The following is a 144,179-nucleotide window of genomic DNA, read 5'->3' as shown; positions in this document are numbered from 1 at the left end:
AGGAGGAGGAAGGGAAGAAATGAAAGGCAGGGAGGTCAACCCGACGCACGTCCGGTTTGCTACCCTGCACTAGGAGAATGGGTGAGGGGATTAAAGGAGAAGAGAGAGAGACGTGAAGGGCAACGTGTGTGTAGATGTGACCTTGTCCATTGCACGCTTATAAGCGGTCGCGTAGTCCGGTCGTCTTTAGAAAACTTAACAATGCCCGCGTCGCTTTGCTGGCCAGCGACGCGCAGAGCCATGAGCCAAGTATCTTCTCTTCGGAAAAAGGTCTACTGTCTAGTGTCTCTAACGTTTCGCGTATCAAGTTGCGTTCGCTCGCAAAACGTTCACATGAACACAGTAGATGTTCTATTGTCTCGTCAGTGTCGCACGATTCACATCGGGAGCTATCCGCCATTCCTATGCGAAAAGAGTACGCCTTTGTAAAAGCTACTCCTAACCACAGGCGGCACAGTAAAGTTGCATCCTGGCGGGAGAGGTTCGATAGAACTTTAAGCTTTCTCGATGGGTACAATTTGTGTAGGCGGCGGTTCCTGACACTGGGGTCACTCAGCCAAGTTTCCGACATGGTGTTAGCGAACGAGTGAAGGCCCCTTGCAGCGTCGGTTCTCGACAATGGAATTTGGGTTGTCTGGGCGTCCGCGTAGGTGGATCGGGCAGCATTATCAGCAAGGTCATTACCGACAATACCACAATGTCCCGGTAACCACTGGAACACCAAGTCATGTCCTTTTGATAAACTTCGTGAATCACTTCTCTTATTTCATTCACTAGTTGTTGATGCTCCCTCTGTCGTAAAGCTGATTGCAAGCTCTGAAGGGATGCCTTGGAGTCGCAGAACACAGCCCACTTTAGAGGTCGGGCTTCCGCGATATAAAGTATAGCAGCACGTAAGGCGGCAAGCTCCGCTGCTGTGGATGTTGTCCTATGCGACAGTTTGAGCTTTATAGTGACCTGGTACACCGGGATGACAACAGCACCTGTGGAGCTGTCAGCCGAGACCGATCCATCGGTGTAAATGTGGGTCCTCTGGCCGTATTTTTCGTTGAGTAGCGACAATGTCACCTGTCGTAGGGCCACTGTTGAATGATGGCTCTTGTTCGTTATTCCCGGAATAGTGAGGCACACTTGTGGTTGTTGTAGGCACCACGGGGGTGACGCTGGTCTTGTTGCTGGAGTGAAGCCAAAAGGAAGGCATTCTTTATGGGCAGAAATATTCTGTGAAAACATCGCGTGTGGTCTTTGAAGTGGCAACGCTGCAACATGGTGACCAGGAACTCGGCAGAGGTGTCTTATGTGGGCTCTCAAATTGTCAGTGCTGATGTATGTTCGAATCGGATGCTCTCTTGCGATCATAATTGCCCCGTAGGTTGAGGTGCATCGCGGCAATCCTAAGCACACGCGTAGTGCTTGTCCTTGCAGACTTTCGAGAGTGCGGATGTTCGTCTTGCATGTACTTACCAGTAACGGCAAGCTGTAGCGCAAAAATCCCAGAAACAGTGCCCTGTATAGCTGCATCATTGACCTTATCGATGCGCCCCAAGATTTTTCCGCAGAGGAACCGCATTATATGGACGATGGAAGTTAGCCTTCTCTTCAGGTAATTGCAGTGGGCACTCCACGAAAGGTCCCTGTCAATAATCACACCCAGGAAGCGATGGTTCTTCTGGTATGGAATATTTTGTCCATTGATGGTAACGGGGTATTGTGTCATGGCTCTGCGTGTAAACGCAACCAATGCACATTTCTCCGTTGAGACGGAAAGACCTTGCTTGCGCAGATATGAGCATGTCAGGGTGGCAGCCTGCTGGACTCTTGCACGTACTTGTAGACGAGTTACAGCCGAAGTCCATAGACAAATATCGTCAGCATATATGGATATAAGGATGGTACTTGGCAAAATTTCACGAAGTCCTACCATCACGAGGTTAAATAAAGTGGGACTTAATACGGCGCCCTGAGGGACGCCACGGGAGGTATAGTAATTGGTGGTAGGTACATCTGAGGTTTGTACAAAAAAGGACCTTCTCGTCAAATAATCCTGGATCCATTGGAACATCCGACCACCGATTCCAACAGCTTCCAACGAGTCTAGGATGGCTCTATGTGTTACGTTATCATAAGCCCCATTGACATCGAGGAAGAGTGCCAGTGGTATGCGCTTGAGGCTCTTCTGTTGCTGGATAAATGTTGTAAGATCAATCACGTTGTCAAGAGATGACCTACCTCGCTGAAAACCCGTCATGCAGTTTGGGTATATGATGTAGCGCTCGAGGTACCATTCTAGGCGTGTAAGTATCATCATTTCCATGACTTTTCCTACGCAACTTGCGAGGGCAACAGGGCGAAATGATGTCAAATCAAATGGTGACTTTCCTGATTTGAGTAGTGGCACAAGTCGACTTATCTTCCAATCCTGGGGAACATTGCCCGCAAGCCATGAGTGGTTGTAATAGCTTAACAACTGTCCCCTTGCCTCCTGTTGAAGGTTGGCTAGAGCGGCGTAGGTGATGCCATCGGGTCCTGGTGAAGATGATCGACGGGAAACCACCAAAGATGCGTCAAGTTCTTCTATAGTGAAAAGATTGTTCATTTCGTAGATGCGGGGTTCAGGGATAACACTCCTAATGGTGCCAGCGGACAAGGCGAACACACCAGCGATTCGCGTACAAAACTCATTTGCCGCTTCAAGTTGGGTGTGGCCTGAATGTAGGGCTAAAGCCATGAAAGGATGTCTTTGTTGGGGAGTCGAGCGAGGGCCACAAATAGTGCTCCAGATGCGAGACAACCGCTTTCGGGAATCCAATGATTCGCAGAATGATTTCCAGCGTTCCTGTTCAAGTTTGTCTAATCGTCGTTGGGCTTTTTTCTGTATGCGTCGTGCCAGCCTCAAGTCGCATATTGCTTTCGTCCGCCTGTATCTTCTTTCCGCCCTTCGGCGAAGCGCGCGCAGTTTTTCCAGTTCAACGTCGAAATCTGAACACTTGCCGGTGAACGGGAGGAGACAGGAAGCTTCCCTCATTGCCTGTTTGATGACATCCTCCAAGTTCTGGTCAGGGTCTTCACGGCATGTATTTTCCATGAGTCGCTGAAATTTGGACCAATCAATTCTTCGTATTGTGGTCTTAGGGAAAGGAGTTAGTAAGACCCCTTATACCCCTGTCACACGGGCACCCGTAATGACCGTTTAACTCCCTCGTCTTTACGACAACGAAGATGCGGTTGGTGTCACACGGCCACCCTTAACGCAAACGAAGGTGAACGGAGCATTTCGCGAAGGACGTTCAACGATCTCCCTTCGCAGCGAAACGAGGTACTCTCGTTCCCAGCAGTCTAGAGGTCAGAGAAAAATTTCGAGCACTAAAGTGGCCACAGTGAAAGAATAATACATTTTGGCAATATTAAAAGTTCTTTCGTTGCAGTACTCATTCAAAACGCGTGTTTGTTTACATATATTTACGCCCGCCAGAGTTCACTTACTCTCAACACCGATGCCCTACACACCGTGAGTCGGGAGTCGCGCGTGCCGGCGCCATTGAAAAATATTTCGTGCACGTGTGTGGTTGTGGTTGTGGTCGTCGCCGTGTTGACGTTTAAAAGAAATGACTGACAACGCTGGAACATCAACACCTGCCTCGACGGCTGCAGAAACGATTAATGGGACCCCACCAAATCCAAGAGTAACATGGAGTGAAAATGACACTTGGGTGTTGATTAGAATCTGAGAGGACCACCTTCCTGAGCTCCGAGGAGAAAAACACAACGCCAGAGTGTATGACGCCATTGTCACCGCTCTTGCACAGATGGGTATTTTGAGGACGCGCCGACAAGTGCAAAACAAAATTGACAACCTCACGCAAAAGTACAGGTGAGTTCGCAGACTGTTGAATGCATACAGCAGGAAAGCACGCATGTTCCTAACAGCTGGTGTGTAGTCATGTGCTAACTCGTGTAAGTTTTTGTTGGCACTTCCCGTTGGTGCTATTGCACGAAGCACATTTCGTTACAAGGAGTTATTTTGAGGGGCTAATTCTGTGTAGATATTCTGCCGTTGCGTTATTTCTGCGTGTCAACTCAACGTTCAACTTTGTTTATCTGGAATGAGGCAATTGTTAGGCTTTGTTATCGGAATGAGGCAGCTCGTGCGCGTTACCTGGCTAAAAAAAAAGTGCATTCGGGTCACCATGAACATCGAAGTATTCAACTGATTACCTGCGTACGCATCCTATCTTATCTTTTAGGACTCCCAATATTTGTGAGCATTGGTAAGGAACCTACGAAATGAGCTACATGATTGAGTAAAATTGCGTGTACGAGCTACTAGTCTTTATTTAGGTCTTCATTCTGAAACACCAAAAATAGCTTGCGGTTGCCTTGCATACATTGTTCACCGTTTTCATTTTTGGCATGATGCAACAGCACAGGCTTGCGCGTCTACACAAAAAAATAAGAAACAAACGTTGCTAACCGTGACATGGAGCTTGACGCGAATGTATAATGCAGTGCACTCACCTGCTAGGAAATTAACCGAAAGTTATGTAGCAAGTCCAGAGAGAATGTGGTTATACATTACATCACTGCTTTTCTAATGGTAAATTGTGTTATCAGGAAAGAAGCCCGGGAGAAAACTACCGGATCTGCGCCTAGTGCCTGGCCGTTTTTCGTCGAACTTCACAGGTTTCTGGGCACACTGCCCATAAACGACCGCTCTCTCGTGCAAGAGAGTTGCCCTTCACCAAGGGGAAATGTCGATGAGGTATGTAAATCATTTGTATAAGGTAATGCCGTTACGATAACAACTAAAAATTTTCGGTGCCATGACCAATTGGTGAATGCAGAATGCAACCTATGAATGCGACACTCCAAACTGAGCTCTAAATTCTAATGTCAATTGTGATTATAGACTTCACTCAAGGGCATTTGATATCTACAAGCAATGGAAACAATAAAAAAGCAGCATGGGATGAAACTATTGCACTAATGTGCCCCCAAAGAACAAGCTTTTTGTCGCAACTAAAGCTTAGAGTACGTCCTTCCGAGGCTAATCGATATGATTAGTTCATTTTTTGCATGCTTCATTCTTGCAATACTTCAAGAATGTGCAACATCATAAATGCCACATTAGGCTGAAAGCAGCTCGATGTTGTGGCACGCACTAACAGATTTTTGTCTTTCAGATTATTCAGGGCATGGAGACTGGGTCAAGTCTGTCCTCAGATGAAGACGGGGCTACTGAGGGTTGCTCCGCGACAGATGCCTGCAGCAGTGCCTCGGACCTCCAGCAGGAACTCCAGCCTAGCACCAGCACGAGCCAGCCACATGGGAAGCGTCGAGCACAAAAGAGAAAGCGGATGTCCGCCAATGAAAAATTTCAGAATGCGCTGCTTGAACAGCAAGCGAAGCTTATTGCAGCACTGGAGACTGCCACGCAAATCGAGCAGGGTCTGCGTGAACGGCAGGTGGCAACCCAGGAAAAACTTGTGGACCTGTTTTCGAAATATTTCAATAAATAAGTTTTTCTAATTACTTCAATAAGCATTTGTTTCTTTCAGGCCCCTATTGTTTGAGTAGTATACATACTGATGTGCTTCACTGGTTGAACTGCAGACAATTATTAAGGGCACAACATGCTTTTATTATTACAGACACATTTATAACATAAAGTCCAAAGTAAACATGATACCCAATTTACGACAAGCCATAACTTTTCAAAAATATGATCTCCAGTCCTTCCCAATTTCAAAAGATGACGGCGAACGTTTGCTTTTCAGACCCGGTGAACATACTTTACAAGGTCCAAAAAGGAACAGAACAATAGAGATAAAATTGTGCAAATTTAAGAAAAGAATATGGGAAATATGCACACTTGGAAATTTTTACAAACTTCAAAAATAAAAAGAAAACATACATAGGTGTGGTACTAGGTGGGGAAAGGGGATTACACAACAGACATTCAACATGGATACTTAAAAAAAGGAAACTGCTCGTGCACACACAAATGATAGCAATATCGACTCCAAGGCACATCCCAAGAAGCTCACGGGGTGTTTTTAAAAACACGGCAATACAGCAGGCTCAATGACACCTTCAAAGCAGACTGGTAAACCTACTGATCTTTAAGCTGAAGCTTCTTGGTCTCTTTTTAGAGCAAATAATTATTTTTTGTTTCATACCCAATTCAACTTAAATCTAGCTGTCTCTGTGCTGCTGAAAATATTGCACGAGTGCATCCCTAACATCTCTGCCACATCCAACTTGCATGGCTGTGGTGTGGTGTGGTTGCTCGTACAATGCGTTCTGCATGTCTGCCTCATTTATCCATTGCTGGGATACACTGTCATTGAAGTGTTCACAAATGTTGTTCAGCACACAGCATGCTCTTATTATAACAGCAACATTCGTGACATCGCACTCCATACGCTTCATGACAAATCTAAAGCGGGCCTTCAGTCTTCCAAAGGCATTCTCCACAATTCGCCTAGACCTTGACAGCTGGTAATTGAATTCTTTTTCGGCAGAGGCTTTACTTGAACCAGGGAAAGGCTTAATCAAATTGGGCGTCAGCGGGAATGCTTGGTCACATAATAATAATGGTGGCACAACAGAACTGTTGACAGAAATTGTAGGACTCCGAAATGTTGGTCCTGTCACAATGCTTGGCAAGCTTGAACTGTGGTAAACATGGGCGTCGTGGCACCTGCCTGGGGAACCGACGTTGATGTATCGAAAGCGGTATTTGTGGTCCACCAAAGCCAGTAAGATTACACTGTACCTGCAAGTATATTACCATCACAATAAGGAGAGGACAGTGCACAAACAACTTCACAGTCACATTGTATACAATTGTAATAGAAACATGCCGATGCCGTGTACACATGCATTATGAGGCGAGATGTGGCATGTATGTGTGGCCATGCTAGAACAAAACTGTTCTTGAACTGTGTGCTGGAATGAGACACCGTAATATAGATGATGATTAACATCTGAAATATTGTTTAGTGCATACTAAAGCTTATCCAAAACAGGCATCATACATTTGATATGATTTTTTATCAAGTGTCGCTTTCAATAACGAATTCATATTTTATTCACTTAAGAGTTTATCTGTTTATACCCATGGGCTGATATTTTTATGTTCATTGTGTGTTCACCAAGTTTTCGAAGTTTTCGTATACAATAATGTATCAAGCAGCCCAGCTTTCAACTTTGATGTAAGTTGTACACACTTACCAGCCCTTGTAGTTGTAGTAGTCGATGGCATTTTCTTTGGGAGGCGAGACAGGGAAATGACAGCCATCCAGTGCTCCAACTGCCTGAGGGAAGCCAGTGACAGCATAAAATTCACGTATGTGGTGGGTCATTTCATCAGCTGCAAGCATCCTGACCCACTGATCTTCTAGGGCTTCCACGACGATGTCACAAAATTCTCTATGTATCGTGTTCACCGTCGACCTGCCCAGGTCAAACAAATTGGCGACTGTTCTATCTTCAGCAGAGGAACACAGCTTGTAGAGAGCAACAGCGACCCTTTTTTGCACAGACACCGCTTCCCGCATGTTTGTAGTCTGTCGTTGCATTACTGGCGTACATACGTCTACGAGATATTTGAACGTAGTACGTGAAACTCTGAATGACTGCCGGAAGTTCTGCCCGCCTAGGTTTGGAAGCGTGTCTTCAAACCAGCGAGAGAATCGTGGATATGCCCAAACTCGCCTTGACGCACGCCTCGATGACAACGCCATCGCATTCAGCGTCAGGCTGTTCGCGACGAGACGGTGCCTTATAGCACGCACACGGGCTCTAGCAGCCTCAATCTCAATATCCATGGAGTCTATCAACGTCATTGCCAGTGCAATATCGTACCACTTCCTCACGTCGTCCGCTGTGTCACTCATGGCTGAAGAACACAAAATTTGCGCTCACGAAGCAAGGAAGCACAAGAATTTCTCCCGGCGAAGTGGCTGTTAAAAGCAAAAAGAAGAGAAAAGTGAGCCCCGTTGTCTGCTTCGATGAGCGACACCGCCACAGTAGCTCACAAGGGATGGGGGTGAGGAGGGATAAAAAGGATAGGAGTAAAGATGTGGGAAAGCCGAAGAAGGAGAAGAGAAGAAGAGACGTGTGGTGGTAAGCCACAGCGAGCGAGGACAAACCGAGGGGATAGAAGAGATAAGAAAGAATTTCTCCCGGGCATGTACACGGGCACCTTTCTCTGTGTTCACGGGCAACAAAACAACTAAAAGCACAATGTGGCCAGCCTCACTAGCAGCATCGCTACACTTAGCAAATGCGTTTTTATTTGAAATTATTTTTAACCTGTTGTTAGTCGCACACCTACTTAATAGTGCTTTTTGTGACAACCACATAACAAGGATTTACAAAAAATCAATAGACATGAAATGAGAATACTTTCCCGAAAATCAAACAGCGCCAGCTGAGCCCCCTCGCGGCGACTGTTACAACCTTGTCATTGCCGTGTGACACTACCACAACTCCTTCTCCGTCGAACCCCCTAGGGAAGCTTTACGTTGACGGCGTTCAACGGAGTTTGGTGGTGGCCGTGCGACAGGGGTATAATTCTGTCTACTGTTTTGGTTCGTTTATCTTCATTGAAACTTACACGAAACCCAACCCGCCTCCCGTGTCTTCGCGCTTCAAACAAACGTTTACTCGAGCAAACTCTACATACACCGAGTTTCGCTTCAAACCGTTGTTCCAGCACCCGCGTCGACGTCCGTTTCAACAGAGTCAACGTCGAGCGCACCGCTGCTGCTTCTCATTTCATAGGTGTTCCCTTGGGGAGATGGTTCATATTTTTCTTGCCCAGTTTGACGACGTCGCTGTACGCGGGGACATCATAGCAAGCATTGTAGGTTCTACAAATCCTGGTGTGTCCTCTTCGGATGGTGACAGCAGTTCAAACGGATTGCTAGTCAGAATGTCAGCATCCCTTTCTTTTTGTGTCACTGAATGCTGGCGATGCCTGCGTTGACGATAAACATGGATAGCCTTCTCTATAACTGGACAGTCTTTGGACGTTATATCATGATTGCCTGCTGAGCCCGCATTTGTACGTGGGCCACTGGACGTCTCGGCGGGCTCCAAGGAAGCGTCTGCGGGTTGTGGACAAGAAGCTCGCATGTGACCGGTACGGAAACATCGATAGTCGTTCACTCGATTACGACAACACTCGATTACGACGGCATCAATAGCTCTCAAGAGCTACGCTCTAACAAAACTTTGATTTTAAAAAGGTGTTCCAAAGGCGCCTAAAGTCCAAAGTTAGCGGTTCCTTTATTAACTGACGCCGACCCTTTCTGGACATATTAATTTATTTCAAGCGCATCACGAGATGACTTGTTCTTGTTCACCTAACTGTGGCACATACCCACTGTGGGAGATTGGCCAGGAATTGAATGGTTTTATAAAATAGTATGAATTTTATTTGCAAAACGATTCTTCTTCTCATTCATAACAAATAAACCTGCCTCGTGACCGTGGCCACCCGCTCCTGGACGCGCGCCACGTGCACGAGCGCTTTTAGAACGCGGGTCGCGTGGACAGTGCAGGAGCAAGAAGCTACTCGAAGGCGCGGTCATTCCATTCCTGATCGCCCCCTCATTAGGATTGCAATGGCGTTCTCTCGACTATCAATGCTGCAGTCTGCCTCGGAGTCGATGGCGCTCTTCGAGAGCGTGGGCGGCAGTGACGAGCCCGCGCCACCGGGCGCCGGACCACAGCCGGACGAGGTGAGCCGCCGACAGGCGCGACACATCAGCAAGGTCGAGCCAAAAAGGAGAGGACGCAGCAACTGCAGCTCCGCCAACGAAGACGACGGCAACGTGGATAGCCGCAACGCTGATCCTGTCGAGGAAGATGCTGGGACGATCGGAAGCAACGACAGCAGCGGTGGGCACAGCAGGACCAGCAACGGCGGCAGCGCGTCCACGCCGGGGCCGACCGAGACTGGTGCGTGCAATCTGTCCTGCCGGCTTTGCCACGAAGCCGGTGGTGGCCAGAGTGAATCGCTGTTCCGGTGCCCGTGCCGGTGCGCGGACACATTCGTGCACCGCTCGTGCCTGGAGGAACTGCTGCATCTGCCAGGACCCGAAGGGGGCCCAGCCACGTGTCCCACGTGCGGCGCGACTTACCCGGTGCGGCGCCAGACCAAGCCGCTGTGGCGCTGGTTCTGGGAGCACGATACGCGTGGAGATGCCACGCTGTTCCTGGCCAACCTCGTCTTCAGCGCGGGCAACGTCTGCGTGCTCACCATGGCCTGGCTGTACGCGCTCTTTGAGTACCACCCGGAGTCGCGGCTGTCGCAGGCAGCACTCACCTCAGTGTTGGCTGCCCTTTCCGTCCTCTGGGTGGCGTTCGGGTGCGTCCGCTTCTGCGTGCTCTCCATCTCGCTCGTCCAGTGGAGGCGAGACAATACGACCCTGCAGGCGCTATTCACAGACAAAAGCGTCGTGCAGGCTTGACGTAAGGCATGCGTCTGAGCTTAATTGGGTGTGTCGCAAGGGGGCTTAACAGGGAGGATAGCAACGGATTTGCTGTCTTAATTAGTGTGTGCATATATATGCCTGCCGGCATGTTCAAACTGGCGGGCACATAATAAAGGGTCAGTGTTTCTTAGAAGTTATTGTTTCACTTGCGGCATTGGGGGAGGGGCACAGGGGAGCTGTTGTCTCTTGGTTGGCCGTGTCCGCGACGCCGACGAAGAAGAACGAAGGCCGCAGCAGACCGATGACGCCGGCGGCAGCCACCCACAACTTCGGCGCGCAAAAAACACGTCCGCCTCCAAGAACAGCAAGCAACCAAATGAACGTGTGATAGAGTTTCAGGCCGGCGTGGCCCAACGCGTTAAGCAGCAGGGCCTTTCGCCGCTCTGGTTTGAGGGCGTTTTCTCCGACGGCGTCCACGTACACTTCAGAAACGAGCTTTCAATTAGCCCAAGAGATTGGTGGATCGCCGGACGGGGAGAGGAAAAGTTGTGGAGATTTCGGAGACGCCATCACAACCGGGAAACTCTACACCCACGGAAAAGAACATTGAACACGGAAAGAGAAACTCCGACGCGAAAAGATGAAAATGAAAAGTCCGCAGAGTCGAAGGCAGGAACGAACAATGGCGACGAGGCGGACGTGCTTCTCTCGGCACAGCGCGCCGAAGTCGTGGGTGGCGGCCGCCGCCGGCGTCGGTCTGCTGCGGCCTTCGTTCTTCTTCTACGTCGGCGTTGAGGCCACAGCCAAGCCCGACACAACATGAGCACCCCCTCACTAGAGCCCAATATCTACTCAGTCGTACCTGTTATGGTTATGGTATTGCAATGATGCATGATGATGTTATGGTATTGCAACATTGTCTTGATGATAATGGCAGGCCGATAGCCCTCGAAATTCCATTCTAAGAACTCGTTCCATCTTATTCTTTGGAGGCTACCCTCCACAAAATCGTCAAGTGAGTCGATCTCCCGAGCACTACTTCCAATGCAAGACTTCTTGCATTGGTAGTGGTAAACACGTATACCGGGAGCTCCGGGAGGCTCACTATACCCGCTTACCCTAACAATACACCCTGATCAATACACGCGCTTACCCTAACACACACAGATGGGCGGGTACGAGGAAATACGCGATCCATGTTTGACCCCTTCACACCAATACATCCCGTGAGTCACATGTTGTTTGTCGATAGGCGTGGGCGGCCAATGAACAAAACGTATTTTACATGGACGTCGCCGGCCCTCGCGGGGGTTGGTATACGGCCGCCGTAGACCATCAGGACAGGCAGGTGGATGATCTCTCCTTCCGCGCACCCAATTCTACCCATGCTGAAGAAGTGGCCATAGCTCTAGCTATCCCACATGACGGCTTTAAAATTAAAGGAGCCTGCCGGAATTTTCTGCAAAGATGTATCTCACCCATAGCGACCCTCTCCCCGCTCACTAGTCTGGACTCCTGGTCATCAGAGCCTCGCATGCAATGAGGCGGCTCACGCTTCCACCAGTGCACACGTTCTTCGGGGCCACTGCCTCGCCTACCGATGACCCCTGTGAACCAGAAGAGGGCGCTCCTCTACTGGCCTTTAGAGAAATAATTACCCTTAACCGGGACTCCAACCTTCGGTTTCCTGTGCCCTGTAAAGAACTAAGAAAGCGGACGAGATAATTATTCGTCTGTTCACCGATATGCTACAGTGCCCGGCAATGCTCAAGCATTTTGACTCATCCTTTTCAGGCCTCTGCCAGTACTGTACGGAGGTGACTTACAACTACCACATGATATTGGCATTCCAGCTCAGTCCTTATTTAACCCCGAACCCTTATCCAACCAGGGAGGACCGGGAAGCGACCCTCCTCGGCTGCCAGAACCTTCCGGTCCAACAAGCCATCTCCGGCGTGCCAGGACAGCGGCCATGAGCAATGGGACTATAGGGACTCCACATAGTACTGTTAGAAAGCTGACAGTGGCTGACTCAGCCACAACCCTGCAACACCGGAAACCAAGGAAAGGCAGTTTGTTTGTTTGTTTGTATGTTTGTTTATTTGTTTGTATGTTTGTTTGTTTGCAGCCTCTAATCCATGGCTCATACCCACTCTGGGAGATTGGCCAAGAGAACATATAGTCTCATATAGACGATAACTGCACTATTGCTTACAACGAAAAAAAGGGGGGGGAGTTTTGTAGTGAAGACAGTACATTAAAAAAGAGAGAAACCAAAGATTAAGATAGTGAGAAAAAAAGTCAACAAGAAAGTAGACACAAATAGCCATACCTTGATTTTGTGAGAAGGGCGTCGTCACTCTATATTTTCATTTTCATATCCACTGTTTGTTACAATGTGGCCTATCGGCTCTGGCACATACCCACTGTCGAAATCTGTCAAGAAAACTTATTGTCACCTATGAATTGCGAATATTGTTTTGTCTTCTTTCGGACTTTCCCATGAAAGGGGAAGGGAGGCTGCGGTGAAATTTGGCCACTATTAGTGCAGCTTGCTCGAAGTCGCGCAAGGCTGGGTCACAACAGGCCTGGTGGGCAACTAGCTGGCCCTTACTTGGCTAGGCCTTTATAACCTCTCACATGTCTCTTTCCCGACGTATGCTCCCATCCTCGTCGCCATTGCTGTGTTGGGGGCTGGCTGGTCCTGACGAAGCAGAAGAAGAAGAAGACGGCCGACGGAGATGTACGCGGCCGGCGGGGACATCGACCAGCCCGAACACGCGGGTTGGCGCGAAGCGCCGAAAGAAAAACTACAACAACCGCCCTCCACGGTTACCTAATGTCCCACCTGTCCCGTTTATTAGGGAGGCAATCGCCGGGCTAATTCCAAGAGCCGAAGTATCGGCCCCCCGAACCGCACCACGAAAGCGTGGACAATTTTGAAGTGGTCCTTTTTGGTGCGCCAGCGGACGCCGGCCGTGGGCCAAAGAACAAGTCAGAGCCGAGAGTTGATAAACAAACAAATTATATTCTCAACAATGGCAGATCGAAAACAATACATAAAAAATGCACACTCCACAATAGTTGCATACAATATGTCACCAATCAAACCAATCAATCAACGTACTACACAATACAATCGGCCACACTCAAAACAACGGACACAGACAACGATACGCACTATAATGCAGTCGCATGCATTGAACAACCAAGACACTTAAGGACTAAAGAGATAGAAAACCTATTCAGTCCAAAGTCCTTGGAACAAAAGTCCGAATGATACTCTTCCGAGAATCACTCACTCAAAGTCCAGCGTTGTTGTCGTTCCGCAGCTCTCGAAGTTTCTCTTCCAGGAAACCTCGCCGGAGTTTCTCTTCCAGGAAAACTTCCGTCTTCAATAGGCCACTCTCCAAGCTTCAAACTTCTTCGCCGGAAATCCGTCGGCTTCACACACGCAGCTGTTGCCCGCGTCTTCGCTCGATAGCGGTAAACCCACGCTCTTGCCTGTAGCTCGAGCCGTCCCTACAGACCAAAACTTCGCCGACTCCACGGCGGAATTCCTACGCGCTCCGGCGTTAACTTCCGTCACCTCCTGTTCTGTCACTACGGGCAGAACCTTCGCCGACTCCACGGCGGAATTCCTACGCGCTCCGGCGTTAACTTCCGTCACCTCCTGCTTTCTCGTCTCGGCTGCTCGATTAAATACGTTCTGCGCCACCTTCCAGAATTTTCTCGTCCTTTCGTCGGCGCGATACGCAGCGAAAGCTGGGAAGAGGGCGAGACGGTTGGAATGCCCTCTCCGGCGGGTGAGTCAACTCGGTATGACCACGCCTCCTTCGTTCTAGAAAGGTCGAGCGTTTGCCCGGCCGCCGCTGTGGGGTGAGGAGGTTCGTCTGCGAAGCCGTGCTTCTGCGGGGAGAGCGCGCGCCCGGGAGTCTTGGATGTTTGCTTTCTTTTTTTTCTTTTTACCTCGCGGCGTTTCTACCGCCCGTTGTCGCAAGGATTTGGCGGCGCGCTCTTTTTTTTTAACGCTCGTTCTGTGACACTGCCCCCCACTTTAAGAATATTATCTCATAATATTCAAAACCACACAAACGAGCGCGAAAAGTCACCACACACTCTCACAGACTGTAACACCATCAGTCGCTCATAACACTTCACATTCACAATAGATCACGCAATACAATCTTACGTTGTAGTTCAATTCCACAACACATGAAATATAGCCACAGGTACATGCCTACAACACTTCATCACACATTCCAAACAATACAAACGTGCAAAGTTCTGTCTATACAACAATTATACAACACTTTACATCACATCATCGCACAGAACACTGACTCGCTCGACATCCACTTGAGACACAGGATAACACAACATATGGCACTCAGCACTGCCCAACACATTCTTATTCGACTTCAGCCCTTAGCCTGTGTATTTCGAGCTGCGCTTGCGCCCCCTTTTGCGGTGCTCGCTCGATCTCTTCTTGTGTTTCCACGTTCTTTTTCGGCGAGCCCTTTCCAAAGACGATATCTGAGACGTCGTCTCAGCCATCGTTGTCTCTTCCGACACCGTTAACGCGTCATTACATTCGACGGGTCTTGTCTGTTTAATTACCCGCTTGATCATGCCTCTACATTTTGCCCGGCTGGCCAACTCCGTCTCCTTTACACTGTCAGTCGGTTGAGGTCGTGCCGACGTATGTCCGGTTGCTCGGCCCGTGAACTTATTCGACACGATCGTCGTCTCCTTCGCGGTCTCTTGCGCCGCAGCTTCCCCTTGGGCTCTAGTGAGATCCGTCACGGGATGCTCCTCCACTGTATCTCGCGGCCGCTGTGTTGGCGAGGGCTCTATCTTCGGGTCTTCTCCCAAACATTCTGGATCATTCGGCCCTCGCGCCCCGACGATGTTTCCGATGACAAGGTCATACAGGGGGGTCGTCATGCATAGAGCTGTAATCTTCCCGCTGAAGTACGGTGTTTCAACCTCAATCTCTGCTTCGGGAAGCATCCGAACCGTACGATCAATTAGGCAAACCGGTTTCGTTCTGCCTGTCAACTCACTTTCCCGTACCAAATCTCTCCGCACGATAACCGTGGAGCTACCGGTATCTCTTAACACCGTAATCTTTTTGCCCGCAACTTTTCCAGGCCGCGCTGGCATTCCTTTCGTAACACCGGTTGGCTGTTTTGACATTACAGCACCCACAATAGGAATTTTCTCCCCGTTTTTCAACTCTACGAATCCATCAGTGACGGCATTATTATCAGATTTCGGTGCCGCTTGAACACAGGATACCTGGTGAGTTTGACTCACTCCGTTTCGACATGCGTCTGCTTTGTGCCCAGTCTGACCACACTTAAAACATTTTACTGCCGTAGGGCCCGTAAAGATCGTTCGACAGTTTTTCGCGCGATGACCCACTCGGTTGCACAGAAAACATCGCGGAATGCTCTCTGGTGCACGCTTCTTTTCTTCGGAAGCCAATTTCTTCGAGTCATCGGGACAATCCTTCTTGACCTTGGCCAAATTAGTGCCACCTTGCGCTTCCAAGAATTGATCAGCCAATTCAAGCATGTCTTCAAGTGAGTTAGCTCTCCTCTCTTTCAAATACAGCGACAGGCTTGGGTGGCAACTAGTAAGAAATTGTTCTCTAATTAGGAGCTCTCTAAGCTCATCGTACTCCTGTGCTGTCCCTGAAAGTTCAATCCATCTGTCAAAATAATGGCAAAGTCGGGCGGCATACTGCGTAGCCGTCTCACCATCAGCTGGCTTTCCTGTCCGAAATCTGTCCCGGAATCCTTCCACAGTGAATCTAAATCGCTTCAACAAAGCCGCTTTCACCTTTGCATAGTTGGCTGCATCGGTCGGCGTCAGCCTACCGTACACACTGAGCGCTTCACCACTCAAGCAAGTACTCAAAGCAGTTGCCCACTGATGTTCCGGCCAATTCTGGCTCTTCGCAATCGTCTCAAATCGGTGGAGGTACGCGTCTAGGTCGTCCTTCCTTTCATCAAACGCTACGAGCAGCTTGCTTGGGTTCAAGCGGAAGCCGTGATCTTCCCGTTCGCTGCTTTCAACTCTAGCTTGGACGGGAGTTTCACTTCGCTGTTGCAAACGGAGCCGCTCGAGTTCCATCTCGTGTTGCCGCTGCCGCTCCCTTTCCTCTCTTTCTTCTTTCAGCTGGCGCTCCCTCGCTTCTCTTTCTTCTCTCGCCCTTTCGGCTGCCAACTTCTCTCTCTCCAGCTCCAACTTCGAATGCTGCTCTCTTTCTTCTTTCGCTCTTTCAGCTGCAAGCTTTTCTCTCTCCACCTCAGCTTCTTTTTCCGCTTTGGCTCTTTCGACCGCCAACCTCTCTTTTTCCAGCTCGGCTGCTTTTTCTTCTTTTTCCCTCTGGGTGACCCACTTCCGTAGTTCGGCGCCAGAAAGACCCATCTTTTCACCCAGAGCAACTAACTTTTCGAGATCCATGGTGTCTCGCAACTCTCAAATAAAACCTTGCCGCGTGCAAAAAGTATCTGCCTAAATCAGTCTATCGGAACACTCCCCTGCACTCGTTAACGAGAACACTGAACAACACACAAAATCCTTCCGATAGCAGTATCAACAACTCAAGGCTCTTTCTTACTACTTTGGACACACTGTGCACCAAAAGGTCCTGTCGCGGACGCCAGATTAATTGTCCCACCTGTCCCGTTTATTAGGGAGGCAATCGCCGGGCTAATTCCAAGAGCCGAAGTATCGGCCCCCCGAACCGCACCACGAAAGCGTGGACAATTTTGAAGTGGTCCTTTTTGGTGCGCCAGCGGACGCCGGCCGTGGCCCAAAGAACAAGTCAGAGCCGAGAGTTGATAAACAAACAAATTATATTCTCAACAATGGCAGATCGAAAACAATACATAAAAAATGCACACTCCACAATAGTTGCATACAATATGTCACCAATCAAACCAATCAATCAACGTACTACACAATACAATCGGCCACACTCAAAACAACGGACACAGACAACGATACGCACTATAATGCAGTCGCATGCATTGAACAACCAAGACACTTAAGGACTAAAGAGATAGAAAACCTATTCAGTCCAAAGTCCTTGGAACAAAAGTCCGAATGATACTCTTCCGAGAATCACTCACTCAAAGTCCAGCGTTGTTGTCGTTCCGCAGCTCTCGAAGTTTCTCTTCCAGGAAACCTCGCCGGAGTTTCTCTTCCAGGAAAACTTCCGTCTTCAATAGGCCACTCTCCAAGCTTCAAACTTCTTCGCCGGAAATCCGTCGGCTTCACACACGCAGCTGTTGCCCGCGTCTTCGCTCGATAGCGGTAAACCCACGCTCTTGCCTGTAGCTCGAGCCGTCCCTACAGACCAAAACTTCGCCGACTCCACGGCGGAATTCCTACGCGCTTCGGCGTTAACTTCCGTCACCTCCTGTTCTGTCACTACGGGCAGAACCTTCGCCGACTCCACGGCGGAATTCCTACGCGCTCCGACGTTAACTTCCGTCACCTCCTGCTTTCTCGTCTCGGCTGCTCGATTAAATACGTTCTGCGCCACCTTCCAGAATTTTCTCGTCCTTTCGTCGGCGCGATACGCAGCGAAAGCTGGGAAGAGGGCGAGACGGTTGGAATGCCCTCTCCGGCGGGTGAGTCAACTCGGTATGACCACGCCTCCTTCGTTCTAGAAAGGTCGAGCGTTTGCCCGGCCGCCGCTGTGGGGTGAGGAGGTTCGTCTGCGAAGCCGTGCTTCTGCGGGGAGAGCGCGCGCCCGGGAGTCTTGGATTTTTGCTTTCTTTTTTTTCTTTTTACCTCGCGGCGTTTCTACCGCCCGTTGTCGCAAGGATTTGGCGGCGCGCTCTTTTTTTAGCGCTCGTTCTGTGACACCTAACACACACTCCTTTATTTTACAGTCGCCTTGAAATCCTAGATTAAGGTCCCTAGATGCCAGAGTGGCGCCCCCTGGAATCCTCACATGTCAATCCGAAACCGAAACCCCAGAACACAACAGCTGTACCATACTATATGCATGGTATGCTTGCTCTCTCTTGACAGGGGAGTTGTTTAGTAAATTGTTCTTTGTTCACCCTGTACCAGAACTGAGCATAAATGGGAATGCGCAACTGGTATTGGGTAAACCCTACTGCTCACCCCTGGTCCACCATAAATGAAAAAAAGCGTTAGCCCAACAAACGGCTTCGTGTTACTGAAGTCGGGTAAGTCGATCCGCTGCACACAACTTCCACTAAACAGGAAGAAGGCAATAGTTGGCCCGTCAAAAAGACTATAAAGCGGCGACGGCGAACTGAAGATGTTGAGTACGTACAACTAGATCATACTATAGGGAATGGGTAGGTGGTGGTGGTGGTAAAAAAACAAATTATTTCAGAAAAAGTTTACTAGAGAGTGCCGACGTGGCGCATCGGCGTGCTAGAGTGGCCAGACCCTATTCCGGGACGCCAGTGGAGCTGGAAGCTGCCCGTGCGCGCTCCACCAAGGAACGTTGCGCAGCCAAGGTAGAGCAGCCGAGCAGGTGCTCCTCACAAGCCTCTCTAGTTGGGATAGGAAAAGGGGATGAGAAAGGGAAGGGATTAACTGGGCACGATGCTACAACGTGATATGTGTCGGCGAGGACATGACAGGTCGAGCAGGTGCCATTGATTTCCGGCAAAAAGTGCCTGGTGACCGCCAGCCCTGATAAAGGTGTTCGTCTGCAGGCGGCGTAGCAGTCGTTCGTCCGCTTTCTCCAGACAGCGTGCGGGGTCGGGGTACAGACGGTGCGAAGCCCGGTAATAAGCCAAAATTTCGCGAAAGCGCGTCAGGTTGGTGTTGCCAGATTCCGTCTCGGGACATGGAGGGGCAACGGCCCGGACAGGAGAAGCGCGGGTAGCGGCATTTGCCACCTCATTGCTGGGCAGGCCCAAGTGGCCTGAGGTCCAGACTATACGAATGGGATGAGGGTTAAAGCGCCTAGAGGCTGTCTGAAGTAGGCGAGCTGCCAGCGGGGCAATGGAACTCTGAAGGTACTGAGAACAGGCCGAGTGCGAGTCCGTCAGGATGGTGCGTAAGGCAGGGTGAGAGGCGGCCAAAGCTATGGCAACCTCTTCAGCGTGCGTTACTGTGTCTGCTCGAAAGGAGAGGCCATCGAAGTGTTTGCCCTCTGTAATCACGGCCGCCGTGAAGGGACCCGAGGGGGAGGGACCCGAGACGTCCACGTAGAAAACACCAGGACGATTGGAGTATCGCGTATGAAGGGTCGCGGTGCGTGCTAGTCTGCGGCCAGGGTGGAGGTCGGGTTTTATATTACGAGGTAGAGGTTCCACCCATACCTTCTGACGCCAGAGCTCTGGTACCGGCTGCAGAGGGTCTTGGTCAGATATCGGGTTAAGGCCAAGTCTGTGTAGAAGACGGCAACCTGAAGGTGTCCGCGACAGACGATTGATTTGGTTAACGCGATGAGCTTCGTGCATCTTTGCAAAGGTGTTGTGTACCCCCAGAGCCACGAATCGGCTGTTAGAAGTTGCAATAGGTAGGTCCACAGCGCGTTTGTATACTGAACGAAGAAGCACGTCCAGCTGGTGCTCGTGTCGACGACGCAGGTGACGGTAAGGCGAGGCGTAGAGGACGCGACTGTTCAGACACGCGTGGGCCAATCGGCGGGACTGAGACCCGTGGAGGCCACCGCGCCTGGTAGGTACCCGCCGTATCATGCGGCTCACTTGTTCGCTGGTGCGTCTGAGGCCTGATATTGTGCCCTTGGAATCCAAGGACGATGTGAGGTGAAGGCCAAGAATCCGAATATTTTGAACTGATGGGATGGGCCCAGACGGAATAAAAATTTGAGGCGGCGGTAGCGGAGAGATTGAAAGAGCCGATTTAGCTGGAGAGCACGCCAGGCCACATGAACCAGCGTAGGTGTCCACCAGAAGGGCAGCCTTTTGCAAGCGTTCTTTGATTTGCGCTAAGAAGCTGGTGTTGGTCCAGATTGTGGTATAGTCCGCATATAGTGCGTGTTGTATTCCCTCGACCTCGCTTAGAAGAGAGGGGAGGTTCATCATCGCCAGGTTAAAAAGAAGAGGAGACAGCACTGCCCCTTGAGGTGTACCCCGCGTGCCTAATAAGTACGGGCCGTGTTCGGTAGAATTGAAGTGAATGAAGGCGGTGCGATGTGATAGAAAGGCGCGAATGTAGTTGAAAGTCTTCTGCCCGCAGTTTGTGGTAGACAGGTTAGTGAGTATAGAGAAGTGTTTGGCGAGCCCCGCGGAGATCGAGAGCGAGCACGGCTTTATCGTTATGGCGCTTAGTAACCGGCTCTATGATATCGTGTTGAAGCTGGAGCAGGACGTCCTGCGCCGACAGATGCGGGCTAAAGCCAAACATCGTGTTGGCAAAGGTCCTCCTGGCCGCCAGGTAGGTGGAAAGGCGTTCACGAACCATGGTTTCCATGAGTTTGCCTGCGCAAGACGTAAATGAGATGGGTCTCAGTGCCTCGATACTAACAGACTTTGCCGATTTGGGTATGAATGTCATGACCAATGTGGTCCATTCCGTTGGAAGCGGATAGCCGCCCCATATCGAATTCATAACGCGGAGTAACGAGAGGTGTGCTTGGTCGGGAAGATTTGCCAGGAGTGATACTGTGATTCCGTCGCGTCCAGGGGTCGTGCCCCGTCGCATTTTCGTGAAAGCAAATCATAAATCGGAAAGCGTGTATGGGGCGTCGAGGTCGCTGTTAGGAGCGCCGGAATACGTATATGCTGGGCCTGCGGGATCAATTGTGCGGCAGATGTAGCGGTCACAAAGTTCTCGCGCGAGTTGATCCGTAGTGCCCTGAAAGGCATGCAGAGCACGGCTGAGCTGGCATTGCGTTTCTCGCCTGGTGGTGGAGGGATCGAGAAGGCTTCGAACGAGTCGTCACGCGCTCTTAGAGCTCATCTGGTTTGCAGCCTTCGAACAGGTGTCTGCCCAGTTAGCATCGGAAAGTTGTGCAGAGTATGCGGCCGCCTCTGCAGTTAGCGCCTCAATGCGAGCGCGAAGTTTCCGATTGAGTTTGTTGCGTTTCCAGTGCCTTACGAGCCCGCGGCGAGCGTGCCAAAGATATAGGAGGTGTGGATCGATTGCAGGACTCAAATTAGAGGTTACAAGGGTGTGAATGTTCCCTTGTTTCATATGGAGGGCGTATGATGCCCACGCGGCATATTCGGTCGAGGAGAGGACGGCGGGAATCGTTCCATTCTGAACTGAGTCCAATCGGTGAGAGGGGCTTGACCCCAGTGTTGGCGCATTTCCTGCCGCGGTGTAAACGAAATGTGGAGTGAAAAGTGATCGCTGTCTAGGTTTTCGCCTAAATTTTCCCGTGTAGCATCGCGGATGTGGCGGGTGAGGGAGAGGTCGGGGCATGTGTCTTGCGTGATTGAGTTGCCGGAACGTGTGGGTTGTGCCGGATCGGTAAGAAGCGCGAGGTTCAGCGAGCAAATGAGCTCCTTGAGCTCTCTGTCCCGGGCATTCTCGCAGTGGTAACCCCAGTGAGGGCTGGGGGCATCAAAGTCCCCGACAATCACCAGTGGTTGTCGGGCCGCTATACGCAGCGCCCGATGGAAGAGATGCGCAAACGAAGCCCTCGCAAGGCGAGGGGGACAGTACACGTTTAAGATATGTATTGATAGTTGGCCCCTCCGCTGAGACAGCACTGATATCATGCAGTAGTCGTAAGGAAGATCCAGATTGAGGTCAATCTGTATTGCCGTGTAAGCTTTATGCACGAGGAGGTATGTGATGGTGCCGCCTACATAGGAGCAGTATCCAGAAAGGGATGGAACAGGGCCAGATTCTTGGAGCGCCAAGACGGCCGGCTGAGAACCAAGTGAGCTGAAGAAAAGGAAAAGATGTGAACGCTTTCACCTGCTCCCGAAGCCTCTGCAGAGTTCCACTGTATGATCTCGAATTTAGACGCAATATTTTAACGGGACGTATGGTCGGTAGCCATCGTGACTGTCCTAGGTTTTAGATTTGGTCCTCCATGTCCCGCTCGGACATGGAGGACCATGCTACCATAGTGTTTCATAAAGAAAGCAACAGAATACCAATCAAGAAGGGTGTAAGGCAGCGGGACACAAACTCCCCAATGCTATTTACCGCGTGCTTACAGGATGTTTTCAGAAGCCTAGAATGTGAACAGTTAGGGATAAGAGTTAATGGAGAATACCTTAGTAACCTGCACTTCGCCGATAACATTGCATTTCTGAGTTACTCAGGGGACGAATTGCAACTCATGATTACGGAGTTAGACATGGAAAGCAGAAAGGTGGGTCTTAAAATTAACCTGCAGAAAACGAAAGTAATGTACAACAACCTCGGAAAGGAGCAGCGCTTCGAGATAGGTAATAGTACACTTCAAGTTGTAAAAGACTATGTCTACTTAGGGCAGGTAATAACCGCAGAGCCTAACCACGAGATTGAAGTAACAAGAAGAATAAGAATGGGGTGGAGCACATTCAGCAAGCACTCTCAAATTATGACAGGTAGATTGCCACTATCCCTCAAGAGGAAGGTATATAACAGCTGTATCTTGCCAGTACTTAGCTACGGAGCAGAAATCTGGAGACTTACAAAGAGGGTTCAGCTTAAATTTAGGACGACGCAGCGAGCAATGGAAAGAAAAATGGTAGGTGTAACCTTAAGAGACAAGAAGAGAGCAGAGTGGATTAGGAGACAAACGGGGGTTAAGGATATCATAGTTGAAATAAAGAAGAGGAAATGGACATGGGCCGGGCATGTAGCGCGTAGACAGGATAACCGCTGGTCATTAAGGGTAACTAACTGGATCCCCAGAGAAGGGAAGCGGGTTAGGGGGAGACAGAAGGTTAGGTGGGCAGATGAGATTAAGAAGTTTGCGGGTATAAATTGGCAGCAGCAAGCACAGGACCGGGTTAACTGGCGGAACATGGGAGAGGCCTTTGTCCTGCAGTGGACGTAGTCAGGCTGATGATGATGATGATGATGATGATGATGATGATGATGATGATGATGTCCCGCTCGGAATCCTCAGAGGCAGGGAGGGGCACGGAGGCCGGATTGTCCGACGGCGGGGTGCTGGTAGCCACCTTACGACGACGCCGTGTAGCTTCACCCTCACTGCTCACCGAGCAGGAGCGGGAACGCGATGCCTTGGGTTGAAACTGAGTGATCGCCCAGGCTTGAATAGCCTGAGTAACCTCTACTACTATGCGTTGGACAGAGAAGCTAGTGAGGAGGTGATTAATCGAAGCTTCGACGCGCGGAAGGCGTTCCTCTATGCGCGCGGCGCGCTCCTCGCTGGGGAGAGTTTGGTTAGCGGGCAAGAGAACCTGAGGTGCCCCAGGAGCCTCAAGAGCTTCTGGAGTAGATGCGGCACCGGTTCCGAGTGCTGGAGTGCACATGGCTGCTTGAAGCGGCGGTTTAATGGGAGTGGACTTAGCGCGAGGACTAAGCTTGGACGTAGCTGGCATAGCCACCTGGACAGAGGAGGTAATACCAGATGACCTTGCAGTACACTGTTGTTGAGGTTGAAGTTGCTTATTTAAGAGTTCGAGTTATTTAGCTAAAAGAGAATTTCGCTTTTGAAGTGCCGCAACGTGCTGGCGAAGGGCTGCAAGTTCGGGAGAAGGAGGATCGACAGAAGGGGGTGAGAGAGGCTTAGAAGCAGCATTCCCTGCCCAACTGCTCACCTAAGGTACCGCCGCTGATGCGTCAAGCGGTGGGAATGCCTGAGTGTCAGCGTGGAATGGTGGAGCTGACAGATGCAGCTTGGTGCCGCTGTCTGGTTGTGACGAAATTTAGGTGGTCCCTCGAGGATATGTTGAGGGCTGCTTGCGTTTCCGATGTTTTGCCGTGCAGCCTCTGGTCCCATTCTCGTGGGTGCCGTGGCAGAGGAGGCACTTGGGGTGGCAGTCGTGGGCATTGAGACCTGCAGGTGCGGGGGTTGCACACTTGGCACACTGGGTTAGAGCGGGGTGAGGACACTGCGGTGGTCGATAATGGATGGTACCGCACTTGGTGCAAATATGGACCGTTTTCTTGTAGGCGCGGATATACGTCACCACGCAGTGGTAGAAGAGAAAGCGGGGTAACTTCGTGCCCTCGAAAGTCACCACCGCCACCGCGGAATCTCCGAGTTTGCGGAACGCGAGGATAGTACCTCGAGGCCAATGCAGTTCTGACTTTATCTTCTCCGGGCTTTCAGCAGGGTTTATATTGATGACGCCCTTGCATGTATCCCCTGGTGCCTTGGCGTGGCCTCGAACGGGCAGCTGCTGATCCCTCACTTGCAGCTGGAAGTTCCCGAGGAGTCGCTGTGCCATAGGCAAAATGGTGGTGCTACAGATCAAGCTGTTTTGTTCCCAGATCGGCCACACTTGAATTTGCGTGGCGGTCCGGTCGCTGAGGTAGCTGCGGATGGCGTCGCCCGCGCGATCGGCCGGGACGAATGTGCGTAGCTCACAGGGAACGCGAGGTTTCACTACTACGATGTAGTCATCGCGAGAGAGGCGAGGAGTCTGACGCAGAGGCCACTTGCGTTGCTTCGCTGGCTGCGAGGAGGGAGCAGAGGTAGGCGCACCACCGGAGGGATGGCGCGCCGGCATCCCTTGCACAGCTTGGGAATAGCGACCAGCTGTGGCGTCTCGTTGTTGTTGAGACGCAGACTTCGATTTCGCTCGCTTGCGTTGCCACAGTCTCACCATGTCGTCGAGGTATTCGTCTTCTGATGGCATAGTGCTTGTAGAGGATGAAGTCTCCATGGACAGTACTTGGCTTGAGGTAGGATCATAGCCCGTAACCACGTTAGCGGCCGCCATCGCCGGGCTGAGAGCCCCTAGCGAGGCGGCGTTGTAGCTAGGAGTGAAGGACGTCCCTCAAGTTGTCAAAACTGGGCCCACCTGGACGAAGGTGGTGTCTAGGTGAAGCGGAGAACTTAGCGGTGGCGATAAACCCAAGTTTCAGGGGTACAAGGGTGGATGTCCGCAGAAATAGCAGAAAATCTACGAAGGCGATGTGGAGTGCGTCCGTCCCCATCAAGCACTCGCAGCCCCCCCCCCCATCCCCCCCGGGAATGGGTAAGGCATCGGCTGCTACGAAGACCCTGAAACGATGGAAGGCCTACACCAGTAAGGACGTGCCCATGTCGTGTCCGTGACTGTCAAAGCTTCAACTCGAACCAGAACCTAGCTGAAGACTAGTAACGAACTTGAAGCAACTGTCAAAGCGATTCCAAGACTTTTTGCAAACTGTCTACGGAAGAGTCTTTCTGCGGCCGAGATTTCAGGCTGCTTTGACATGAGAGAAATATCCCCCCCCCCCCTCTTCCCTCACTGTAGAGAACGAGGACGTAGTTGCCACTCATACTTTCTGCATTCAACGGGACCGGATGCTTGTTTCGGCAGCTACGGCAGCGACGTAGCAATACCAGTGAACGACCTCTACACCCGTCTAATTATGCCTCGGCTCTCTGTTCTTGAAGTCCACGGGCCTGCGATTCAATATGTCAGCACATCGCTACCCGCTAGTCGGCACATGCAGTAGACCAGTCGCAACTATCGAGTGGCATGCAGCGGTGGGATATGACGGATACACCGAGAGCTACATGGAGGCCGACCGGGTCAGAAACTACTTACATCACCATGAGGCATAGAAACAAACTAGAAGAAAGTATTTTGAATCGTCCAGTTTCGCTGTTTCAGCGCTTGCGCTGCTTAATGCAAGTTTCGCCGTTCCATTTTTATGTCTCGTACTCCGTATTTGTACGTCTATCTCTCTGTTAATATTTGTTTCTGTCTTTCTATCTTTTTCTATCTTTCTTCACTTTCTTCCCCTCTCTTTTTTTCCTTGTCTTTCTCTGCCAATCTGCAGTGGTTCTCTTACCGTCAATCTTTCACTCTTTCTTCTTTTTCTTCGTGTTTACTTCTCATTCTCTTTATTTCTCTCTCTTTAAATTCGTTCACCTTTCGATCCGCTTGTCTTCTAGCTGTTCTCCTTCGCGTCTTCGTGTGTAAGTTTTCTCTGGTTTCCTCTTCCGATTACTCTCCTCTACCCCGCCCTGGCATTTTTCGACTTTCACTTCACTTTCTCATATGCCGTGATACGTACAAGCGGCGAGGTGTCTATCCAGACCGCCATTCTAGAGCATATTTTGCAAAAAAAAAGCCGTTACATTACGTATTTATTTTAGAGGTAGTGAATTCTTTAGTTTTGTGTGCTCGTCATTGCGTCGAGACATGGAGAAGAATGTGCATATTAGTTATCTGTGTGTATTGAATTACAGTAATGTTCAGTCAAGTTGAATAGATATCCTGAACGAAAAGAAAGGGGGGGGGAAGGGGAAGCCGAGTGGTGGCGGCGCGCGTCTTCGGATGTTGGCCCGAGTGTGCAAGTCCCACGTCGCCAAGAATTTTTTTTAATTTCCCTTTATATACAGATTTTTTTTTCTTTCTCTGTAGTCGTTCTATCACTTTATTTCTTTTCGTTTTACTACTCGACCATAAAATCTCTCCTGGAAAACTCATTTAACGCGAAGAAGCCACAGAGACTTGGGAAATCCCCCTAATCACCACACTGGTAGACTGAAAATCAACAATACAACTATTGTACTTGGCAAATACCGATTAGGGGCCGCGCGTTTCAGCTCCTCTTGGTAACAATATGCCCTCAGCGCTCTGGCATTGATTGAGGGCGTGTAGATTCATGATAATTAAAACTTTGTCTAATACGCACGTGCGGCAGACCCCAAGCATCACATGCTCTTTGAACTGATAAGCTGGCGGCGTCATGTTGCTATTTCATTGTTTGACTTTGCTCGAGCTTTGCCACCATCTGCCTATACAAAAGCCCGGCTTTCTTGTACAAAGTACCCGAAAAAAAAATTCGCAACACGCGTACGTAACGTACAACTGCTCTGTCTCGCCGTGTAGGAGCGCACAATATCATTCAACCGAGAGGAAGATGTTGCGCGGTGGCAGATTTGCACTAATTCATTGTCAGGTTTTACCGTACTTCGCCTCTTCAATGCCACACACTATCCTCCGCACAGCCCTTACTTTTCTTATGTGATTCTAAAAGAGCAAAGAAGAGAAAAGGGAGCCCCGTAACTGTCTGCATCAGAGTGCGACACCTCAACAGTAGCTCACGAGGGATGGGGGTAAGGGGGGATTAAAAGGATAGGATTAAAGGTATAGAGATAGAGAGGGGGAAGGAGAAAGCGTGGCGCAGGGACAGCGACACCTAGAAGCAAGGAGAAGATAGAAAAGATGGACGCAGTCGCAGGAGTCCGAGGACGGGGCATCATTAAGCGAGAGCTCTTGTCGGCGTCAGGAAATGGCGTTGGGCGAGCCAGTCGGCCAGAGCTGCGCTGTAGTCGGAGATCGCGGGGCACAACCGGTCGGCACGAAATCCAGAGAGGCCCCGCCGCGGTGGTCTAGTAGCTAAGATACTCGGCTGCTGACCCGAAGGTCACGGGATCAAATCCCGGCTGCGGCGGCTGCATTTCCGATGGAGGCGGATATGTTGTAGGCCCGTGTGCTCAAATTTGGGTGCACGTTAAAGAACCCCAGGTGGTCGAAATTTCCGGAGCGCTCCACTACGGCGTCTCTCATAATCATATGGTGGTTTTTGGTACGCTAAACCCCACATATCAATCAAAATCCAGAGAGCGAGTCCGCGCTGCCCCTATACTGTGGAGTGAAGCCCACAGTGTATCGCTGCATCTGGAAAAGTTCAGAACCACCGGGCTACTTACGTTCGAGGACGTACCAAACAGCCCGCTTGCATACATTCTTGCCCAGGAAGCTGTTCTTGCGAGGAGAAGAATTAACGCCAACGACAACAACACGTAAGAGTGAAGGTTTATGGTCAGTATATTTTTATTGGTCTTCGCTATACAGTCACTAGAAAGAAGTGGAGTGGTTCGTTTGATTAGGTGGTCGAAAAAATAACGTAAATGTGCAGTCGGAGGGATGCATGTGTTGACGCCATTAATGGGAGTTTTCTCTTACCTTGAGTCGCTTAAATAAGAAGTAAGTCAATGGAGACAATGGAAGTTGAATGTACAAAAAAAAAAGAAAGCATGGTTATAGCAAGAGACCGCTCGGACAATTCTTGCTGCTTTTGCTACGAAGAGATGGATGCATGATTCGGTGACGATGTACACTGAAAGCTCCTATCGCATATACAGTGATAAAGAGAACACTATTATCATGAGTAGAACTCCTCCTGGACAGTGAAATTCGGTCACAGTTGGTTCTCCTCGAGAGCCCACTTGGTCGCTGGAAAGTCGCGAAGTTGGTACTTATGGCGGCTAACGCCCGTTTCAGTTCGTAGCACGATGACGAAAAACGGTGGCTGCACTGAACATCACGTGACCTCGTATAGCGAGAAACAATGCCGGCGAAATGTTTTTAGCATGTACACCTATACCGCAGTTGTGTTCTTGAACGTGTGTACATGTGGTCTACCATACATAAGCGTTTTTAATATTTTTGTTGCTGTGGGTTACGTCCGGCGGCCGACTTGAACGATGCATTTGTTTTGTCCTTTCCATGGCTGCGCACCATTTGCGCTTTAGCACAGGTTCAATTCAAAGCAGAATGCGCCCTCGGTCAGGCCACATTGTCTAAGAGTTTGTTTGTTTCTTTTATTTTGCACATTTTTACCCTGCGTCATTGACTGTTATGGCACCAGGTCGCCGTCATCGCCAATGACGGTCGCTGGCTGCAACGGGGAATAAAAGCACAATGGAATCCATGGGTAAGGATCCGTACATAACACGGTCCTCGGCTTGATAGCTGCAACGTAATTTCTGAATACCCACGGATATTGGTCAATAATTGCGTTCTGATCAGTCGCTCGGCTTTATAACACAAGCGACATCCGATGATCCGAAAGACAATTAGAATGAATTCTTTTTCTTTCGCCGAACAAACAACAACAACAAAAAAAATATTTCTTGAGTCTTGCAGCAATACTAGTTATATACCACGGCAGCTGTCAATAGCGGAACGCTCTCCCGATGAAAGTTGCCAGGAGACGGCTTCGTGCAACGGAAATCAATCGCGCAACAGTCCGGGTTCTTGACTAATGCATGATTAATGTGCACGTACATGGCCACAAAGCACTGTGACACGCGCGAGATGAAATATAGAGCGAACAAATGTGTGTCCCAAGGCGGCAAACATTCCGCTTCGGTGTGGCTCGATACCTCCTCGGTGGCCACACACGAGACGGTGGTGCTTTTTCTTGCAGGTGACGATAAGTGCCTGCGCCGGTGATTGACCAGAAAATGGGTGGTGCCGCTCCTTGTGCTTCACACTCACCTCAGCTTTCAATCTTGGAATAGCGCCATTGAACTCACCGCCAGCTCGAGAACCCAAATCCCGGATCTCGCCGAAAACTATGTACATATGACATGATTTCACGCTGGACTGAAATGAAAAGGTCTTAAAAAGATGACTTGCATTGGTGATGCGTAAATTGGAGAAGGGTTTCTTGAATGGCTACCTTGCGATGTTCCCCTCAGGATGCGTAAATGTTCGCAGCAATCAACGCTTAGCACTCCCACAAGCTTCGCCAGAGTTGTTGCTAAGTGGCCTGTCGGGTAAGCAAACTGAACTATTCCGGACTATTTCAACGACGTTGCTGGATGTCTGAATTCGCGAGAGCTTGGGAGGTACTGCGTGAATACCAAGTGGTACATTAGAAGGAAGATTAAGTTTAACGGGATCGATGAAGTGCTATTTTCGTGTAGCTAAGAGATTACATTTACAGAAAACAGTTGAGAAGACTGCACGAAAAAAAATATAGCTATAACAGGAAACGATCCAACTTGAAAATTATTACTCCAGCTCGAGTGATGTCATAGCTTGTGGCAAATACCTCACTGAAAATAGTTTGCGTAGAGTTGACTGAAATTGTGAATCAATTAAAGATTAAAAAGGAAACGTACCCTTGCAATTTTTTTCAGGTTGCTTCCGGCATCAAAAGGATTGAAGATGGCGCCATGATTCGCATGGGGAATTCAAGGAATGGTGTGCATTGCAGATAAGCGTGAACAAGAAAATGTACACAATGCAGGGCGACAGCGGTTTCTATGGATAATTCTTTGCTTGCAAAACCTATACGTTAGGCTACATTACTGATCGCCAACGGGCCCATATAGAGCTTCTGGCGAGCACATCGCTTGTGAAAGCCGAAGAAAGCACATTTGTAAGCACGATTAGCGTGAACTCAGGAGCGCGTGCGTGGTGTTATCAGCGACACTCAACTACACGAGGCCCTGCGCATGCGCAGTGGATTGGAGGCGAAGGCTATACAATAATTGCCATCGCATACACCACGTCGTCTGAGTGCACCTTTGTCGAAGGTGCGCACCGATGACGTGATAGCCAAATAATCGCATCACAAAGTAGCTGCGCATGTGCAGAGCTTTGTGTTTGTGTAGGCGGCGTCATGATAGTACCATGCAACACACGCTTCCATGTAGACGCTAAGCATGGTCACGACGGTACGTCGTTGAAACATCTGCGCAACGCGGCTACTCGAGCCATTGCGGCCTGTGCCAAGCAATAAAACTAATATGGCGCCTTTTCTCGCATCCAGCAAACTGCGTAAGTGCACCAGACAGGAAGTGTGCACAGACGTGCAATAGAAAGCAGCATACATCGTGCTTCGCGAATGCCTGACATGCTACACAATCTACCGGGGCAAAACCGGCACACGTTCACCTTCGCATTTCTGTCACCCGCCTGTCCGCTGATCGCATCATATAAGTGCATCGTCAGAGCAAGTTCTGATGCGCGAGGATAGTCCTGATTGGTCGCTCCAGCGTCGCCGACTTGTTTGCTTCTTTCGCGCATGCGTGTGGCACGCTGACTTGCTCTTGTGCGGCGCGCTCTCCCCGCTCTGCTGTTACCATGCTGGCGTTTGTTGCCTCGCACGTCTACGGTGTGTCTGGCGGCGGCGGCGTGTGTGTGCCAGGGACTAGAGCCGCCTCGCAGAGGAGGAGGATAGCAAGACAGCGCGCGCAGTTCACTTGCAGAAGTGTTCCTCTTTGGTGACCCTGCACGTCTGGCACTGCACCTTGCAGCACCAGACGAACTTGCAGTGGCACTTCTCGTCCACCTCGCGCACCACCGTCTGGTAGCCGCGGCCGCAGCACAGCAGCCGGCAGCCGTCCATGCCGTAGCTGGTGTTGTTGCACGAGCGACCGGTGGTGCCCAGCACGGCTAGCCTGCACGGAAACGAAAGGGTAAGCCACGTCTCCTTTCCCCAACGTGTTATCGCTGTAGCCACTGGTAACATTACGGAGGTCACAAATCAACATGGCAGCACCCATGCAGAAGTGACCGCCCGCTGAGCGGGCGGATTATCCAGCGTTCAAGGGATTCAAATGAACCGCCCCCCCCCCCCCCCAAGGGTCAGAAAAAATGGCCGTCTTCGTTGTTTTGTTAAAAAAAAGTTTAACCCTCCTGCTGGATTTTCCTTCATAAAATAGACTATCTATTTTAATAATCAATATCCATGCTTTTAAGTGGTTGTTGATTGCATAAAAGGTTGCGTAATAACCTTAAGTCAGCTTACAGTGGTAAAAACCTTTCAGTCGCTTAGACCAGCATCGTGTAGAGGGAACTAAGGACCTTATCCAGTGGATGGACACATAGAGCAGCCTGACAAGGATTTTAGCAGTTACGGTGCAATATGCAATGCGAAGACGCATAGAGAGTGGTACGGTTACTGTTTCATATTTCGTTTAATGTGCTAAATGAAAATAACCGGTATGGAGCTGACGCATAGGTATGCTATAGTATGCTTTCTTTGTAGTGTAAACAACGCACCATGAAAGATTTGTGCAGTAGGAACTTCCCGATTACACAAGGACTCCGAAGGAGTAATGGTTTGATTCTTCGTTTCTGGCATTGCCGTCCTGTCTTAATTCCTGCTTGATGGTTATTGAGGAGGTCCCAATTATCCCGCAGCGTGATAAAAAAAAAAGACGAACGGTGTTACGGGAAGCAAACCTAGTGCATATCGTTCCCAGTATAGTGAAGTAGTCACTACTATTTTTGTTAATGACTATTAACTAATTAGTCTAATAATGTTTGTATATAAAAATAGAAGTACTTGCCTAATCAAAATGTAAATCAGACAGATGTGCACATTTTGAAATTACATCTGTCTGTGCTACTTCCAACAATTCATTAATTACGTGCTCATTTTTTTTTCTGTGAATAAAGAAATCCTGTGAAACATACATGAAAAATAACACGTGACTGAGCTCACACCCCCCCCCCCGCCTTCAAAAAAAAAAAAGTGACGCTCTCAAACAATCTTACCGGAAACAGCCGCTTTGCCTCTTTCCCGTTGCCAGAGACAGCGCTTTGTACATTGGCAAGAGTACGGGTCGGCTGCCAACAACACGTGCAGCAGTTATGCAGCGATTCCTTCCGCTTGACTGTTACGTCGCTATCACCATTCGCCTCTCGCGGTCAACTGTTCGCGGTCGGATCACTGTTATGATTAGAGCGATTACTGCCCGACTGTGTAATATCAAGGCGGCTTGTTTCTTCGGACAAAAAGTGAAAGATAGCGCGATCCGTTTTTTTTTTCTTTCTACATTTCCTTCATCGCTACTGGCTATCTCAAAGCGAGCTTGTTGAACGAATGAAACCACGCTTATTCCACTTTGTTCGCGCCGATCGAGGGCGCTGCGGTGGACAGAGACAGGGCACTATATATAGCAGTATGAGGGCACTTGTTACTGATGTGCGCAGCAGTCCAGTCGCGTATTATTTTTACTAATTCGCGGGCTTTCTTTAATAACAGAAAAAATAGCAAGCAATTAGTATACGTTCTTGAAAGTAGCACAGACAGATGTCGCTTCAACATGCACACTTGCCTCATTGTCATTTCGATAATTAGACGTGTACTATTTGAGTTACAAATACGAGTATTACTAATTAATTATTTATCTTTATCAAAACAATTAGTATCGGCTACTACAGTACACTGGAAACAATATTCACCAGCTCTGCTTTGCGTAACGCCGATTCTCTTTCCAGAAATTGCGCTGCGTGATAATTAGGACGACCTATACATAGGGAAACTCAAGAGGCCATCACTTGCCAAAGGGTGGGCGCAGTAAATATTGCTACGTGCCAGTGCGTAGAGTTGAAGAAGACAAAACATATAGCCTGGCGCGAGCTAATCTCTGTCGCTGGCGCTGCTCGCTTAACCGGCTGTAAATACATCTGTGACTACCCCTCCGAGTCGGTCTCCTTCTCGTAACAATATCTACAACATATATCCAATAATCTGGCCGCCAGCAGACCCTCGCCGCAGATACGTAACCCTATTACAAGTTTGAAAGCGAACGATTTGTGTATAAATGAAAATATGCGGGGTCGTTTTTCGAGTGTTAATAAAGACGTTTTTTGTCAAAGTTCTACCACGGGTTCTAGATAGATATCGTTTTTTTATAGGCGCCACCTTTTACGAAAGTTTTGGCCCACCCGCTTCCCATATTGAAAATGTTTTAATTTTAAACCATCTGTATACTTGCTGTGATCAGTAGGCATATACAATATGCATAAAAATTCTATATCGAAATGCTGCCTTGGAAAAGCCTAAACGTGTGCTGTTGTATGAAATCAAAAGTAGCGAGACGTTTGGTAGCGTATTTACTATAAGTACGTGCGAACAATTTTTGAAAAAGACCCGCCTATCAACTTAGACAGTGCTCGCACGCAGGGAAACAAAGCGTGCGCTATCGAATCAGTGAAGCTGACGCAGATAGATGAAGCTATTTTTCACAAAGGCGCTGCCTGAAGAGAGATGACCTCTCTTCAAATAAGGGGAAGCAACGCTATAGGTTAAGACGAATGGAGGAAACACACATGGTGTTTGGACTGCACTTCTAAGTGTCGTATGCATTCCTTCATTTCGTCTTAACTTCTCGCACAGGTTAGTCTTTTTTTTTCAGTATGACCCAACGAACTTGACAAATCTTAATGCTGTTCATGTGCTTTCGTATCCTTATAGAGTTAATTAATACGATGTCAGTAGGTAGATTTAGCATAGCGGAAAACAGTAAACACAACGACTTAGCGTTGACGTTAGTGTTGCGTGCTCTAAACTGAGCGTGCGCAGAAGGTTAACGTAGCCAGAACTTTTAATTGATTGATTTGTGGTGTTTAACATCCCCAAACCACCATATGATTATGAGACGCCGTAGTGGAGGGCTCCGGAAATTTCGACCACCTGGGGTTCTTTAACGTGCACCCAAATCTGAGCACACGGGCCTACGACATTTCCACCTCCATCAGAAATGCAGCCGCCGCAGCCGGGATTTGAACCCGCAACCTGCGGGTCAGCAGCCGAGTACCTTAGCCACTAGACCACCGCGGCGGGGCTAGCCAGAACTCTTACGTACGAAATTTCTGGCATATAGCGTTCAACCCTAACGTACGCAAGAGATGCCGTATACGTAGGACAAGATGGCGGTGCCTGTTGAAGCGAGAGCCGTCCACTTCGAATCTTTATAGTCACCATCCTGCATTGTTTAATTCCTTCACTCTCAAATACTGGCCGTATTTTTTATTTAGATTTAAGTAATGTGGCTTCGCCAGTTGTATACTGCCGATAATAGAACTACGTTTTTCTAGATAAGCATTTGATTTGGGGTGCAGAAGTATTTAAAAATGTGTCTATAAGGTTCGCTCCTGTTTTTCGGTAGCAACGCAGAGATGGCAACGCTGTACTCATTGCATTGTTTCTGATAAATGACATCGACTGAGTAAGCTCAATGCTACATCTCTAAGTTATCAAATTTGTCTGAAACGGCGAAGTTGGTGGTCCAGCGTAGTTGCTTGTTTCACAGTTTTACTGTTTATTTTTAGTTAATAAATAGATCATCTTCTCGGAGGGAATTTTGATGGCATACGAAGCAGCAGCGGTGTGCACGGTGTTGACCCGACTGAAACAGGCGTTGATGCAGGTGCTTAAAGAATGGTTTGAAGCGAAACTCAGTGTAGCGTTTACTCGAGTAAACGTTTGTTTGAAACGCAAAGGCATGGGAGGCGGGTCGGGTTTCGTGCAAGTTTCATAAATGGTTTGGTAAAACTTCGTAGTCATCGTTTCTTCAGAGTCGAGACACAGGTGCTGGACCGGAGCAGGCGCGCGTTGTCGCTTGACTACCACGGACGTTAGATCGGTAAAGTGCAGGCTGAGAGGTTTTCGCTGACATTCGACGTCGAAGTTGGCAAAGACCAGATCGATGCACGTTCGCATTATCGGGGTGGGTAGTTACGGCATGAACCGATGAGTCGGCGGTGTAGCGAGAGGTGGTAGCGGAGCGAGCGGTACTGGCAGCGCGGCAGGTGTTGCGGGCGAACGGACAAGGCGGCAGCTGCGGGCGTTGCGGCGAGCGCCCGGCAGGCGAGGGAGAGAGTGATGTCAGCACGCAGTGCGAGGGGAGCGTGATGTCAACGCGCAGCTGCGGCGTGATCTACTAGGCACCGCTCCAACAGCTGTTGTGAGGGGAGCGTGTCGCAACGTGTTAGTACGGACGCACGCAGGGACAGCGTTACACACATGAGTCATAGAGCTGCTACCAGCTATATTAACTGCAATGAGCATGCAAAGACAATTCGGTGAGCAGACGCCGTGAAGACGGTGAGTAGACGACACTGCGCAGATGAATAATTGTGAAGGGGCTAATCGCCCTTCCTAATTGCTGAGGGGCCCTGTAGCCTCCACAGCGCTGAAAAGGACTAGTGAAACAGTGTAAGTGTAGGCAATCAAATTGCCGCCAACAAGACTTAACCACGTGCGAACCCGGACGTTAAACTCTGTCAGTAAATCCACGCCTCTGCAGACGTTTGAGACGATTCAAAGGCCACGACACACGCGAACGGCACCTCATATGCATTTTTTTTGTTCGTTTTACTTTTCTGGAAGCTGGTTCGCAGAAGGACGCCAAGGCAGTTCTGCTGTCGTCCGATTCCCGGGCCGCTCCCACCTTCATTTCAGCTTTGCTGGGCCGAGAGAAATAAAGCAAGAGGGCCACGCCATAAATATCGGTGTGTCAAAACAAGCGAGGAATTCGACCGCCGATGATCGACGAATCTTTTCTGCTTACTGCCCAGGAAGGATTAGTGTCAACGGGCCATTGCATGGCGGCCGATGAAAACTGATAATGGCTCCGGAATCCCAGCTTGCTACTTTTCTTTGTTTTTCATCACGAAGGAATGCGCGCTTTCTATTTCTTGATGCCACGCCAAGGCACGCTCCACGTAGGCTCCCCTTGAGAAAAACTTGTCTCTAAATAAGGTATGCGTGGGTCTGCATGTCTGTAGTCCGCAGCGATCTGCTGTCTGAATCGGTTCTTGGTGCCGTGATCCATTTGTGCTCTTGCGGACCAGACTACGAAAATGTTCAGCTACGAAATGCTTCCAGCCTTCTTTGGTTTAAAGGAAATTAACGCTTATATGACCTTTCCTGGAATAGTCATCTCGCCTATGTTTGCAAAAGACTTCGCGCTGTGTCATGTCTATTATATAACATGAGATACCACATGCCGTTTTCAGTACGTAAGATGATAGCACACGCTTTAGGTTACAGTATACTGCGTTACGGAATAACCATTTACGGACACTGTGCTATCTGATGGCACAATAGAATAAACAGAATATTGCGTTCGATTGTAAAATATATATCTTACGACCTGAACATAAATTCTGAGAGAGACATTTTCAAAACGCTGTTTATGCCAAACTTCAATGATCTGTTAATTCAAACGGTTGTTTTAAAATATTTTTGGTCCAAACAACTCCTGGTTCCGTATGTTACTTCTCGTTCTTTAAAGCCCAAAGTACGTTACTGGAGGCCGCGGTGTTCAGCAAAGTATGGAACTAGAATACGAGCCCATTATGTCCCAACCTATTGCAATGTACTACCCCCCAGCATTTTTCGCACAAAAACAAAATACAAATTAAAGAAACTGCTACGGCGTATCTGTCTACAATTGTAATGCATGTCGTGTGTTAATTTATATACACTCATTCGCAAGCATGATGCTGCACAATCATCCAGTGTGGTACTTTGCTTAAGAAACATTTGCTGTTTTCTGTTTTTTTTTTCCTTCATACCTTTTCACTTTCGATTGCTGTAACTATTGTATAATGCTTGTAACTATTGCTTGTATGCCCTGTTGTTTATAATCTTATATGCATGTTGTTTTTTGTCCTATCATCCCTCTTAGGCCATGAAATACAATCATGTAACGCGTCCGGTTTGTTTCGCTGTCTGCCAGGCTCTGCCACTCAAGCCACCAATTGGCTTTGGCAGGCCTAGTCACGTGTACTGTTTTATTTGAAGAAATAAAAGGTATTAATATTATTATTATTATTATTATTATTATTATTATTATTATTATTATTATTATTATTATTATTATTATTATTATTATTATTATTATTATTATTATTATTATTATTATTATTATTATTATTATTATTATTATATGCAGTGTGGCAGACGTATCCAGCGGACCCATGGGCACGCTTCAAATCGGACGGTTTTATATATTACATTTTTTTTGAAATTTAATTATTATCCCCTGGATGTTAACACGGCTCATCGCCTGGCTCGCTACCGCATACTTGGTTGTTGACTACGGTATAATCAGCATGTTTCAATAAATCCGTCCACAATAAACAAAAAAAACGATGAAAATGCGATGTTTGGTCTGTGCCTTCAGAGTTTTTTTTTTTTTTCTGTAGCGGCAGACAACTTGAGGCCGTTGAATAGATCGCTTGGGACTTAATTTAGTGAGTTAAATAGACTTTTAATTGGCTAAGCTAGGGGCTATGTAAAATAGGAGAATTCAAGTTCTTCATGCGGAGGACCCAGCTTTTGATGTATAGAAAATAAAAATTCACTGATGGTTACGATACGGTATTACATAATGCGAATCACGAGTGCAAATGCGTGCTGGGGAAACGCCATCTTTGTGTGAAGTTTTGGATATCCGTAGTTGTAGCAGTGCAACATTCTCTACATATTACCACAAAAACTGCCAGCGCTTGAGAGCTGTACAGGGTGTTCCACATAACTTGAGCCAAGTATTTAAAAATGAAAAAAATGGCAGCATATCCACGGAGTGAATGATGGAGAGTGGGGCGAAGCATTCGTCCGTCCATGCGTCCGTCTGTGTGACCGTTCATGCGTCTGTTTGTGCGCCCGTCCCTGCGTTCTTTCGTGCATCCGCCCCTGCGTCCGTTCATGCGTCCATCCATGCATCTGTTTGTGTGTCCGTTCGTTCATCTATTCAACACTCCAAGTCCCACCATCTCGCATCTTTTTATCATATATTCCCCATATAGAAGCACCACCATCCAGCGGACATTCCAAGGACTAAACGAGAGGTGGCACACGCACACTTTCTTACGGCCTGCGCTTTGGGTCCACTTCCCACCTTTAACCACCTCGAGTTCATGGTATATTCTAGTTCACTGTATTCATGGCACTGTGACCAAACGCTCGCTAAACCTTTCGAAAACCAAGGAGGTTACGCCCAGCGAGTATAACGTAGCAACCTTTCCCTGTCAGATAGGGCTCAATTTACATGCCAATGGCTGCTAATGAGAAATGAGAGACAGGAGAATTCGGCTTTTACTTTCTTATGGCTTGCGCTTCGTATCTACTTCTCATTTTTAACCACCTTGAGTTCATTCATAGTATATACAAGTTCATTGTATTCATGGCACTGCGGCTCAACGCTCGCTAAACCTTTCTAAAGCTAAGGAGGTTACACCCAGCGAGTATAATGTAGCATCCCTTTCTTGTCCGATAGTGCTCAATGTACATGCCCATGGCTGCTAATGGGGATCGCAGCGTGCGCGTTGACCAAAAGCCGAATGCTCATGTCTCTCATTCCCCATTAGCAGCCATTGGCATGTACATTGAGCACTATTTTTTATTGTTAAACAACGCACACAAGAAATCTCTCACTGGCACCACCTTGGAGGTCAAGTGTTATACCTATTTCGAGTATGTGCCACTGGTGGTTACATACGAGGGACGCCCAAGCCACGCCATAAGGAGCTTCGCCCCTAAAACACTTCAGTGGCGAATTGAATCAAACGCGTACTAATCACACTAGCCTGTAGGTACTCAGGCTATTTTTTTTATTTCTACCCGTACTAAATAATTAATAATTCTTAATTACCTATTTTTAAACTATGGGCTGGAAACCGAAAATATGAACACTGAGATGTAGAGCACTTTCAGAAACCACCGAATAAATTGTTTCCTATACGATACGTCTAACGCTGTTATTTTTCCGCGTTGTAAAGAAAATCGGCACTACAGCAGTGCGCTCGGGATCCGTCACAGGGTTTTTTTTTCCAATTTCGCGGCTCTCTGCACCGTGGAAAAAAATAACAGCGCGAGACGCATCGTACAGGAAACAGTCGGTGGTTTCTGAAAGGGTTCTACATCTCAGTGTTCACATTTTGGGTTTCCAGCCCCTAATTAGGAACAAGGTAATTAAGAATTAATAATTAGTATAGAGAGAAATAAAAAAATACCCTGTGTACCTACACTCTAGTGTGGATAGTACGCGTTTGATTCAATTCGCCATTGAAGTGACTTTTATTTTTAAATTCTTGGCTCAAGTTATGTGGGACACCCTGTATACGCCCACCACTCTGTGCATTTCATGCAGGCGTCGCGAAGCGAGCGAAACACCGACAGCGCCAGCAGCGAAGGTCGTGAGTTCGATCCCCATTGCAGCAATCGCATTTCAATGGAGGCGGTACGCTATAGGGTCGTGCAGTTCCGGGAGTCCTCCACTATACGGCGCGGCCCTCGGATGTACGTGGAAGACCACAGATACTGTTACGAATGTGCGCGGGGCCCACTCACGTCTCGTTGCGCGTGCAGTAGTCGGGCGACTCCTCGAGGTAGACGAGGTCCTTCTTTCCGGGCTTCTTGACGTCCCTGAGCACGGGCCGGAGCCGGGGCCGGCGCTTCCGGCCGCCCGCCCTGGTTCCGGCGCGCGTCATGTGCACGTGCGTGGCGCCGTCGAACTTGACCGACAGTGCGTCGCCCACGGCGCGGAACGGCTTCAGCCGGCGCCAGCACACGCGCACCGAGCACGAGCCGGACACGCCGTGGCACTTGCACACGGTCTCCATGCTGCGGCGCAGCGTGCGCCGGCCGGCCTCGTTGTTGTGCAGGTTCATGAGGCCCGACGCCGTGGCCGGGTCCTCGCCGGCGTCCACGAACTTGCGGCTGAACTGCGCGCCGAAGCCGATGTCGTCCGAGCAGCCGCCCCACTCCCAGGAGCCGCGGGGCTTGCGCTGCCGGATGGCGCTGTCGCAGCCGCACTCGTTCAGCTCGCCCTTGCTGCAGGCCCGCGTGATGCTGTACGCCACGCCCGCAGCCGACACGCCGTACACGTACGCTTTCTCGCGGCTCACTGCGACCCCAGAGAAGGAGACACACGGTCAGCACAATGGTACCTGGACTTGGGCGAGTCGTTACGGGACAAATGCAGCGCCACTTTGGCGAAGACCTGCAGGAGACACAAGTATATATGCGCTCGTCCGTGTCTATGTGCGTAAGTTGCGCTGCGTTCGTCCGCGTATGGTCGCAAACTCTGTGCTACTATAATTATGCGAGACCATGCATCAAGAAGGGCACACTATGCACTGAATTACCCTAGCATTTCTTCTGTCCAAGCATTGCGGACAAAAGAAAGGCTTGGTTATATAACATAGCCACTGTAATACCAGGTGTCCACACTATAAGGGGAGAGGCAGGAACCTTCTTCGATCACGTAAGGCGGGAGGGAGGAGGCAATGTTTGTACTGTACTTTTACGCAGTTGGACTCATCCAACCAGTGTGTCAAAGAGCATGGTTAGGGCCATAGCCCCACCGGCGTTGCATTCCAAGAACTATTAAATTCTTAACTTTCCTGCGGGAAGCCAGGGACCATAGGAAGGCCGTCACAAGCACGTCATGGTTACATTGTAATGATTTTATTGATTGTGAAGTATGTTTTTTGGATTGACACGACGAACGAGGGGTGAGGGGTGGTGCTGCGATAAAACTTTGACCCTTCCCCTCGTCCATCGGGATAAAACAGTGGATGTGGCAGTACTTCTCTGAAAGCCTGCCTGGATTAAGCTATGCTGTTAGCCTGCGTACTCTTTATGTGAGTGCAAACGATGGGCGCGGGGTCTATATAAGCCGTCAGAGAGGTTGAGATGAAATAATTTCAAGAAGTCTGCGGTACGAGGAATTCTTGTGAAGTTGGAGGAGAAATGCAGGTCACATGCTCACTTAGGAGATGAAACCGTCTAGCTTCAAATATCTGCGAGTGCCACCTGCACAAAAAAAATGAAGGTGCGATGGGGCACGCAAGAATTGAAATTTGAGAAAGTGAGAAAGCTTTTATTTCTTCGAAAAGCACGTTGCGAAGGCATATACTGGATTACTAATTTACACGAGACGACGCAGTGCACGATTTCTACACCACTTTATCACGCCACTTCTTTATGCGTTGCCAGTTTATACTAAATACTTACCGTTAGGTTCTTAAAACGCACGTAAAAACACAGTGGATTCCGATTGCGTGACTAGCAGCGACCATGGTTTCACTGCCGAAGTCATTACGTCCTACGAAAATGAAATGGCAGGTGTTGAAACATGCGACAGTAAACTGTGGAAACCATCGTCGTTGGTTTAGGCAGCCATTGAAGAAAAAAATGGACAGAAAAGACTTTTGACTGGATAAAACGTAGCTTTACGAGAAAAAAAATACAAGCGAGAAGAGCAAGCGTAAAAACAAGCGAGATTAAACTGCACAGCCGCCAGGCATCGCCGGCGAAGTCATAAAATCGAGACCCAGTCCAGACTCGCGCAAAGGATCCCCACCGTTAACGACAACCGTATAACACGAGGTAATATAGTACCTTTCAACGCGCGTGTCTGTGGACGAAACCAATTTCTCTGGCGACTTGGCACCCGGACCCGGCTAAGCCCGAGCACCGAACGACAACGCCCGACGAGTCGGGATCGAAGCCACCTCCATATACCGAGGGGACTCATTGCGAGCATCCCCGTTTTACGAGCTTCGTCCCCAAAAGAGGAGGCCCGTTCCCCCGTCGCCACGTTATTCGAACGAGGGATGCATCGAAGGATATTGCGGTTTGCTTCATCTCTGCGGCTCAAAAACAAAAGCGGGGGAAGCGCCCCGAGGCGACGGGACAAGGTTGTTAAACGAGCAGCAGGCGGCCGGGGCTTTTAATCTGGAGTCGAAACCCGCGCTAAGGGTCGGCAGCTCTGGCTTCGTGACTCGCGCGGCGCGGATCTGTGGTCTTTCGTTTCCCCCACCCGTCTGAGGCGGGCAGGGGTACTGGGGCCACATTGACGAGTAGTACCACATCCAGACAAGCTCTTGTGCGGGGGGATTGGGGAGGTGGGGTGGACCACGCGTGAGAGGATTGCGAGAAGACCGGTGACGTTTCTGTATACGACTTTTCATTTAAGGCCGGTGACTGATGCCGTGTCTACGACGATGCGCGTAAGCGAGAGAGAGAGTAGTGTGGTGCACGCCCTTCGTAGGCTCAGCTTTCACCGACCGACGTGGCGAAACGTTGATGACAAAGACACGTCTGGATGAGACGTAGCTTTCAGGTGTTTTCACTGCGCAAGTTCACCTATACATGACAGACAACGGTTGCATGTCTGCAGAATGCCAGGGACATAAAAGGCAGGCTTGATAGAGATATATAGAATAATAAAAAGACATAGAACTTAATTAAAAGGGTTTGCTACGCTGGAGTGAGATGGGACGACAGGTGAAGAGAGCGACGTTGAATAATGCCAGTACAGCAACACCAATAGCCACGCATCCTGTGCTTGCCGTTTGCCAGACAGCCATTGGTTGCGTTGAGATGGAGTCAACAGTTTATTAGTCGAAGGCTTTGTTATTGATAATATGTCACACAAAGTTACAGAACAGTCTTTGTTCAAGCGGTGCTTGGCTAATTCAGCCGTTCGCAAGCCTTTGTTTTCACCATGTAGTTTTTTTTCCCGAAAGGTGTGCACAAAAACAACCCGGTGGATAGAGGAGTCCTTCTTTACGGGTTGCACTATTCCTAATCAGCAATCACTCACCCCCTCCTCCCACACACCTCTTGCACTTATGGTTGTGCGCCTTTTCGACCAAGATGAATAATTACCATCTAGCAGTAATGTGTTCTTTTTGTTACAGTGTCCCTTATTTTTGTCTTCAATTGAGACACATACAGCAGTGCAAAAGACACTCTGTTGAATACTGTCTTGACGTGGACGAGTGCCAGTGTCATCATTAGGATCAGAGATCAGTGTTTTAACGAAGAACAGGTCGGTGGTGGGCGTCACCATGAAGACTGTGGCTCGTCAATTTCTCAACAACAGCAACAATTGGCACAAGCGTACGTGAGTTCCCCATGAAAGGAGAGACGGGGAAGGGGGCGAGTATTATGACTGCGTGATTTGGGCTCGGTGTCCTGTCGAAAATAAAATCATCCCTGGCGGTCACCCCCCCCCCCCCCCCGTCTGTCGCGTTGCTTTAAATATAAACCTTGGCCCGTGTGCTCAGATTTGGGTGCACGTTAAAGAACCCCAGGTGGTCGAAATTTCCGAAGCCCTCCACTACGGCGTCTCTCATAATCATATGATGGTTTAGGAACGTTAAACCCCACATATCAATCAATCAATCAATCAAATATAAACCTTTGACAACTCGCCCAGTTTTGCATCCTTTTCCGATTCAGGCAAGGCGCCCAAGCTTCCGCGGCATCGACTCTGCTCTTCCCATCAATGGCGTTCGGTGCCTCGACTGGGGCTGCTGGTCGCAGTATCCGTACAGAAGCCGGGGTGCGAGGCCATAATAAACCGATGGCAGCGAGGCGTGAATATCTTTCACAGGCCCTCGTGGGGTATCCACGTGGAGCAACAAATAAACCTCGGCGGCCTCGGTCACAAATGTCTGCGTCATTCGCTCGAAATCTCGCCGACGGCTCGACGTATACGCGGGGGCCACACGCGCGTCTCTTGCCCGACTCTTTCCTCTTTTGGTCATCGGCGGCGGCCCGTCACAACCTTCTCGATATCGTTCATGCGGCTCACGCTTTTCCACTCGCATTTCGCGTCTGTTTTCTCAAGGGTTTGTGTGCCCATGCGCTTGAGTTCGTTCGCACCAAAGAAGATTAATGAAAAAAATTTCAATTTTTTTAAATCCTCCGTGGTTAGCACACTCGAGAGCACGTGCGTGTGTTTGTGAAGACGTCATGACTGAGTGAATACGTTTTCTTATTCGGCAAGGAAAAGCGTCAATGTTCAAGGCTTTCTTTTTATATTTTTTGCTTTGAAAAGTGTTGTAAAAAACTGAATTATTGGCTTGAGACTACGCCAGGACAACAATGGCGTTTATAACAGCAAACATTACTCATCAATTAGCGAACAATAATTCGCCAGTGCGAGCAATATGCCGTTATTTACGGTAGTTGAACTTGGCTCGAAATATTAATTGTACCCCGCTACAGAACGTTGTTTGAAGATCCACTGAGGGACATTCTCTTTGTAAATGCAGAACAAGCTTTAGAGAGACGTGCGTACGGTATACGTACAGTTAAATACCTTGTCGCAGTAGTGTGGGATATGGCTTGCTTTTGTGAACATGTAAACCGTACCGACAAAGGCAGTAATAAAACGAGACAATTTTACGAAGTGTTTTAAAAGACGCAAGTGTGGCATGCGCTGCACGTTTATGGGTGGTGCGCACTTGCGATATCTATAGTGGCAACTCTTTCTTTATTCCTATACCTACTGGTGTTACTTTTCAATATGTAGCATGGAATTTGTGTTTGACGTATACCAGAAGAACGATGCCGCAACGACAACGGCAATGTCCGACGGTAACTGTGTCTGTTACGTCTCTTGTCTCAGCCTCTTGGTGTTTAATTTACGTTTCCGTTACTCACTGCCTTCTTGTATTATCTCCAATTAAGTCTGGCAACGTCCCACTCATCCCCTTAGAAGCGCAGTGTCTCTTTATCGCACCATAGAATGTGCTCAATCAATCAATCAATCAATCAGTCAATCAGTCAATCAATCAATCAATCAGTCAATCAATCAATCAAGCAAGCAATAATCAAAGTAAGTATATAAATAATAGATCGACCTGCCAATACTGGATCAATACGTCAATGAACGCGACAATGGAGAGATAGCGAGATAGAAATGCTTTAATAAAATGCTGCGGGAAATGTTTGCCCCGGTAGAGTTGATTGTTGGACAAGCTGGTACATACTCAGTTAACTCGAATTAAGCCACAAAACGTCGAAATCTGAAAAAAAAAAGCAGAGCGGCCGAAACAGAGCAGAACTACGTCTTTGCCCTGTCTCTGTTTCTGCCGCTTTGCTTTTTTTTTTTGATTTCGACGTTTTGTGGCTTCATTTGTAGTCAACAGAGATGTTAGCCCGACTATTCGCAGGGACATGCTACTCCTGCAGGTGTTGGGTCATGGGTATGACATACACACTGATAAACACATAACACATCTTCGCACCACACATCCCTCATAGACTTTTATGAAGCAAACGCAGCTGCACAATTTTGTGTCGTGTGTATTGGTGCCGTAGGGCAAGCTTACGCAATAAAACAACACACAAACACACACACACACACACACACACACACACACACACACACACACACACACACACACACACACACACACCGGAGAAGTCTACACCGCTGAACACGTCACAATCGAGTTGTGAGTTCGCCGGTGCACGCCGAAGTTTTCGGTGCCATGAGCGTATACTGCAGGAGGCGTGCTCGCATCGCATTTCTGCCGCGTGGCCCTGCAAAGCGTACACATTCGACGCTTCGCTCATCATACGGGATGCGGAGAACACTGACAGCTCCTTCTCTTCGACCTATAGACTGTGGAAGAGCAACGGAGGCACGCACACTGCATGCAGGGAAGGCAGGCAGCACACTGCAAGAAGACAAGAAAGCGGACGCTTTCAGACTAAACACGCGGCAACGGGCCAATTGCGTCCCGCTGGTCAAACGCGCCACTTGGTTGCAGTTGGCCAGATTTACGATCCAGTGAAGCGTAAACAGGTGCCAACCAAGATCGTTCAGTGCCTTAGCTGTTACGGGGAAGCGCAAGGGCAAGAAGCTCTATATAGTCTGTTGCATTCATCTCAGCTGCTCGCGCGTGGCCACTGTTTACATTCGGGACGAGAATCTTCGCTACACATTTCGTCACGTTACGTATTTCTCACGTAACCGCCACGAGATCGCTCGGCACGTACTTTGTGGGCGAACAGGTTAAAAGTGCTCGTTATGGGGGAAAAAAGGGAGGTTAGAGTTAACCGCAATGTGCTGAGCCAAACTTTTGTGAATGTACGTCAGAACTGAGGCCGTTCACCGAACATTATTTTTGTAAACTGTTAGGTATTGGCTAAGATACTTCGCTAACACGTTTGCTATAAACGATCAAATGGCATGGTCATATTTCTCCTTGTATACCGAAATTCACAAAAAAATACTATATGAAGACCACTTTATTTTTTGACTAACAATATGCAGGCTAACACTCAAGCTGAAACCAGTAAAGCTATAGCCACGTCGTTTAACTTTAGCGGCATATTTGTTGCGAAATAGTGAAAAACAGTGACAATATGTAAAAAGTTGTGAATATTCATTGGTAAGTAATGACTTCACATAAGCTAAAACGGGTTATGGCGAGCACAATATGGCTTCCTCTCGTTTGGTATCCAAGTCGCAGGTAAGTTGCTAATGAATCAAATAACTTAAGTTATTTTGTTTTCGGTGCGCCTGCTTACAGTTTGTCTACAGTAGATAGATATCTTTCATGAACAATTTTGTGCCACGCACTTAGCAGGGGCATCAAACGTTGAAGCTGTTTTTTCTTGACGTCGTATGGACCGAATTTGATACAAAGTCACAGTAATATTATTACACGTTCAGGTATAGCGAAACCTGGTCGAAGATTAACGGTTCGGCTTCATTTTTATTGCGGAAATCTCGTTGACGCGCCGTGGTTCTGTCTTAGAAGCTGGCGTCAGTATACTGTGCTATAAGGACAAGTGCGTGTAAAGGCAAACACTATACAGCAAAGCTTGCAAACACTGGTTATTCTTTGAGCTTGCTTGCTGTTTTATCTTCGTATAAGACAGAAAGATGGCCGGCAAATACACGGAAACAGAAGCTCAAAATATCCAGAAATAAACCATGGCAGTAGGGTTGACAGGCGGGCTAGTTGGTACAAATTCATAATAGAATAATTGGAAGCGCAAACCAACGGGACACAAGAGAAGAGGCAAACAAGCGCAGTTTGTTTGTCTGCGCTTGTTTGCCATGGCGCCAACTTGGAAATTTTTGCCGCCATACAGCGTTGAGTTTCATACATGAAAATCAATGCTGGGATGGAAAGTGTAGTCGGTTCTGCACGATGTAGCCACCTATATAAGGTGATCCTGATGGAGACACCATTCAAGCATATACTGAGAATGTGGCGTATTGTTCAGATACCTACAAAACATGTGACCGTAATGTAACTACTCTGGCGTACTGGGGTTCATATCTTATTCGACTACAAAATGCAACCGTTCTTGCTGCTATCTCGCAACCGTTCCGTCTCTTTGGACTAAAAACAAAAACACCATGCAGGCCCCTAAACCAGAAGGTCGTGCTCGGGTGCTCCCCTGCTAGCGATGCGAGCGCTCGTGGCGTTTTCATTTCGTACGCTGAGGAAGGTCACTCGGAGAAGCGCGCAGACGAGCCGACGTACACGTGCACTTTAGACTCGTGCACAACCGCAATGCCACAACTGAATCGCGACTTAGGCACTGCGCCGTGCTCCCGACCGGGTTGCAGAAATTAGGTGCCTTTTCTCATCTTCTAACCACTATCACCACCACTTCTGTGGGATTCCGGGGCCCTTCAGCTATTGAAGGCAAACGGCGCATCTCCCTTCGCAATCAGACACATACATCATAGAGCTCAGTATCCGTTCCAGTGAACAAAGCCACAAAACAAGTGCCACAAAGTGATCATCGCTACCATTACGCTAAAGTAATAAAAAATATCCCCCTCCCGCCGCACCATCCCGCCAGCATGTGTGGTCTTTGACACAGCTTCGCTGGACATTCACTTTCACAAGGCAGGATGGGGGTCTCTCTCTCTCTTTTTTTTTTCTGCAACACGTACCAATGCATCAACGTCTCGCTGCCTTGACAGAAGCTGTCCTAGAAACACAATGGCGGCCTAATCCCCGTTCCTTCGGTATTTCGTCTGGTCGTACGCGCGGAGACCCCTTGGCCAGTGAATACTATTGACGTGTCTTTCCCACGACCGTATACGCGTCACTTGGCGTGATAGTTATTTCTTGATATCCTGCAAATATCAACACGACAAAGCGAACATGAGTATGCTCGTATGCGACGCTCTGTGGACACATTTTGAACTCGTTCGCTTATGATCGCACTGACCGCAGCGTAACGCACTTGATCACTAAGTGAAACGATATCGCCTAATGTGGGAGTTAAGTGTCGAACAAAGGATCCACGCTGTGTCGACGCTGTATACGCACTAAAATCACCCCCTACACGAGTTGCGTGCAACGCAGGCGATACACAGTGACAATATTCGAACGGTGGCCACATCGCTGCGAACGGCAGCGTCCGCTCGCTTCGCGTCCCGTAGGCGCGGAAGAGACGTGCGACATTCCCGGCGGTCGTAAAGCCGCCCGTCGCCTCCGAGCGGCGCGTCAGCAGTCCGGCTGGCCGCCCTCTCGGCCCGCGTCACCGATAATCGGCCGCCGATGCTTGCATCACTGCTGTAGAAGGAGCCGTGGGCGTCGGACAAGCTCCGGCCCCTGGTCGTAAAGATAGCGGACCCTAAAGTGGCCCCGTGTCTCCGCCGCCCCCCAAAAATACGTGGCGGCCATGCAAAAGAGCGCCCTCCGCGATGGTATGCCGCCGGGTACCTAGGTGGCGCAGCGCGAAGGAATGTCCGCGGGACGTCGTCTGGTGGTCTCCTCCGGCCGTGGCCGCGTCAGCCATACGGTCGCGCAGGACACGGTGCATACCGTGCCACACTCGGTCCATGGACCATAAGCGAGATAGGAAGTTCGTCTACAGAGGGGAGGAGTGCATGGGCTCATTTTTTTTTTTAGCTGGAGATTCGGCCGTATAGCGTGAGAAAACACGGATAAAAGAGTCTGTAAGCACCCAAACGAGCGCTACAGTGGCGCGACTTACGGAAGGAATGTCGGCTATTTATATATTTCTCCAGGTGGTCAAGCAGATGACTGTCAAGTGAAGGAAGAAGCATGTGAGCTCCGTAGGAATACTTGAATATGTGCGGATAAACGTAACACAATTTTCCGACTCGTGCGCACCGATTCGTACAAAACTATCAGCGCCGTTCTGAGTGTGCATATAGTCCAGTAGCGTGCGTTCCAAGCTCTTCTCAACTATTTCGTAACCACGCAAAAAAATTATTATTTTTCATATGTCTCCGGAAGAGTTTTCCCAGTTTAAAAAGTACTCCAGGACGCATTGAAGCATGCCAAATTTCGCACAAGGAAATGCTCTCTCAAAAAATGTATTGTATAGAGCAAAAATAATGGGATGGATAAAAATGTGAAAATTGTATTTCAGTCGCCAGCTGGTAAACAGTGCAATAAAAAACACTATATATGCAAAAAAAGCGATACGAAGGAGATACAGAATATACATTTTGAAGATAAATGATCCAGGAACAGTATAAAAATGATAAAGTTTGTATAAAATGTTTATATTTATATAGACAATCGGAACTAAAGTGCTGCTTCATTGCTCGTGTCATGCGGTGAAGCATTGTTCGATTTTTCGTGACACGAGTGACTCGTACACTTTCCTCATCAAATTTAATATTTTTTTTGCGATAAGAGCCGGCAGGTGTTACAATATAGATGGATGCCCATGATGTGAATAATTTCTCTATGAATAATATGTCCAACGAACCTCGATATTTCGTCTATAGCATCGCCTCTTTCCATGAGTGACCTCACTCTGCATAGTTTGGCGTTTCAATATATGCATCGAAGCATTTTTTTTTGCATTTGCACATGGCATTCAAAAAAAGAAAATAACTTTATCACGCGATCCTTTAATTTCTCACGCTGCTCCGTAGTCAGAACCAAGATGTGCTTCGATGGTTTTCGCATTGTGAGGAGAATCTCTGCGGCTGGCGCCAGGACTCTGCGGCCCAAGTGACAACGTGTGGAATATCGCACCGAACCAGATCAGCTCTAAGATTGTGCACAAATGTCAGGAGCTATAGACGCACTTGCAGGGGAGGAGACAGCTTGAGGCCGTAAACAAAACAAACCCACGAACGGCTCTGAATGTCTCAGGCTGATGCAAAATGGCGTCGCCATAAAGCTTTGAAGCTGAGGTGCTGTCATTCTCGGACTCGGCTCGTCCTCGCTCAATTCAGATGCGGTTTCAAGACATTGTCGAGCGGCGCGTGTTCTTTTGCAACGCAGGTGCGCACCCATGCGCGTGTGACGACGACGCCACAGGCGCTACGCTTGGAGACATTCAGTGAACTTCGTTATTAGACACTTTTAAGCGATAAGAAGTAGCCGGTGCCCTATTGGTGCGCCACCATCTTTTCACATCACATCAATAAACAAAAAAAAGCGACTAGTGACAATAGATGTGCCCCTGTGTCTGATATAACGATACAGGCGAAACCAAAGCTGCTGTAAACAGGCTAACAAGGCCACCTTCACACTTTCTACATGCGGCGGACCATCGAGAATGTGTTTTTTTGTAGAATAAATTTTCCCTGACTACTGGCAATAGCTGTTTATTGAAAATCTGGCATAAATATTTGACAATTATTACTGCTCAACACTGTCAGGTTGCGAAGCAGACACCATGATTTGATGTTTGACTTGCAACGATTCTATTGATTACATAACTTTGATGTTACTGCTACGAATATAAACACGAGGGGCTCGCACTTCTATCAAGCTCGTCAGCCAAGTGCATTTTCCCCAACAACACACGCACATTGATTAGCACAAAGGTCTGTAAAAAATCACCATGTTACCAAAACGGGCACATTCAAACTGAATCTGAAAGTTGAGTGGTTGGACTAAGTATACTAGAAAGCGCTGAGAGTTAGAGGAACGAATTCAACATACCAAAATCGACGATTCGAAGCGTCGATAACTGGTGATTGATTTGAATAAGCGGTATAATGAAAGAGTTAATCTGGTTTGAGGAGTGTATAAACGTGCAATTCGTGAGCTCCGTATTACGCTGGACACATTGCATATGTCATGTGGTACAGAAGCAATAAAGTGCGACTATACAAGACTTTACTAGTAAATCCCGTCTAACCTCGTCTAATCCCTTCCTCATTCATGCATTGACATCTTTATCTTTAATCCTCAAGAATGCATTCGAGGCAAGTGTCTTGACCTTCGGATTTCCGAGTTATGCACACACGACTACTGCATCCAAACGTAGCGCTGTACGCTAAGTGCACCGTTAAATTGACCCTTCCGTCTAAGAATAAAGGTAAAAGCAACAAGGAAGGGAACCAAGCCTGCAATATTCATGCCTGCTTTCCTTGTCGACGTAACAAAAACAAAAAATTCTTTATACAATGCAAAGGCATGCGTGTATACTTACTGACGTTGAGCACCCCTCCGAAGACGGAGGGTATGTTGTGGAAGGTTGTGCAATTCCAGCGGCTGGCCCTGAATTGGAACTGGCACTCGTCGATGCCCAGCTTGGCGCCGCGGCTCACCGTTTGCAGCGCGCGGTGGCTGAGTACGCACAGGTCCCGGTTCTCCTTCACCTGGTAGCGGAGCTTGTGGCAGTTCTCCGAGTGCGCCGACGCCTTCAGCGTCAGCATGTTTTGGTACGTGCTCGGCATGCCCAGCAGCCTGCGACATTAGACATCCTAGGTCAGTTTCACTTCAGTTCAGTTCAGTTTCAGTTTATTTCGGACATAGTTACATGACATGAAATATGTCCACGAGGCAAGGCAAAATGAGACTCGTACGTCTCCTGACGAGGCCTTCACCCCGGACTTAACGTCCGACAGCCAGGAGCGAAATCAGAGAAAATAAGTGCAATGCTCATTGCACAACTTATATAAACAAAAAACGAACAGAAAAAAACGCATTAGGAGAAAAATTATACAAAGTTTGATAACAAATTATGAGCATGTGATAACAAATTATACGCTTTGACGTACTGAATCTACATATTGGGCTGACGGATATCGTACAGCGGAAGCCTTTGGATTTATAACTTTCATAGCTTGCCCCGCCACAGTTGTCTATAGTAGCTAAGGCACGCGCCTGCTGTTCCGCAGGTCGCGGGATCGAATCCCAGCTGCGGCGGCTGCATTTTCAATGCATTGCGAAAATACTGTAGGCCCGTGTGCTCAGATTTGGGTGCACGTTAAAGAACCCCAGGTGGTCTAAATTTCCGAAGCCCTCCACTACGGCGTCTCTCATAATCATATGGTGGTTTTGGAACGTTAAACCCCACATGTCAATCAATCTTCTTTCATAGCATGACGTTCTATAACCAGCAGCTCTGGTGGTTCAGCCAGTCGCCACGGCCTGGAACCGAACTATCGTAGCCGCGGTTTTGAATCCCAGCCGTGAAGGTCGATTAACCTGACGTGAAACGAAAGAGGACGATGCTCGGGTGCCCCGCCGCGGTGGTCTAGTGGCTAAGGTACTCGGCTGCTGACCCGCAGGTCGCGGGTTCGATTCCCGGCTGCGGCGGCTGCATTTCCGATGGAGGCGGAAATGTTGTAGGCCCGTGTGCTCAGATTTGTGCGCACGTTAAAGAACCCCAGGAGGTCAAAATTTCCGGAGCCCTCCACTACGGCGTCTCTCATAATCATATGGTGGTTTTGGGACGTTAAACCCCACAAATCAATCAACGATGCTCGGGTACACACATGCGCGTTATTTGTGGTAAATCAGTCGGTTTTGATGACGAGTTGAGGCTTTTTACAATTCATTCAAAGGACTCCGGTTCAATCATTTTCGTGTTTGAAAGGGGAAACTGGAAACTTTCCGCCACCCTGTGGAATGCCGCAAAGCTCAATTTCATTCTCGTTCTCCAGGAGAAAAATTTTCATTTGTTCTCAGTCAAATACGAACCAGAATAAGGACGGCAACAAGAAAAATGTATTGATCATACAAATAAACACACGCTTATCAAAAAAAAACCCGTGTTTGGGTGAATTAGTGCTTACTTGGTGCAGATGACTGAGGCGCATAAAGTATGCTTATCTTCAGGCGCAGCCCAATTGAAGGTGTGCTACTATTGTAGCTTTTGTAGAAACCCATTCAACTTGCTACAGCTGTGTTCTTTTCCCAAGCATAAAAACTAACGGCTCTTGGTCTTAAAAACAGGTAATTCCGTGCACCATAAATTCTCCAGTGCCCCCGAAGCCCCCAAAATACTAGTGGAACACGCTGTCCCGCCACAGCCGTCTTCAGGCTGCCGCGTTGCCAAGTTATACAACACTGAGTCTCCGCCAGAATGCCTTCTGCGTCGTTATCCTGTCAGCATGTTTCGCCGTTTCGGCGTTCGAGCGGCGACAAGTTAGTGCAGTATATACCAGGGCCATTGGAACAGCTGTAGCCAGAGCCCCATTGTTGTCACCAGTTGACGATGTACGGCACATCTTCGCTTCTTTTTTTCTTTTTTCTTTTTTTCTTAGGGACGTTTGCTCTCGCCACCACATTCTTATGACCTCGCAAGGGCTTTTTTCTAGCTTCTGTAGCGCAGGCGTGACTTCCCCGCTCGACTTATGGTCCGCTCGGTCCCCCGGCCGAAGGATAAATACGCTCACATTACCGCACCCTGTCTTTCTGGTCCGCGCGCGTACTCCTAAAAGGGAAACGCAACCAATGCACCAGCCATGTCGAGGAGGAATGAAGGGGAAAGCGGAGCGAATTCACAAATCGCCGAACATAAATCTCTGCGTGTTTTTCTCCTCCTGGAGACGCACAAAAAAAACTTTGGCGAACGGGTCGGCCCTTTGTTTTCTGCTGGTCGACTATAATGGGAAAAGGGAAAGAAATTAAGAGAAAAATATGGGTCCCCTCGAGGGGTGCTTCCTTTCGGCACGGTCCGCACTTTGATAACGCCGCGTAGAAAATGGTCGAGGTTAAAAATACAACTAGGCTCGGGAGTCCTCCTATGTTTCCGAAGCATCACGAGAGAAGGCTCGCATGGAAAGACGCGCGCCTATGTCGAACATTCGGTTTCTTGCTTCTTACGAAGTGCTTTGATGTTTCGAGGTCAAACTTTGAGCGTTATTTCGCGGCAAAGGTTTAACTTAACGTTTAGTGGCGAATGATAAGTTATTAAGACGGGCGACGATTGCAGACATCACCATTTTTTTTTCGTAATCTGGCAACGCATTGTCTTACAGAGAGAGGGAGAGAGATTGAGATCGCAGCCGTGAAGGTTTCACTCAAGGCTATTATTTCTTTACAATGCGATATAGAATCGCCTTTAAGGCATGATACTTAGTGAGAGAAAAGAGTTTTGAGAAAATTACAGAGATAAGGTGAAAACGATTGCCATGCGGAGATATCGGGGCCGACTTTGATAATCGACTTCGATAATCCGAAAAGTTCGACAAATGTTGAAGGCCGCACAACTATAAGCTTTAACAGCACAGGAAAAGGCAGTGTACTTTGTTGGCATGGGAGTCACAATTATAAGAACGGCAGTGAAGATCGCAACAATGACGCTGGCACGACGCAATGCACTTGCCGGTTTTAAAGGATCGACAAAGCCAAGATGGTGACCAATGAGAGAAGACGATAAAGCCTGACAAGGATGACGCGTGGGCGGATTGATGGTAACAGAAGCTCATGCGTCAGGTAGCCAATATCAAATCACAAAGTGGTTGATACAGTGCCGTGAGACAACGATAAATAACCAGAAAGCAGAGAAGAGCGTTATCTCACTCACAGCTGACAGATTGATTCTGACACACGCACGCGCACGCACACGCACACGCACAGAGAGAGAGAGAGAGAGAGAGAGAGACAGAGAGAGAGAGACAGACAGACAGAGAGAGAGAGAGAGAGAGACACCACAATTACGAACAAAACCGAGCACAGCAGGTCATGCACAAAAGTAAGAAAATCATACATGCCACTTTACACTGGACGTGCCAAGGTGGCACGTGAGCTCCTTGTCTGATAACAATAGCGACAGATGACTGACGCATATACCTCCGCTCTTTGCACGTGAACTATAGATAGTAGAATACTATCCATAGTTTGACAACTATGGATGGTATCTCCGCATCTACAAATACCGGAGTGCAGCCACATGTATTGCAAAGCGATGCAAACATTTTTATATTAGGCAACGCCTTACCGGAGAGAAGGTTGTAACGAACACTGCTGTGATACATGCGGAAGACGGCCACGAAATGTGACTACCGGTATACTGCTTCTGATAAAAACAACGGTGAATCGACTAATGACATCTAATTTCTGAAGAGTTTTTGGTATGTGGACTGACCGGTGTAACTTAGTTGATAAATACAGAGGCGTTCGCACGCTCTGATTCCCCCAGACAAGACGACGCGGTTCAAGCACGAAGAACTCGAGGATTCTTTGCGAAACCGTCTCGCTGCCGACCAAGGGAGCCGATATTTCCGAGCGCAACGCACAAGCTGCTCTTTGTCCTCGTTACGCCCTCATACCGCGCAATATTGTTACCGTCTACTGCTTTTATGGTCGCCCTCTCTCATCACTTTAGGTTCTTTACTATTTTTTTTTGTCAACCGTCCCTCTGCTCCCGTTTACGCCGTGATGGCCTCCATCCTTTCTCCCATGCGTTAATCCAATTGGCCGTGATCGCATTTTGCGCTCCGTGTAGTAACGCGGTTACAAATGAAAAAAGAGAGAGAGAGAGAGAGCACAGGGAGACGTGGTGACCCCAGCGTCGCGCTCACTGACGCTGAAAGGAGAGAAGGAAATATAGAAGAGATAATAGGAAACAGGGAGGGTTTGCGCACGAGTCGTCGAAGATTACACGGCCCTTTCCTGTCGTCCTCCGCCTCTTTTTATTTTACATTGGCGACGCAGAGGCTGAACGCTATGTTCAATGCCAAAAAGCCAAGCGATCCGCGTGACAAAACAGCTCACGGTTCCCTTCGCCCACACCGCGAAGACGGAACGCTCTCACTTTCCGTCGAAGACGAAAAGCGATTTGAGTGGATCGCGGAAGTTTCTCTTCGCCGCATAGCAGCCGCGCACTGCGGTTTAGCGGGCTTTGCCATAAATCTGATCAGCGGCTGCTCGCGGTTTGCTGTGGGCGCGATTTTAGGGCTTTGTGGCTGCTTTTGTTATGAAACTATCATGACACTACAAAACACTTAGTGTATTATTCTGTTGGTCGCGTAGTGGTAGCGCGCTTTGTAAAATATGACGTATCTGTGATGTCTTCTCCCAACCCCTCTTTTTTTCCCCTCTCCTTTGACCGGAATGAAAAAGGTGTGCTCTTTGTACTGCGTCAGTTTCATCTGATTTCGATCTTTCTGCGGTGCGAGCACATGAATTACCTTCTGTTTGGCCTCTTTATGCTTCCAGCAATTATTGAATTCCTCTCTTTGTATGTCTACGGAGTAGGTGCACGTGCTGGTAAAGATATTGAGAAGACGCCATACCTTTAACTTGGCTTCTTTGGAGAGCCTAATCGATTCTACTGTCGCAGCTCACCAGCTCAAGTTATAAGCACAAGCTTTGATTGATAGAAAGGGCCAGAGAGAGAGAGAGAGAGAGAATGAAATTAGAAAAAGACAGGGAGGTTAACCATAAATTTGAGATCCGGTTTGCTACCCTGCACTAAGAAGAAGGGGGACGCGGAAGAAAGATGAGAGAGCTAACTACACGCGCGAAAGAGAAAAAAAGTAAGCTGGGGGACCATAGCCTATTCAATAGGCCACTACCACGCAAAAAGTTCATTAAGCCATCGGCCATACCACGCTGAATGTGCCGGTTCTCGTCCGATCACCAGAAAGAACCAGCTTCGTGAAAAAGACCAGGGGATCCTGAACTAACCATTGGGAGTTGGACTTTAGTCTGTCCGTCTTTACTAAAGCTTACTTCCCTCACTCTCTCTAAATAATTCTCCCTTTCAGACGTCAGGAGAAAGAGATCAAGAATAGAAAGAAGACGGGGAGGTTAACCAGGATTGGGCCCGGTAGGCTACGAAACTGAAACATCGGCAGGAACTTACGAACGACTGCCTTTCGAAGTTAAGAGTAACAGGACGAATATTTTCCGAAAGAAGAAGAAGAAAAAAAAAGACGTGGATGTGAACAGCGAATAAACAGTAAAAGTGCAGGTGGTCGTTGATACCGATTCACCCGGAATTACGCAGTTAGCGGAGCAGCCGACAGCTATAGACCACCGCTCTGGAGCGTTGTTAACTGAAATGTATCTTTGTGAGAGATATAAATTGCGACCAACTTCTTTGCAGTCACGCTATACGACGGGCCATTCATGTAAGCGCGTTTCCACAAAACCAGATCGCACGATGTCCTCCTTCGGCTTCCAAGTGTGTCTGCCGCCGGACTTTTGGAGAGAGAGAGAAAAAAGAAAAACAGACTCGCAAGTCGGCTAAACAACAGAAGACGCGATGACTTCGAGTGGGAAACCGGGCGTACTCGAAAGGTCTTGAAAGTTACACGAGAAAGAAAGTATACGTCCTGCCGGAGACTAGAAAGGGGGACGCTCGGACTGGCGGTCCGTCGGTAATCCTTTTTTTGCGTACACACGAGGGGCTGCAGAGTCAGCGCGTATTTCCCGCGGCCGCAGGAGAGCTCTTAATGACCCGGCAGTGATGCGATCATCGGGGAAAAGAGATCTGGGACCGCGATCTCTCGGTACCAAGCGCGCTTGGCTAAGCCAATCTACCCCGCTTCCCACGCGCGACGGCACAAGGGCCCGCCCTTGTGGTGGCGCTCGCCGCCGACGCCACTTCACCGGTCCCCGCCGCCGCTACTGCCCTTGTGGTGGCGCTCGCCGCCGACTTCACTTCACTGGTCCCCGCTCGCTGCTGGTTGCGCTGTCACAAACCGCCGCACGTGCTGCTGCTGGTTTGAAAACTCGCAGCGGCGCAGTGCTCCGATCTCTCCCACCGCGCTGGTTCGAAAAAGCACCGTCCCGAGCTTCGTTTCCACGCGACTGGCCCGGCGCGCACGGCAGTCGAGTGCGTGCGAGCCGAACGCAGCGTGAAACCCGATGGCAAAACTGTGAGAGCGCGGCGATATGGGCCGAGTCTCAGCGGACCTCGTTTGTCGCCGCACTTTTGAGAAACAAAGGAAACAAAGTGCCTTGGTATTTATTTATTTATTTATTTATTTATTTATTTATTTATTTATTATGTTGAGATTGTATGCACAATGCTAGCCGAGGGCTCGTTGGATTGTGGTCGCCGTGTGCAGAGGCGCGAAACAAAAATGGAAAAGAAGAAAAGCTGGACGAAGTCGAGATGAAGATGCACTTGGGTATCAGGATACATATTTATCTCAAATAGGGCGCGTCACAAATATGATTCACGAAGGATGCGATGCGGGCTCGCTGGTAACAAATCTTCAGTAGGTTTTCTTGTAGCGTACATAAAATAAATGCCCATGGTGACTTGACAAATTTAGGCACACATAGACACAGATCCTTGCTGAGTGAACATTTCGAAACAATGGGTATTGAGAAAATATGTAGACGAAAGGGGTGGGGGTGTTCACGATACTGTCTCCTGACTACGTTTCCGAAGCCAGAGTAACGTATGCCTGGACATTAATTTCTTCAGCTTTGTTCACTATACGCATACAATACGTACACACACGAGAAACCTCTGTTTGGTTTCGCATCCATTTGGCGGGTCTACGGTAAATGCTAGGCCTAATTCTTTCGCACTGAGGCAAGGAATTCGATCGGACAGCGCAACGACGCCAGCTGCAGCTGCGAACGAGCCGCGGTGTTGATGCTAGCACGGGGACAAAGCGCCAACTGCGGCTATACGGCCGCCCGACATGGCTTGCGTGCCACAAAACGGGCACATAAACGTATGGACAGACCGCCGTCCGTCTGCGAAACGGCTCGCAAGCAAGATACCTCGACTCGCGCAGCACGCTGACGCGACTCAAGCGTGGCAGACGGGAGCGGAATTCGCGCTCCTGCGTGTGTATGTGGATGCGGGCGGGGCGCGGTTTCAGTTTCCGGTGCTTCTTCCTGATTTAGGAGAGAAAACAACAGGAACGAGACGCTGACCCAAGTCGGGCTTCAACGTGTCGGTATGCTCGGCGTGGTTCGAGCGCACAGCTGGTCGGGTCTCCTCTGCCGCCGCCTTGGCGCACGGCATGCAGTGCATGCTGGCTGCAGCCGGGCACAAAAACCTTCGCCGTGTGCATCTTCGTTTTCTTATCTGGTCGACCTGGGCGGGAAGCACGTGCTTCTGTTTCGTCATTCCGAATGCTAACTCGGTGAGCTATTGTTCGTTTTCTTTCTTCTTCTTTCTACTTTCTTTCGAGAGGGACCCGCAGAACGACTTGTTTTGCAAGTCGCATGCAATTACTACTTTCCACTCAGTTTTTGCTGCATTCAGTTCCAATTATATATATATATATATATATATATATATATATATATATATATATATATATATATATATATATATATATATATTGCGACTAAACTGCGCAAGTAATGTCTTTTGCAGTACACCTCCCACCAGAACTTTCATCACTTGGCGCTCATAGGCCCTCACTGACTATTGGGTTATAAAACACCATATATCATCATTCCACCAAAGTACGTCTTTGACATTACCCTTACCGAAACGTGCTGTTGTGATAATATGGCCATTCTGTCGTTCTTTAATACTTCATTGAACCGAGTGTCCTCTAGGACGAAATGAATGTCACGTCGAAGGGAAGGAAAAAAAATAAACGTTTGTTATTGCTGTCAGTTAGCAATCAATGTGGGTGGGGGCATTTCGTCCAGAACTCCACTGGCTATAGCGGCTAGCCCGGTTTGGTCCGGGACCAAACCCGGCTAGCGCGGCGGAACCAAACCGGTACCAAACCAAAACGGACATGTACAACTTTGCGTCTGTTGAAACTCACTTATTCACTCACTCATTCACTCTGGAGGAATATGTTTTTACAATCACGTGTGATGTGCCCTGCGTGCAGTCCCACACTTCAACGCAATTTCTCTTGCTTCCATGTCTCTTGCGAACTGCCTTCGCATGTTGGCTATGTCCCAACGCTGAAGAGAATGAGTGTTATGCCGCGCATAACGTGAAGCGTGGACCGACTGAAACGCGGTCATCTCGCTGCAGCGCATCGAATAGCAGGCTGACACGCACTTCAATTGTGTATTGCAGAGAAAGACGACATCGTAACGACTCCACGACCTTGAGCGTCGGGCACCAATTTAGACGCTCAAAACGTCAGGTGCAGAGCGACTGCGCGCCACGATTGAAGGGGCGGAACTGCGCAGTGACACAAAACGCTCATTAGTGAGCTCAGTGGCTCCCACAGGCCAGGGCCAGGAAACTGGTACCGTAGGTTAAACGTGAAAACAAAACTAAATTCAGAGAGAGAGAGAGAGAGAGTGACATAGTGATCGTATGTCCGGTGGTGTGTTCAACGCGAGAGGGGAGCCATTTAGAGAGTTCTGTGTAGAGTCTAGTCTAGACGCTGGGGCCCCGACGTAACATGTTGCGATGCGTGACTGAGCGATCAGCACTTCCTGCTGCTGGCCGATGCGAGGCGGCGTCGGACGGGCGCGCGCCAAACCTGTAATTACGAGCCGGCGAAATTCACACCTCGCGCGCGGCCTTAAGGGCCGGCTCGGCCCGCTTTGTCCGAGGAAGTGGGCGGATTTTCAGAGAACTACCTAAAACGCGGGGCTCTCTGCGCAGGTGGTCCTTTGGCCCACCAGCGCGGCGACGTGGAATCGGGCAAGACGCTGCACCCCCTCCTCTCCTCTCACGCTGTGAGTACCGTGCGCGTGCAGCGACTCCAAGGCGATGTTAGAAAAAGGCAAGCGGGACACTTTCGTCCGACTCGGTAGATAATGAGAACATGAATGCACCGGATCAGAAGAGACGTTTCATTGCGTTCGGGTTGAACGTCCCAGTCGGCGACTCATCGGACCATTTGTTGCCCAAATCACCCGATCTGCTTTTTTTTTTCACATATAAGCTCGGGAGATGTTGGTGGTGCTAGTGGTTTAATTAAGAAGGCGCCTAATTTCTGCAGCCTGGTAGGGCGCACGACCAAGCGCCTGAGATGCTGGCAGGAGAGGTAGCACGCGCTTTTGAGTAGCCATAGTCACCGTCGTCTTCACGAGTTTCACTCAGACATGCCCATTAAAATACCGCCAACCATGAAAAGTTGCAGCACAAGCATAATGTACAGATTGCGACTAAGCTTGGCGTTCACTAGTCGCTACACCTTACTGACAGTGCAGACAGTCCCAGTGGAGAAAAAGGTGGTACACTGCGCCAGCGCCACCCCTCTCTTGCCCGAAATATTTGTCGCTATGGGACAGGGCACAAAATTACACTCGACCACACTTACTTGTTCGGACCCAATCTCGGACCCCTGAACGTTAGCACTGAAATCGCATGTAGTGCTCAGGGATGAGAGTGGATTCCTCATATGCGCCAAACTTTCAAGTAAGGGGGAAGGATCGCTGTATGTCGGACAACGTCGAGGTCCCCCACCCCCAATAAAAACAAAACGAAAATTTTATTACTCATTCACTGTTATGTGAAAATAGCAGCCACTACGTGGAACCAACGTAAAAACGGCGCTTCCTTTTAAGCCGAAATCCTCGGATGCCTCATGAAACGACAACATTGACCTCAGTCGGCGTCAACACGAGTGAACGACAATACTCTTGACGTCACTGTGACGTCACACAATGATGTCATAGCGTGACATCGTCGCTTTGTGAAAGGTGACTCGATCGCGGGCACTGAAAGAGAAAGAGAAGCAATGAAAGGCAAGCAGTCTAACTAGATGAACGTCCGGTTTACTAGTCTTCTCCAGAGGTAGGAATAAAGGGGGGGGGGAAGAGACGCAGAAAAAAAAAGAGAGATGGGCAGAATCACCAATTACTCCTCCTGAAAATTAGTGCCTTAAACATTGACCCGAACATTCTTAAATGGATTGAATGCTTTCTGACTAATCGCACTCAGTTTGTAACAACTAATGACTATAACTCACCTCTTTCTAAAGTAACATCCGGCGTACCCCAAGGTTCCGTATTAGGCCCTTTACTTTTCCTTATATATATTAATGATCTCCCCGACAGCATTAACTCCGCTATAAGGTTATTTGCAGACGATTGTGTAATTTACCGCGAAATAAACAATGAATCTGATAACCAATCTCTACAGTCAGACCTTGACACTGTCTCAACCTGGTGCAATAAATGGCTTATGACTCTCAACTCTAACAAATCTAAATGCTTTTCAATAACCCGGCGATCTATTTCTCCCCCCTGTAACTACAGAATTAACGCCGTTCCCCTCCAGCATGTCTCTTCATATAAGCACCTCGGCGTTTACATTACCAACAATCTATCTTGGCACACGCATGTTACCTACATCTGTAATAACGCTAACCGAACGCTAGCATACTTACGCCGCAACTTTTCTCGCGCTCCGCTGTCCCTCAAAATTCTATTATACTGATCACTAATTCGCCCAAAGCTTGAGTACGCGTCCGCTATATGGGATCCCGTGCAGCAAAATTTAATCAACGCGTTAGAATCTGTTCGGAACCGCTCAGCTCGGTTCATTTGTTCTAATTATTCCCGTACTGCTAGCATATCAGAAATGAAATCTAACCTTGACCTGCCCAATTTAACTGTCCGGAGGAAACTGGCGCGACTGCATTTTTTTTTTTCATAAGATATTTTTCACAATCCATCAATGAAGCGAGACCTCATTTCACAACCGTCATACCACTCATCGCGCATTGATCACCAGCATAAGGTTGCCATTCCGTTTTGCCGCACCAAATTCTTTTCAGCAGCCTTCTTACCGAAAACAGCCGCCAATTGGAGCCACCTTCCCTCTTCCGTTGTAACAATAACAGACCCTTTGTTATTCAAGACTGCAATTTCTCAGCAATGCTTGTAACTATACGCAGTTTCCATTATCTATCTTTGTCTTGTATGTGCTTGAATTCTTACTTGTACATTTTTAGTTGACTTATGTTGCCTTCCTGATTTGCGCATCTGACACTTGTTTCTTTATTTTGTCTTTTTTTTCTTGTGTGTTATAAAATGTTGTACCCACCCCCTCTGTAATGCCCTACGGGCCCTGAGGGTATTCTAATAAATAAATAAATAAATCACAAGCACACTTGGGGGAGTACATCCAGGTGGTCACACTGATTTGTTGATTAAGTAAAGTAGTGCTTTCGTAATCGTTGCAAAATCAGGCGAGGTATAGATAGCTTGCAAAAAGCATACGATCTTGGAGATACTGCGAAACCTAGTTTGATATACAAAGCTTGCGATGCCTAGAATAATGGGTGCTGTGACTGTTTTTTTATTATTTATTGACAGCATAAATCACTGTAGTACAGGACACCCGTCGTTTGCTGACGCGATATCTCATCGCTGACACGTCGCTCGCTATATGCCTCGTTGCCATGGTTGCCAGAGGCAAGTCGGTGAAAGTGACGGACGGCAGCGGCATCGCGTGTGTGGCAACAGTTCCCGGTAGAGTAGGTGTATTTTCGGTGGGTCGCCGATAGGTGCGGCCGAGAAAAAAAATCCTGTTTTTGGCGGGGTAGCCAAAAGTCGAGTGAAATAAACCACACGACCGACGTTTTCCCCCTCTACGCTGCTTCTTTGAAGTTTACCTCACTTCACCGAGTCTTTGCAAGAGCATTTCCGCGTGAGCGCCACCTTTATTTTTTTTTTCTTTTTTCATGGGTGTGTAGTGGAGGGAGGGCTGGAAAATTGAAGGTTGAAGAACGGTTCGCAATCTTTGCTAAAACAGTTTCCTGCACTCTGGTGTTGAGCCTTGTATTCTTCTGATCTTAAACGTATGTACTTTTCATAATCATGAACTTTAAAGAAAAACGTTGTACTAGTAAATATGCAATTCATTTTTATTCGATGTTGTAGGCCCGTGTGCTCAGATTTGGGTGCACGTTAAAGAACCCCGGGTGGTCGAAAGTCTCTCATAATCATATGTTGGTTTTGGGACGTTAAACTCTACATATGAATAAATAAATATTTAATTATATAATTAATTAATTATTTCATTTCTATTCGATGGCGTAGAAAAGATGTCCAGCTTATTGTGTCCGAGTGGTCTCTCTAATGCTTTTCTTCCAAGTTTTCAGCTATAATTCTTGGTACAATGTCACTTTCTTAATAACGAAGGTGGTGTTATCACTGAGGCCTATTCACAAGAGCGTATTCGCTGCTAGAATTGTTCACAGGAGAAAACCTCAGCGAATCTTGATGATTGGAACAGGCACGCACGCACGCACGAACAGACGCACACACATGAACAGACGCGCACACATGAACACACACGCACACACAAGCCGAATTGGGTATAACCAATGGCGGAGGGTATTCCCCTCGATTTCCACCGCTGGCTATGGCGAGGCAATGTTGATGCTTACTTCAGAGGGATTGATCGCCGGATGCCTGGAGCGAGGTACGCCGCGAACATTTTTCGGTGGTTTAAGAATGTCCATGTTGCTTGTTTGAGACACTTGATAAGCTGGAACACTGAAAAGTTTTCTTACCTCGGTTGGGAAGGCTTCGTAGCAGTTTACGTTATTCCCCAATTAGTTGACCCGAAAGTTGACCGGCCGTGGTTACATCTCGGCGGAGGAAAAATACTAGAGACTCGTCTACTGTGCAATGTCAGTGCATGCTGAGCAACTCCATGCAGTCTAAGGTATCCGGAGCCTTCCTCTGCAGCGTCTCTCTCACAGCATCAGTCGATCAGGACGTGAAACTCCATAAACCAACCAGTTAATTCTTGTTGAACTTTACTGCGGCGCCCACATTGCAATGTTCTTCGGCGCACTCATTAAAGGAAACCCAGGTTTTTAACCTTCATGCTCCTTGTGTCAGTTTTTTTTTTTTTGTCCTGTCGTACACGGCCGTCCACACCAGAGGTTTATACCTGATTAGTATTCAAGATCTTATGGAAGGTGACACTTAATGGGTAATGCGCACAGTTATTGTTGCGTTGATCAATGATATAATTACCCGTGATATAGCGGGCATTCGTGAAGTATAATAATCCTTATAGTTTTACCAGCTTTAATATTGATGAGGTGTTCCCCTTAAATGATGACGACCTTGTACATTTCCCCAATTTGTTCGTGGTCCTGGACGAACGCGTTCACCTAAGCACTGGCCTGCGCGATTCTTGCTAGCACTCACGTGCCTTCACCTGTTGCTTGCATCTGGCATGAAATTAGCTCGATCTGAAGGAAGGAGGAGTGTTTTACAAAGGACCGCTTTCCGCAGCGACCTCCGAGATTCGGTGGAACGCCATTTAAGTAGGTGACCCCTGATCCCGGAGCTCATGTTCCATCGTTATGGCTTTTTGGGAAAGTTAATGGCGCAGAGAGCTTTGAGCAATTGTGGGAATGAGTGACTGCGTGTTGGCTCGGCGGCTGATATAATAAAAAAAAGGTATTGGTCTACACACTTGGACAATGGAATATCGTCTTTGAACGCTTTTACTTGTTACGTTCGACTGTCTTTCTTCTTTTTCACTTAGAGACCGTTACTGTTTCTTCTACTAAAAAAAGCAAAGAAAGAACAACGCTATGTGAAGCGAATGACATCATTGTTAGACATGAAAACAAAAGTTATTTTTCTTGCAAATGCAGTTACGTATCCACAAAACATCATTTACATCATTTACAGAGGCGAACAAGCGTGAAAGGCTAGATTGAATTGCTGTTTTTTAACACCGTCGAACACTGATTTGTGAGTGTTTGAAGTCAACCAGACATGTGCGATTCCGGTGGGGCAATCATTGGTCTTTTTGTCTGCGAAAAGGAGTTGCCAGCGCGCCCATATAAATGCTCCAAAAATTCAAACACTTAGTGCATAAAAACCTTTTCGAATTTGCTATGCACCCACTACGTTGCCTTTAGGGGCTACCAATACATGTTAAACAACCTATTTCAATAATCATGAACGATCATCTCTATACTGTTAATTGGCAGCTTCTCTCTATCTTGCACCCGTTGCCCTGACCCAACATGCAGAACATTGATTAAAGCTGATATCACAGCTTCTATATCTCTATAAATTCCCATCGTCCTTTTCTCCCTCCCTTGTCTCCGTGGGTGTCTGCAAGGTATTGTCTTGGGCTGTGCACACTCGTGTTGTTGGACGGCTACAAGGGCTGGGGTGGTGGTGTGGCTTGCTGGAGCGGGGGCATATGCCCCTTTTGAACTCCTCTCTGGCGACCTATAGCATAGCTTGAGGCCAGTATATACTCGCGGACAAACGCGCACATCGGGCACGGTGACGGGAGCAGCGCGATGACGTGTTCCTCTCGAGAGCGGTGTGCTGGACCGCGTTCGAAGCCACGGGGGCGCGGCTGAAAGTGGAATCCAATGTGCGGCTAGAGTGGGTGCACTTGCGGGGCGCGATACGGCCATCGCGATAGCGCAATTTACGACCACCAAGTGCCGTGAGCGTCGCGGCGCGCGTGCGCAAAGCTCTCGCCATCGCCCGCGCGCTTATAACGCCGGCGAGAGCGCCTCCTATCTCTGCCCACGTGCGTCTATACATGGCGACTGGCCGGGGGGGGGGGCTTGTCGTAATTTATGGCAAATTGAAAAGCTGATAAGCGGCCACGTCTGCCGCGCCAACGAGAAAGAGAGAGTCGCTCGCCGCCGGGAAAAGCCCTTGCGAGAGTGCGTGAACCATTGTCTGCGGCGATATGTCTGTACGCCGAAACCGCGCATGTGACATTGTCATCGGCCGAAATCCTTACAGAAGGCATGGTATGCGAAATGCATTGAAATGTTGACATGGGAATATAAATTAAAGAAATTAGCGCCCCTTGCACCGAGTCGCGCAAATCTTGGTCTCGGCAGAACTGGTGGGCACCTAGCTACTTCTCGAATGGCTATGCTTTCACGCTCACACCTGTCTCTATCCCACCTCTTGCTGCATGTCATACGAGGCTAATCATGCCCCTTCGCTCGTCGTAGTCTATATTTTTCTATCTCTTTCTCTCTGTCCATATTTTCACTTTCTTTCCTTTCTTTCTCCTCTTTCCCTTTCACTATCTCTCTCTTTCCACTAACGTTTCTCTCTTCATCACCACCTTGATGTTGTATACTATACAAAGCTGTGCTATGCTACGCTCTGCTGGCGTATCTGGATAGCTGAGTGGTGACGACGATTGCCTTGGGATCGTTGGGACGCGGATTGTATTCCCGCATAACAGAGATACTACTTTCGCCAAGTATTTTTCTTTATATCTATCTCCGCACTCGTTCTCTCTCCCGTCAAAGTTCTTGCATCCCACGCCGGACAAAATGGCGCGCATGTTCTGGTAGCAAAGCAAAAGAGGAGGAAAGCCGCGAAGAGAGGTGGTGGTGCCGGACTTCACCATAATCATTCTCCACCTACGACACCCAGCAAACCTCGACCGTAACAGCTCTGCTGTACAGTTTAGGTGGGTGTTACACTCATTGTAACATTTGAAGGCGAATGCCTTCTGCGCCCTCGGTAATGCAGTAAGGCAGTCCGGAAACAGAATTCTTAAAAAAAAGCTTAACGAGCCGCAGTGCGAGAGACACGCAATAAATCACCTCGACGTTCTCAGCCTATTGCATTTTTTTCCTCCCACACCTGCAGCTCTCTGCACGTCACGTGGTTTTGCCCGACCTCCGAAGTCGGTTCACCTATGACCAATAGACGATGTCACGGGATGACGTCACGATGACGCCATAACCTTGCTGATCCGTGACGTCGTGATGGCGTCACAGATTACCGATATTCCGTAGGTTGGCACACTAAACGGAACTCACTATCCTCGCTCGCCAACCGTCTCCGCTCAAGGCTCATTCGGACTCAATGCTATCAATATCACTGCTACACAGGGCGCACTCGTGCTTAGATTGAACTAAATATCCTCAACAGCACTCGCATGAACTCAATGGCACCAAATAGAATGAAAAAGAAGACACAGCCACCAGGGATGTCCGCAGATTTTTTTTTTTCGTGGGATGGCACTTGATTTGGTGAAGGGGGTGCACCCTTTCACAATGGTCATTCTTCGTACTGTTTGCTCTGGCGAAAAAAATTCAGGGAGGGAGGCTCGGGCTCGGTGTGCCGCCCCCAGGCTACGCCACTGACAGCCACACTTGACGAGGTGGATTCACATGAGCTGGTCATCAAGACTTGTGTGGACTCACTTATAAAGGTATGTGACGGGCTGGTTGTTTGGTTGGGTGCGTGAAAAGCATTCTTTGTGCGCTTGCAGCCCTGTGCACACAGTAGTGTGATTGTATAATTTTTTTGCACTTCTTATTTATATGTGGTAACATGGGGACGCAGGATATAAACTGGAGCCGGCTATCTCAACATCGTGGTGTGAATACCGAAGAAACACACAAGTAAAGAATGAAAGAAAATAATAAGAGAAATAAAAGACAATAAGAAGCATTGCTTTATGACGTTAACAGCGCATTCATAATTTTGGAACAAACAGCTCTGAATTTGCCCGTATTTCTGTATTTATGCATCTAGAAAAAAGATAAAGTATTTTCCTCCTAGTTCTCCTCGTTCAGCCACACCTATCCGCCAATGCATTTTGCGTGAGACAATATCAACAACAACCCTTTTATAATAAACTTCATTTCTTCCCATTTCATTTCACGCTTGATTCGTGACAGAATTAATAGGCGAGAAATAAAAGTCGCCAACGCAAGCAAGATTGGGCCTATCATCGCGGCATTAAAAGCCGGCTCCCGGCGGGGCGCACGAAAATAGAACCGAGAAATGCGTCACCCCTTTCCCCCCTCCCGTCCGCCGAGCCATCTTGTAAACCCATAGCGTGCTCCGATCCGAGCAGATGATCTGCTTGTCCGATACGCGCTCAACATGTGTACGGCACGTATGCACAACGCTGCCTCGACAGCACGTCGGAGTCGCGCCTTATCTCTGCTTTCCCTCGCTTCTCGTATTCCCTCCTTTCATTGGAGCATAAACTCATCTAACTGGTTTTCCGCGGGCCACTCGGCACCTTGTCTGCGCTGTCCGTTCATTTGTGCGTCCGTGTGGCGCGCTTCAAAAAAAAAAAAAAAACGCAGGCGTGACTAGCATGCATGCAGACATGCCCCCCGCAACTTGTGTTCTTTCCCGATCCTGAATTTGAGGCCGCCGTATATCGACCGGAATGTAATCGTGAGACGTTGAAATAAATGAAAGCGCTGAAAGTACGAGATGCGGCTCTCTGCCCGAAATTTCCTCTAACGCGTAATGAGTAAAATAGAAACGTTGTTACCTACGCTCCAAAAAAAAAAAAAAGGCAATTTTATGCAGGCGCCGTTGCTTTCTACACATGCACACGCCAATATATTTAGTGCTCTTCTGCTCCCAAGTAATTAATTTTTTATTACTCACAGCGCCCATACAGAGATTATAGCGGGGGGAGGGGGTAAAGAAAAAGAACAAACATGAAAATTTCAGGTTCACATAAGTTTGTGTAAAAAAAACAAGTGCAGAGTAGCATGCCAGCGATATGTTGAAGCCGGCAAAAATATGTGTTTTTCTAATAAAGTCTCTCGCTGTCTGTGTAAAAAAGTAGCTCACGCAAGACACCAAACATACGCAGCTGCATCGAGCACGGATGCGTCACAAAATGACATATGTATTGGGAAGACAAATGACTTGATTGATTTGTGGTGTTTAACGTCCCAAAACCACCATATGATTATGAGAGACGTGGTATTGGAGGGCTCCGGAAATTTCGACCACCTTTGGGAAGACAAGTGAAAACTAATGCAGGAAACACAAAAGTTAATGGCAATGCGAAGAATAATCGAAACAAAATACAGTATTGGTCCAGTTCAGTACCAAAAGAAGTATGTTTACTTTAATCACAGAGAACGCTCGTGCCTTCACCGTCCACCAGAATCGGCGCCAACGTATCCAATCGATTATAGTATGCGGGATATTTCGAGAGTGCAGTTGCCCTTTGAACATACGTTGAGCACGAACAGTGCATGCATTGAAACATGCTATAACCGCTTCTTGTACTCACTACGGGGAAGTAGCGCTTCACACTCGTTTCGGTCTCAGTGTATTTGCGCTTCAGCTGCTTGAAGATGTTGCTGGGACAGCCGCACACGATGTGCAATACAAACACCCTCTCAAATCAATCACTCTCACTAAGATATCCAACATTTTTGCTTTTTTCATGACTTAGCGCCGTCAAGCTGCTTCGTAACGTGCTCCGATTGTCATACCGAGGTCGGACGTCCGACGAGAGGGAATGTCCAACTAACATGAAATGTCAACGAGCGTTAATGTGATGTCAGTTATCATATTTGATTGCATAGTCTCATGGTACCGTCGCATCTTTTCATGGCGTCACCCTGCTATACTTTCGAGTGCAAATTCGCACCACTGACATGAGGGTAGGTATCGCCAGTTTGTCGAGAAAACCGAAAAGTTAAATATCACTTTGAATTGGTCGAACCTCACACACCCTTTTCATGTATCCATGCGACTAATGTTATTACAAATTTCCAAGTATCGTGGCTGGAACCTTAGACTTTGATGAAGCATTGCGCAACCTACTATCACGACCTAAATTCTGCGCAACAGAGCTGTGCTGCGTGATCTCCGAGGCTGGGTTTTTGTCTGTATCTTTAGTGAGCAGCACAGAATAGATGACAATAGATGGCGTATTTTTTCACTGAAATGCATACTGTTGAAAATTTGACCCATATCGATTTATGGTTGTGCACTATCTGCAAAAGCAGCGGAGAAAATTAATAACGAGCAGTAATTTATGAGGCTTCGAGATATGCCACAATCACTTTCTCAAACTTTTGCAGTGTAAAAAAAGGTTGCGAGAAAACAATACGAATTGCTCTTGGTCACGCGCCAGACTTTCACGTATGCACTGCAGAAGGCATTTCACGTCCGTTTTGCATACTGCTTCAGGGATGGCAGCACTAAGTTATAATATTTAGCGCGCACAACCTTGTGAGTTATTCTGGCAGTGTTAAATTAACTCTTCCCCCCCCCCCCAAAAAAAAAAAGTGCCGGCATGAGCTCAATATGGGATGCCATGGAATAAATGGTAATTTATTACAGGTTAAATCATACTTTTCGAAATTATGTGCGATACGAGCACACCAATGAAGAAGAGCAGAGCGGTCAGCCTATCGGCAACATCACGCACGCTGACAGAGATTCATTGGGATGGAACAAGGTTACGAATAGGGCAAAGTGACGCAGTGACTGTCTCTCGGGCGCCGACAGCACAACCGCGACACTTGGGGGGGGGGGGAGAGGGTTGGCGGGTGAGGAAAAAGGTAAAGGAAGAATAAAAGTAAAGTACGTGGCATGGGGAGTGGAAACATAGGACTGGCAGACGAAAACATTGGCAGCCGATGCACAAAGTGAATGCTGACGACAGAGTGAGGCTAGGTCCTAAGCATAGGTCGGCAAACTCGCTCGTGATTCGACTCACCCGGACTCACTCCGACCCAGATTAGGCCGTGAGTCTGAGTGTGAGCCCCCCAGAATGTCAAAATTACCGGAGCCCTACACTACGGCGTCTCTCATATAGTCACATGGTGGTTTCGGGACGTTAAACCCTACGTATCAAATAATCAATCTGAGTTGTGAGTAAGTTCGGGTAAGTAATATTCTTGTGAGTCTTAGTCCGAGTGAGTGCGGTTCAATACATTTTTCGTGAGTGTCAGTTCAAGTGAGTTCGGCTCAGGAAAATTTTGGTTAGTCGGAGTTCGACTGTGTCCAAAGGGCAAAATATATTTTTGAGTGAGTCTGAGTGAGTTCCACTTTCTTTTGCCGACCTGAGATCCTGAGGCCCATATTGTCTACGTTGTAGTCGCCGACTAGTATAAAGGAAATAGAGATGGACACGTCGAATGGCTCGAGAAGAAAGAGAGACAGTGAGGGAGTGTGTGTGTGTGTGTGTTTGTTTATAAGTGAGTGAGCAAGAGAGCGAGCGTTTGGACTCGACTGTCTGGCCTCTTACCGACGGCTGTTCGAGCTGTCCATCTAGTCTCATTAAAATATATCTTTTTTTAAAGGAGGGATCGCAATCATGCGGCACGCGGGCCTCATGCACTCCGTGAGGCAGTATTATGCTGCCACCGGCACGACGTAAGAACTATACCCCTTCCCTTGTTACTCTCTACCTGAAGGTCGACACGGCAGTTTTGATCTCGGATGAGGTAAGGAAGAGACAAAGAATGATCGCGTCCATTCGGCATTGTACGCTGACGCTGACAGACGGTGATCTCGAAGACGCGTTTGATGTGAATGCATGGTGAAGTTTTTCTCTGGCCTCAAATGACTGCCGCGGTGGAACAGTGGATATGCTGCTCAGCTACTGACCCGAAATTCGTGGTTGCGATCCCGATCACGACGGTGACATTTCGACGGACGCGACACGGTAGACGCCAGTGTACTCTGCGTTGTCAGCGAACGTCGAACAACACCAGATGGCCGAAATTTCCGGAGCCCTCCGCTACGGCGTCTTTCATTATCACATCGTGTTTTGGGACGTAAAATTCCAGATATTATGAATATGCGATCAAATGAATGAATGAATAAACTTTCTTTAGGGTTAGTACGGCAGTTTGTATCCCGTGGGGTGGAGGAAAAAGGACTTTAAAATTTGTCCCGTCCCACCCTTCATAGCTGATGATCGCGGTGAGACTCAAAGTTATCGAGTTAGAAGAAACTAGCAGCAGCCATGATAGCAGTGTTCAATGGTATGCATCTACAAACATAATTTTTCGAGAAGGACATTAATCAAATCAACCATGTCCTCCCGAATAACCGATGAACACTTTTGTGAGTTTTAGCGTATCTCGGTGAGCGACCCTGATGTAGACATTTTCAAGTTGGCTGAGAACGTTCCTCACCTAACCAACATAAAGTTGTTTATTTGTATGCTCACAACCTAAGTTTATTAACAGCAATGCTGCGACATGCGTGCCGAAAATAAACACGGTTTCTCTTAGTTTTTGTGAACTCGCCAAATTTTTTGTTAGTTTCTCTTCTGGGTCTGAGCTGAGCAGTGCGGTACTGCAGATGTCCTGTTTTCGCAATAGAGCAAATTTTGTGACTGATAAATCGTTACTTGAATTATTAGATTTAATGGGCCTGTGGCCGTGTTGAGGCGGTTACGTTGGCGCAAGCCATTCGGCGCGCTGGGAAGCAAAGTATGAAAGAAAACGCATTAGCACAGTGTATTTCTTTCCGCTTGCATTTTGTGTCTCCTCTTGTATCGCCTCAATAGTTGACAGCTCAGTGCTTAGCCTATCCCTGTCATTCCTGTGCCAACGTAAATTAATGCGCGAAAATCGTGTACAAAGGGTGGATATAAAAGAAGAAATATGTATAAAAAACAACAACCTATAGACACAAAAAAACGAGGACCGGGCAAGAGGGAACAGAGGTTTGGAAACAATTCAGGGCCGGTATATATTGTGCCCGATTTTAATCCTCAGAAGTGACCCTCAGATGCAGGAGTTCCAGCGGGCGGTATTTACTCCCAGCTTCTTAAGGCAAGACGATAGTTATAGCGCGAGAACAGAACGACGACAAAGAGACAAGAAGGACACGAACGTCTGTTTGTCGTCGTTCTGTTCTCGCGCTATAACTATCGTCATGTCATACCAACTAGCCCAAGCTGCCACACTTCTTAAGGCAGGTTACGTACTAAAGGCCGCTACGACGTATGGATGAAAGAAGAAGCAAGACAAAATGTAACGTGGAGCGCAAAGAAAAACCATAGGCGAAGTTGCAAGGACAATTCCCAAGGCCCCATTAGAGTGCGGAACGAAAAAAAAAAAGAGAGAAATACGGCGCTTAACTCGGAAGCACACGGAGTGCGTTTGCCTTTTGACTTCGCTTTCACCTATAGCGCACAGAATTAACGCAAGATGTACTTAAATAAAAGATAGATATAGGAAAAAAATACAATAGTACGCGTATGAATAGATTGAGCCGTTTAGTGACGAGATTTGGCCGTAAGAGGCCCGTGATCCCCAGAAGCGTGCGTGCATACACGCATGCCGTGACCTGTGAAATGCTCGCTGTCCGCGCATCTCATCGCGGCTGGCGCGTTACTTGACACAGGCTGAAGCTACCGACTTGAGCGGGGGATCAACAGCAGTGACAAAGGTTTAAACATTTTACGTTCGCAGAACGCCTGCCCTTTGCGTGGGTGCTTTCTTAAAACGAGGTTATACACGCCGCTAAAAAGGAAAATGCAAAAACGCATGGACACAGTATCATCGATTGTTTCTGCGCCGTGGCCTCCGGAAGCTTCCAAGCCGATACCTGCCGCCGTAAACGATCGGTGTCCATGACGCGCACTTATTTACGTTTAACCCCGCAGCCCAGACCCCGGAAGCTGTGCACGTTGACTTCGGTGCTCGCCAAGAAACGATTGTCGGATTGACGGGCGTGTTCCCTTTTGTGTCGCCGTCAGTTTTCGACCTCTCGTGGCACCAGCGCGACAGTGTATATATATATGCGAAACAGTGGATCGTTTAACGAGGAATCAGGCAGTAGTATAGACGCGATCAGCTTAACCAAACGCTAGTGGTAATTCCAAATGAATGAGAGAAAGAAGGAAGAGCGCGTAGACAAAACACCGAAAACTATTTACTGGCATCTGAATGGTCTGAATGCGAGACAGTTGGTATGTATCCGCAGTTCACAGTGCAATATTAACACGAACAAGCTAGGATGCAGGACGCTGCTTGCCGACTGCTTTGGTTTATTGTGAAAATGCACTAGATACCTTGAAATGGAGTACGTATAGTATCTTATGTGTCCCGAAGTACACAGGATACTATGTAATTATTCAGTATCCTGAAGTACACAGAGAGTACGCATTATCCCATGTACCCACCTTGTACTTCATTTTAAGATGTATTGGTTTATCGTCCCAATAAACGAACGCGGTTGGCAGATGAGGGCTAGTCCTGTATCTTTACTTGTCTTAGTTTAGATTGCGTCGTTTTTTTTACTATTGAAGTATGCGATTTATGTAGCTGTTCTTAAGCAGTATCCTAAATGAAAAAAAAAATACCATGATGAAGACCAAGGTTCTAGCCCTGAGATATCTGTTATCAATCTTCTGGCACGTTCTGCAGCAATCAAATTAGAAAAAAAATGATTACAAGGCGAAGCTGTATATATGGCACAATGACTGATAACGTTCTTACGTCTTTGTCTCTGGTAAAACGCGTGATTTACTTTTGCATACGTCTTGTGAATTGTTTTTTTTTTCGCACTCACCCCAGATTCTTCGTGAGTCACACTTGCTGCAGGCTAGGCTGCATCTATAGCAAAGCCAAGAACAAGTTTAACCACGCTTTTGTACGCGATAAGAATGCGCGTCAGTGCACACACAACGTGTGCATTGCCTCATAATAAATTCCTGACGCTTTTCCAACCCCTGTACTTGTCGTGCATATCTGCCGTTTTTTTTTCCCTACTTTTGTTAAGTCTCTGCAGAAGTGTTTCATGCGATAGGATCAGAAAGGTTTGATTGATATGTGGGGTTTTACGTCCCAAAACCACCATATATGATTATGAGAGACGCCGTAGTGGAGGGCTCCGAAAATTTCGACCCCCTGGGGTTCTCTAGCGTGCACCCAAATCTGAGCACACGGGCCTACAACATTTCCGCCTCCATCGGAAATGCAGCCGCCGCAGCCGGGATTCGATCCGGCGACCTGCGGGTCAGCAGCCGAGTACTTTAGCCACTAGACCACCGCGGCAGGGTCAGATCAGAAAGGTCATCATTGAAAACATGCGGCATATTAATTTAACTTGACAAAATCTAATACAGGGCAGCAACACATTCATTCATTCATTCATTCATTCATTCATTCATTCATTCATTCATTCAGTTTCTTTCTTTCTTTCTTTCTTTCTTTCTTTCTTTCTTTCTTTCTTTCTTTCGAAATAGCGGAACTGATGCATACAGGCGAAAAAAAGGGCATGCTTTCGTTTGCTCAAGCCACTGCAGACGTCTATATCCACTGGCACACCTTGTCCACCTTTCACCAGCAATACGGCTGTTATAGCACTTCTTCCTCTTTGTGGCAATCTAATCCCGTCCTTGCAAGAAACGTTCCACGTTTGACTTATTCTTTAGGAATACTTTCACCCAATCCTGATTCCAGCCATTTCATTAGCGAGGCCGTCTACCAATGAGAACGAATCATATGTGAAATAAATGTTAGTGGAGTCGGCCTCAGCAGTTCACGCGCGACGGGCTAACAGGCGCCGTAGTACATTGACCGAGATCACTTTTTCCCCCTAATCAAGCACGCATTCATACAAGCTTGCAAACCCACCGAAGTAGCTCAGCGCGTATAAAGTGTCCCGTTGAGGGTTGCCAAGTCAAAGAAAAAAAAAGCCATAACACTGGAAAAAAGAGCTAACCAACTTTGGCCACGAGCCTTATTAAGTATTCAAAAGTATAGCCACATGTGAGGGGAAACAATTAGGCTGTTTTCTGATAGGTGGCCACACGCGAAATCCTTTTGGTAAAAAGGTTAATAGGTACAGCATGAACACTTCAAAAGCCACAACTGCCGTGATTCAAGCATACATAAGCTGTTTATTTTAGTAATAATTTCGTTCACCATGACGAAAATTTCTTGCGCTGTTGCAAAAGTTACCCTCGTCATGCGCCTTACATGACTATTCTTCAACAAAGCAGAATTAACAGCCGTGCAACAATAAAAAATTCACAGCATATCGACGGAATTAATGATGATGAATGGGGTGGAGCGTCCATCAATCCGTCCGTGCGTCCATTCGTGTGTCCGTCCGTACGTCCGTTCGTGCATCTGTCCATCCGTACGTGCGCCCGTTCGTTCGTCCATCCATCCGTCCGTCTGTGTCCGTCCGTCCGTCCGTCCGTTCATCTAGTGAACACTTCAGGTACCGCCATATCGCTTCTTTTTATGATATATACATCATATACAAGTGCCCCCATATCCAGCGGACAAACCAAGGACTAACCGAGGGCATGTACCACATTTCTGCTGTCAACGCTTTGTTAACACCGAGAGCGTGATAATGCAGCCGTGCTACGTTTTTCGTAACATGTGGACATGCGGATATATGTGCCCGAGGGCGGGTATGTGCCACTGTTATGCGGGTATGTGCCACAGGTTACGCACTACGACAACGGGGGACGCACAAGGCACATATAAGGAGCTTCGCCCCTAAAATGAGTGCGGTATCATTGTGATCATTATAATTTGTTGCAGCAATCAAAACACTGATTGTAATCACTTTCTCACTATTAGCTTGCATTATGACGAAGGCAGTGCAGTTAATATTCCTGAGTCACGTACAGCCCATGTTCAGTCCTCGAAAATGGCGCGAGCAGCTTTTCAGATATCTCTTCTTTAATGTCGATTGGTGCTCTGAGTCTTATAGTTCAGCGATAGGCGGTTGAAACTGAGGTCTAGCTCGCGCAAAAATTTTCTCCGTCTCGCAACCACGTAGCAAATACATTTTCTTTTGCGTATTACCATCGCCATATTGTATATTCGGAGCTGAAAATGCGCCTTGACCGCCATGTTAGGTCATCGCATACTCGAAACGCCAGCGATTGCGACGGCATCGTGGCAACTTAGTCCATCATACAGAGGAAACAAGTAGCCACAAAGTAACCAAAACTTTGTTTTTTTATTGCCACCACCGGTCAGGGAAAGTATAGCCGAATTGGAGCAATATAGGCAATACCTAGCAACTTTGTTCGCATTATATTAAGCTTGAAAGAGCGTGATTGTCTACCGGTCACACACGCACTGCAGGCACGAAAGAAATGCGAAGAACACCCACTTAGTAAGCTTCTATTTACGTCCCCGTTAAAGAGTCCCAGCTGGTTGAACTTCAATTTCAATTTTTTTTTTCAATTTTCAAAATTTGTTTTATTGTTTTCTTGTACAAGACACAAGAAACAAAAGGATGTTGGGGCTAAAGGCATATAGCCTGACAGAGGACCCAACACCCTTGTACACAGTTCGTACATCAAAAAAATAAAAATAAAAAACAGCTTTCGCGGCATCCAGACCTTCACGAACAAAAGAAGCAACAGAGCAAAGAATAGCTGACAAAAATATCATGTTACATTGAATCTGACTGATTATACAAATCTTGTAACATACTTACTACATAACATACTTAAATAACAATCACTAAGGAAGGAATCAGACTAGAACATTAGAGACATGTGATACATACCATTATATTTTATAGTTAATAAAACACATGCAGTACAAGATTTCCATCGCCCGACTACTATACCATTGCTAACATCAGCATTTTTTAGTATCCATCAAAAAGTATGTTTTCCTGCATCAGTACTTCTTTAACTTGTACCTCAAATGCTTTTTCTGTACAGTCAAAATTGAGCTTATACTCTAATTTGTTTAATATGGAAGTTGTTTGATGGGTAAAAGTTTGTTTACCATAATTTGTAACAGAGAAACGGATACTCCATTGTGGTGTGCTTGATAATCATATTTGGTTTTACACGTAAAACCCCAGCGATGACTGTACGTATGCATTTCGGCTGCGTGCCGACCCTGAAAGCGGGGGGAACCTTTCTCGAAACGCCGTCGTTTGCGCCGCATGAATCATCGGTCGTCGTAACGGGGAGCACAGGTGAGCAATGCGGCTGCGTCTTTGCAGCGCAAAAACGAACATTGTCGGGCAACCCTCAGAAATCAATCCGGGACACGCGGCACTCCGCATGCACTACGTGCACCTATACGTACGCCCGAGAAGCGAGTGAGAAGTAGGAAACCGAAATCGCCGCGAATGTCGCTGCTGCAGCATGCTCTTTGAAGATATTGTATACTTCCATTCAAATGTTTCATTTATTCACACCAACGAAATTATTGCTAGTGACATAAAACTACGTAAAACAAATCAACCGTTTTTGTTTTGGGTGGGGGTGAACTTCAGGCAGTAACTAGTTCCAGTCCGATATTGTGTGCGAAAAAAAAAGGTTAAAAACATTTCTCGTCCAGAGACACTCCTCAAACGCAGGCCTATGATCTCTTCTTGATGAAGAGCCCCGCCGCGGTAGTCTAGTGGCTAAGGTACTCGGCTGCTCACCCGCAGGTTGCGGGTTCAAATCCCAGCTGCGGCGGCTGCATTTCGGCGGCTGAAGGCGGAAATGTAAACCTGTGTGCTCAGATTTGGGTGCACGTTAAAGAACCCCAGGTGGTCAAAATCTCCGGAGCCCTTTACTACGGCGTCTCTCATAATCATATGGTGGTTCTGGGACGTTAAACCACACATATCAATCAATCAATCAATCAATAAATCTTCTTGATGACGAATAATGTGGGGGATGCAGGTGTAATAATGCCATGATCCAACTTTGATTATTTTGTTTTGAGTAAAAATAGCGGGAGACGAAGATTTTTGCTTCGTTGCTGTGTTCGTTTAGACAAAGCCATCCCAGTGTTGTTTTCACATTCGCTGCACTGTCGAATCAATCGCATCGTCCCCAAGACATACTTTGCGAAGTTTGATTGAGTGTATCACCAAGCTTTAATTTGTACATAGTGCATGTATGGGATGGATTCCACGCAGGGAGCGTTATTATTAATTTGTTGTTGTGCATTTCTCAATTCAGTACTCGCGTGTTCATTTTTATTTATTTATATCTTGAAGACTGCAGACACGTAGTTCAAGCAGGGAGGGCAAGGGGAAATGGTACATACAGTGAACTCGTTTGGAAAAAAGATTTAAAGAACAAAGAAAACGAAAACAATATTACAGAAGTAGAGCTAATACGTTTGTGAAAACGCTACAAAACAAATAATAATTAAGATTATGATGTCGATTTGATTATACGGTACCATTCGATTGTTGAATTCGTAAATGTGTTTGTTCTCGCGAAGTAACGTGTCAATGCATGTTGTATACGGTGATGTGTACTTCTGGTTAATGGAGGCGATATATATAAAGATGAGTCTAGGGGTGATTTGTTCGTGTGAAGCATGCAGTTTACGAAGTTCCACTCTCTGCTTTTGTCTTTTCATCTCGAGTGGTTCATCATGGTTAACTTTCATAAGTTCTGCGAATGAATCTGATCTTGAGAATTTGTTAGATGTGGCTCTAACTGCCTTTCACTGCACTTTATCGAGGTTATCGATATTAGTTTTAGTTTAAATATGCGACACAATCAACACACATATTCCAGTTTAGATGTAATTAGGTTGTTTAACGTAGCATTTTTGCACCAGAGGGGGCTTCCATGATTGGTGCATCACAAGGCGTAGTTAGCACTACCAAATACTTCGCGCTGATGACAATCTGGGCTCGTGATAGGTACCACAAACTTTGCAGAAAGTTTCCTTACTTCCACCTCATGCAAGGCGAAGGACTAATCCAACGCTTCCGTTTGATTGACAGCGCGTGGGCGTAACCTGATAAAAATGGCGTCGTTCATAGTTATCATCATAAGTGTGCAATGCCAAGGATGAGGAACGCCAAGATGGCTTACGATAAAATACTGTGCCATTATGATTAAGTGCTCCTGCCTTCATATGCCTAATCTAAACTTAAATAGGTGTAATTGAAATCGATTGGTTGAGTTACTTATTGTATTAGTTTTGAAGAAAAAATACTAGAAGGCAGGCTTTGTTACAGCCATGACTATTCCAAAGTTAAAGTTTTCTTACTTGGGAAAAGATAACAAACATCGCAAATATAAACTCGAACTGCACACCATAAAACACCTTACAGACATTGTATCAGCAGAGAGTAAAGCAGCCTTTCAATGCTCTTAACTCATAGTGGAAAGTGCTTTACAAATGGAGAAAATGCCGGCAGTGCATGAACGCCAAAATACCTAGTTTACCTGCTCAATGTCTAACACAATACGCTAGCTATGCTTCCTTTACTTAGTCACCTTTATTTGGTCAACGTTGTCTTCGCACTTGTTTTGCTTGTTGTTGGTGCAACGTATAATACTTTTTGAGGGACTTTGTAATATTACTGTGTTCAAACAATGTTCTCGTCTGTAACTGTGTCCTCCCTATTGCAGTAAGTTTACAGCTATGTTTTTATTTTATTCAAAAATTTGATATAACTGAGTCAGAACTTTGTTTAATAAAGTTAACCATTTCACCACTTTGTTAATAAAGTGGTGAAATGAAATTATATCGTTCGTTATGTTGCGCGCGTATTTTAAACGTACTTTTTCATGTCCCGATGCATTTTTTTTTATCTTTAGGAGCAGTATATGCCACGTTTTTTGGCGTCTAGGTAACAAACGTTTAAAAAAAAAAAGCTGTTTTGGGAAAGTAAGACGTGTATCGCACAGACCCCGAGATGTTAGAAGAAAAAAAACAGCAATACATTAATGAATAGTGAAAAAACACAGCAAGACAAATAAGTGAAATCTCGTATCGCGTATACGTAGCGTCCATAACGACGTTGCGCACGTAGGAACGCCGTGTTTCAATTATAGCGCATGCGCAGATTAGAGCACATGCACTTTATGCAAAATGGGGCGTTATTACGTACACAGCGCTAAAAAATCACTAATAGGAAGCAGCCGCACGTTCAGGAACATCTATTTATTTTTATGTCAGACTTTCTGTAAAGAAACGAGTTATTCATTATATTAAATGAAGGCTATACTTCTAGAAAATAAGAAAGAAATAAAGGGCACCATTGATTTCAATGAGAAGCGGGAGACATATTGTTGCATGTATACGACATGGCCGCGCAAACCATGCACATGTGATAACGCATTGGAACCTCCCCAACATTACTTGGGTCACACACGGGGTACCCGCAGGGCTCTGCTCAAACTGATGTGACGGTTAGAGGGAAGTAACTACTAGTTTCCACATCGCGCCGTATTAAATGACCAAACACAGATGTCGCTTCTAGCAGCATCGCTTTGTGGATGGTACAGATACAAGTTTGAATTGCTTGTTTTTGGTCTGAGGGGATTTTTAAACTTGAACATCAGGGATATGGAGAATAGTGTTGTGTCGGTGGGCTTGACATGAGAAAATAAATAAAATAGAGCAAGATCTATCTTATCACATTGCAAATCTGTCTGATGAAATATATTGAAAATTGAAGAAAGTTAGTCGCGAGCTCAAGAGCATCAGTCAGTGTGTTACGCTGAAAGGCCTATACATCTGGTAGTAATCGCCTGTGTACAAAAAACGTATTTTGTTCATGTTTATGACAACAACAATGTTATTTTTTCCTGTATATTAAAAGTGAATTTCACCTCCCTGTCAAAGAAGGCTGTCAAAGAAGGCTCCCTGTCAAAGAAGGTGATAATTCTGTATTGATTCCCGCCATCATGGCAAATGAACAAGTGTGAGCCACTTGAAGTTTTCCAAGCGCATCATCTCTGCTACTCTAAACAAGGATACCATTCGTATCGTGACTTCTTTCCTAAACAAAAAAAATAGGCTATTTTAATTTCTCAATAGCTAGCGTCCACGAAAAGCTGCTTCGTGGTGGTATGGGCTGTTACAACGTTTCACACTTTATATCACTAAGCAAAAACGCTACTTCTGCGGTTTATAGTAAACTATAAAACCGTGCTTCTGTGGATATACGCACAGAATCGAATAGAGTAACCGAGATATTACCCTAGCTGTTTGCATGATTTACTACTTCCGTTATTGGGTGACAGCTATGACATATACAAGTACCAAATAAAACCTAGAAAAACACATACATTCGCATGTACACACATGCACAAAATACTTATTTTCAAACATTCTTTGAGACTTGTCGGTGGATAGAAGGTAACTTGCGAATAGTCAATCTCTGACTTTATGAATGCGCTTTTTTAGAAATACCCGAGTGCAGATCCTATATGCCTTTCTTTAGTAAGCATGCAAGAAAATACCTGTGTGTGTACCCAATGCTTGTCGGGATATACAGTAGCTTAGCAGGGGTGATCGCACTCCGAAATACAACTCTGGCAAATGGTGTATTGTATTGTTTGAAATTCTCTACTATGTGACGCTTTCCTTTCTCACGCGTTGCTCATTAAATCCTTTCTCCTCGTAGTTACGAGGTACGAATGCGAATATTCACTTTACGTTATAAAAATGTGAAGTTCACTACAAATTAGTGCACTCCTATAATTCCTAGTTTCACGCATCATGCAGTGCGATGCACTATACAGCAGCTAACTTCGTCTGAAAAAAACACCGAAAAGCTCCGGTCACCACTCGTTGTCGAAGCGTATACTGTCGAGACTTTGCGAGATAAAGCAGGCGAATGGCATGCAAGGTATAGGGGGGGGGGGGGGGGGTGCATTCGCTTACCACCAACTGCACTGCGCGGGCCGGTACGAGAAGCAGACGAGCCCTAACCAGACCGCAAGCAGAGGGCCCGGTCTCACGCCCATGCCGTCGTGTCCGTCCCGGTTTCACACACCTCGCGTGCTCTCGTTTGCGTCAGGTTTCCGGCGCTGCCGGCTTCGTGACCCCCGATTCACCGCAGACATCCATAGCCGAAAGCGTATCGCGCAACGGTTCCTGGACCGCACGTCGATGGCGCACCCGAAAAAGCGCGTCTTCGTCTGCGAGCCGCCGTAGCAGACGCGCGCTCATCCCGCCCACCAATGGAGGCTGGGGCGAGAGGGCGCTGGCGCTCCCCCCTTTCACCAATCGCGTCACGGGGCGGCCGATTTGTGTTTTTCACCCACACCACCTCCACGATGGTAGTGCCTTTTTTTTTTCTTCCCCCGTATTTTGTTTTCGTTGCACGGCTTAAGCAGAGTTTATGGGTGAGAGTGTGTCCATACACGAAGCCCTGCCGGCTGCCCAGCATTCGAGTGTTTGTATTTTTTTTTAACCTCCCCTTACGTTCTTTCAAGCTCCAACGAAAGCAAAAGTATATACGAGTCCGCACTGGATGGGGAGAGATCAAGGGAGCAGCCAGCGGCGAGTAACTCCCGAACTTTCTCGTGTTACATAACGCGGAATCCGGGCTTACGCAAGCCGACTAAAAGCGGTGAAGTTTCTCGTAAGCCGTATCAATTAGCACGGTGTGGATCTCCTATAAAGTGCGGGAAGCTTATGTAGTTACGCCGGCTGGAAGCTTAGTATAGCGGGGCGCTGCGTCATTTTCTTTCATTCTTTCTTTCTTTCTTTCTTTCTTTCTTTCTTTCTTTCTTTCTTTCTTTCTTTCTTTCTTTCTTTCTTTCTTTCTTTCTTTCTTTCTTTCTTTCTTTCTTTCTTTCTTTCTTTCTTCAGTGTCCACCGAAGAACACGCAGTTATATTTCCCCTTGTATGTCGCAGTTAACACCACACTGCCAGAAGGACGGCATCGTCTCCTTATGTACAACTTTATGACACTTTTGTGGCTTATAGTGAACTCTAAAAAAACTCTACGAACAGGTTAACCTTTTTGTCATGCATTGCTCAAGTTTTATAACATCTTACAACAGAGCATGACTGAGCTCATAACAGTTTCATGCAACTGCCTAGCTACGAAGTTCATCGCAGCAAACGGCGAACAGTGCACGTGATAACACACAAAAACCTCGCAACATTTTTGTGTCTTAACCTTCATGCCTAATAGAAATATTCTTTGCTCATCCTCTTGGCGCGCCGTTGATGGGATGTCGATGGCCTACGGACTACGAAGAATAAAAAGTTGGGGAAGTACGCCATAAATTGATATGTTCATGCACATTTAAGAAAGTCTGGCAAATGCCGTGTCGAGCTATTTTCATACGACCAGCGATCGCAGGGTCCGTGTGATCAACTGCAAGCAACCTAAAACTAGAAGGAATGATGCGAGGCAGTCGCCTGCGATACAGAATTCCCAGGCTCTTAAGTGCAATGTAAAAAATTGTTAGATGAAAGAATCGCCTTATTTAGGAGTGTATGAAAGACAAATATGCAAATATAATAAATTGTGTTGCACATTGTGTTTTCAGTGCCAACGTCGGCAGGCTGGATACTATGTTGTATTGTTTCTCATGCTGTCCGTCTGTCGCTTACGTTATTTACTCTACTGATTTTACTATGATGATTATGATGTTGATGTTACTCGATCATGTGTTTAGTGTGTACATATGCGGTTGTCTTTTTAGTTATATTGCTTCGCCAAGCACCGATTCTACAGGGTTCAGGGCCTCAGTCAGACGCATGCTACCACCTTTAGCCCTGATCCTTTTGGTTTTCTATAAGAAAACTAACATATATGTGAATAGGAAAAAAAACAAGAAAACTGTCTTTGGACTTGAGTCGACAATTGTTGAATCGCAGTCAGGATTTCAGTTTCATCTGTTTCAGTTAATGGAAGCGCTCAGTCCCCAACTGCATTCAATGCGCTTTCCTATAACGTGAAAGCTTTAGATGTCTTTTCACACGTGAAAATTGACCGTCGGCATTGTCGTCCCGCGTATATAGGCGTCAACACGAGCGATGCAAAAAATCATCCCGTGTCTTCGTCACCATGGTGTCCCAGACGAGAAAAATTTCGTGGTCATTGTAACATTACTATGACATCACACACGTGCCGTCATGTGATGCCGACGTCACAAGACACCGTCGCTTGGTCACAAGCGGGCCGTGGTCACGGAGGCAACGTGAAACAGAGTGAAGTGCAGAAAGCTTGAAATTCCTCCGATCTTGGAGGCAGTGCAAAAGCATGGTAGGTGCTGAAAGTCTTAGGAGTGAGGTAGGTTCAATGCATCGACTGTGAAGAAGGGAAGAAGAAAAGGAGTACGAAAAAGAACAAGTGAAACTGGAGGAAAAAGGAGAAGCAGAAAAAGAAGAATTTCGCCTTCGAGTCGTCCTAGTCTAATGCATGAAGGAAGCTTACGGTTTTTTTTGTGATTACATACCTTAATATTGACGCTTGCTCGTTTTGTGACGTGATAAGGTACGGTGGGAATTGAATTGTTTGTTCATAAATCTTGATTGAACTACTGGAACATTCTTAATTGAAGCAGTAACGTTTTCCCGAAGGGTTTTTTTTTAGGTGTGAAGCTCCTAATGGCGTGGCTTGTGCGTCCCCCGTTGTTGTGCGTAACCGCTGGTGGCACATATCCGAGAGAGCGAGTACGTGCCACACGGGAAGGAGAGAGATGATCGCGCGACTACAATCAGTATGAAAAGACGTGAGATGGCGGTACTTGCAGTGTACACTATAGATAAACGGACGGACGGACGCACGGATGGACAGGAAGACAAGCAGACAGACGGATGAACGGATGCGTGGACGGGCGGACGCACGGATGAATGGACAGACGGATGGACGCAGGGACAGACGCACGGAAGGACGGATGGATGCACAGACGGATGGACTGACGCATGGATAGACGGACGGACGCACGGATGGACGGAAGCAAGAACGAACGGATGGACGGTAGTGCGGACGGAATGATGGACGCTTAGCTCCACTTATCATGATTCAGTTCACGGATATGCTGCGATTTTTTTTACACCTCTTTGATTGAGGGGATACCAAGAAGATTCCCCAAACCACGACTTCAGATGGCACTGGAACTATTGGAAATAGGTTTCTGGGCGCAAAAATGACAATGTATCTTATGCACGAAATTCATCGGCAGGACAGTTTTGGTTTGCTGCTGCTCTTTGTTAATTATTTACGTTTACAATGAATATGAACGAAACTTAGTATAGTTACGTCTTTCTTACGCCGTCACCGACGCTTCAGGGCATCTCGTATAGATCTCACGCAACCTATAAGGGCTGTTCGCAGAAAATGTTTGTCGTTTACAAGTTTCCACATGGTTAGCAAGCGTCATGCAAGTCACAATTAAATGCGCCGCCGCGGTGGTCTAGTGGCTAAGGTACTCAGCTGCTGACCCGCAGGTCGCGGGATCGAATCCCGGCTGCGGCGTCTACATTTCCGATGGAGGCGGAAACGTTGTAGGCCCGTGTGCTCAGATTTCGGTCCACGTTGAAGAACCCCAGGTGGTCGAAATTTCCGGAGCCCTCCACTACGGCGTCTCTCATAATCATATAGTGATTTTGGGACGTTAAACCCCACATATCAATCAATCAATCAATCAAGTCACAATTATTTTTTTCATCCACATATTTCTGTCATATAGTGAAGCCAGAGAACTTCGTATTTACACATGGGTTGGAGGATACCGATTGGAGGACATTGCGCAGAGGGAGCGCGTCGCCTCGAGAAACTCTGTACAGAACTACGTGTTCAGCCTACAGCAGGCCATCAAAGAAGTTATCAAAAAGATCTCAAACGAAAAGGAGAAAGTGCTGGCTATAAGTGCGAAGAGGCCAACGAGTTGCTAGAGAATGACCGGAACTTGGCGGCAGTGGACATAACAGGTGAAGCTAAAGTAAGTACCGGGAGTTCTGCTGACCACTGAGGTTCGAGATACACATGAATAATAATAAAAAAAAAACTTGAAGGAGAGCTGAACTTTGCCTTCAAGAGTAGAACGCGATTTGTGCGTGCATCACCTTTTCAATGGCTATAATATAGCCTGCCGTTGGTTCTCGCTGCATGCCTAAACCATGCCCCACGTAAACTAACGTCTATGCGAGTAACGTTGGCCGTTTCAAAGTATCCTCTGAGAGACAGCTATGGCTTACCTGGCTTAGCAGGACAGAGGACTTACCGGGATGGCGAAATCAAAGTCCGCATGCGGAGTAATGTACGTGACCCGTACCGTTCACCGTATACGCACGCTATTTTTTTCAGATTTAAGGTTACCGTGTTAGCGTGGTTGACGTAGCGTACGTAAAACGTGGCGGAGGTTTCGGACGCCCGCTTCGTAATGATTGTGGCGTAGCTGTTGAAAGATTCACTTTGTTCGCAGCAAACGACTGTTTAAAGTGGTTTCGCTTGGCCGAGCATCATGGATAAGTCAGCGTTGTTTTTGTTCAGATAGCTTTCCATTTCGTACGTCTCTAGGCCTAACTGGAACATTGATCATAGTTTCTCACAAAAATGTTGTGATGAACATGATGATTTTTCACTCACAACCAATGATGCCGACGCCCACAACGAAATTTTCTGCTAGAAAAAGCTCTTTAGCCCTCTCGCGTTAAAACGACTGGGAAACCAAATCGGTGGTGGCGTGCTCTGGCGTTCATCAGTGGCCGGCGCGTCTCTTCTCTCTCACTTTCCTTGATTGTCTACGAAATGGCCGAGAGAAAGTTTACAACAAAAAATCCACTATCACCTGATTGGGTCCACACGAACCTCCATGTTCGTGGGTAGGGACAAAGATGATGCACGACCTGGCAGTCATTTCGTGCTATGCGCGGAAGCAGGCTGCTTTGCAGCAGTGGCTGGTGTAACGTAATGCAAAGTTCAGCACAGAACGGGACTCGGAGAGGGCCGTTAAAAGCTTACAGCTCTCAGCCCAGCTCTCGGCAGTCCAGAAGGCCTGGAAACGGGTGGAGGGTGATGGTCCTCCAATATCGGCTTGGGCGCGGCCAGCAACTGCGGCGGACCCCTCTTTGGGGGGTGTCTGATTGGGACTCTCCAGCAACATAGAAAGTTTATTTCACCTTCAGCCCGGCCGAAAGACGTACAAGATGGCATTTTCCGGAGGGACCCACACCCGTAGGTTACACACTTCAAAACTATATACCCTGTGTCATTTTCTCGTCTTGATCTCTCTCTCTCCCACAAACATTTGCAAAGCGGTTCTGTAGTATTGCGCGCATCTCCGCGCAGTGCTGTGGCGTCCAGGAAAGTGCCCTTTCGCTCCAAGATGGTATACTTGAAATAGAAGACGAATGAGTGAAGACACTGGACACCGATACCTTGGCGTCGGCAGGCCGGGGTCGGCTTCAAAACGTACCAACGCCTCCTCTACCCCCCCTCTTTACCAGCCGCGATTCAGCACAGGTTTGCACCTCCAAAGGCAATATCCTGCCGACACCTATGCCTCGGCCACTCTTTCACCTCAAATTTGTCATGGTTTAATCACATCGACATAACTTGTAGCAAAGGCCCTGAAAAACCTCGGATATCTTAACCGTTCATCCCGTTTAGCCCTGAAGGAAACAAGACTGCTAACGTACAAAATCCTGGTGCGACCAATCCTTCAGTGCGTGTCACTCTATAGTAGCCTTATGAAATCGGTGACATAAAACGAATTGAATCGACTCTAAAGTAGCCATTAGCTTCATTTGCAGACGCCATAATTTCAATTTCTTGTCATCTTTCTATGTCATGCACCATGGTTTATCTTCATTTTCTAAAGGACGTGACATGATGTTGCGGGACCTTTAAATGCGAATGTATTTCTTAGTCGGGCTATGTCAGGCATCCGTCGTTGTCCGCGGCCATGTCCACGCGCCGGTAGGTGTTATCTCTCCGCTCTTCCTCTCCCATAACAGCTGTGGATGGGTGCGCATCTTATCTTTACTTCTGTATGTGGGTGTCCATCTATACCTCTATCCCTATCCCTTTATTCCTTCCTTATCCCCTTCCCTCGTGAGCCACTGTTGAGGTGTCACACTATGATGCCGACAGTTACAGGGCTCACTTTTATCTTCTTTTCTCTCTTTTAAGAATCACTTAAGAAAAAAAATCCTCGCCCCTTAGCAACCTAAACATGTGGTGCAAGAGTGTAGGAGAGGGTAGGTGGACGGCATCGCCGCTACTGCTCTCGCTGTTAGCTCTCTCTCCTCCCTGCGCCCCACTCTTCCGTCCGCTCGTGCCTCACTCTCGGGCGCTGCGCCGTGCTCCCTACGGGGCTGCAGAAATTAGGAGCCTTCTCCTTCTTCTAACTACTTACGCCACCACTCCCGACCGTTCGTTGGCTGGGCGCCTCTCAAGAACATTCGGAAGTATGTGCTCGAGCTTCCGCTGTGAAACGCCAACGCCGAGCCGATAACGCTGGCGCCCCACTTTCCCTTCCACTCGCTCCTCACTCTCGACCGTTCGCCGGCTGGGCGCCTCTCAAAGCGATGACAGAAGCCGGTGAAAGCGAATGTCCGACGGCAACGGCACTTTCTCTCGGCGCAAGGATTGCATTCGCATTTCCTCAATTCCCTTCGGGGAGGTGGGGACATTTTTCACTCCTTCCTTAGTTCGTTTGCCGAACGACGTATTATGGAAGCCAAGCTCTGTCAGCTCGATTCACGGCCGCTTACAGAAGAGAAGATCGTGGGACCTTGGCCGATGGTTTCCCATACGCGCAAAGCCACGAAAGCCCTCTTGTACTTCTTGAGAACCACCAGACTTCAAGAACGTTTGTGAAAGAACAGTGTGAGACCACGCTGTGTAGTGTCGAGCTGACTATTCATTCTTCTTTTTTTACTCCTCTTCTTTTCTATTTCTTTCCTTTCTATTATTCTCTTTTTTCCCACCTGAAGTGTAGGGTAGCCAACCGAGCCAAGCTTGGTTAACCTCCCTGCCTTTCCTTTCTATTTTCTATCTCTCTCTCTCTATCCTTAGTTCGCTGCAATATCCATCGCATAACAGCTGTATAACACCACTTAACGCAATTGTGTTTCATCCTCGCTCTGTCATTTGTAAATACCCCCCCTCCCCCCAATGTTATGAAATGTAAAAAAATCATACCAGGTCGCATTCGTTCGTGACAAAAAGACGAATTCCTGAGTGCACTACAAGGTTTGCACCGTAATTCTTGCTTCTTCTTTTGTATTGTTTATATATAGTTCTCTATATGAATTTTTTTCCCTGGCCTTCATTGTACGTCTCCTGTTTTTGTTAAAAAATAAAAAAAATATTTCTTGCTCTGGGAGGCCAAGCTCGCTTTGGAGGACCTGGACCAACAACGACGTCTCGTCGCCATGACTAAGGAGGCAGCGAAGTCCAGAGGGTTCCTGGAATGAGGAGACCTCTCAACTAAGGTGGACGTGGAACCTACACCGCTACTCCGTTTCGAAAAATAAACGTTTATTCCTCCTCCTCCTTGCTCTGTAACGACTCCTGGGATATCCCTGCAACCTGGCTGCAGTATGTGAAGATAAATAAATAAATAAATAAATAAATATGTTAGGCTGTTCTAAGAGAGTCGTCATAGTGCTCACACTGGTGGCTCAGACAACTTACTATATTAGAAGAATTTCAGCTTTGCTGACACAGTGCATGAACTTAGTTATAATAGGCAAATATAGTGAACGTACGTACTATGAGCGTAAAAAAAAAACCTTCAGAAGCAATCATTCGCAATGATATTGTGTGGGCCGCACAGTTATCACCAGAGAGGTGCAGTGCACAAACGCGTAGTGCTGCCAAACAAGATGTGCACGCCTGTCAACGGTGATGACTACGGTGCACCCTATACCATTGCGAATGCTTGGTATAGCTTGGTATTTCGCTTGGCGCCCATAGTACTCGTAGCACAGTTATGCTGTTCACGACGGGGCCCATTGACGACCAGTCGAATATGCTATAATTTGCCACTTACGAGGAACAAATTTGCCCAAAATCATATTTGATAGAGTGGTCGATTGTGGGCTATAGCTGCACTGGGAGGAGAATCAAGACAGGCTTCTGTCTGGTTGGCCTTGCTCCTCTTACATTTCTTCGAATTTTTTTTTTGCGGTCAGTGCAGTGATCATAAGGCATTCGAAGCTAAGAGTTCATGGCATAAAAAAATAATGATGGCAAGAAACCGTTGAATAATTGTAAATGTAAAAGCTTAGATAGAAAGGGATTGAAAAATAACTCTGCAACCCGTGAAAAGTAGAATCCACGTTTTCCGCATTTCATATGCGCTGCCCTAGTTACCAAAAGGGAGAGCTCTCAAACTCTCCTCAGCTTTCGGGCCGTAGTAATGAAACTTAGTCCTGAACGTGCCAGGATGTCGACAGTAAAAAAAAAAAAATGGAGTGGAGGTTGGGGGAGGGGGGGGGGCTTGAACGGGATGTTCGGTATTTCAATAAGGACGAAAGCTGGGCCAGTTGGTGACTGATCATTATACCGTATAATGTAAAGCATATATCCGCATAATGTCTGGTTTATTATACCGGATATGGTCCGGCAGTGTTGCTATTTGAAAAAAGGCCTTTCTAATATCTTTTACATGCGTCATTTCTGAATTGACATGGCGTCAAGATTGGAAGCACATGTCGATATTGATCTTATGAATGACGAAAACCTGGACGCTGTCTGATTATGAAATATTGAATTTCGTAACATGGTTGTATTTCCACACATAGCAACCACATCGCGTGCCTCACGAAAAGAATGCTAGTGACGTCTGAATAGTTCATAAATATACTAATTAAAAAATGAGAAAAAATCGGATGAATACAGCCATATATCACGGTTTAGAAAAAGTGGTTAACTAATTAGAGTACCCGGTACTCTACCATGGGAGAACCGAAAGCCGTCCTATATGCGGGCTCGCCCACGAGTTGGAGACCACTGCCCTAAGGCAATGACTGCCCTACCGTCTAACTTTTAGCCCTCCAAAATAAAAAAAGGAAACTGCGACCGTGGAACTTGCATCGGCGAATTGGAATCGCTCTGTGCGAAAGTGAAGTCGAGCTTCATGTATGAAGGGCGAACCTCAGCTCGATATTGACAGGGCACAAAGAAACTGTACACACGCACACCCCAAGGCACCCAGTGTGCACCCTGCGTGTTTTGTTCTTGTTTGTCTTTTCACAAGTTCGCTCTCTGTTTCGCCATAATACACGTGTACGCGTGGGATGCGATAAGTTTGATGGGCAAGTGAGAGAGTACAGAGACAAAGAGATAAAGAGATAGAATGAGGGCACAAAAATATTAGAAGGCAATGAACGGTGAGCCCTTCACAGGTGAGTTTACAATGGCAAACACCACTCGCACGAATGTTCCTTTCCTGTACAAACATCCATGGTTGATATGTCGAGCGAGAAGCGAACTATGAAAAATGTGAACGATTCCCAAAATGTAAGAGCATTACACTCTTAAATGCAAAGCGTATAAGGGTCCTCTCGTTCTTCACAGAGACGATGGTGCTTATCTGCGGTGCCAGTTATTCCTCTTCTCTTAAATGGTATGTTGCCCTCGTAAACGTTTCAACGTCCACAAAGGTAGAAATAAACACATGAACATACATTCGCGTACTATTCTTTCGAACATAAAGTCCGAAAACAGAAGCCTGTTTGGTCGATACGCGTACTGATGCCGTTTCGAAGGAGCTAAAATTTATGCCTACTAAATCGGAAGGCTGAAGGAAACGAGGCAGCCCTTGCACGAGGTCGTTATAAGGTAGTATTCAGGTCGCAGTAAATGTCTCGGCGAAATTAGAGAACTGGCATTAAGCAGCTATTACTGGCTTGCATGATTGATGGGGACAACCGGAGTTGACATCGAGTCTACGTATGGTAAGCAAAACAACGACACCCATATTTGCCGGGCCTGATCAGTGATCACCGTTTATACGGTGATTGTGCGGCTAGGAGGGCTTTCGTTAGTGCCATGAAGTGTATAGGATGATTGCATTCTGCAAGGATGAGGAACAACTCGTCGTTAAAGAATGTAAGACGTGTGTGTTGCATTCTTTTTGTATAAAGGCAGCATATTGGACAGCCAGAACTCTTAGTATGCTCAGCTTAGCACGCTAAACGTCTCCAGCGATGTCTGGTGCCTGATAAATGGCGAGGTAGACATCCAAGTGATCTTTTGGGAGAAACAGTATGCAATTGCCACTAAGAGCGTACTGTGTAAACAAACTGAGGTAGACGTTATCGTTATAAATGTAAAGCAGTTCTTGAACACACGTAAGCGCCAACGATCGAGCTCTCGCTGCACTTTTTGTAGTTACAGGTGCTCCGCTATCTTTACAACTGCAGGGATTTTTCGTTTTGTTTTTGCACAAGAGCTGCAAGATGTGTTGTCACGAGATCGTAGGATTGGTGGGCTCCTCAGTTTTCCCAGATAATATATTTTACCTGTTGTTCTTTCCCTACAACACTGCAAGAATCCCATTTCCAGATGCGACCTATAAATGAGTTCACAAGAAGTCTGACTCAATGTGACCTTTGTCTGAAGAACGCGTTGGGTCACTTTCAGTTTATGTACACTGTATCTGCTTATTGTAGTTGTCAAAAACACATGGTCAGACTGTACGTTTACCTACAGGTGTATAGCAACAGGGTTGAAAAACCATGGTCTTTTTTTTTGTGAAAAGGTGCCACTGGGCAATTACTTACTGGAATTTCTATTTTGTTTTTTGCGAAGGTTGCTATCTATGCACTGACCGCAAAAGCGGGAACGAAGTTCTTGTGTTGAAATGACCGCAAAGAAAAATGCCTACCAGCGCTAAATGAACTAAATACCGTGTGGTCTATAATTCACTTTGGCCTTGTTATATTATGACGGGCTAAGTCGATATTAATCCCCAAGTGGTCACTTAAACGACCGACACATTGCGTCTGCACTTTTTCGCAGGTACGGCGTCAGGCCATAATCTTCTCCTGAAAGGAAGCAGCACTTGCGCCGCATAAAATGTCGAAATGATAGTATATTTAGTATACCTAATAAACAAGGCCGTCCATCAGTTTTAACGAGAGCTGGCAATTATAGAAGCCAAACACATTATGCCAAAGAGCTCCTTACACCTGGCGGAGCTTGATTGAATACGTCGCGCCTTGGAGCTTTCTATTGGCCACGGCAGGCGAACTCCGAAGGCCAATGAAAGCGAAGAACACGTCGTCGCCCCCCCCCCTTTTTTTCACCCCTTTCTAGGCGCGACCGTATAATTTCATCGTAAGAGCTCAATTTGGTAGCAGATAAGATCAGCGCCGGCCGGCCTGACGGGCATCGGGCCAAGTGCGTTGACACGGTGCGCGATGACACCTTAACGTCTTCGCGACCCCCTTATGCAGAAGCAGTCGTCGTCTTCGTCTCACGGCCCTCTCACTCCGAGTTATCACCACCCTCGCGTGCTTTGCTTAGCTTACTCCCCCTGCACCCACCTAGAGGGCTCTGCACTAGGTTGTTTCCCTACAGCACGTTCTTTCAAGCAGCTACATGTACAGAAGGCGAGAGGGTGGTCGTCTCGACGCGGAGAGGTTCGTTCGTCCTTGGTGAACGAAGCAGCCAGGCAGACATGTGTACCTCGGCGCAGAACGCACTTGTTTCCCGATTAAACATTGTACGTGACACCCGCCCGCAGCCATTCTCTCCGAGCCTCTTCTTCCCCAGCCTGGGCCTTCTCCCACCATCACGACTCGCCGCGGAGGGGCCCCGTTGGCTATCGACGGACGTCATCTCTCACGACATTGCTGTTTGCCTGTAAATTGAGAAAGAGGGAAGATCCATCCTCCTCAGCCCTCCCACATTATTCGAGTCTTCATCCTTACGCGCCACCTGCCCTTTCTCTCAATCATCGACCACGTTCTCTCGAAGTGTTCGGCGCGGGTTATCCGATCGAGCTGTTTTTTTCTTTTCACCTTCGCCGTGGATATAGCCTTCGGCCCAGAGGCCCCTTACGCCATACCTGCAACCTCCTGCGTCCTGGTATGGCCGTGTGGACATTTCCTCACTCGCGTATTCTGGCTTCCCCTCTTCCTCCCCCTCCTCTCTCGCATCGCTCGCTTTCCGTGCGCGTTCTTGGGGGCGAGTTTATTGCCGAAAGCGCTCACGTCCTCAAAAGTTGTCACTGATAAGGTCTCGGAGTTGTCGACCATGCTTTCCTACTTCGAGTGGTCCTTCTAGTCGAACAGGCATCGAACGAACCATCAGCGGGGCAATCGCGTCGCCGTCAGACGCTGCAGAACGACTCGAAACAGGACGAAGAAGCCCGCATAACAACCCAGGGTATCGGATGAGAAAAGAAGCGATAGCCGGCTGAACAAGAGGCTGGAGGTGGTGTGCAGGGAGGCGAGAGCATGTGTCGCGCCCGGGCGTGCTTCTGAGAGCATCGATGCTCACGTGGGCGCGAGTGCGGTACCGGCCAATATTGCCACTCATTTGGGTGCGTAATGCCCGGCGTCGACCAGACACCGCGTGCGGAGGATTAGCGTCAGTGGGTGCACCCGGTCGGATTTCAAAGCTTCCCCCTTTGAACCCGCATAGTTCGGATGACGCTATCGGACCGTAATGAAAAGCGAACGGATGCGGGGCAAGACGACAGTTTATACGTTTATTGAGATTTTAGCCGGTCATCGAACGCGCTGTCGACGAGACCCCCAGCGATGAATGATATATCATGACGTTATGACGTCTTTGTAGGACACATAAATCGGAAGGATAATGTTCATAGGTGGGTGAAGGGCTCTCTGAAGTGGAACAGGGAGATTTTCACCGAAGTCATTCTCTTTTCCTATTTTACTGAGCCCAAATAACAAAAGCTCCGCAATGAATGCATAACTAAAAATAAAGTGATGAAGCGCTTCTCACAAAGGCCTGCCATCGACTTTCTAGGCGCATAGGTGAGAAGTAAACAGCTCTTTAAGTGTGACATCAGGGGCCTTCAGTGACCACTATTTTAGTGAGAGCAGCGGTTAGTTGAGCTAATGACGCTAATTTCTGCAGCCCGGTAGCATGGCGCAGTGTCAGGGGAAGTGGGAAATAAAGAGGATAGCAGAGGAGGAGAAAGAGAGACAGGGTCTCGTCCATTCATGGGGGAGGACATAATTAACAAAAAGCCTATGTGTCTATAGGTCTGCGCATTAAAAAAAATGGCGTGAAAGGCCCGATGGCGTAAAGGTACGGGAAACAGTTGGCGTTTCTTATAGAGGATTGGGCTTGGGGGCGGAGGAGGCGCCTCTTCTGTGACTTTCTCCTACCGCCTGTCGCACGCCTACCCGCTTGTTTTCATCTTAAAAGTTCCTGCCTCGCACCGGCCTTGAAATGCGTCTGTGGTGTACAATAAAAAAAAAGGAAGAACGTTACTCTGTTGGAAGCTGAACACTGCGACTCTTTCTGCTTGGAGACCTAATCGGAAATGAAGCCAATGCATAATCTTTATGTTGGAAGCTGAACACTGCGACTCTTCCTGCTTGGAGACCTAATCGGAAATAAAGATTATGCATTGGCTTCATTTATATCACTTCAAATCACTTATTTTATCTGCAGAGAAGATAAAGGATGCGATAAACTGAATCGAAACTATGCTCAGTGACGTCAAGTTTCGCTGAAGTATTGAAAGCAGTTGAATATATATAAAGACGGTCACCCGAAGACCGTGACAGGATATATTGGCCGGCATAACGATACTATAGATGCAATAAGCTCTCCTAATTAAACTTTGATGACTGACATTTGGCTGTAAACACGTTTCGCCGACGTGTGCCCCCGTCGCCTCGTTCTCGTTTCGTATGCTAGCAATGTGCGACTGGGGCAGGGCTAGCGCACGCGCTGCCCCATTCCTCTTCACTGAGTATGGCGAGCAGGAAAAGGGAAAGAAAAGATTGATGACGCGAGGCCTTAATCTTTATGGAGGACGACAAAATCAAAAAGACGACGTCTCGGGTATCGAATGCGTCCGTAACGCGCCGCCAGTGCTGAAAGGATGAAAGACTCGCTTAACTTTACTAGCCAACCATTAGCTCTGAGAATGCGATACAGCAACCTTCAACTATAGTACAGCCGTGCACGGAAAGTTATAAAACCGACGGTGAGAAAGAGAGGCACTGGGTGCTGATCCCCAGAAGGGCCGCCGCAGCTCCTTCCGTTTCGTGGATTTCGGCGAGGACAGCAGTGCCCGTCGAGACGCGGCGAATCAAACCTCCCCACCACCCTATCACTTCTTTCGGTTTCGTACCCACAAAATCCGACATGTTGAGGGAAAAAAAAAAACAAGAAACGTACGACTCGGACGACAACAGAGAGAGAGAGAGAGAGAGAGAGAGAGAGAGAGAGAGAGAGAGAGAGATGGCGAGCGCAGAATGTGCAGCGTGCGCGTGTAGGTGCGGGACGCGGTTCGAAGGCATCCTGTCGTGCTACTCCGATGCGATGCTCGGCCGCGATAAGAGGCGGCCGAATTCGAGGCGGTCTTGAGGCCGGTACGTAACTCGCTCTGTCAGTAAATCCACCCGAGCGAGTCGAGAGCGTCCCGTCTTTATCGTGCAGGGCGGCGATACATTGCGCCAGAATAGCGGACGCCGCGCCGCTCGCATGGCTGACAAGCCATATCCGCTTGCGCCCTGCACACATGCTGCCTTTCTTGTTTCGGACGTGACTTCTGCATGTGCAGACGACAGACCGAAGACGAACGCTGTCGTAAGTTGTATTCGCATGCGCTGCAGTCGCATTCGAAATCGAATACCAATTCTGGCCCGTTTACTCGAACCTCTTATCTTACGTGGATGTCATCATGCCAAAACGCAACGTGACAGCAGCATTATGGTCGAGTTGGTAATCCAGCACTTGGTACTGTGACTGCGCTGCAACAACACACTGGCAACAACAGTTGCGTGTCCTCTCTGCTTTCGTTCCGCAGTCGTGTCGAAGTGAAACGCAAAGCCATGCTAAGTGTTCACACATTATGAGCCGCGTTTCACGTGAATATTAAGATATGCTGCTCTTTGATAAACGCTGTTCCCGTCACTGACAAGCCATGTCTGCAACACTCGCAAGCGGGCTTAGTTTTCACGGACATCATCATGTTGAAGCACACCTTGCTGAGTTCAGCCGTCGTGAACCACTTATTATATTCGCACAAGGAATCCATTGCGCCAGTCTGTCATATTATTCACGCGAATTTTAGATGGACAGAAGGAGAGCGAAGGCGGAGAAGCTAGTAAAATGCTACTCGCTTTGCTTCCCTATACGCGGGTGGAGGAAGAAGAGGAGTATAGAAAAGTGAGAACAAGTAACAATTACGCACACACAGCAATGTATACCTCGCGTATACCCAGAAGTTCACAAACTATACTAACTGTTACAGACCACGGTTCAACCGCGACTACCTTTGTTGGCTGTGAGTTCACGATGTTTATGACGGCGTACAAGGGACTGGCTCCAAAGTCTTACACCCACACTGGAGCGGAACGTCGGGCGGCACGGGCATTGCTATGTATTTCAAGACGCGCAGAGAAGTCTACGTACTTTAATCTTTTTGAGACACCAAACATCGTTTTCTCTTCAGCGTGTCTACTGCAGGGTTCAGACGGGCGATAGCGCCCACGCTATACGTCGAGGACACGCGGAAACTTATGGCTCATACACCGTCGGGCGCGCCGCGCCACCATTACGGTCACGTACGGCTCGGACAGCGATAACGTCGAGAGGCCCAATGGATGCGTGTCCACAGTGTCGTGCACTTTCTGTAGGCGATGTCGCACACAGCACGTATACGTAAACTCGCGTGTATTTTTTTATATGTACACACATCCCACTCACCGAGGCCATTCAGTAGTAGACGCACGCCAGACTTTCCTTTTCTGTTCTTGATCATTGACATTCGATGTGGGAGAATCGAGCTCGCTTCCGGTTTGGAGAAATATGTCGTCGGATATGCCGTGCTGGCTGAAAAAAACGTCGAAGTCTTTTGGTGGCAGGTGACAAAGATTGTCCGCGGGGCCACTTTCATTGGGCTTTTGGCTTACGCATGACGAGTGGGCCAATGCTGGTTGGAGAGAGCCACAGACAGACACTGTTCAGACACTGCTGACGGAGTAGCACTGCGTCCCCATTTCCAGAACAACATGTGAAAAGAATATTGGATAGTATACAGTGTACTAGACTCGTTCATTCTGTGTTCGGTATTGTTTGAGAGAAGAGAGCGTTTAGCATTGGAAACGTGCAATGACAGACCATCAGACCTCCTCCATGTTCGACAAGCAGGTTATTCCATAACTTCAGCACGTGTGCGCTAAGGGCTAAGATGCAGGACGTATGATGAGAGTGGATGATGTAATGGACTCAATTTCGGTTCAGCCGTAATGACTCACGTCCAGCTGTCTTGGCATTAAGCCCTGCGGATAAAGAAGACCAAAATAATTGTTGGTGTGCTTGACACCATATATGCGTCCGCAGGGTTTTCTTCAGGGTGGGGGGGGGGGCGAGGTCGTCGTAGCGCCCCTCTCCTTCTGTCAATGTATGAGTCTGAGTTTGACCCCCTTTTTGCATATATGCAGACAATCTCTGCCTGTAGTTGTGATAACGACGCGTGAAAAAAACTTCGAGTAAGCACAGTGACAGTGTCACAGCAGCAGCTTCGCAACGTGGAGGGAATGGTCCATGTCGATTTGGTGATTAGCCGTGTTACAAGGAAGAGATGACAAATTCAGACGAAATTGCTGTCTTTAAATTTAAACTTATAGGTTATAGATGTGAGAGGTGTTGCAATCCCGCCGCATGCTTGCACCGTGTAACAAAACTGCACACCAAGAACTTTGCAGCAACCTAGTGGAAATACCTCAACCTGATTTCAATACTCATAAAAAAACATTACCCATCGTTGTACTTTTCCTCGGTGGAAGCACAGAACATGACAGGTGTGATGGTTAAGGAACATTCGTCACTATGTTTGTTGATAGCGGACGAGAAAGGATTAACATGAACTTTTTATTTCATGGCATGGGTGGAACGGCTGACGGCGCACGGATACGCTACCGTGTGCAGCGCCGTTGAGTCGGACGTCAAGGCCAACCCAGCAGTCAGGGTCGCAACTACGGAGGTCCAGGATCAGGCCACGGCTCACGAGGACCACACCCGGTAGGCCTCGCCCACGAACCTGCTCCCGGCCACTGCACCCAGGCAGGAGCCGTTCGGCAGGTATCGGCCTTGGACCTTGAACAGACACACCGGAGCTCGACCTGGCCGACACGTACGGGTCTCACGTCCGGCTCAGAAACGCTGCCAGGAACTCGTCCTCTCGAGCGGCGCACCGCTTCCTCTGCCTTCGTGGCCTCAACCCTCGAGCTCTCTTTTCCGCACGTTCCTTATTGGCCAGGGCACCGCCAGGTACCCTCGGGTGCACACTGCAGCTCATGAGCTCGTGGCCCACGTCCGAGTCTGGCGCATCACTCGGCACCGCTCGGCGATCCTAGATTCAGCCAGAAACTTCCCTGGCACCTGGATCCTCGGCCACCCTGGACCTCGCCCGGTTCCGTGCTCCTCTGTGCGCACTCCCGCGTCTCACCCGGCAGAACGTCTCGCTCGTCCCTTGCCGATGTGCGACGCTCTGGTGACACCGGCGCTTGATGGCATGGGTGCGGCTACGGAGCATTCAACCCGCATCGGAGACGCGATGCTCCATGCGGGGCATGGCCAGCCCGTCCAGCGAAGAGCGTGCGCCGAGACGCGATGCTCGACGCAACCGTGACCATTAGCCAGGCCACGTTCATCGCTGTGTCTAACGGCTGACCGTGGAGACGCCTCGCCGAGATCCGCGATGCCCTCGGCAAGGAAGAGAACAGCAGGCCAGGCCGCGCCCCGAGATGCAGTACTCGTGCCGGCAATGCCGCCCCAGCTGGTGGTTGGACGGCAGCAGCGTGGACGGTGTTAGGACCGGCGCCAGGTCTGACAATGGATCGGCGTTCCTTTTGATGTTCCTTTTGAGTCGCCAAACGGGTGGGCGGCCGGTGTCCGCCATGTATTGTTCCCACCTGGCCGGAGGGTGCGGCGTCCTGCCGCCGCGGCGCCGTGAGCAGTTCGGGAGACCACCGGTGCAGCTTCTTCTTTGGAAGATGACGGCGGCGGCGGCGGCCGGGAATCGTCCCGCTAATTGAACGAGTCGTTCGGCACCCTTTGAAGCTTGTTTACGGCGGCCCTTTCGATGGATGCAGTCATCAACTCCAGACCCCTCGCCCAGCGACACACCTTGACGGGGGGGGGGAGCCGCGTTCGTGCCACATGGCCGTGCGGTGACCACGCTTCAGTTTTGAACGTTCGCGTGGACCGTGCGTGCTCGTCACCCTCGCGGGTAATGTGTGGTCCGTGATTGGACGGTGCCATCTGTACGCGGTCCCCGATCTAGGGATCTGGGGAGGACAGACCCTTTATAATGAGCCCCCACGGCTCATTCGGGGTGCTTTTTCGAGTGGAGAGCTCGCCATGTACGAAGAACGCCACTATATATCTAAACTTTCTTATTGACCTCTCTCTAATGTAAATAAACGTCTGTTCTCTGTTTTCCCATATAAGCATTGCTTCTCGCTATAAGGGACGAGTCCGATGGGAGCCAGCTACCAACGACGAGACCCACAGGACCCAGACCACAACAACTGGATGGCAGCGGTGGGATCGAGCTCATCGACCAGGAGGCAATGCTGAGACCTGCTGTCTGGAGGACCTAGAGTCGGACAAAACTGCTTCGTGGCATCTCTGACAACACGGGAAGGAACGCGTCCGAATTCATGACTGCATAGGGTGAGTGCACTGCTTTTCTTTGCTGAGATATCACCAGGCTTTGCGTAGGATTGTAAACAAAGCAGTGATTTGGTAACGGTTGACGGAAGTATTGATAGTACGTCAAAGTTGTTTAGTTAAAAGAGTTAGCAGCACCAAGGACCGCCATGAATTTGAAGGGACTGAAAAAGCCAGAGTTGTTAGAGTTGGCCCGAGAGCTGGGCCAGGTAATTGCCGAGACGAAAAGAAAGCAGGAGATCATTGACGCCATCGAGAAGATCGGGGCAGATGACGATGAGCTGAGCGAATGCTTGGAGGCTATTACGCAAAGGAAAGAGGAGCAGAGGCTCCGTGAGGAAAAAGAGGAGCAGAGGCTCCGGGAGGAAAAAGAGGAACAGAGACGTCGTGAGGAGAAAGAGGAAAGAGAACGTATCGATCGTATGGAAATGAAACGCCTAGAAATTGAACTAGCAAAGGCTCAATCAATGAACGGAGCTAGCGCAGTGGCACGAGAAAGAGAGCGCCGAATGACAGATTTGATGCCATCCTACGCGGTAGGAGGGGACATGGGTCTTTTTCTGGTGCACTTTGAGCGCACGTGCGAGAGGGAAAATTTTGCTAAAAACACGTGGCCCCAGCGCTTGCTTACGCTGCTGCCGTGTGAAGTAGCTGACATTATAGCCCGTATGGGTAAAGAAGACGCAGACGACTATGACAGAGTCAAAGCGAGTCTGCTCAAAAAGTACAGACTGTCAGCGGAGGCGTTCAGGCGAAAATTTCGTGAGATCGAGAAAGCCAAAGACGAGTCATACCCAGAGTTTGCGTACACCTTAAAGGTAAATCTGGAGGAATGGCTTAGAGAGGAGGGTGCGCTTGGCGACGCGGAAAAGACTCTGCAGTGTTTTGCGTTGGAACAATTCTTTCGGCGTCTACCTGAAAACATTAGGTACTGGGTTCAGGATAGACAAGGAGTAGATACTATCACGAGAGCGGCAGAGCTCGCAGAGGAGTACGTAAATCGCCGTGCCCTCGAAGGCAAGGATGTCCCTAGGAGGGAGATTAGTAAATATCGGGCCGACAAGCCTCCGCGATGGACAAAGTCGGGTCGGTATATGCCGAAGGAGGGTTTAGACTCCAAAGGAAGCGGTGATGAGAAAAACAAGAGAAAGGAAGAAGCACCCGAGAAAAGGGCGGAAGGGCAACAGAAAAAGGCGTTCGAGGCCAAGAAGCCGATAGTTTGCTATAACTGCCAACAGACGGGGCATATTTCTTTGGGTTGTAAGAACCCGAAAGTTGTGTTAATGTCACTCTGTAGTAATGACGAAAACATGAAATTGCTAGAACCATACATCCGAGACCTAGTCGTGAATGGCCAACCGTGCCGCGTGCTCCGCGATTCGGCCGCCACTATGGATGTAGTGCACCCGTCCTATGTCGAGGAGAGTCAGTTTACAGGAGAATGCGCGTGGATAAGACAAGCAGTAGAGACAAACAGTGCATGTCTCCCAGTAGCAAGAGTCCGCATCGAAGGCCCTTTCGGTGTTCTAGACACTGAAGCTGCCGTTTCGGCACATCTCCCAGTGCAATACCCGTATTTGTTCTCAAATAAATCAGAGTACTTGCTGCGACAAAAAGGAATTGGGTTCAGTGAGGGTATCGTACAGGCCTTAACTCGATCCAAAGCAAGGGAGCTCGCCGCTCAGACAGTTTGTAAAGATCCGGTGGCAGACGAAACAGCTTCAGCGGCAGAGCCTTCTTTACCTGGCACGAAACTGGACCGCCCTATAATGGAGCCTCAAAACACAATATCTAAAGAAAGATGTAAGAAACCGGATGAATCCGAGGCATCTCGAGAAGTAGAATGCACTATAAAGCTGTTAAATGTAAGTCCTACAGAACTGATAGTGGAACAGGAAAATGACTCCACTCTCCGTAACTTAACGCCAGACGCGAAGGAAGGGGTGGCTAAGCAAAACATTCAGTTCACCAAGAAGGGGGGCGTCTTGTACAGAAAGTACACAAGTCGAAAAGGAGTTCGGTTTAATCAGCTAGTCGTACCGTATCCTTTCCGCGAGGAGCTGCTGCACCTGGTCCACGGAGGTTTGTGGTCAGGGCATCTCGGCATCAAAAAAACAAAAGAATGTTTGTTACGGGAGTTTTACTGGCCCGGCTGCTTTCGGGAGGTGGAGGCATTTGTAAGAAGCTGCGACACGTGCCAACGCGTTGGCAAGCCAGGGGATAAGGCTAAAGCACCTATGAAGCTGGTCCCCATTATCACAGAACCGTTTCGCAGGCTAGTTATAGACACAGTGGGTCCACTTCCTGTAACGCAGTCCGGGTACCGGCACATACTCACAGTGCTCTGCCCGGCCACGAAATTCCCGGAAGCAGTACCGTTAAAGGAGCTCAGCTCGGAGGAGGTAGTTAAAGCGCTTTTATCTATCTTTGCACGTGTAGGCTTCCCCGCAGAAATTCAGTCCGACCAGGGATCTGTTTTTACAAGTGCACTAACCTCGACATTTCTAGAAAAGTGTGGCGTTAAAATCATCCACAGTTCAGTGTACCACCCTCAGTCAAATGCTGTAGAAAAGGTACATTCAGTCATGAAACGGCTGCTACGCGCCCTTTGTTATGAGCAAAAAGAGGATTGGGAGGCTTGCTTGCCCGCAGCTATGTTCGCGCTTCGGATCGCTCCTCACGAATCAACAGGGTTTTCGCCTGCGGAGCTTGTTTACGGACGTGCTCTTCGCTCCCCACTTCGCATTGTTCGAGAATCTTGGGAGGGCCGGGCGGACGACCCTTCGGTAGTAGCATACGTGCTTGAGCTGTTAGACCGACTTCACGCAGCTCAAGAACTAGCGGAGCAGGAAATGCGCAGAGCTCAAAACAACGCTAAGCGCTATTATGACAAGACAGCCCGGACGCGAAGCTTTCGAGTAGGGGAAAAAGTGATGATACTGAAACCCTCACTGAAGAATAAACTTCAGGTCCAGTGGGAGGGACCTGTTGAGGTAGTTCAGAAATTGTCAGACACAAATTACTTGGTTACTGGACTGGGAAGGCGTAAAACGCAACAGGTGTACCACACTAATCTGCTCAAACCGTACCAGCAGAGGCATGCCGTTGTAAACATGTCGCTCAATCAACCGGAAGAAATGCCTATTGATTTCCCGGAGTTAACAACAGAAAACAAAGACATTGGCGAGACTATTAGTAACCTGGTAGAGCAGGCGGAGTTGGAGCCAGATCAGAAAGCGGAACTGAAGGAACTATTGTTTGACTTTAAAGAAACATTTTCAGACACACCTGGCAGAACCAAAGCCCTAGTTCATGATATTGAGCTGACATCTTCGGAACCAATTCGTTCTAAAGCTTACCGCGTTTCCCCGAGGCAACGGGAAATAATGGCCGCGGAGATAAACCGAATGCTCGAGCTAGGAGTGATCGAGCCAGGAGAGAGTGATTACACCTCGCCTCTGATCTTGGCTGAGGTCCCAGGGAAAGAGCCGCGACCGTGTATTGACTATCGGAGGCTCAACTCGATTACAAAGGACCAAACTTATCCAATTCCGCATATTGAGGAAAGGCTTGAGCAAGTCAGCAGTGCCAATTTCATCTCGACTTTGGATTTAGTCAGGGGATACTGGCAGGTGCCTCTAACTGAAAGGGCTAGTAGGCTTGCGGCGTTTATTTCCCCGATGGGAACATTTCGGCCGAAGGTCCTTAGTTTTGGATTAAAGAATGCCCCTTATTGCTTTTCTGGCCTAATGGACAAAGTGTTACAGGGTATGGAGGACTTTGCCCTCCCGTACCTAGATGATATTGCTATTTTTTCTTCTTCCTGGATAGACCACATGAAACACTTGCGAGCTGTGCTATGTCGTCTGCGTGAGGCCGGCTTAACAGTGAAGGTTGCGAAATGCCAATTGGGGCGCGCTGAGGTAGCTTATCTAGGGCATGTAATAGGCCAAGGCTACCGCCGGCCGTCAGAAGTAAAGCTGGCCGCAATAGACAACTTTCCCCAACCACGAACCAAGAAAGACATTCGGTCGTTTCTTGGATTGGCCGGTTATTATCAAAGGTATATCCCGCGTTACTCTGACATTGCAAGTTCCTTGACAGACGCTCTTAGAAAGACTGAACCCCAGACCGTAAAATGGGATGGGGCCAAGGAACATGCATTTTCTACGCTAAAGAAGGCACTAAAAAGTCAGCCAGTGTTGAGCGCGCCTGACTACTCTAAGCCGTTCATTCTTCAGTGTGACGCCAGCGACCGGGGTATGGGTGTCGTGCTTTGTCAGAGGGGAGAGAACGACCAGGAACACCCTGTACTGTATGCCAGTAGAAAGCTTTCTGTTCGTGAGGAAGCATACAGTGCCTCAGAAAAGGAATGTGCCTGCGTTGTTTGGGCTGTGCAGAAGCTAGCTTGCTACATCGCCGGTTCTAGGTTCACAATAGAGACTGACCACTGTCCCCTCACATGGCTACAGTCCATGTCATCGAAAAACGGCCGTCTTTTGCGCTGGAGCTTAGCTCTTCAACAATACACCTTTGATATCCATTACAAGAAGGGTAAACTCAACAGCAACGCAGATGGTCTGAGTCGTTGTCCCTAGTACCCCGAGGGCTTCAAAACGATTTTCTGCTTTCTATCCTCGATTTGAGGCCCACTAGTTTTCTGTATTTATCCAAACATGTGTCAAGTGTTTTGTTTAATGTCTTCAAAAGTGGCTGATGTGGTGTTGCGACTCGGCGGGGGCCACAGGAATAAAGTTGAGGTAGAAGGAAATGACTTCCACAGGTGAATCTAAGTCTGGTGATTCTGAGTAGGGAATTGCCGTGTGCTTGCTCGTGTGTGGGTGTGCTTTCGGCGCAGTTTCCGCAGTTCCTCATTGGTGGTGGGCGGAAAATATGGTGGAGAGGGGTCACCTCATCCCTGCGAGCAACGCCCTCTTGGTCAATGATCATCGGATCCAGTGTTCGGGACAAAAATAATAGAGGAAGAGCCGACAAGCTGCAATACAGATCCCGCTGCACAGTACCTGCTGGCCACTGCACCTCGGGATCTTCTTTCCCCGGCGGAGAGGCTGTTAGGACCGGCGCCAGGTCTGACAATGGATCGGCGTTCCTTTTGATGTTCCTTTTGAGTCGCCAAACGGGTGGGCGGCCGGTGTCCGCCATGTATTGTTCCCACCTGGCCGGAGGGTGCGGCGTCCTGCCGCCGCGGCGCCGTGAGCAGTTCGGGAGACCACCGGTGCAGCTTCTTCTTTGGAAGATGACGGCGGCGGCGGCGGCCGGGAATCGTCCCGCTAATTGAACGAGTCGTTCGGCACCCTTTGAAGCTTGTTTACGGCGGCCCTTTCGATGGATGCAGTCATCAACTCCAGACCCCTCGCCCAGCGACACACCTTGACGGGGGGGGGAGCCGCGTTCGTGCCACATGGCCGTGCGGTGACCACGCTTCAGTTTTGAACGTTCGCGTGGACCGTGCGTGCTCGTCACCCTCGCGGGTAATGTGTGGTCCGTGATTGGACGGTGCCATCTGTACGCGGTCCCCGATCTAGGGATCTGGGGAGGACAGACCCTTTATAATGAGCCCCCACGGCTCATTCGGGGTGCTTTTTCGAGTGGAGAGCTCGCCATGTACGAAGAACGCCACTATATATCTAAACTTTCTTATTGACCTCTCTCTAATGTAAATAAACGTCTGTTCTCTGTTTTCCCATATAAGCATTGCTTCTCGCTATAAGGGACGAGTCCGATGGGAGCCAGCTACCAACGACGAGACCCACAGGACCCAGACCACAACAACGGCCGCGTTCCCTGGCCGGAACCTGGCTCGCCTGAGTCCGACGCTTCGGCCCGCTGTCACCCGTCTGCCGCTGCTTCGGCTCGTCCCCAGCCACAAAGCCCACTGCCACGTGATGGTCGCCCGTGGCCCAATCGTGGCACGCCACCTCTATGGGCCACCACAGGTCATCAGCTGATTCGCTGACACTCACGCGCACATTACACGCGCCTTGCCCCGCACTTCCGTCGTTGTCGTTTTCTTCACTCATCACAACAGGTAATTCAGCAGCCTGTTTAAGGGGAGCCTTTCACGGCAGAGCTGTTGTGGTCGTGGTTAACCGTGGAGAGAAAATCATTATCATGAGCCGGTGCGCGCTCAATTCTGCACAGATGGTTAACAAGAGAAGCTGAAACGTGCTCAGGAGCTCTGATGTGCGCCAACCTAGCGTTACTTAGCGCAATCTGCGTTATTTTTATATTCGGAGTTAATTTTCACCAATTCATACATCTACGCGCAACTAAGGGTTTGTCGTTGTTTCTGCAAGCAACGGGCGAAACTAGCCCACACCAAAGAGAGATGAAGCGTATACTTCGTAAAACTATAGAACAATAAAAGAAAAAAAAGAAGTTTCTAAGAGCTTGAAAAGAGGTGCTGACATTAAGTATTGCTGTAGAGAGAAAAAAAGAATAGATCAGAAGAACCATACGTAGGTCTGATTTAAGCTCGTAGGTGTACCTCATTAATCACTTGCATCAACGTGTATATTTGCGGAGCGCAGCGAATCGCTCTGCAAATATTACGCATGCTCCTTCGAACGTTTAAAGGGGTCGATGTTGAAAAACGTGTCAGCATACATGCTGTGCTACCTTAATAGTTAAGGTATAGTTAGCGCTGATGAGCATGATGAAGCTGACTCAATTCCCCACCACGCAGTCGTATTCTGCTAGCGGTGAAGTGTGCAACCAGCCTTGTGAAGTGTGAAAACCTAGGATTAAATAATCCCGGGTTTTCAAAGTCAATCAGCTGTACCTCACTGGAGCGTGACACAGAATCGTGTATAGTGGCTAGGTCACTTAGAACCACGTCATTTAATATTTTTAATGTTACGTCAGCACAGCATGTAGCTGACGACAATGTTTCTCATTCCAATATGCATAGATTGGGTGCCAGTCGAGCAGCTTCTACAAAGCTTATACACAATTATGTGCTTCGTCGAATGGTGCCAGAGGAAAAAAAAACTCCATTGTTCGAAGTTCTAATTACGAACAAATGATTTAAGGGCGTATAGGACTTGTCGACACCACCACCCAAATTATCTTCCTCTTTTCTTTGTCAGGATTAACGGCACGCCAACGTGATCTCGATGTACGTGCGTTTTAGCACATGATGAATGCGATTGTGTGCGCTGCAACTTGCTACGCAATTTCTTGCACGCGCCACGACACGTCCAACAGTGGGAGTGGGAAGGAAACTGCCGACTCGGGGACTGTTATTCTTTTTTTTCCTTCACAGTTTGACAAAATCTGGGATGATGGAAATAGGCGTGCACATTGAAAGTGCCGCAGTGAAACACGCTAGCATTGATGACTCTCTGTGTGGCGTGCGCGTGTGAGGATTTGAATCGCACGTGTTTCGCGGAGCAAGAAACTGAAATGGGAAGGTATAATCTTTCGCAGCTCTCGGTTGGTTCGAAGAGATACCCGCTACAAGGAGAGACCGCCGTGCTTTTCGAACAAGATAGAGTATGTGATTAAGAAGTGCAATCCAAGGGCCTGTGGGTGTTTAAGACTGCAGAAAACAAATTATATTACAGGTTCGGACTTCTCGATTCCTTTTGCGATTACTGTCTTTCGCATGTTTCCCATAGAACTGCTTACATTACTCCACTCTCATCGTGCAGTTATCTTTAAACGGCAGCCATCCAAGCCCTAATTGTCTTGTAACACTGGTAAATGTTTTATTAGCGTTTTATTGTGGAACGTGTGTGAAACAGTGTCACTGCGAAATTCATTGAGCTGCCTTTTGTCTTATACATGTCGCTGAAATATTAGCCGTGACTTGCCGAATAGCCTATATAGTATAGAATGATAGTATATATTATGGTGTGGCAGTGTAGCATATTATATTATAACATAATATAGTGTAGTGTAGTGTGTTGTAGTATTGTGTAGTTGCGATTTCCACAGTTTCTAATGCTTGTTATTTTTTGTGAAGTGAATATATGTTATGGCTACCTGTGACGTCCAGTGTGTGATGTAGTACGCCAGCCTGCATGAAGCCGGCCAACCTGAATCCTTAGCAATCAGGGAGAGCCTTTGAAAGATGAACACGTGCACCACAGAGATCACTCAAACACGGTTGGAGGGCTGATGTCGTAAAAGTGAAGGTTACGGTAAGACATAGAACGTTGCCCAAAGTATGAATTTCTGTTTTTGTTTTTGCTGTAAGAAAATTTCATTTCAAGCAGGAAATGCATCTGGACAATTTAAAGTAAATAGGGAATGTGGTGGCGCACAGGTCACCGCCCCTTTCTTAAAAGGGGGGGCCTCACAGCATGCATTGGTACATTTGCTCGTTGCGTGCCTTACGGCTGCATTTGTGCTTGTCGATTTGCAGCTGTATAGCTTCCCACATGCATGGTCCTTTGTGACCGCTGCAAGTAAATAAATAAATAAATAAATAAATAATGGTTCCTTGCTGCAACAGCTATATTGTCTTGTGTGCTTTCCGAGATGCCACACAGTGATATATATCTATGCATTATAGGGGCTTCACACATTCCTTCAGACCACATTTCTGAGATGCCACACAGTGATATATCTCTATGCATTATAGGGGCTTCACACATTTCTTCAGACCACATTGGCTTATGCTACGCACGGACGAATGAGTGCTTTTCGAAGAGATGTGTACCTACAAAACGCCTACGAACTCGGGTGTTCTCTTTCATATTGTTTAAGATTGTACACACACTCGCACTGTAAGGACCGGTGGTGGGTCGCACACTGTATACAATCCGCACCGCACTCGGGCTATTCTCAGTTCGAATACGAAGTGCGGACTGCCGGTCCGTGAGCATGCGTGAGCACTCGTACGTTCTACAATCGCCGTATAGTCGAGGCCACACCCTTACAAACGCGATCAGGACCTGTAATTTGTTCGCACCGCCACTCTGACGCCTTTGTGGGCGGTCGCCATTAGGGCCTCTGTCTCCCCTCATTGGCATATACAGCGGCACGGATCGCACGAGTGGAATGTACCGTGACCCCCGCCTCTTTTTTTTTTTCGTACGCTCCCCCACTCCACTTACGCGGGCACATAACTTTCTCACGTGTCTCGCACGGTATATACAAAGTGCGTGACCGGCGTGCCAAGCCGTGTCGCCCAAACTTATGAGCTCACAACTTGAGCACGGCGTCGACTTCGTCTATTAGTTATTTGCGCCACGTATCGCCATGCACGGCTCTCTGAAATCTGAAACTTCTAGTGACAGTCTGTGGAATCCAGTATTGCACAGACTTCATTGTCTCCTGTCTGTGGTTATCCTTAATGAGAATTAAAGTATGCGTGCATATTCAAGAAATTGGTTCGAGAGTTCGATCCACGTACACGGGAACTGCACGCCGTATGCGAAGCACCAAACATGAATGTAGCCCCGCCGTGGTGGTCTAGTGGCTAAGGTACTCGGTTGCTGACCCGCAGGTCGCGGGATCGAATCCCGGCTTCGGCGGCTGCATTTCCGATGGAGGCGGAAATGTGTTAGGCCCGTGTGCTCAGATTTGGGTGCACGTTAAAATACCCCGGGTGGTCGAAATTTCCGGAGCCCTCTACTACGGCTTCTCTCATAATCATAGTGTGGTTTTGGGACGTTAAATCCCACATATCAATCATATCAATCAAACATGAATGTACTGAATGCAGTTGCAACGTGTTTTTCGTGCAATGTCACGTGGAGTCGGAGCATTCATGTTACATAGCGGGTTGACCTTTCGGTGGATTTTTTCGCCGAAATGGGTTTGACGTTGTCATAGAACAGGGACAGTATACTCACAGAAGTGGTTACTCTAGAATGTTTGTAAAAATCGTACGGTCGAATCACCACGGTGGTTTATAGTAGTCAGGGTTGCGGGACCAAATCGTGGCCGCGGCGACTGCATGTTATGTGATGTTATGCATGTTATGTCATGTGATGGAGGCGAAATGGTACAGGCCCGTGTACTTGAATTTAGGTGAACGTTAAAGAACCGGATGGTCAAACTTTCAAGAGCCCTTCACTACGGCGTCCCTTATATTGTGGTTTTGGGAGCTAAAACCTAATAGTTAGTGAACATATTTCTTGCTCATTTCTGATACAAGACATATTAACAAAGAAGTTACGAATAACAACGAGGTGCAAAAGCGTGATGTTGGCGATCTTATTGGCAAAAGCGCAGTTCTAGTCAAGACCGCAAGACATTACGAGCCAGACCTGTAATGTCCCGCATTTGTGACTTCCCGAAAATCGCGGATTCGAGGGTGTGCGTCTCGAAGAAGAACGGCTATTTGGGCTTGTTGGATAGAATCCATGGCGATAAGGGCTGCAGCGCGAGCACGAAGGTGCTAGAAGAAACGTGAAACGAAAGGTGAGGCAAGGAAAGCAAAAAGGACAACACTTTTTTTGGACCCGTATGCTCAGCGCTCGTATTGTCCTCTTTGCTTTCCTTCCCTCACCTTTCGTTTCACGTTTCTTCTAGCACCTTCGTGCTCGCGCTGAAGCCCTTATCACCATGGCTTTGCGTCTCGTTTCGATGGAGGCAGTATGCCAGACGCCCACGTTCTCTACGATCTAAGTGCTCGTCAAAGAACTCCGAGTGATCGAAATTACCCATAGACCTCCTATACAGCATCTCACAAAGCCCGAGTCACTTTGGACCGTGAAACGCCATCAACCACGAATCATCCATTCAGCTGTTATTCCTCATTACGCGATAGTTCCGCGACGCGCCGTAAAGTGGAAACTATTTCTCGTCAATGCAGCTACTGACTTAACTGATGGAAACTTTAAACTTGACTGTGCTGCACAGATTTAAATCTTCTGAACAGAAGCGAGACGAGACAAGAAAGCACGATAATTATATGAATTCAAGCCAGGAAGTGCGAGCACTCAATTAATGCTTTGTTGTTCCTTTCCTTTCAATATGTGCTGTCATCACTGCCTCGGAACATGGCGACCCACTTTTTCGAGATGACCCTCCCACACGCCCACCCTTTCCCACGTTCGAGATTTTCGCAAATGAACGGTTTACATTACAGAAACACCACAAAGAGGAACCGCGCGAAGCTCCTTCGTTAGGAGCTATTTTCGGGTGCCCCTTGTTTCCATTGATTACAGCAAGGCCACGCGTGACGTCACCGCAAGTGTCACGTGCTTCGGTCTATAGAGAGAGCTGCGCACTCGGTAGGCCCCTGTTTCCGGTGTGCTTTTTTGTGAATAAAAACAAACACTCCCATGCGATCTGTGCAATGTGTGCCCCTTAGGTTGGGCGTGCCTTTGAGCATGCGATTAGCGCAACCATTGGCAGCGGGCCCCCGTGAGGCCATGAGAAAACTCGATAAATTTACCGGCAAAAGAGACGAGTTGTTTAACTTCTTAACGTGAAATTCGTTGCTCTCCGATGGCTAACTGGTTCGTTCTGGTAAGACAGGCGCGCTCTCTGTTATTGCTATTTTATCCTGTTTATATGTGGTTCTTCTGGAGGGCCCAGAGAGAGAGAGAGAGAGAGAAGTAAGAGAAATACACAGATGTTAACGAGGGAAAATTTCAGGTTGCCTCCCGTGTAGTGGGGAAGGCGAAACGGGGTGCGAAAGTGTGAGTGACAAGTATACAGTGTGTCTGTAACAATGCTTTGAAGCCGTGACAAAAGCACTTGTTAAAGAGCAACACTTGAACGTACACTGAATTGTCGCAACGCGTCGTTCAGTCCTCTTTCCCTGAGAAACCACAGCAACGTCCTCATAGCGGCACGCGTTGACGTCGGCTTGGGCAAATGCCTTAGGTTTTCGTCAAACAGCGATTGTACAACTGACTTACTTATGGTGCGACCAAGAGCGCTGCGGAGTTAAGGCGGGCGCACTCTTCGAAAAGGTGCACAGCAGCCGCGTACTTCATACAACGGACTCACAGCTATTCTAAAAGTGAACAAATAGCTATTCGAGAGGGCCGCTCCCCTCCAGAATGTCCAGAATGCGGCATGTATAAGGCGCGGGCTTTTCTTTCTCAGTTAGAAGCACCTGCATTCGCACGATTTCGCACGTTTGAAAGCAAGACGATTCAGAGCACCGTATGCACTTCACTATGGAAAATCAATATGTCACAGTTAATAAAGTGAAAAAAGAAAAGAAAGAAAGAAAGAAAGAAAGAAAGAAAGAAAGAAAGAAAGAAAGAAAGAAAGAAAGAAAGAAAGAAAGAAAGAAAGAAAGATGACATGTGATATCGTACAAGAAAGCAGTGTCAATTAACAGGCTTGAGGTGCTTTGCAGGGACAATTCTCGTCTGTTTTTTTTATTTTGTTTTTCTGGAATCCATACTGTCGCGTAGAATTTTAATGTGCAATTTTCACGCGCATCGTATTTTCGCTACAATTCGCACCCAGCCGCAAACGAGACAAAATGCCCATAAGCGGGAAAATATATTTAAAAAAATATATTTCCCAAATCCGAACCAAATGACGTGAACAAATTATCCTGTTATGAACAGTGTTTTAGCAGCACGCGCTCACGTTACAACACCTGCTCGATAAATCACACAGTGAGCAAGCACAGCCCAATCAAATGATATCATTCTTTAATACGATGTTGTTTTATTACCCGCCAGTCGTCTCAAAATCTTTCTTTTTTTCGCAGAAAACCAAAAAGGATCATGAATAAAGGCACTGTAGCATGATGCTGACTGATGCTCGGACCCGTGTGTAATTAGTGCTCCAGCAAAGCAGCGCAACAACAACAACAACAACAACAACAACAACAGCTTGAGCACGCATGATCGTTGTGGTGTATAGAAAAGTGAAACATGTTAGTCGATTTGCAAAAAAAGACGAAGGCATGATCAACGTAACTATTATAAGCAACATAAGAGACATAAGTAACAGAGTGGCAATGTAACATATTGCGGAGGTGTTTCACCGTCTTCGATTGCTCGAAGTCACGGACGGCGGCAAGCTTCTGATGGACGGGACGGATGCCTCCTTTGTCGACGAGAAAACCCGGGACAAACGTTTGACGCTCACGAAAGGGGCACTTTGTAGAATTAAGGGTCACTCCTGCATGACATATACAGTTGAAAATAACTTCAAGTCGTTGGTTCTGCTCGTGGAATGTCTTGCCGTAAATGACGATGTCATCAAGGTAGGACATATTTCCCATTGAAGACCGCGAAAAATTGTGGCCATGAATCGCTCGAAGGTTGCCAGAGCATTACACAAACCAAAGGGCATTACATTAAACTCAGAGACCGCCTGGCATACTGAAGGCTGTTTTCTCTTTGTCTTGTGGGTTCATAGGCATTTGCCACTAACCTGGGTGCAAGTCGACACATGAGAAGTACGGAGGGGAATGTAGGCAGTCGATGGCATCATATTTTTATTGGTTGGTAACAAGTTTATTGGTAGCCCGGCAGAGCTTTCGCCGACAGGGCCTTAGGTCTCCCACGTGGGGATGTCAAGACCTTGGCTGACCACCACCTCGCGGGCCTGCTGGACGGCCCAGAGTTGGTCACCGAGGCTGCACATGGCAGCGGCCCACCGCGGCGAAAATATTCCGGATTTAGCACAATCCCAGAGCATGTGTCTTAATGTGGCAACCTCAATATGGCATATCTTGCTATATTTGTTGGATATGCAGGGTGTCCCACGTAACTTTAGCCAGATTTTAAAAGAATGCCGAAACACGTAATTACGATGCGACCAAATGCATGTTGCTCACCGTTGCCTGGAGTTAGAACATTTTTTGTGTTCTCACCACAACCTACTGTATTGTACTGACCTGCCCAGCGAGCGAAGCGCCAGCACGCCCTTTCTGGTACTGGCGCCTGCCTCTATGCGCTTTGTGGCGCTACAACTTACCCCATCCACACCAGTTGCTGACGGCCATAACATAGGCCGCCGCTTTTTTTTTTTTTGTCGTCTGCTTGCGCGACATTGGGAGAAAAGCAGCAATGTTTTCGCGTGCATACACTCTGGACGATTGAAAAAAAAAATGAATAAAAGCCTCGTTTTGAATAAACTTAAAAGTATAATGAAGACCTTTTGCTACCGTCTCCTCGTGCCGAGCTTCGATAGAAGCGTGCAGGTAGGTGCAGTTTGTACACCAGCGAAGCGAGGTTTCTTGGTGCAAATGAACCATCACGATGGTGTGTGCTGCGTGCCTTTCTGCGAATCAAGGCAAGGGAAGACTTCTGATGTGACTTTTCATGAGTTTCCAGTGATCGAGGTTGGTGAAAAATGGATCAAGGTGATTTCTAGAAAGGGTAAGTCTGCTCAATTAGGCGTTGTCTGGCATGCTGAAAATGTAATACGGGTTGTAAATGACTACGTGTCTTTAAAAGAGTGAGTTGCTGGGCTGGTTGGTGATGCATGACAGACTGAGACGCATATTAGCGTAAAAAAATGAATAAACCAACAACCTCAAAAAGTAAATGATGATTTGCTATACTCGCAACTTTTTATTAGCAAAAAAAGAGAAAAGATGACAAGAGTACACATATAGAAGCCATGTCACTACATGTGGTTATGCAATTAGGTTTTCAAACACACCCATTGTGGGAAGAAGCAGCTTCTTCGAGATTGCTTTGGTAGTTCAATTACATTACCAAAAAGAACAGAGATTGTTGCATAAGTGAATATTTATTCTCTGTTGCTTAATTAGTTCGACCTCGCACTTTAATTTATGTGCTACCGCGTCTGTTATAAACGTGTTAGTTTACCCGTCTACGCGCATGCATGACAAAAGGACATATACGTGAAAACTTTTCTCCTAATGAAAAGTTTAGTAGCGTGTGTCCTTGTCTTCTTTCTTGTGGTCATCCGTTTTATTTAGTGCTAATGTATCTCAGCCAGTTACGTGTGTCTAATGCTTAACGAGGTGAAGTCATACGCTCACTTCATAACTGTGTTTTATTAACTTCGCCACCAGGGTATAAACTTCTAATTGCATGATATACTCCTTAGAAAAGAACAAGAAATTTTGTATTTTATTGACAATATTTCACTGAATGTTCATCTTCTTTCTTTCAAGATGTTGGCAATGAAGTTTGGCTCCCAAATGACAGGTTGAAGGTGTGCACTGTGCACTTTGCTCCACCCGACTATAAGCCGGGACTAAAGACAAAAAGACTGAAAGCAAATGCTGTGCCGTCAGTGTTTCTACACTAACCAAAGTACATGGTGCCGCCCGTGGCAAAAGTCCGCCGCACCTTGAAACGTTCAAATGTTCAGGAACATGGACCTGCCCAAAGAAAAAAACTGACTAACAATGTTTAATGCTTGACGTCTCCCCACGGCTCTTGCATACGAATTGGACCAATGAAAACGAATTTTAAGGAAAGGCGTATAACAGAACACAATTTTTTAATGCAGGAAGAAAACGGGTTCAGCCCCGGCGCGCAGCAGAGCTTGACATCGAGCGACATATGTCATCAGTACTATCCGCAAACACAACTTCGGGACCATCCTCAGAATTTATGCACCCTTCGCCGAATTGCAACGCACAGAACCACCTGAAACTGCACCTGGCCACAAAGTAAAAAGAAAAGATCGACCAACGCTCATTGACCACGCAAACAACTATAACCAGCCAGAAGATGCGCCATGTGATGACTTCCGCAAAATCATCGCACCGGAAATGCCAAACCATGGCAAGGAATAATGCTGAATTAAAAGCACAAATAGCCAAGCTGAACCATGAAATTGCAGAGGTTAATCTGCTCTCCAAAAGAGCAAACGCTGCAGTCTTGCAGGTAAAGTTGTTTGCTGTTGTTGTTTGCTGTTTCGTTTCAAAACAGTTGCAGAGTGTTTTTTATTGGTTATTCATGTACCTGCGATGTACATTTGCCATTTGATACCAAGGTATTTATGCCTTAAATTGTCTGTATTAGGTTGTTTTCTATGCGCGCGCTGGATGCCGCGGCCACTGTCAAATGTCATAGTCCTTGCACTTTATTGTCCAGACAGTAAATTCAATCCAGCTGAGTGTGCGACAACAAGTCTACCATTGTCTACACGTATAGCCGGTATCCAGAGTTAAATAAACATTTGGAGGGCCAGCACTTTTTACAACCTGTCTCCGTCATCGATCTTTCTTGTTTTGCACGATGATGCATGTTTTTGTATCTTATTTGTGGTTCCATTTGAAAAATAATGCTCTGAAATGTCAACTAAAGTGGAAAAGAACATTTTCAAAGTCACATGAAATAAAAATATTCAAGATGCCCGCCATATTTACTAAATGCGTGACGAAATTCTTCTCGAACCGGCGGTATCCCATGCATTTCCATGCATCCACCAGCGCTCAGCGGGGGTAACTCGAGCTAGGTGGTGAAGTTCGGCATCCGAGCCGGCGCAGGCAGCTCCGTAGACCGCCGCCAGCTGGGCAGGTCAGGAGTACAGTAGGTCGTGGTTCTCACATATTGTTTAATTAGATCGGTTTAATTAAATAAATTTTGAAGTAACGAAGATGGCTAACAAATTTCAATAAGAAAGTTGTACATCGGTTTGCAAAACGTCCAAATAGATAGTTTTGTACTTTTGTCTGTTAGGTATTAGTTTTTCTGCTAATTACAAAAGCCCGCGAAATACAAAAAATACCACGTGACAAACCCGCTCGCGCTTCAGTGCGCACGATGATTATAGTGCTTTCTAACGTTCCGCGTACGAACGACACGCTTCCTTCGCACCGGTTCGTGACGGTGATAAGCAGTCACAGCGGTTATTGTTTTTGTGGCCGATAGCAAAACGTGTTCATCGCAAAGCCACCGCCATCGTTGCGGCTTTGCCGAGACAGCACAGTGGGGCAAATGCTATGGTGGTTCGTACGTGGAACGTTAGGGAGCACTAGAATCATTGCACGCACTGGCGCACGGGCGGGTTTGTCACGTGGTATTTTTGTATTTCGTGGGATTTTGTAATTAGCAGAAAAACACTAATACCTAACAGATATAAAGTTCAAAACGGTCTAATCAGACGTTTTCCAAACTGATCTACAACTTTCTCTTTGAAATTTTTATTTACCTTCGTTTCTTGAAAATTTAGTTGATTAAACATACCTAATTAAACAATATTTTGGAACACAAAGAGTAGTCTGACTAACTCCAGGCAACAGTGAGCAACATGCATTTGGTCGCGTCGTAATTACGTGTCCCGGCATATTTTTAAAATCTTGCTGAAGTTACGTGGGACACCCTGTATACCGGGATATAGTTTGTTAAACAGTGATGGGCTTGGATACGTGTGCGTCTGCAGCTGTCGTAGGGCCGCCGCCTGCATCCTCTTCAGCTTCTCGCTGGGTGGAACAAATGTTCGGCGGGCCAGGTAGAAAGCCTTGGTAATTTCGTTATAGGTCGTCCAACGGTCTTCGGTGTTTCCCCATAGACGACGGTCGCCGGCGCAGTTCACGAGTTCGCGCGCCTTGACATGTGCCGCCTCGTTTAGGTTGCGGTGTGTCTCCGACACATCTCCCATGTGAGCCGGGAACCGCAGGAGTCTGGTTTGAAGCTCTAAATCCTCGTGGAATTTTCTATTGCGCAGGACTTTGGCCGCTCGTTGCGAGATCTATCTTTTGACGTGGTTTGTTACCGTTTGTCTCGAGTCGCGGAGGACAGTATAGTGCACGACGAATGCGTGAGCGTTGAGCGCCACCGGCATACTTCCTCCGCTTCTTGTGCGTATCATCTATTCATCATAATATTATTCAGCTTGCAGACATTTGTATTGACAATGCAGCAAGATGTAGAACAATTAATCATCTCTTCATAGTTGTCGTTGATAGCTGTCTCTACATATTTGTCCTTTATGCACTTCTACAGAAAACTATTATTTTGTAGAACCAGCGGTTCCTTGCTTGCTTACATTCAGGTGTCAAATAATTATGCATTTGAAAAACTCCGTTCCATACCTTGTTCTGTTCATGGTAGTTGATAGTCAATCACTCTAAAGTTGTGGTCTTTAGATAGCTGGACTCAAAATTTGCTAAATTTTCTTTAATGTTCGTGAACACACAAAGTGGCAGCTTATCTGCATAATTATTATTTTATTATGGTGGCATTGTCCTTTTCCAAGAACGGTGCGGTATCTTCAGAGTTCGCACTTTGGGTCTCGTTTTTTTTTTCTTACGCAAATTCCGTGGCTGTGCCTACGGCATTTTCGCCTCCATTGAAAATGCAACCGCAGCAGCCAAGATTTGATCCCGCGACCTGCAGGTCAGCAGTCGAGTACCTTAACCACTTTACCACTGCAGCGGCAGGCACGGTCTGTCGTGGGGACGCAGAAGTTACCGTGCTCGGCTGCTGACCCGAAAATTGTGGTTTTCGTACCTGCCGCGGCGACCGCATTTCAAAGGAGGCATTAACCCAGTGTGCGATAGCGCCTGTTAGACAGCACCGGGTGGTCGAAATTTTTGTGGTGGTTCCGGCGCGTAAAACCCCACAAACTATTGTTATACTGCCCCTTTTGACGAACGGGGCAGTATTTTCAGAGCTCGGACTTTGGGTTTCGTTTTTTAGGGGCGAAGCTTCTAAAGGCGTGGGTCTGTCCTTCCCTTGTATGTATGCATGTATGTATGTATGTATGTATGTATGTATGTATGTATGTATGTATGTATGTATGTATGTATGTATGTATGCATGCATGCATGCATGCATGCATGCATGTATGTATGTATGTATGTATGTATGTATGTATGTATGTATGTATGTATGTATGTATGTATGTATGTATGTATGTATGTATGTATGTATGTATGTATGTATGTATGTATGTATGTATGTATGTATGTATGTATGTATGTACGTGACCGCCTATAGTTGCACCTTTGCCAACTGCCCACTACTTCGTCCTTGCAAACATCCCACTACGCCCCATCACCGATCCACCACTTCACCGACCATAAACCCGTGATAATGAAGGGGGAACAGAAGCGACGTATAGCTACCATTTATGAATTGTAGAATTTATTGTATAAATATATACAGTATTTGTATATATAACCCTCCAGCGCTTCGCCCCACTCATCATCATTCATTCATTCCATGGATATACTGTGATTTTTTTTCTTACGCAACTTTTTTCACGCAAGCCGTCTCTTTCCTGCTGCGGCTACTATACGAATTCATTGAGCGTTACAAGCAGAACCAGAACGTCCTACTTTTTTTAAGGCCCAAGGACTTGCTATGCATGAAAAAATACTTGCAGTGGCCAGGGTCCTATCCATAAAGGCATCTTACGCTGACATATTTAGTAAGAGCAGACTTTAGCCAAATTTTGTGTGAGGCAAATTTGTTTAATAAGATTATCTGGGTTTTTACGTTCCAGAAATGTGACACCATTATAAGGGAATCCGCAGTGATGGCTCCGGAATAAATAGTAATATCTTGTGTTTTACGTGCTAAAATTGCGATGTGATTACGAGGTATAAACCATAGTGGAAGGCTCCGGACACCAAATCTTCTTTAACGTGTACTTACATAGTACAGTGAACGAGCCTCTGGCACCTTGCCTCCATCAAAATGGGACCTCAGCAGCAGCCATCAAATGCGTGGACTTCGGGTTAGCAATGACATGCTTTGGCCACAAATAACACAAACACAAAGTAAAAAAACACACAGCAAAAAGCACAAGCTGCACTTCCGGAAGTGCCGCTTGTGCCTGTCTTCTTGTGTTCTTTTACTTTGTGTTTGTGTTATTTGCGGCCAAAGCATGTCATTAAGCAAGTACCAACTAGACCAACAATCAGTATTGTTACAATATATTTCGGGGTAATAACCGTGAACTGTAATCTTTACGCCTCAGAGGTATAAACGAGACATTTCAATGGTGTACTCGAGAAGCAAAAACTTAGTTAATTTAGCCCCAGTACTGTGTCAAATCGATGAGGTATAATGGAGTCTTAAAATAAATGAAAAACATGTTAACTAAGGTAGAAGAGACAGCCAAGACAACAATGCGTAATATATGTAAGCTGCTTAAAGCGAACACCTCGCCGCGTTGCCGTCGTTTTGCCGCTTTGCCCAGTGCTGCTGTAACGCTGCCGATCGCACATTCGGCAGCATGACTGTGCTTAGTCGTTATCACGGTTACCACGAAACTGACAACCCGATCAAGGTGAAGACGACGAACGCGGATGTAAAGAACGAATGAAGTAAAAGTGTTGTTTGAATTCGTGCACGTGAACATATGCTGCTCAAATTCTACACCACGGTCTCGTACGTTTGCTCGCCAGTGACGTCTTAATCAAAAGCGTGGTGTCGGGGTTTTTTCTCAGTAAGGGGCACCCACGACAAGTGAGTTTCTTCAGAGGGCAGAAGCTGGGAACTTCCTCGCTATGTTTTCAACATGTTTGATCTTGAAGTGGCGAAGGGGCCCAAGATCAACTCATTTTGTCCGTCACCGAAAAACTGAGGCAGATGCAAATAAAATAAGTTATAAAATATGTTTGGTTCGAAGTAAAAATCAAGCCCAGGCCGTCCGCGAAGCAAGCCGTTGTCATAGCGCAGAGCCACGTCTTCGCTCAAAACTGTATACATAAAAAAAGAAACTATATCAATATCATATATCTGAATATCTGCAGAAAACGAAAGTAATGTACAACAGCCTCGGAAGAGAGCAGCGCTTCGAGATAGGTAATGGTCCACTTCAAGTTGTAAAAGACTATGTCTACTTAGGACAGGTAATAACCGCGGAGCCGAACCATGAGATTGAAGTAACTAGAAAATAAGAATGGGGTGAAGCACATTTGGCAAGCACTCTCAAATTATGACAGGTAGATTGCCACTATCCCTCAAGAGGAAGGTATATAACAGCCGCAGTTATCGCCGCAGTTCATCAAAGAATGCCGCAGACGCTGCATCGAAAGCACCACTCCACCACCCTTCTCTTCCAACGCCCTTGCCTCCCAGACCGAAGGCGGCCAGCGCGGTCAACAAACCAACGAGCAGCACTGTTGCAGATGAATCAGTTTGGCCTTCATTGCCGAAATCACAGCCACCTGCAAATCCCAAGCGCACATCGACAGTCACATCACTCCAGCCAGCCGCTGACAAGCTGCCTGAGGAGGACACAGAAGTCATCAGAATGTTCCGAACACTGCTGGATGCCATGCGAAAGCTGTGCAGCAGCCTGAAGTCTCCACTCGCTCAGAGTGCACTACAAGTACTGGATGCTCTAAGTCCAGTATTTGCAAGTCTCCAGTAGCAACCATGGCTCGACCAATTTTCTCCTTCCGCAACGAGGTCCGACAAGCGTCGATAATGCAGTGGAACGCGACAGGCCTGAGATCCCGCATCTCTTCGTTCCGTCAGTATATATTCATGAATCGCATTCCTGTGATAGTTATATGTGAACCAAACGTGCAACAACCTCCTAAACTATCAGGGTATGAATCTTTCGTTTCTTCAACGTGCGAGGAACGCAGCAAGGTGGTTGTTTACATTCGCACAGATTTCACATATTGTCATCATGCAGTTGAACTGCATGATGCACATATGTCTGCTTACGTGTTAAAAAGGGAAAAGTGTCATTCACACTCATTGGTGTCTACATATCACCATCCGGACGATTTGAACAAGACCGACTACGAGACATACTGACAACTACGGGCCCGTGGGTTATAACTGGAGACTTCAACGCACATCACTTAATCTGGGGTAGTTCGACGATCAACGCTAAAGGAAGAAACCTCGTGTCATTCGCTTCCAAGCATGACCTATGTTTCTCAAATGATGGCAGTCCTACATACCTGCGGGGCCTTACGTACAGCAGTTGCCTCGATTTGACTCTGGTATCCAGAAACTTCCGGTCGCAAGTGCACTGGTTTTCAGACATCGAAATGCATGGGAGTGACCACATTCCAACTTATATGCGAATAAGTCACGCGTCCGCAGCCGCCGTACGGACGCAGCCTGCTAGCCATTTGCAATGGCAGGCCATGTCCGTATGGCTGCTGCAGACGCGCAAATAAATCTCTCTACTGTTTCTTCACGACGTGCGGTCGAGCGCGGCGGGTGGTGGAGAGGGTGAAGCGAGGTAGAAGTGTGTTGCGAGCTGGCGGAGGAGCCAGCAGCTGCTGCGGGTGAGGGAGACTGACGTCAACGCGCAGCTACGACTTGACCTACTTGGCACAGTTCCAGAAACTGCGGCGAGGGGAGCGCAGTGCGTTGGCACGGAGGCACGGACGGACAGCGTTCCACGGACTATTCAAAGAGCTCACTCGCATCTAAAAAATTCGCAGCATTTCCACGGAGTTAATGATGATGAGAAGCGTCCATCTGTCTGTTTGTCCGTCTTTCCGTCAACTATACGAAAACCACTAATGCCATCTACTGATGTTAGTGATTGAGGCCAGCCCTTGACGTTTCCTCATGGAAGACCTAAGCCCAGCCACCTAAACTTACCGGTCTCTGTAAATAGAGTTTATTCCTCCTCCTTTGCTGTTTGTTAGCACCAGTGGACACTGCCCCATGATAACAAGTTTTTTATATATACTTGGTTGCTTATATGTTTATTTTTTCTACCTTTCCTTCCTATCTGTAGGCTATGCATACCTGACCACGCTTTAAAATTCAAGCTGAAGGTAATGCTTGTTCTGGGTTCTTCATCCGTGCTACGTGTCTCACGCTTTCCGAAGCTATGGATCAGTTTCATGCGATTGTTTTGGTGTAGAGAATGTGTTTCGGGAAATTTCTAGTCTGAGGTAAAGGAAAAAGCTCCATAAACATCTTGAGAGGACTTGACCATTCTATACAAGGAACAGCATTGGAGTCCTCAACAAGAGCATGATTGCAAGTGTAGTCGGGTTTATGTAGCATACACTAAGGCATGCGTGTGCGGGTTGCACATGTTGTAGCAACACTTCTTGTACAAAAGCCACAAACTTTTTTTGCATGATCACAAGTTTCATTAGCGGCCTTCCCAGAAGTAAAATTTGGCAGTATTCTATGAAATTTTGTCAATGTCTAAAAGCTGCTCACAAAAGATTGCGTTTTCAATTAACATAGCAGTGAGTAGACGGTTTCCTTAATTAGTGCTACACATTATTGTACACATTCAGGAAGAAAGAAAACAAGAGGCAAGACAGGCAAGTTAACGCTTCCCTACGCTGGGGAATAAATGGTATGCCACATACCACATAAGACTGCTGCTCTGCTTTGTGATATAGATATATATAACTGTGTTATATCAAGTGTACCTGCTCAATGTTCGACCATCTCTGATCATGCCAAAAAAAATCGTGCAGGTATATGTGAATGGTGAATGTGAGTAGTAGTTATTGAGGCATTACATTTTGCAGAAACATTTTGTGTTGCCTAGAGGGTGCTTCAAACGCTGGGCACACAAGTGAAACTGTGTTGTGCTAAATAATTTATATAATAATACTGGTTTGAGCAATTACTACAAAACAATGTTTTCCTTAATCTCAAGGTGCTACTCGTTCAAGGCTGTGATAGGTTGTTCATTTTAATTTTAACACACTTTATTTTTTTGTTTTGGCAAAAAGTTGTAATATGCTGAATGTCTTGCATTTTTTTATAAAGAGCACACATTTATTTGCCAGTAATATACTTACTTGTTATGCTTTATATATTCCTATAATAAATTATTAAACTCCTTTGGTAGCAAATGAAGCAAGAACATTGCCATAATATTGTGACGAATTTGGAAAAAATAGCATTTTGACTCATATAGTGGCTTACTTTTTGTAATATAGCAGTAAAAGTAAATATATGGCTTTTATATTGCTGCATAGTATGGTTTGCTAGTAACAGATGCAGGAAGTTTTAAAAGAGTAGTTTCTGTTATAAGCAAGAGAGAGAGATTGATTGATATGTCGAGTTTAAGGTCCCAAAACCACCATATGATCATGAGAGACGCCGTAGTGGAGGGCTCCGGAAATTTCGACCACCTGGGGTTCTTTAGCGTGCACCCAAATCTGAGCGCACGGGCCTACACCATTTCCGCTTCCAAGCGAGAGAGAGAGAAACAACTTTATTTCAAACAGCAAGTTTCAGAGGAATTATATCCTTTCTCCTAGATGGCAGCTAAGAGTCCTTAGGCCCTAGCAGTATCTTCGGCTTGCCTGATCACTTGTAGCTGGTCCTGGATGTTTGAGCTAAGCAGGCCGGTCTCCCACTGCGATGCGCTAAAATATTTGGTGTTTGGGCCCTTCACGAGGTTAGGACAAGCCCATATAATCTGTTTGAGGTCCGCCCACTGATTGCAGAGTTTACGTTTGTCGGTGTAGAGATCTGGGTAGCAATGACTGTAAGCAATAGGGTTTGGGAAGGCACTTGTAATAGGTGCCATGCGTCGAGAAGAAAATTTCCATCTGAATATCAAAAAGCCTGCTCTTGCCTCACCTTCACTGTATAGCAAATCAGTGAGAGGTGTCAGTGGGGCTTTTCGGCAACGAATAATGCATGTCATACAACTGCTTGTCACTTGCTTAAATGATAGTGCTGTATACAATGTCAAAAATGGCTATAGTGTCAATTTTATAAATGGTATCCGCCCATAGACCATCAAAGAACAGGCTATATTCAACCACTTCATAGTCCCAAGGGGCAGAGCTATAATGCAATTGATGGCCTGCAATACAGTATTGGGGCATTCTGTTAGGCTTCTGATAATTGATACAGATGGTCTTAATAATAATTAATGGTGTAAGTATAGTTTACATAAGCAGTTCTTATGATCGCTTACCACTGGTGCGCATGATGGAATGACGTATACCAGGGGTACATGTTGCAGATATGATTCGGTATTGTGCCCATACATGGAGTCATGTATAATACAGAATACAAAATGGTGAGAAAGACAGCGGTAGGAGAGTAAAAGCCTATTAGTCAAGACAGGACGAACTACATACTCATCACGTTTGGTGCAACCCAGCCTTTTGCAAATTAATGCAAGGTGCACTAATTTTATCACAATTTTCGCTTATTGTATGAGCCAAAAACAGCACTGCATGAGCAAGAGTTACGCCCGTGGCAGGTAAGAGGTGGAACTACAGTAGTGAGCCATCCTTTTGCCCCTGACTTCGTGTGTAACATGGGGGATGAGCACATTTGCCGATATTAACCCAAAAAAAAAGAGCAGTGCGTGAACCACGGCGGCTGCTGTTGAATGCAGTCCTGCATCAATGAAATGTCCCACATACCGTATTGTTAGTACCAACCACACCACTTGCATCAAAATAGTTTAGCCAGTTGTTTCTTAACAATGAGTGAAGCGACTGGCGGTAGACTAAAGAGGTTTGCGTTGAATAGTTGGCACAATATCAAGGATGTGTTCTCACCAACCACGCTGTAGACAAGACATGTTGAAACAGACCTCATTTAGAAAACAATGCCTGTCTTGCCTAGACTAATGTGTGATCTCATACTTAGTATAACGATGAAAAGGGATAAGATTTTACTAGTGTTCTTAAAAGGTAAATGTGAAAATCAAAGATTTATTAGATTTTCAATTTTAACATAGGCATTTATGCTTATAAAGGAATATTCAAATAGTGTTAAATACCTTTCAACAGCATTTCACATCATCCAGAAATATGAAACAGATCCACACCCTGTTTTGTGACCCTTTTTCAGCAACAGTGAAAAGCTCCAACAACACACACTAGCACTGCAGCGACTTACAGCCCTTAGCCAAAATGTGCACAGGGTGCTGGCCTACATTGAATTTCAGAGGAATCCGTAAAAAAAGGAAATGTGAAAGAGTAGCTATAAAATTGCACTGAAAATGAGGTCTATCTTCAGGAGCGCCTATAAGTTTAGTAGTGGACACTTGATGCTTACCTTCAGAAGTGCCTATAGGTCTGACTATAGTACTACTACTAGTAGAATTCGCAGAACGCAATAATTTACAGATTTTGAATACCTTCTACCGAAAACGAGGTAACCGCAAGTGGACATCAAGGAGACTAATGGCGAAAATAAGAACGAAATAGACTTTATAATGAGTTCACACCCGGGCATCGTGCAGGATGTGCAAGTGGTTGGCAAGGTACGACGCAGTGACCATAGAATGGTACGGTCTCGAATTTGCCTAGACTTGAGAAAGGAACGACAGAAACTGATACGCAAGAAGCCAGTCAAGGAGCTAGCACTGAGAAGGAAAGTACAGGAATTCAGAGCCTCGCTTCAGAACAGGTACTCGGCTCTTAGCGAGGAAACCAACCTTAGCATAGATACAATGAATGATAATCTGACGAGTATCATTACGGAGTGTGCAGTAGAAGTTGGAGGCAGGGTAGTTAGACAGGACACTGGCTAGCTTACCCAGGAAACAAAGAATCTCATCAAGAAGCGTCAAATCATGAAAGTCTCAAGTACAACAGACAAAATAAAACTGGCAGAGCTTTCGAAGTTGATGAATAGGCGTAAGGTATCAGATGTAAGAAGGTATAACATGGAGAGAATTGAACACGCTCTGAAAAACAGAGGAAGCGTCAAAGCAGTGAAGAGGAAACTTGGGATAGGCGAAAATCGGATGTATGCACTAAGGGACAAAGAAGGCAAAATAACTACCAATATGGATAGAATAGTTAAAATAGTGGAGGAGTTTTACAGAGATCTGTACAGTATCCTGGACAACCACGACTTTAATACTATCATAACTAGCCGTAACCCAGATGACACCCCACCAGTAACGATAGAAGAAGTCAGAAAAGCTTTGGAGAGCATGCAAAGAGGCAAAGCTGCTGGTGAGGATCAAGTAACATCAGATCTGCTGAAAGATGGAGGACAGATTGTGTTAGAAAAACTAGCCACCCTGTTTACGAGGTGTCTCCTGACGGGAAGAGTACCAGAGTCTTGGAAGAACGCTATCATCCTAATACATAAGAAAGGAGATGACAAGGACTTCAAGAATTACAGGCCAATTAGCTTGCTCTCTGTAGTATACAAGCTATTTACAAAGGTAATTGCTAACAGAGTAAAGAAAACATTAGAATTCAATCAACCAAAGGAACAAGCAGGATTTCGAACAGGCTACTCAACAATTGACCACATTCATACTATCAATCAGGTAATAGAGAAATGCTCAGGGTATAACCAACCACTATACATAGCCTTCATAGATTACGAGAAGGCGTTTGATTCAGTAGAAATATCAGCCGTGATGCAGACACTGCGGAATCAGAGCGTCGATGAAGTATATATAAACATCCTGGAAGAAATCTACAGTGGACCAAATGCTACCATAGTGCTTCATAAAGAAAGCAACAGAATACCAATCAAGAAGGGTGTAAGGCAGGGGGACACAATCTCCCCAATGCTATTTACCGCGTGCTTACAGGAGGTTTTCAGATGCCTAGAATGGGAACAGTTAGGGATAAGAGTTAATAGAGAGTACCTTATTAACCTGCACTTCGCCGATGGCATTGCATTGCTGAGTAACTCAGGGGACGAATTGCAACTCTTGATTATGGAGTTAGACAACGAGAGCAGGAAGGTGGGTCTTTAAATGAACCTGCAGAAAACGAAAGTAATGTACAACAACCTCGGAAAAGAGCAGCGCTTCGAGATAGGTAATAGTGCACTTCAAGTTGTAAAAGACGATGTCTACTTAGGGCAGGTAATAACCGCGGAGCCGAACCGCAAGATTGAAGTAACAAGAAGAACAAGAATTGGTTGGAGCACATTTGGCAAGCACTCTCAAACTATGACAGGTAGATTGCCACTATCCCTCAAGAGAAACGTATATAACAGCTGTATCTCGGCGGTAGTTAGCTACGGAGCAGAAACCTGTAGACTTACAAAAAGGGTTCAACTTAAATTGAGGACGACGCAGCGAGCAATGGAAAGAAAAATGGTAGGTGTAACCTTAAGAGACAAGAAGAGAGCAGAGTGGATTAGGGAACAAACGGGAATTAAGGATATCATAGCTGAAATCAAGAAGAAATGGACATGGGCTGGTCATGTAGCCCGTAGACAGGATAACCGCTGGTCGTTAAGGGTAACTAACTGGATTCCCAGAGAAGGCAAACGGGTTAGGGGGAGACAGAAGGTTAGGTGGGCAGATGAGATTAAGAAGTTTGCGGGTATAAATTGGCAGTGGCAAGCACAGGACCGGGTTAACTGGCGGAACATGGGAGAGGCCTTTGTCCTGCAGTGGACGTAGTCAGGCTGATGATAATGATGACGATGATAGGTCTGACAGCAGACACTTTCTCAAATAAATTAACAGACACCCTCAGTCATAAGGAAGCAACAAGACACTACCAATCATGCCGTGTGATTAGAACAGCAAGGCATAAATCAAAGGCACTGCACTTCCCCCAAGTGCAAGGTACAGTGTTTTCCCAATAAGGCATGGCCCATATGGCCTCAGTAGAAGACATCGGTGTTGGGTATTGTAGCAGAGCTGTGATGGTTGATGTCTGCCTTACACTGTAGAGACACAACGATGATTATCATGAACTGGCAAGCACTGATTTACCCCCCCAAGCACTCGGTACATATGGTAACGAGAGAAGCTGCGACATTCGCCCATATTTAATGTTTGCCACCAGTACGTTCTCCTGTTAAATTCTAGTAGACTAGCATGCTTTGCTCTGACGGCCATGCGCAGAGCTAGAGTCGCAGTGCATAGAGTGTATAGTATAGCATAGCAGGGGGTGGAAAAGAGACAGGCGAGAGGGTAAAAACCCAGCCAAGCCAGAACCCGCCAGCTGCTTACCAGCTCTGCTGTAATACAGCCTAATGTACCTTAGTGCAAGCAGTGCTAATTTTTTAATTCATGCTGAATTCAGGTTGACCAGCTTTCTTCTGTACCAATTAAAATATTATTTTTTTTTCTGTGCAAGTTAACACAGGGTGACTGACTATTGAAACAGTTAATGCTGAAAGTTGGTTTAGTTGGTTCTGACAAGAATAAGACAGCAAAATAGAGTTACTCTAGAAAAGGGAGCATATACAGTAACTCAAGAACGAAGTGACAGCAAGCGTCCTCTGTGTATCTTTCTTTGTCCCTGTCTTATTCTTGATGGTAAATTGTATTCAGGACTATTGAAACTTTATGCTGGCGTTGATACTGGTGCAAAACACCATCTACCACGGCTTACTGCTGTGTTTGTATACTGCAAAGCTATCACCATGGAGAAAGGAGAGCAAATTATATTTGCCCGCACGCTGTTTGTGTACCCTAGGTCTGCCTGACCACCTGTGTTCTCTGTCTACCCTGTACAAAAGCGTGTTTCGCTCAACAGTGTGCACATCACAGCACTTGACCGCTTGGCATGACCCATGACCGTCCAATACTGAATGTATGTACTGAGCTAACATATGCAGGAGTTCTGCTGTAATTTATCACACGCTGCGAACTTTGTGGTGACAGTGTGAGTGCTTGAATGTCTTTTAGATCCTCATGGCGTGCAAGTTACTACATGTTGCACCAATAAAAATAGTACAAGCTCCCACGACTGCCAAGAGGCCTCAGCAGCAAGTGCATTGAACAGCTGCCTCGAGTCTAGGTGGAAAGTGAGGGCATTTAGTAAACGATCAGCAAAGTTGCATTCTCGCAAACACTGAAGCTAAGAATCAATGATTGAACACTGAATTTCACATGCAACACATACAACATGGCAATAACAACACTGAACGTAACATAGAACGCAGAAGCCCACCAACAAAATGATCGCTTGTTTGCCTCATCAAATCGATAAGACAAATATATTTATGGGACGATCTTGACTCTGTAATAAAGCACATGCCCAACAAACCGTTTGTCGTTTGGTAAGCGCTTTTTTATACTATGTCATGTGCAAAAACTACTCATTTCCTATTTAGTACATTAATATATACCATTCTTCAACAAGCAAGTTAGGGTTGCAGTGATCTTCCTGCAAGGTATGTTAGAATACCAGATTGTGTAAACAACGTGCACTTGCACTTTCACAGATGCCGACCATGCATGGCAGAAATGACAGCTGTGTCATGACAAGTTCTAATGTGTACCGATGACACATGGGTTATATGCAAGCAACACTTAGCTCGCTAGATACTTTACGGTAACGTTCTAGCAAACACATTTAATTCGTAGGATAAACAAGCACTGTTATGAAAAGTTAAAATATGCCTACGTTTCTTACATTCACGTAAATGTTTCATTGAAAACCAGTCAAGTACCCGCAGTGAGTTATTCATTCACTTGATCTACCAATTCTTGATCCAAAAGCTCGTCAATGATGCCGCTGAACACGCGTTCGACTTCTTCAAGAACACTGTTCAAGACATCGCCTAAAATGTCACTCGTAATGCTGTCAACTACCGACCAAGGATCGCGTGTCTCGTCCAGCGGAAGGCGCGACTTCCAAGTCGTCCGTCTTTCAACCTGTTTCCTGTACAAATCCAGCTCCGCAATTAGACTCTCGGGCACATCAAGTGACGTTGTACGTTCGAAAATCACCTTCGCTACGTGGCCGCTTCCGTCCGTGTGGTCCTCTCTTTTACTCCCGAGGACCGTAACTTCAGCGTCGTGTTCGTTTCCGTTCGCATCGCAAGAAGCACGGCGGACCTCTCTTTCACTCTCGAACACTGTACCAGCCCACGTAACACGTCGACGAATGCCTTCCAACGGTCTGAACACTCTCTCTTTCCTCACGACACAAAACCTTTCATTCGGCTCCGGATTCAGCATTACCCGGAACCTGTCTCGGCGATGACTCTCCGAATTACTTTCGGGAGCTACTGCAGTCGTAACAGTCTGTGTTTGCGCGCACACAGTGAGCACGTCGTTCGCACGACTCGTCGACGTCTCCGAAGATTTCGGGCGGGCCACACAGCCCTGAGAATCACTCTGAAGCCGCTCTAGCTCGCGGTAATAGACAGCCAGCTGGTCCGACAAGCTCCGCAAGCAGTAGGCAGGTGAAGATCCAGAAACCTTTCGTATCGGAATTCTTCGAGGTGTCGCGTGAGCTGCAGCCCGTCGTTGTGCCGCTGTCGCTCCGGCTGTAGCATTGTGAACCCGTTGTGTGCACTGAGGTTTCTCGACGATATTGTGCTGGACGCAGTAGCGCCTCCATTCCTCCTGTTCTCTCAGTCGTAGGAGTCGGTTCTTCACCCTTTCGTGAAAGTTCTGCAGAACGGCCAATGTCTCTGAAGAAACCGAATAGCTCATTTTAGTCGGCGCACTATCGTAGCAAAGTAAAACTCGAGCTCGAACACATCGACGTTTTCCTAAAGTAGTGCCTCAAGGAGAGAACGAGCTCATTCGGAGAACGCGACTATTTGAATTTTTCGGTTGCCGTAGAAACACGCGCGCCAGCTGCGCCACTTTGTTTACAGGCTTGCAATCACTTGTAACATCTTGCGTGAGCTCTAGTTGCAATGGCAGCACTAGCGGCATTAGTGGACTACATAATCATAAAACAAAATGTGCGTCTAATAAAAAAACATAAAGTACAAACTGTATATTCAAAAATTGGTTTAAAAAACTTAAAGTTCATTCGCAATTTTTTTTTATATTTCAGTGGTAAAGCCATAGCTGACGCAAGTTTTCCGTGAGCTTGATTTCACTTTCTGTTTGGTCACACAACGCGTAATTGTGTAGTTCCCTGCACGAGTTGTTTCGATCGTAGGTGCGCCGGGTGAACTGTGCGTAAACTCTGTGCGTGTGTCCGGAAACAGAACAGAGAGCTCTTTAATGAAGCGCCTATACAAGAGGAAAACGCGCAAGATCAGTTGGTGGTAGCACTACTGTCGTAATCGGTGTTGTTTTTCCTGCTTGAGCGACAGCCATGGACAAAAACGCGAAGATACGGGACCTCCTGGCAGAGATATCGAAGTTCAACGCACAGACTGCCGGTAGGGACAAATTGTTTCGGTAAGGAATGACGCTAGCGAACATTGCGCGCGAACTTGTCGACGCGATCGAGTTAATGCATTCGCTGGTGTTATTCCAGGCTTCTGCAGTACAGCAGTCGCTTCTTGTGGTACTGGATGCAGAAAACGTCAAGTCGTAGGGACACCGTGGCCCGCCTTCAAAACCTGGAGGTGACGTTCAGCTCGGGGCGAAGGCGTAAGTTATCTTGTGCGTCATTTGGGCTAATTATAACTAAGATTCCCTGACATTGCTCCGACCTAGGAGGCATCGCACCCGCATTGACTACCGCGCGAGACGGTTATGAAACGACCGAATGTGATAACCATTTCGCGAAATCATTTTCGATGGCGGCGTGAATGCTAGGTAGGACAGCGCACTTACTTACTTAAGCGGGAAAAAGAGCACCAGAGGTTATATTTAGTGACCTTGGGCTGTTTCGGGTTCCACTGTTCCGCGCATCGCCTGTTTGTTACGTCATCGCAAGTTCGATCTCGTTTATGCTATATGAAAGACCTTGACTTCAGATGTTTTCACACACTTAAAGCGAGACGTCTTGACATGCTGGCGCTATGGATTCCATACCTGTCCACAGCAGCTATTTTTTTAGTGCGCTTGTCAAGGAGACATTTGCTCCGGGGTGGTCCTTATGGCGAAGGGCACACATTACAATAGTGGGCTTTAAATGCCCGGTTTAATTAGTGAAATCAATGGCATCTCCGCGGCTGCTGCCAAGTGCACCAATATAAAGGTTCCTCCCCCTTCAACTCTACCCGTGAAAAGATTCCAAAGAATGAGGAAATGTTCTGTAGACACTCTGTCTGTTGTAGAATTTACTCGGATGAGGCCGCTATATGTTGTTTTCAAGACTACTGTGTATTCCAACTTGGTTGTGAATAAGCAATGATACTCAATTTTGCAGAAACAATTTTTTTCCACTTACAAGTGTAGCATGACGCAAACTGTGCTCCTCGCTGATGTTGTGGCCACGCTTTCCATGCAGTGTGTTTTCCAAATGTTTTCAATGACATAAAAGTCCAGGAACCTGTTTTTATTACCATGTGCTATCTAGGACTTCGTAACCTTCACGCTATCATTGCTTGGTAAGAGCAGTACTAAAATGGTGTAAATGTGGAATGTTTATTCAAGAAGTGTGGACTTCCTATGCACATGCTTCATCACTACTAATGTCATAGGCTTTGTAAAAAATCAGACACTAAAAAGGGCAAATGCACAATAAGTCTGCACAATGATGTCTTGAGGTCAAAGTGGTTGTACGATGCTAATCAAGGGAACAATGGTGATAACACTTATCATATGCTTACATAAGTACGGATGACATCTGTCTGCACGCAAAGGGACCTTGCAACATTGTTCCAAGTAACCACGGAACGGCTTCATTGAAGTCATTTATTTCCTGATGAATTGACTACCGCAAAAATTTTTAGAATCCATCAAGCATGAGTGGGATCAAGCAAGAGAGACTCGTCACACGCTGTAATTGCTTTCTCTCTTCCTTCATTCCAGCGAGCTCACCAGAAGCTCAGCAGAGAGAGACGGTACAGGGCAAGGAAGTCATCGCCATCAGCTTTTCTCCTATATTTCTTTTATTCGAGTGAGCGGGAGACCTTCAAGATGATCAAAAGTACTCGCACGAACATGTGGCAGCATTTCGCAATGGCTGTAGTAACTGTACAACTTATGATGCTCAAATGAGTCCGTGGCCGTGAACTTAGGTATACGGCATGGTCATTTCGTTATGTGGCATCACTTGTCAAGAGAATAAGGAACAATTTCTAGCTGACTTAGAGTATTAATTGTAAAGTCCAGGCCACATGCTGCATCATAATGTTTGGCTCGCAAGTTCTCAGACACCTTGACTACCGATTTGCAGCACTTTCTGACTGTGTTGAAAAAGTGTTGCAGTGCCCCTTGAAGGATCCTTTGCTTATTGTGTTAAAGTGACACATGAACTAATTCTTTATGATTGGACAAGAATGGGTGCACACTGAATTGTAAATCGTAAACTGCTAAATTGAAGAGAATCTAAAAGATGGAAGAAGCTTTTCAATACAGTGTGGGGCGTCTCTCATAATCATATGGTGGTTTTGGGACGTTAAACCCCACATATCAATTTTCAATACAGTGTGGTAATTTATTAATTAAGCGATTGGCATTCTTTATGGTATAAATACTCATGAGCCAACATGACTTACACTTGCTTACTGTAGGAATTCCTGATGGCACTGTTTTCATGGGCCTCTTCCACCAACATATTGCAGTGGAGTATAATGGGCGCTTCTGGTCGAGTTCAATTGTCATATTCACTCACATACTAATACCGTAGCCCACTGCCGATTGTCATTGGCCACTGATCTATGGCATGTCACAGTGAGGAATTTTTCCCAGGGAGGCGGGTCTTTGACTAGGCAGTAGGGATAAGGCAAGCATATGTGGTTTTTCATCATTTTATGTATGCTAGCTATGCTGTGATGGATAAAAACATTAAAGGGAGTAAGAACCTACTGTGTCAATCCATAAATGTGCCCCTGTTGAGTTGTGTATCAAACGTCAGCTGGTGTTGCTACATGTCTGCTTGTATTAGTTATGTACAGATGTAAAATTAATGTCCTCTTTGCTCACTTTTATTCCAATGACCGAGCTTTCCACCATTATCTTTTATATGCGTTGCAGATGTGCATTCACAAGCACTACTATGATAGCCAGCATTACAGGGGTAATGCCTAATCTCGTGTAATGGAGCTTGCATTTGAAACATAGGCACATTATCACAAATCAGTTTACTGAGATAGATAGAAAGCTTTATTGCAAGAAAACACGATTGCTAAATGCAGCAAGTTCATTCAGGTGCAAGGTAAATAAAATCTCAGCATATATAGAGAGAGTCGATTGTGTTGACTATACGGTAGACTAAGAAGAAGAAAAAGAAAGATGACTTTGGCCTTGTAGTTAACGGCAATCGGAAAGTGTGTAAATGTGTAAATTTCAATTTTTGGCCAGAGACATTGTGCTCTTTTGACTTGATTTGGTGCCTGAAGCTTTTCACTTGCCATAATTAAGTGCATACACGTTCATTCTTGTCTTTCAGTGCTACGGCTTGGACGCTTTTTGGATGCCCTCCACGGTGCAACACGCACAATCAGCCTTCCGGATGTGTCGCTGCGTCTCAGCCTGACCATGGCCCGCATCGGCAATGCTTTTTACATACTGACAGACAACCTGGTTTGGCTTCACCAGGTTGGCTTGCTGACATTGCAGAGGTAAAGTTCCTTCAGCAGATTTTGAAAACAATAGTCTTTCTTGGGGGACTTACAATGGAAAAATTTTGGTCTGTCTGTCTGTACAATTGTCTGTTTGTCTGCCCTAACGATACCTCAAAACGCACCAAACGGCCAACACCATCCGCAGCGCCCACCAATATTGCTCAAGGTTTAGCGTTCATAGTTTTGCGATTGTCAACTAAAAAAGCAAATATTGTGCATATCTGAGGTGCCATAACAACACGTCAATGTTTTGTATGTCTGTCTTTATACTAGAAGAGGCACACACAAGTAACTCTAAGGACTGTAGCATTTATCGCGCTGCACTGACAGTGCAACGCGATGCTCAAAAAGATGTTTCCAACGCTTTGCTACGACGACACAGTGGTGGCGCCTGCCCGTCGCTTTGCATTCTACACCTCATCACCTGCGAGACTGGCGCGCATCTTTCGCCGCGGTCGCGCACGCCTTCGTTTTCGAAGAGAACTGCCAGATGGCGCTCATGTCTAACATGCCTAGATGCGCTTGTTCGTTACCGCAACACGCTCGGAACTCTAACGCAGCTCCTTCAGAATACCATTCACCGCTTTTCTTGTGCAGAACATCAAATAAGTGTTTTGTTCACTCTCTCCAGACGCAAGACTATCGTCTTTCAACGACATTTACTCTGTAACATGTAGATTCGGGCCACTTTTTTTAAAAAATTGGTGCTTGTGTGTTGTTTACAAGGACATGTCGCATTGGTGGGTGTCATGAAAGGTGACGTCATTTTGTGTATATACAAGAACATCCTAAAAGTATGAAAGAACATTATGAGGTCTTCATTCTTCTGTAACTGTGCACTGAACAAGACAGCAGCGTGGATCATCAATGGTGACAATGATAGGTAATCATTTACTGTTACGGCAATTTTCAAACAGTGATGCTTGCTTAAGTTTGTAAAGAAAAATAATTATTTTATTCTGCTCGAGATGTCAAGCTCCTTTGTGGAAAAGCAAATCAGACATGTGTGGTTGTGGTTTACAACAGCACTTACACGTAATGAACTGCACTGATTACTTGCTTACAGGAAAAAACAACTTTATTTTCAATTCAGTTAAAAATTACAAGTTCACCGGAAAGCTTACAGTACCAAGTTTCATCTGCAGTCCTCTCATCATCATCATCATCAGCAGCAGCAGCAGCCTGACTACGTCCACTGCAGGACAAAGGCCTCTCCCATATTCTGCCAGTTAACCCGGTCCTGTGCTTGCTGCTGCCAATTTATACCCGCAAACTTCTTAATCTCATCTGCCCACCTAACCTTCTGTCTCCCCCTAACCCGCTTGCCTTCTCTGGGAATCCAGTTAGTTACCCTTAATGACCAGCGGTTATCCTGTCTATGTGCTACATTCCCGGCCCATGTCCATTTTCTCTTCTTGATTTCAACTATGATATTCTTAACCCCCGTTCGTTCCCTAATTCACTCTGCTCTCTTCTTGTCTCTTAAGGTTACACCTACCATTTTTCTTTCCATTCCTCGCTGCGTCGTCCTCAATTTAAGCTGAACCCTCTTTGTAAGTCTCCAGGTTTCTGCTCCGTAGCTAATTACCGGCAAGATACAGCTGTTATATACCTTCCTCTTGAGGGATAGTGGCAATCTACCTGTCATAATTTGAGTGTGCTTGCCAAATGTGCTCCACCCCATTCTTATTTTTCTAGTTACTTCAGTCTCGTGGTTCGGCTCCACAGTTATTACCTGCCCTAAGTAGACATAGTCTTTTTCAACTTGAAGTGCACTATTACCTATCTCGAAGTGCTGCTTTTTTCCGAAGTTGTTGTACATTACTTTCGTTTTCCACAGATTAATTTTAAGACCCACCTTTCTGCTCTCCTTGTCTAACTCCGTAATCATGAGTTGCAGTTCGTCCCCTGAGTTACTCAGCAATGCAATGTCATCGGCGAAGCGCAGGTTACTAAGGTATTCTCCATTAACTCTTATCCCTAACTGTTCCCATTCTAGGCTTCTGAAAACCTCCTGTAAGCACGCGGTAAATAGCATTGGGGAGATTGTGTCCCCTGCCTTATACCCTTCTTTATTGGTATTCTGTTGCTTTCTTTATGAAGCACTATGGTAGCAGTTGACCCCCTGTATATTTCTTCCGGAATGTTTATATATACTTCATCTACGCCCTGATTCTGCAGTGTCTGCATGACGGCTGATATTTCTACTGAATCAAACGCCTTCTCGTAATCTATGAAGGCTATGTATAGTGGTTGGTTATACTCTGAGCATTTCTCTATTACCTGATTGACAGTATGAATGTGGTCAATTGTTGAGTAGCCTGTTCGAAATCCTGCTTGTTCCTTTGGTTGATTGTATTCTAATGTTTTATTTACTCTGTTAGTAATTACCTTTGTAAATAGCTTGTATACTACAGAGAGCAAGCTAATCGGCCTGTAATTCTTCAAGTCCTTGTCATCTCCTTTTTTATGTATTAGGATGATGTTAGCGTTCTTCCAAGACTCTGGTACTCTTCCCGTCAGGAGACACCTCGTAAACAGGGTGGCTAGTTTTTCTAACACAATCTGTCCTCCATCTTTCAGCAGATCTGATGTTACCTGATCCTCACCAGCAGCTTTGCCTCTTTGCATGCTCTCCAAAGCTTTTCTGACTTCTTCTATCATTACTGGTGGGGTGTCACCTGGGTTACTGCTAGTTCTTATAGTATTAAAGTCGTGGTTGTTCCGGCTACTGTACAGATCTCTGTAAAACTCCTCCGCTATTTTAACTATCCTATCCATATTGGTAGGTAGTTATTTTGCCTTCTTTGTCTCTTAGTGCACACATCCGATTTTTGCCTATCCCAAGTTTCCTCTTCACTGCCTTGATGCTTCCTCCGTTTTTCAGAGCGTGTTCAATTCTCTCCATGTTATACTTTCTTACATCGCATACCTTACGCCTATTAATCAACTTTGAAAGCTCTGCCAGTTCTATTTTGTCTGTTGTACTTGAGACTTTCATGATTTGACGCTTCTTAATGAGGTTATTCGTTTCCTGGGAAAGCTTGCCAGTGTCCTGTCTAACTACCCTACCTCCAAGTTCCACTGCACACTCCATAATGATACTCGTCAGATTATCATTCATTGTATCTTCGCTAAGGGTGGTTTGCTCACTAAGAGCCGAGTACCTGTTCTGGAGCGAGACTCTGAATTCCTGTACTTTCGCTCTCAATGCTAGCTCATTGATTGGCTTCTTGTGTATCAGTTTCTGTCGTTCCTTCTTCAAGTCTAGGTGAATTCGAGACCGTATCATTCTATGGTCACTGCATCGTACCTTGCCAACCACTTCCACATCCTGCACGATGCCTGGGTGTGCACTCATTATAATGTCTATTTCGTTCTTATTTTCTCCATTAGGGCTCCTCCATGTCCACTTGCGGTTTCCCCGTTTTCGGTAGCAGCTATTCAAAATCTGTGAATTATTGCGTTCTGCGAATTCTACTAGTAGCTCTCCTCTGGCGTTTCTAGTACCGATGCCGTAATCTTCTACTGCCTGGTCGCCATCCTGCTTGTTTCCCACCTTTGCATTAAAGTCTCCCATCAGTATAGTATACTCAGTTTTTACCTTACTCATTGCCGATTCCACGTCTTCATAGAAGCTTTCAACTGAAGCGTCATCATGGCTGGATGTAGGTGCGTAAGCCTGTACCACCTTCATCTTGTATCTTTTATTCAGTTTAATTACGATACCTACCACCCTTTCATTAATGCTATACTATTCCTCTATGTTGCCAGCTATGTTTCTGTGAATTAGGAACCCCACTCCCAGTTCTCTTCTGTCAGCCAAGCCCCTATAGCAAGGGACGTGTCCGTTCAGTAGCACCGTGTAAGCCTCATCTGTCCTCCTAACCTCACTGAGCCCTACTATGTCCCTTTTAACACCCTCCAGCTCCTCGAGTAGTACAGCTAGACTTCCCTCACTAGATAATGTTCTAGCGTTAAACGTTGCCAAGTTCAGGTTCCATTAGCGGCCTGTCTGGATCCAGAGATTCTTAGCACCCTCTGCTGCGTTGCAGATCTGACCGCCGCCGTGGTCAGTTGCTTCGCAGTTACTGGGGACTGAGGGCCGTGAGTTATTTGACGTATGCATGTGGGAGATAGTGGCCAGATACTGCACCAGGGTGGCCAATCCTTCTCTGGTGAGGGAGTGGATTCCCAGCAGTGGTTACCGGTAAGGCCGCACCCCAGGCCTCTTAATGCAGTTCCATCACCACGCGGATTTTTTTTTTATCCGCGTTGGGAACTGCGCGACACCCGGGTTTGAACCACGGACCTTTTGCATGCGAGGCAGATGCTCTAACCACTTCGCCATCACTGCAGTCCTCTATTTCAAGCTAATTCTATACCCACAATATTGTGGAAAAAAAAATGGGAGGTGCGGTTTGTTGGTCAGTGAAGGGCCTGTAAACTGTTTTTGGCATTGCAGACCCACGACATGTAGGTCACTAAGCAGCAAACATGATTACAAATTATGGTATATTGATGGAGTCTCAGGGCCACTCAGGCTACGAAACGTTTGCATGGTGTGAAAGCAGCTGAAGCGTGAAAAAGGAGGGCCTTGTGCCCTCCCTTTCGTGGGAGCCGTGATTGGAGAAAGTGAAAGGTATTGCACCCTACATCTTTGAAACTCCCACAACCCGTTTGTAGTCACCCATGCGTCTTGAGCAACTGTGGAATGCCACTGACAGTGACGTGTGCCTTCGGCTCTTCATACGGCGTAAACAATGCAGTGCCATCACTGCAATTGTTCCAAGCAGCAAAACATCAAGAGAAAGGAAATTGGTGGGTCTGTTGACCCGTTGACGCGATGGTGCTCTCTCATCTCTGGCACATTAGAATATGCTAGGAAGCTTCACCACACGTGGACGTTAGCTAAAGCAAAGAGAGAACATGTAAGCTCCGGCAGCGAAGCTTGCCACCAGTGGGCATGGAAATGAACACTTATGGAAAACTAAAGGACCAGTTTGAAAAATTATTCTACTGACACATTATTCAGAAGACACCTTGGAACTTCTAGTGACTAAGCAAATAGTGTAGTTAAGCATGGTGGAGGATCCTTTAAGGAATGTAAATACAAAGCAAGAAGACGAGAATCGATGCACGCAGTGCTGTATACATTACTTATATCTTTCCCTGATGTGCCTATAATCACAGGCAAAAAATATGCCTCTTCTACCGTCTCAAGCCACCAGCTGTCAGCTTTTTTTCATAGTCACTGCATTGTTTCTGGTGCCACATCACCTGAACACTTGATGGTTGACTACTCCACGTGTGCATTGCTGTAGTATTGTAGCAATGCACGTCGTAGTAGCACAGCGCATTGTTCTTGCCATCCAAACATCGTGGTACTACATGCATGTTTTATTACTGTATTGCTAGCATCAGTGAGACACCGATGCAAGCTGTGCGGGAGGCCAGCACATACATAGGCTGCGCACTTTACCTTGCAAGTAATAATTCGCGTACACTAAGGCTGGGTGATTGTTCATGAGCTCCAGAGTTCTAGTATCTGAATGCCGTCCCCACCACTTGTACAGTGCAGATTGACTGTTTCAGTACATGGCATACGGTAGAAAAACACAGTGTCATTGTTGCACACTAGTGCGAACAGATCAACGTGTACTGTGCAGTAAAAAACAAGCACGACAAGCAGATGGGGGCAAACGCAGACTCTCTACTGAATTTTTATGTTTTACATGCCCCATATAATTATTGAATTGGGAAAAGAAAAGCTAGCTGTTAAAAAAACAATTGAAAAATTGTACACCCGATGCACGAGGCAGAAGAGTACACTCATTGCCCATGCGCATCATCTCCTAGGAACGTTAGCTTTTTATCTAAAAGAAAAACGGACAGT

The 144,179-nt window shown here is 47.1% G+C and overlaps 2 protein-coding genes across 3 annotated transcripts in view; one reads left to right on the top strand and one right to left on the bottom strand.

Moving 5' to 3' along the window:
* Positions 1–28,312: 28,312 nt before the first annotated feature.
* On the bottom strand, positions 28,313–84,480 carry LOC142817319 (protein Wnt-4-like). Its single transcript, XM_075894359.1, has 4 exons — positions 84,238–84,480; positions 52,251–52,507; positions 40,392–40,947; positions 28,313–31,698 (listed from the first exon to the last, which is right to left on the bottom strand). The coding sequence occupies exons 1-4, from the start codon at positions 84,318–84,320 to the stop codon at positions 31,497–31,499; spliced, it is 1,098 nt and encodes a 365-aa protein (XP_075750474.1). The 5' UTR covers positions 84,321–84,480; the 3' UTR covers positions 28,313–31,496.
* Positions 84,481–134,661: 50,181 nt separating this feature from the next.
* Positions 134,662–144,179, top strand: part of LOC119187945 (peroxisomal biogenesis factor 11ab) — a 12,471-nt gene continuing 2,953 nt past the window's right edge. The window contains exons 1-3 of one of the 2 annotated variants that reach the window (XM_037436030.2): positions 134,662–135,002; positions 135,082–135,197; positions 138,109–138,280. In XM_037436030.2, coding sequence (XP_037291927.1) covers positions 134,917–135,002; positions 135,082–135,197; positions 138,109–138,280 — 374 coding nt within the window. In that variant the 5' untranslated portion in view covers positions 134,662–134,916. The remainder of the gene's footprint in view (positions 135,003–135,081; positions 135,198–138,108; positions 138,281–144,179) is intronic. The other variant, XM_075894356.1, reaches the window with a different exon arrangement.

The sequence above is a fragment of the Rhipicephalus microplus genome, chromosome 1 (genome assembly GCF_043290135.1).
Source record: "Rhipicephalus microplus isolate Deutch F79 chromosome 1, USDA_Rmic, whole genome shotgun sequence".
In the NCBI taxonomy this organism is placed as follows: domain Eukaryota; kingdom Metazoa; phylum Arthropoda; class Arachnida; order Ixodida; family Ixodidae; genus Rhipicephalus; species Rhipicephalus microplus.
Note: the sequence above shows the minus strand (reverse complement) of the source record. Positions and strands in the feature narration are given on the sequence as shown.

Bases quoted from the DNA above. Each gene is read 5' to 3' on its own strand.
- LOC142817319 (XM_075894359.1), bottom strand. From the start codon at position 84,320: ATGGGCGTGAGACCGGGCCCTCTGCTTGCGGTCTGGTTAGGGCTCGTC. The intron at 52,508-84,237 runs GTAAGCGAATGC...CTAATGTCGCAG, and splicing joins CCCGCGCAGTGCAGTTGGTG to GCTGCTGGGCATGCCGAGCA. The intron at 31,699-40,391 runs GTGAGTGGGCCC...GTTTCCGTGCAG, and splicing joins TACTGCACGCGCAACGAGAC to GCTAGCCGTGCTGGGCACCA.